Source organism: Gossypium hirsutum, chromosome A05, assembly GCF_007990345.1.
Source record: "Gossypium hirsutum isolate 1008001.06 chromosome A05, Gossypium_hirsutum_v2.1, whole genome shotgun sequence".
NCBI classification, from domain to species: Eukaryota; Viridiplantae; Streptophyta; class Magnoliopsida; order Malvales; family Malvaceae; genus Gossypium; species Gossypium hirsutum.
Genome location: NC_053428.1, coordinates 4,362,781 through 4,506,959, shown reverse-complemented (window position 1 = coordinate 4,506,959; position 144,179 = coordinate 4,362,781). Strand labels below are relative to the sequence as shown.

At 32.2% G+C, this 144,179-nt stretch overlaps 10 protein-coding genes and 4 pseudogenes across 15 annotated transcripts in view; 6 read left to right on the top strand and 8 right to left on the bottom strand.

Annotated features, from left to right (window-relative positions):
* Positions 1–7,533, bottom strand: part of LOC107959485 (uncharacterized) — a 13,125-nt gene extending 5,592 nt beyond the window's left edge. The window contains exons 1-12 of one of the 2 annotated variants that reach the window (XM_041112917.1): positions 7,377–7,533; positions 6,261–7,090; positions 5,182–5,297; positions 4,018–4,226; positions 3,570–3,689; positions 3,046–3,174; positions 2,823–2,948; positions 2,023–2,078; positions 1,830–1,929; positions 1,625–1,742; positions 1,255–1,470; positions 407–743 (exon numbers count right to left, since the gene is read on the bottom strand). In XM_041112917.1, the coding sequence (XP_040968851.1) occupies positions 407–743; positions 1,255–1,470; positions 1,625–1,742; positions 1,830–1,929; positions 2,023–2,078; positions 2,823–2,948; positions 3,046–3,174; positions 3,570–3,689; positions 4,018–4,226; positions 5,182–5,297; positions 6,261–7,084 (2,351 nt within the window). In that variant the 5' untranslated portion in view covers positions 7,085–7,090; positions 7,377–7,533. The remainder of the gene's footprint in view (positions 1–406; positions 744–1,254; positions 1,471–1,624; positions 1,743–1,829; positions 1,930–2,022; positions 2,079–2,822; positions 2,949–3,045; positions 3,175–3,569; positions 3,690–4,017; positions 4,227–5,181; positions 5,298–6,260; positions 7,091–7,376) is intronic. The other variant, XM_041112918.1, reaches the window with a different exon arrangement.
* A 4,980-nt stretch (positions 7,534–12,513) lies between these two features.
* On the top strand, positions 12,514–14,121 carry LOC107959488 (zinc finger CCCH domain-containing protein 23). The gene has a single exon (XM_016895559.2). The coding sequence runs from the start codon at positions 12,606–12,608 to the stop codon at positions 13,692–13,694; it is 1,089 nt and encodes a 362-aa protein (XP_016751048.1). The 5' UTR covers positions 12,514–12,605; the 3' UTR covers positions 13,695–14,121.
* Positions 14,122–27,254: 13,133 nt separating this feature from the next.
* Positions 27,255–32,174, top strand: LOC107959489 (clathrin interactor EPSIN 1). The gene is made up of 12 exons (XM_016895560.2): positions 27,255–27,610; positions 27,716–27,767; positions 28,472–28,551; positions 28,674–28,752; positions 28,867–28,950; positions 29,038–29,183; positions 29,261–29,518; positions 29,881–30,011; positions 30,225–30,421; positions 30,657–30,761; positions 31,110–31,497; positions 31,595–32,174. The coding sequence occupies exons 1-12, from the start codon at positions 27,570–27,572 to the stop codon at positions 31,816–31,818; spliced, it is 1,785 nt and encodes a 594-aa protein (XP_016751049.2). The 5' UTR covers positions 27,255–27,569; the 3' UTR covers positions 31,819–32,174.
* A 2,559-nt stretch (positions 32,175–34,733) lies between these two features.
* Positions 34,734–38,177, bottom strand: LOC107959490 (egalitarian protein homolog). 2 transcript variants are annotated; one of them, XM_016895561.2, is made up of 10 exons: positions 37,919–38,177; positions 37,429–37,598; positions 37,096–37,227; positions 36,957–37,007; positions 36,497–36,593; positions 35,981–36,027; positions 35,524–35,740; positions 35,250–35,379; positions 35,079–35,121; positions 34,734–34,988 (listed from the first exon to the last, which is right to left on the bottom strand). In XM_016895561.2, the coding sequence occupies exons 1-10, from the start codon at positions 37,977–37,979 to the stop codon at positions 34,917–34,919; spliced, it is 1,020 nt and encodes a 339-aa protein (XP_016751050.2). In that variant the 5' UTR covers positions 37,980–38,177; the 3' UTR covers positions 34,734–34,916. The 2 variants fall into 2 exon arrangements, with proteins under 2 accessions (XP_016751050.2, XP_040968850.1); XM_041112916.1 differs by having other exon boundaries at positions 37,429–37,610; positions 37,919–38,122.
* A 282-nt stretch (positions 38,178–38,459) lies between these two features.
* Positions 38,460–70,745, bottom strand: LOC121229189 (uncharacterized; annotated as a pseudogene).
* Positions 70,746–71,355: 610 nt separating this feature from the next.
* LOC107941862 (CXXC motif containing zinc binding protein) lies at positions 71,356–73,934 on the top strand. Of its 2 annotated transcripts, none has more exons than XM_041112915.1 (4): positions 71,356–71,632; positions 72,291–72,398; positions 73,083–73,298; positions 73,599–73,633. In XM_041112915.1, exons 1-3 carry the CDS (start codon positions 71,531–71,533, stop codon positions 73,296–73,298), a joined length of 426 nt encoding a protein of 141 aa, XP_040968849.1. In that variant the 5' UTR covers positions 71,356–71,530; the 3' UTR covers positions 73,599–73,633. The 2 variants fall into 2 exon arrangements, with proteins under 2 accessions (XP_040968849.1, XP_016730972.1); XM_016875483.2 differs by having other exon boundaries at positions 71,358–71,632; positions 73,083–73,250; positions 73,599–73,934.
* Positions 73,935–76,633: 2,699 nt separating this feature from the next.
* LOC107941866 (glycosyltransferase BC10) lies at positions 76,634–79,964 on the top strand. Its single transcript, XM_016875485.2, has 3 exons — positions 76,634–76,877; positions 76,992–77,730; positions 79,094–79,964. The coding sequence occupies exons 2-3, from the start codon at positions 77,203–77,205 to the stop codon at positions 79,730–79,732; spliced, it is 1,167 nt and encodes a 388-aa protein (XP_016730974.1). The 5' UTR covers positions 76,634–76,877; positions 76,992–77,202; the 3' UTR covers positions 79,733–79,964.
* Positions 79,965–81,789: 1,825 nt separating this feature from the next.
* On the bottom strand, positions 81,790–89,586 carry LOC107941867 (myb-like protein D). 2 transcript variants are annotated; one of them, XM_016875486.2, is made up of 5 exons: positions 89,290–89,586; positions 88,638–89,015; positions 86,235–86,604; positions 84,422–84,499; positions 81,790–84,291 (listed from the first exon to the last, which is right to left on the bottom strand). In XM_016875486.2, exons 1-5 carry the CDS (start codon positions 89,331–89,333, stop codon positions 84,241–84,243), a joined length of 921 nt encoding a protein of 306 aa, XP_016730975.2. In that variant the 5' UTR covers positions 89,334–89,586; the 3' UTR covers positions 81,790–84,240. The 2 variants fall into 2 exon arrangements, with proteins under 2 accessions (XP_016730975.2, XP_016730978.2); XM_016875489.2 differs by having other exon boundaries at positions 89,328–89,477.
* A 2,639-nt stretch (positions 89,587–92,225) lies between these two features.
* On the bottom strand, positions 92,226–94,864 carry LOC107941863 (vacuolar-processing enzyme-like; annotated as a pseudogene).
* A 4,317-nt stretch (positions 94,865–99,181) lies between these two features.
* LOC107941865 (vacuolar-processing enzyme-like) lies at positions 99,182–101,682 on the bottom strand (annotated as a pseudogene).
* Positions 101,683–116,998: 15,316 nt separating this feature from the next.
* Positions 116,999–119,399, top strand: LOC107941870 (uncharacterized). Of its 2 annotated transcripts, XM_016875493.2 has the most exons (5): positions 117,001–117,373; positions 117,494–117,599; positions 117,973–118,044; positions 118,540–118,683; positions 119,123–119,399. In XM_016875493.2, the coding sequence occupies exons 1-5, from the start codon at positions 117,123–117,125 to the stop codon at positions 119,357–119,359; spliced, it is 810 nt and encodes a 269-aa protein (XP_016730982.2). In that variant the 5' UTR covers positions 117,001–117,122; the 3' UTR covers positions 119,360–119,399. The 2 variants fall into 2 exon arrangements, with proteins under 2 accessions (XP_016730983.2, XP_016730982.2); XM_016875494.2 differs by lacking the exon at positions 117,973–118,044 and having other exon boundaries at positions 116,999–117,373.
* A 266-nt stretch (positions 119,400–119,665) lies between these two features.
* On the bottom strand, positions 119,666–121,509 carry LOC107941869 (probable protein phosphatase 2C 72). The gene is made up of 5 exons (XM_016875492.2): positions 121,124–121,509; positions 120,654–120,983; positions 120,437–120,551; positions 120,126–120,349; positions 119,666–120,028 (listed from the first exon to the last, which is right to left on the bottom strand). Exons 1-5 carry the CDS (start codon positions 121,298–121,300, stop codon positions 119,843–119,845), a joined length of 1,032 nt encoding a protein of 343 aa, XP_016730981.2. The 5' UTR covers positions 121,301–121,509; the 3' UTR covers positions 119,666–119,842.
* A 4,215-nt stretch (positions 121,510–125,724) lies between these two features.
* On the bottom strand, positions 125,725–127,399 carry LOC107941871 (uncharacterized). Its single transcript, XM_016875495.2, has 3 exons — positions 126,847–127,399; positions 126,549–126,710; positions 125,725–126,261 (listed from the first exon to the last, which is right to left on the bottom strand). The coding sequence occupies exons 1-3, from the start codon at positions 127,144–127,146 to the stop codon at positions 125,905–125,907; spliced, it is 819 nt and encodes a 272-aa protein (XP_016730984.2). The 5' UTR covers positions 127,147–127,399; the 3' UTR covers positions 125,725–125,904.
* Positions 127,400–128,713: 1,314 nt separating this feature from the next.
* Positions 128,714–132,366, top strand: LOC107941861 (serine hydroxymethyltransferase 3, chloroplastic-like; annotated as a pseudogene).
* Positions 132,367–144,179: the final 11,813 nt, after the last annotated feature.

The following is a 144,179-nucleotide window of genomic DNA, read 5'->3' as shown; positions in this document are numbered from 1 at the left end:
GTAAACATTGTCCACTAAAACCATTTAATCAAGATACTGATTAGTTCCATCCAGGTGTTTCAAGGCAATGATATAATATAATGATCAAATACTCATAAATGTGAGTTCCAAGATAAGTTAAAAAACTTAAAAGCTGCACCATTTGATTCCTAGGACCAATAAAAGATATAAACATTATAGCATAAAGTTTTTTAAAAATATAATCCCTTAATCTATATTCTCCAATAACCATGTTCACAAAAAAGAAGCTACATAGTGGTTAGCAGTTATTGTGCAATATCATTTTCTGGAATACACCACCCGGAGAATTGATTGCCCAACATACCAAGGACCTAGAAATGTTATTGCATGTGTAGACCATAGGTAAGCTAGCATCCAGAAAAAATAAATTACATTGGAAACAAACCTAGCATGGATGCTTCCCTTCACCCTAGCAATTGGCTGGTAGACATCACCAGAGGGAATGTATGACCAATGAAAATGAATCCTACCGCCACCTCCACCACCACCCCCTTTGGAACTACCATATCCTCCAACACTTGAAAGAATAGCAGATTCGCCAAGAGTCAAAGTATGCAGAAACAGAAGTACAGTACCACCAGAGCCACCCCCAGGAGCTATGCTTGAGTCGTTAAAAACAGAATACTCTTGTTTCCAGACAGTTCCTTCAAAACTTTCTCCATCGGCCCTCACTGCACCCTCAACAGACAAACTTGACAACGGATGTTCCATGGAACCAAACACTGTTCAAACATAATCTCAAGAAAATAAGAAGCAAATTTTAAATAAAGTGGCTATTTACTAGGACTCTGTTTGGTATGCGAGCTAATTTGTATAGCTCAGCCATTAGATTCAAACTTCTTTTCCTTCCTCCTTCATCCTTCCTACTAATCTAAGTGTCTAAAGACAGTACAAAAACTCAAAACATGGTCCCATGGCTTTCTTTGTTCACATTTTTTCAACATTCCGTACTGTAAATTATAACCTAAAATAATCATCAAACTTCTTCAATCATAAGAAAAAATTAAAGATAAATTTCAGTAACTGAAATCAACCAACCAGTAATAGTAAAGTTCTAGCTTCCCAGGATGGTCATTAAGAATTCAGCTAGCCATAAACATTTCAGAGAAACAGACACTGAAGTATAAAACAACTTCTCTACCACCGCTAAGACTTGTTATCAAAATCTTCAGAAATTAAAATGCAAGAGCCAAAAATATAAGCTGGTGAAAATAAATGACACAACGGCCTTACCTATAATACCACCACCTGCAGTCGAATCATCTGGGCCCTCAATTCCGCTTCCGCTTCCGCTGCCAAGTTCACAGGGCAACTCACGATGCCCATACGGGATACCCCCCTCAACGCAACTATCATTATAACATGCAAGCCCCCCTTTACCACCATGGCCACCACCGCTGCCAATACCATTGTATAAAAAGTTTCCTCTACCGACGCCACCTATGCATCCTGTACAAGAACAAAAAAGGTCTATCAAGACATGATGGTTGACAAGACCGTTTCATGGAGGAGTTCATTTGCATGCATGTATGCAAGGGTGCATTCACACATGATAGAGAGATTTGAAGAAAATAGAACCTAAAATATTGATGGAGAAACATACCCATCCCAGATGCACTGATTATTCCAGAAGACCATACAGATACTGTTCTTGCCCGATGGAAATGAACAACAGATCCCTTAATAAGACCTTCAACAGTGATGTCCTCAACTCGGCAGATCTAAAAAACGAAATAATGATACAGTTAAATAAGCAGAAGCAAGCATACTCCTCGGTTCACTACTGCACAATCATATTGAATAAACACCTGGAGAGTAAAAGACAGAGTTGAATTCACATTGCAATCTTCAGGTGGATGAAGTAGTTCAATGGGGCAGTCTTGGTGCTCACAATAAAGCTTCGGTGTACTGGCAATGCAAATACAACAGTGAGATGTATTACAATTTATAAGATGGTACACACCTTAAAACAAGAGTGATACAACCAAAACCAAAACTTACATGGCATCAGATGAGGCATTCTCTAGGGGACCACGCAAAATAGACCCAGGTCCAACCTTCATGCAAAACAGATATAATTAATTCATTAATTATTCAAGACAATCAATACAAATCTCCAAGCACAGAGTAATGTACCATGCAGCAAGAATTCATCAAAACTGGTAAATGGCATCTGTAACTATTTACCATAAAAGAGACTGTAGATGAGCGCCATCTTTCTGTTTAGCTGTTATGGTGATTGAACCATTTTATGGTGATTAAAAAATTCTAATCCATCAGCATCAAGATACATATATATGGCAGCAACAAAATCAATAGAAGAACTAAAAATTACATGAAATTTACATCGACTTATCCTCTGACAAGAAGAACAGCATAGCAGTTAAATCCCCAGTCACCCTTGCATGCAAAAATGGCTTCCATAAAAAAAACTATATACTAAACCCTACACCCTAATTGTGCTCAACATAACAAATCATGGTGAAACTTATGAAGAAGTCATTGTCCATATTAAAATTTAAGATAAGCAGATGGATGACAAATGAAAATGCAAGTTTAGATAGACCAGTAAAACTTAATGATTTACCACTGGAGAACAAGAGAAGCATCTTTGTCACCTAAAACTCTACCAAACCAATAAAAGTTTAACTAGTCATGCACCTTAGCCACCAAACAGAAATGTTCTCAGCAAACTAATTTTGCTTTTATTTTAACCACGTCAGAAATTCACCAGCCAATAAAATTTATAAACTTAGAACTGAGAATGACCAATCATAAACCAGAACAAAATAAACACTTACGTTAATACTGTAAAATAGTGATAGGACCAAACGTTGAGCTTGAATTGTATCTCCTGGTCCTGATAAATTCAATAAACCTTGTCCATGTACTCCCAGATTTGCATTAGAATGAATGACTGATGATCCCTGGGTATAAAAGGAGAGAGGTAGGGAGGATTGGTCAAGAATAATTACATCCAGGGAAACATGCAACAGAAAGAGCAAAGGTGCAAAGGTTAAACACCTTGAGAACAACTAAATTACTAGCCTCAAGCCATGATGTTGCAACAGTAACATCTTCACCACCATCTATTTGCAATTTAGAATTCCACATCAAGAATATTTTCACAGTCATGCGTAAAGCCCCATAGACCTGATGCAAGAGAAACAGGGAGATCATTAAATAGAAAAATGGAACAGAAAGGGTAAACTGAAGCAAATATAAATAGAAAACAGATGAGATAGCTGATCTATAATCTTCCCATTAGAAATCATAGAGCTGCTTCTATTCAGAGCATACAAAGACATGTTAACAACATGAAAGTGGAAATACATGGCTACAATGATACAACAGATGGATAAAACTCCAATCAAAATAAAATCAGCTACTTCAAGAAAGGTATTCTGTTGTGTGAACTAGTCAAGGACTTAGCAGTATGACAAAAATAAGAGGTTAAAAGACAATCAATAGCAAATATGGACAATGCTATCTTGATACTGAGACAAGAAAGATTATAAAACTTCCTCATAAAAAAAAGTATCAGCCACCTTGATTACAGAATCACTCATCAATAGTTCTTCTGCCAATAGTTCAAATTCTGAAGACCCATAATGTGCTAGCCCAAAGCTCAACACAGCCCTGCATAGTAGACTTATCTGTCCATGCACCTATATAAGGAAAAAAATGCTAGAATCAGATTCCTCATGAAAAGCTTAATCATATCTTCTGAAATTTTATGAAACATACAATGCAGGAAGAGGTACTAGAAGTGGGTTAACAACTCAATACAAGGAAAAAGGATACCTTAAAGAGAGAATTTCAAATACTAAAGGTAAGTAAACTTGATTTACTCCTAGTTCATTTGGCTTAAATATTTATTTTTGAAAAAAAGCCACACCCTGAAGCCTCTAACAAAATAGGGTAACAATCATGAATGCTGAGAGTTAATATATTCTAACATCTCGTTACGAAAATACAGACTTCAAATTCTCAAACCTGGACACGACTCCAAAGCAATGGAACAGTGGCCCTCGCACAATTTCGAATGTAGACATTAGTCCAAAGTGGTCGATGAGGGAACTCTAGAAGAAGGGTTTCTGTAACTGATGCCAAATTATGATTATCAACAGTAAGGCTACGGGGCAGAGCATCATAGAGGGTTCCAGCAGCACCAGCATTCTCTTGGCAGCCATGACTAATTCCTCCTGGAAAATGATAATCAATAGATTAGAAAGCTGTCACATAAATGGGCTAAGTGGGAGCAGAAAAGGATATATATCAGAAAGCTTATAAAGATAAGCATTTTGCAGGTTTATTATCCAACAACAGTTCATTTTTCATGAAAGTTATTCATTTATGTTGTCATCAAAAGGCATTCCTACAGTTCAAAGTACTATAATCATCAAAAAGTGCTTCAAACAACATTTCAAAAATCTTGTATATCTTTTGTTTACTGGTTCTGAAAATTGTCCCTCCTCCTAGAAACTTTAAAGGAAACAAGTGTTTGTAAAAACATTATAACAGGAACGCTTTACGGTGTGTTTGGTTTCGGAAAATAGAGGTCATATTCATTTTCATTTTCTTGAAAGAAGAAAATGGAAATCACTAAAGAAAAAATGTTTAGTTGTAAAAAGATATTTTTGAAAAATAAAAATATGTGAAAATTAGGAGGGAAAAATCCTTGATTTCACTAGAAATGTTCTGAAAAACTGGAAAACAAGGATTTGTTTTTAAATTTAATTATAATTGATGAATTGGCCGCGGTTCAAGTCCATATTAAGGTAACAATTTTTTTGAACAACATTTAAATATCAAATCCATAATGCAGAACCCTTCTAACAATGATTTTTTATTTTATTAACAATAAATATTGTTTTATTTTTATTTAATCACTTATGTTTGTTTAAATTTATTTTATTATATTAATAACATTGTTATTTATCTAAAAATTATACTTCAATTTAATTATTATTTACTAATTAGATACCATAACATGTTTCATATCAATTTTCAGAAATTAAAGAAAGAAATTTAATTTCTAAAAATGAAAATAAAATATAACAACAAAAAATATTTTCTTGAACCAAACAGAGCCTCAATTTCCCAATCTTAAGATATACTGAACTCCGTCATATGATGGCAAAACAGGAGAAGTCTTACCATAAACATCAATTTTTGGTTCATCATGCCTGCTGAAAATATCAACCGAAACTCTTCCACCACCTCCACCAGCAAAACCATTACCTCCACAAGCACTTATCCAGCCACTTCCAGTCCTGCTCCTCACAGAAACAAAAAAAGAACAGATAATATAACATTAAAACCCTAATCATACCCAGGTATATATCGTGACGTTTAACCCATAGTTATAAACGTAAAAGAGCCAAATAATTCAAATGAAAGACAAAAAATTATTTCCAGAATATGACAGTGCTAAGCATACATAAGACAGGATTCATAGGCTACCATCACTTGTAGAAGTTTTGATTAACAAAACTAAGATAAAGACGCATCAGGCATGGCCGAAATGGAGAATAAATGATAATTAGACCTAAATACCATTCGTACAACTTACAAATGGGGTTTAAACAATGTAAATCACCATATTAATTGAGAAAGCTTCAACCTCTCCATATTAACTTAATTGAAGGTGCATTTTACAAATCCACAAGCATTCACATCCAGTCATTAGACATTTGCAATGAATAGCAAGTGGTTCTCTGATGAAGTAAGGCTTTGTTCAAAAACAAAGAAAGTGAATTTGAGGGTGTGTTTCATTAACGTCCTGCACTCTGGTTGGCATACATCATGGAGAAGTAATAGAGCTTTAAGAGGTTTACCAAATGAGTCCAATTCATAATCACAAGTTCATAGCAGTTGATGCCTTTTCCAGCCTAATAGAATTTTCATCACTACTGTTCCATGGTCTGATGGTTAGAAGATATCTCGGTAAAGTATCTTACAGTTTTCTAGTCTTAACTACAAGTTCGACACGAACAAAGTTCAATGCTTTCAGCAAGTGATTAACTAGTTAGAATCATAACACTCCTAAAAGTTATCCTTATCAGGCTCATATAAACAGTATCTTAAGACTCTAATCATACACTAATTTGTAATTATTTCTTCTCTTTATTTCCTACGTTCTTTTTTTATTACCAAACGAACACAACAGAACAACCATCCAACTCTGGTAACTAAAAGAACTTCAAGAAACAAACTTAACAAGAGAGAACCCTTACATTTTACGAGCTTTAATGTAGATGCTACCACCTGATCCTCCACCTCCTTTACTCCCTCCATCACCCCCATCCGCCAACAAGCTCCCATTCATCTCCAACAACTCTTTAATTATAATTTTCACCCGGCCACCACCTCCCCCTCCGTAATCCACCTCCTTACTCGTTGTACCTCCCTTACTCCCATAACTCCAGGGATTCTGCAACGATGACCATGAATAAGCATCTCCTCCCCAGACATCTTCCGGTAGCTTCCCATCCTCCACGATACAAGAAGCCCCACGGCCCCCATGACCTCCGCCCGCTCCTGCCAATCCCTGAGGTGTTCCACTCGTCTCTGGAGGTGGATCTCCCGCCCATCCTGTAGTGTTCACGGCCGATCCATTATAAAATCTAGCGTTATAAGCCCCGAGCTGAAAAGTGCCAGTGACTATAGTCGAACCTTCGCCTAAGGAAAAGTTCCCGCTGATGTTTACGGTGACGGAACAGCCCAAAGAGGGGCAATGGAATCTAACTCCGGGGAGGATGTAGAAATTACCCTTTCCCGCTATGTAGACGTCACGAGTTAGAGTCAAATCGGCCACAATCTTACACGTGGAATCCAGTGAACCTATCCCGCCGAGGTCATTAGTGCATGATACCGACGGAGGGTGAGGAGGCGGAGGAGGAGGTGCCGGAGGAGAGTAATCTTGATGGAACAAAAGAACTTCCGAATCCGAATCGATTATAGAAAAATCCGATTCGAGGGTCGAAGAGGAATGAGAGATTAGTGTGGTGTAGAAGACGAAGGTTAAGCAATGAAGAAAGCGAGAGTGTAATCGAGCCATTCCCTGCTGATGAAATTCATTAGAATATAGGGTTAAGATTCAGTTTTCGAATAAATTCGTTGATTCGGAAGCATACAGGATCAACAACAACAGCAACAACAACCATTGAAATGTGAAACCACCATGAAAAACTAACTTTAGTACTATTTGCTATAGATTTTGATCGTCCAAATTTTCCGAAATTTATAAAAATTCAAAAAAGCATTTCCCTCTGACTCTCTGCAACAACAACAACAAAAAAAATATTGCGTAGAAGAATATGAAGGAAAAGATAGAGAATGGTTAAGCTTACATGAGCTTGGTTCTTTTTCAAATCTTGATTTGTTCGGGTAGTTTCTTTCCCCAGGTTTGACTTTTCGAATCCAGTCAAATGTGTACATGTAATCAGCTTCTTCAAAGTTTAAACTTTTCTTAAAGATCGTTTAAGCAACCTTCTGGCAAAAGTGTTCTTCCAAACGACGGCGTAGACATACTCTTAAGTCTTGAGATTAATAAAAAAGTTGCGCTTTTAAGTTTAAACCATTAATTAATATCTGGGAGTGAAATTTACGCGCGGGGAAATTGAGAATCGAGTGAAAGGCGCGTAACTTGGAGAGCAAACCGCAGCATCAGGATTTGATTGAATTACCCACATGGTATCTTAGCTTCGTACGTGATTGGACAGTTACTTACGGTGAGCTTTTTGACGCTGTGATGTAACGGAGACTTGTGAAGGATTTCTGGTATTAATGACTGCGGGAACGGGTGACAAAGCAATTTTGTTAGCAAGGCGAGTATGAGAGACACGTGTAAGAGATTCCAGCTAAATGAAAAAAAGCTTACTCGTAAGCTGCTTGCCCAAGAAGAAAACTTTTGGCAGTTCCAGTGAATGAAAAAGAAGATATTATTTGACATTTTGTTAACTTAAGACTTTAGAGAAAAAAACATTTTGATTTGATGTCCTCCCAATATGAAAAAACGTATTTGTTTTCAAAATGAAAGTGAAATTATTTAATAAAAATATTAGTTTTTATTATATTTGAGGGTTTTCTGGTGACATCAAAAAAGTAGATTGCCTGGTACAAAGGTAATTGAAAGATAATTCAAGCATGAATAAAACATAATATAAATTATGTTTAAATTTGCTTTTCATATGATTGCTATTTTTTTTATCCTTTCATTTGTACAATATCTCATATGTTTTTTTTATAACTGAAATTAGATTAATTCAGTCAATTAATTAAATTAATCGAAATTTATATTTTTTTTGTTAAAATAAATATAAAACATATAAAAATAATAATATTCATTTAACTTAATTAAAAATATATATAATTTATTATTAATTATTAAGTTTGATTAATTCGATTAATTATTCGATTTCGAATCGAATTAAGCAATAATCGAACTTTCAAAAAATTATTAATCGACCGCCAACCAAATTAAATCAGTTAATCAATCAATTATTCGAATTAAATCGATTCAATCAATTAATTCGATTTTAATCAAAAATTAATCACCCTTAATTTTAACCCACTAAGTCATTAAAACTTTAACTCCATTGACATTTACGCTTTCATTTGATGCAACTATTTTTCTTATGGTAATTAAAATTGGGTAAGAGTATATTATCATACGCATATACATATATGAGACAAAAATATCCAATGTGAATTCAATCAAATCATAGATCAGTTGCAGGCCAATGGTAATGGACTGTCCATAAGGTCTAAATTTAGAAAGGCCTATGGATCAATACTTACTGTAATGTTTGAAAGCTAAAAACGAGAAATGTCGGCGTCAAGGCCCAACATAGGCTTAAAGGTTCAACTAAGATCCCATGGTTTGCTTATCACTGGTTGGCCTAAATAAACCTAATAATGGTGAAGTTGAAAAACCGTGGGAAAAGGGAAAGAGGAAACCAACTTATTTAGTTTATTTAGGACGCATTTTATTTTATTATAATATAGGATCATATTTCATACATTAATAATGATTTTTTATTATTTTTAAAGCTTAATATATCATTTAGTAGTTAAATTTCATACGTATTTTTAATACAATATTTATATTTTTTATTAATTAAATATTTATATTTGAAAAAGTTATATTTTAGTATCTAAATACAACCGTGTTAATTTTTTTAGTTTTAATTTAAAATTTATGGTTGATTTGATAAAAATTAATCATTAATATTATTGTCTGATTTTTTATGCTTTTGTTAATAAAATAAATTTGATATTAATTATAATTTTTTTAATTTTGTGTTTAATTTATCAAATATAATTTGATGGGTTTGATTTAATTCGAATTTTAAAATTAATGAAAATTAACTATAATATTATTAGTAATTACGAATTTTCATCAAATTAATTATAAAAACTTAAAATAAACACTAAAAAATTAACACTATTACTTTTAAATATCAAAAAATATTTTTTTTAAAAATTTACCACATTAGAAACATCAAATCAGAATACCGTATTAAACCATTTTAAATAAAATTAAAAGAGTTTAACTTGATTTTTTTTATGAAATCTAAAAGATCTTTGAATAATTTATTTTTTAATTAATTTTTAAAACAGCTAGAAGGTCATATGCGAGACAGAATTGCGGAAAACACGGCCCCAAGAGATTTTTCAATAAAACAATTCCATGAATTCACGATAATCTAACATAAATTAATACGCCACTAACTAATATTTTAATATTCTTTTTGTCCATCAGAAAATATTATTTTTAGGCCACTGTTTTTGTGAGAGTTGCAACCTAACCCACGACTCCTGATGAAATGACTATCTACTTAATACACAGAATTATGATATAGTAAATTAGAATAAAAGGTCCTAAAATGAACCAAGTGAATGTTAAAATAAATACAAGTGCCAATTTTTTTATATATATTTTGGTCGCATACTTTTCAAAGAAAAACACCCTTTTAAAGATTGAAGCAACTTGAATCAATTTTCATCCTAACCCAAAAACCAATCATGAGTCAAACAAAGATGCTTCCACAAGAAAAAAAAAAGTTCCTCACTCTTTTGTTTTGTAAAGCGAAGGGTTCTCCTTTACAACAAAATATATTAATTGTTTACTATTTTAACTATAATCCGACAAAAAATTGTAACATAATAAAACGCCAATGTATTCATAATTTAAATGATAATAAAATTGTAGTACGTGGACGTTAAATATCAAAATTCAGGTTTTCGATAATCTTGTATCAACAAAAAGTCTTGATAATCTATTTTATCTTCAAATTTTTAATAAATATATAGGGAAAAAAGCAAAATTAAAATATGGAAAAGCATATGTTGCACTTGGGATTTAAAGAAAACGACAAAGAACAGTCCGAGCATCACGAGCAAGATTCAAAGGAAAAGAGCCTTGTGGTTGTGGATAATCTTGAAAGCCTTGTGATGGCAAGAAACAAAAAAGAAGAGTAAAAAGCAAAGCAAAGGCCATTCTCGTGTTATCATCGTAGTACGGGACTTCTGCTGAAGGGATTTTTATTTGTACGAATCATGTGCTCTCCGTATTTTGTCCCATTGCGGGGGGAAACCAATCACTCATTCTGACGTGCTTCCATCTCTGCCGTTTATTTCCAAAGATGGAGGAGATTTGTATTCTACCTCTAACCTGACTGAGCTAAAATTTATTTCTCCCCGAAAAGGATTAGCGTAAAATTGCTAGATAAATTCAATCTATTATTTTTTAAGTCAAAACAAAGATTAACTGTCACGACTCTTTGTTCTACAAAAGAAAATTTCATAATTGGCTGCTCTATATCATAATTGATACATTTAAACACTTCATTGATTTCAGAACAGGAATATCTGCCACCTAATGCGTAGATTAGAGTTTGTGCTAAACTGCGCTGAGGGGTTGTACGTGACACTGCCGCTTAGCTTGGCGGCTTCTTAATTGCCAAGTAGTTGTTCCATTTGCAGAGACTTGGAGACAAGTGGGTGAAATGCACGAAGCCGAATAATCAGTCCATTTACGCATGGCTGCCATTCTCTGCCCTCCATCCATCTGTTAACAAAGCCTCTTGACCAAGAAAACCGCCTCTCTCTTGCTAAAATATCGAATTAATAATATCTCAACCTTTTTTTTCAACGGAGTTACGCTATTTTGTAAAACAGAACCATTAAATATTAATTTTTTTAAAAGATTTACATATAATTTATAGCTTAATTCTCTATTTAAGCTTGTTCTATACCGTTTATTCAGAGAAAGAGACAACTCCTGAAAATATAAAGAGGGACCCAAGCAATTAGTTTTCAATTCACTCAAAGACAAACGATAGAATCACCCAACGGTGATGTATTTTAACAAAACCAATTGCAAAGAGATAAGCACAAATCTTGCTCCCTCAGCCAACAGTATTTCTCAAGATTATGTACGTTTACTAAAAAGGAAAAGGAATCCAATCCAACCATGGTTTTATATTTCGTCCAATATTAAAATTTAAATCGAAGAGAAAGATATTTCAGGAAAATTTAAATAAAATAAAATATCCCTTCTTAAAATATAATCGATCATTATTTACGAAAATGGGAACAAAACAATAAACAAATTATAGTACTGATCTTTTTAAGAAAGTTGGAGTAGAAGGAAACAAATTCATTTCTCTGAATACAATAATCCATTACTATTATTGAGAAGTAAATTTTTTGAAAAAGTCTAATTTTCGTGAAATAAATGAGTCATGAATTAAAATCAACGGGCACGATAAGTTCGTGACATTGAATTGTCACATCGTAACGCCTTCCATCTTTTCTAACTTTACGAATAGATCTCACAAATCTTTTATAAGGAGTAGGAGACACTAAACAGTGAGGTTTATATTACTCTTAATATATTCGAATCATACTTTTAAAAAATCAACAAAATTATTTAAAACTTGTAAATATATATAATAATATCATTTAAAAAATAAATATGTCATTTTTCAATTGAAAAAATTAGAGGCTAAAATTTGTATTTACACCTAAAGATTATATTTAAACCTTATTAAATTATTTTTTTTATTAAATAGATATAATCAAATAAAGTTAAATTGAAATATAGTTAATTTTTTAAAAAATTTATCATTTATTATTTAATAAAATTAATACTTTTAAAGTTTTTATAATTAAATAATTGACTTATGTTTGTAATTAATAAAAAAATATTTTTAAACAATAAATATTAATTTTCTACAATTTAAATTTATTTAATCCTTTCTAATAATATAAGAATTTAATAATAAAAAACTAATTTAATTCAGCCTATACAAAGAGATCCCAAATATTTTAACCCTTTAAACAACTACAACACTTTGCATTTGTAATTATTTTTTTCACCTTTTTAATTATATTTTCACCCACATTAATTTTTTTTCTCCTGTATTCGTATCGATTAATATTTTCATATCTTGGAGTGAAGCAGATAAATTTCTTAACTCAACCACGATTAACTGGAAACAACTATGGGTTAGGAAATCAGTTTATAAGCAAGAGACCACGCTCCTCGTTGAATTAGAGAACGATGTCCAAAAATGATGATCGGAGAATCAATCCAACCAAATCCCACCATCAAAATCCCCGTAGGGGACCCATTCAACGATCCGACGGCTAGCTTTCACTCCGTTAACTTTAACTACAACAATGCAGTCAGTAGTCCTTGCCCCGTCGATTACCTCGGGTCTCTCCACCGTTACCTACCGTCAAACGACTACGAGTCCGATTCGCTGAGTGATGATTCGGACTTACCTGTTGATGCATTCTCATGCGACCATTTCCGGATGTACGAGTTCAAGGTGAGGAGGTGTGCTCGTGGAAGGTCACATGACTGGACTGAGTGTCCGTACGCTCACCCTGGTGAGAAGGCCCGAAGAAGGGACCCGAGAAAGTTCCATTACTCTGGAACTGCTTGCCCCGATTTTCGCAAGGGAAGCTGTAAGAAAGGCGATTCATGTGAATTCGCTCACGGCGTTTTTGAGTGTTGGCTCCACCCTGCTCGTTACCGTACTCAGCCTTGCAAAGACGGTACCAGTTGTCAAAGAAGGGTTTGTTTTTTCGCTCACACACCGGAGCAGCTTCGGGTGTTGCCGCAGCAGAGTCCGAGAGGAAATGGGTCCGCTTCAGCTGATTTGGATTATGTTGTTTCGCCCATGCGCCATCGTCTAGAGTTTGTTTCTTCACCAACTTCTATTCTGGCTTCACCTCCGATATCCCCACCTTCTGAGTCACCTCCTATGTCACCCAGTGGCTCATTTAACTCGGTGAGTGAACTTGCTGCTTCTATGCGAAGTTTGCAGCTGGGTAAGTCTAAAATGAATGGTGCTTGTTCCTGGGGCCTGCAAATGGGATCGGGTTTCAGTTCTCCACGTGGTTCCACACTCCGACCCGGTTTTTGCAGCTCTCCTTCAACTCCAACTCGTACGCCGACTCGGTCTAGCCTCGGTCAGTTTGACATCTGGGAATTCAACGCTGTCCAAGAGGAACCTGCAATGGAGAGAGTGGAGTCTGGGAGAAACCTGAGGGCAAGGATGTACGCAAAACTGAGCAAAGAAAATTCTATCGGCCGACTTGAACCAACCGGGTCGGGTCCTGATGTTGGTTGGGTATCTGAGTTGGTGAAATGAAGCTAGTTCTTCATAATGGGTTGGGTAATCAGCATTTATTTTGATTTATTTTGCGGAATTTAAACAAAAATCGGTGGCCTTTGATTCTTCTTGACTTTTTGTGAATATTGATGATGTATCTGATATTCTGGTTTGGATATTTGGCATTGTAAATAGACGAGAAGGAAAGAGAGATCAGAGAAGTCTCTATTTTGTGGTGCTACTGCCTCTTTTCTTCGATATTGTTCATGGCAAAAAGGAAAAAAAAAGGAACTACAACTTTTGTATAGACAAGAAGGATTTATTAGGGCTCTGCCGAAGAAGGGGTAGCGGTTTGCTTCTTTTTCATTTTCTTCTTCCATTATGAATCACGTAATTTCCTATCCAGATTTTCTCTGTAATTTCTCCTATCATGGATAATCAATGTAATATATTTCTTATTTCTGTCCTTATTATCTTCTTTCTTTCCCCCTAAAGTTGTTTAGTGGTTTAAAGCTGGCAATAAAAATTGTTTCTCTCTCGAGAACTTAAATCCTATATATGAAGTAGGAAAAAAAAATATTATCGAAATAGATGGAATAGCAAGTGTGATGATGATGAAAGTTGGCATGCTTTGTGGAGGAGCCAGCAGGCTATGTAGAATTTTTTTGTGTGCAATTAGCCGACGACGAGGCCTAATTGACTTTAACACAGATCTCTCCAGCTCCTTGACAATGGACGATCTTTCTCAGAGGATTTCTCCTTCACCCCCAGCATCATCACATACATGGAGCAGGAGTTACGATGATTATTGTCCCTTCGTGTTCCGTGATCAGTAATCGACAATTCCAATCAGATAAACATCTAATTCATCACAAAGCTCAATCAGTGATGCATTTACAGTGGTTCATGATAATGAAATGATCTGTTTAGTGGTATCGAAATGGGATTTAGATTTCGAAAAGCTGTGAAGAAGCTTTCTTTGTTGAATGTTGATAAGATGTTCATTTCGTGACTGGCTCCTCTAGACCTACAAAGCATGTTGCTGGTTCTTCCTCCTTTTTCCAGCTATCAGAAGCTTTTTTTTTTCTTCATCTCGTGGATGTTCATCCCAAGATCTGTTTATTCCTTCTTTTTCTTTTTTTTCAATTTCAACTTCAGCTTTATTCGTCACAAGGCATGCTGTTGGTTCTATTAAAGCTTAAAATCCGAACGTGGACTTCAAAATTGACACCAATATTGTTTCAAATTCATCTGTTTCGATACTTTGTTTATATTTTATATGTAAAAAAAACGCATTTAACTTTTAATGCTTGAGTATAGCCGGTTTTTTGGTTCTTTGGGAAAGTTTTATTTCCTTGGGGAGGAGAGAGAGGCCAAAAATCAACAGTTTTGGACAATTCTGTTGTATGCAGACCAAAATTTTTTATGTTCATAAAAAGTTCTAATATATGTTAAAAATTTTAATGCTATACAAATATTAAAATTTCTGACAAAAAATATATATATAAATTTAAATTTCAGATAATATTTTGTTAAGTGCGATAATCATAAATCCCAAAAATAAAAAATAAAGTGAAAATAAAAGATAAAAAAATTAAAAATTTTGATATGTTTTTTTTTTAGTGTACAGTAGAGTTTTCAGTTCTCTGCCACAAATATAAAATTTAGAACGTAGTGATGTGAGTCTTCCTACCCTTCTGATCCAAGGACTCTGGAACTGAAATAAGAAATGGTGGAATGTTTCCTCTACTAGTGCTCCCCCTGACCTCATCCCCTTAATAAAAAACCATGTAACCAAGTTCCGATTTGGTTCACAATAATTACTCTATATATTATTAAAAGAGAAATTTTATTAGTCTTTTCATTTTCATTTCAAAGTGGGGACTTGGGGTAAAACTTATCTTCAAGGTCGCAGATTCTGAAATTTTTGAGTATAAGTTCATCATCATGCAATTTTCATCACGAGCAATCAATGACAACAATAGTTGACCAAAAAAAAATCAATGACAACTACAGCAATTTCCAAACAACTGATTTGTTGATTTTCTTAGTGTTTGTGAGTTTTAAAGAGTTAATGTCTTAATGAAGCAATTTGAATTGAATCTTACACACAGTATGATTCATTAAAATTAATTGTTTTGAATTTCATAATTATTCGTTTTAATAATATCATTAATTTTTTTAAATATTAATTTTATTTAAAAAATATAAATAATTTCGGTTCAATTCTATTAAAAGATAATGATCTAAAGAACACCAATAACTTATATAATAAGAGCCTTGAAAATTATTAAAATGTGCAATCACAAATTTTAAACATTAATTGTAAAATAGAAATAAAAAGTATAAAAATAATAATTCAAAAAAATTAATTTTAAACTTGAAAATAAACAAAATAAGACCAAATAAAACTAAATCAAATAACCACACGATTTCTATCTAAATTTAATTTATGTATATATATAATTTGTCAAACCATTATATCCATTGATATACTTTTTAATTTAAGCTTGTGATTTTATCTACATAACGAAGCAATATTGTGCTGACTTAGGGCTAGATTTTTATTGTTGTGTGTGGTTGAAAGAACTTTTAAGAAGTACGATGAAAAATTATTTTTATTAGTTTTTAGTATTCTTTCTCACAAAAAATTACAGTTAAAAATTAAAAAATATTTTTTAGACATGATAGTAAAAAGTAAAAATTAAGTAAATTTTATTATATTTAAATAAATTTTCATAATGATGCATGAAATATAAAATTTAAATACTTTTTAAGTAATTAAGATAAATTATTTATAATTTTGATTATATATAAAATATTTTTAAAATTTTAAATACAATAATAAATTATATTTAAATAATTTAATATAATGATATATAAAATATTAATTTTTTATATTGTGCCAATAATATCTGAAAGATATAAACAACTTATAAAAATACCAAATTTAAAATAGAATACGATGTTTAGAAAAATAAAAATAAAATATATGCAAATAATTTTAATGGAGTATTTAAATAAATATAAACAAAAATCATTGTCCCCTTTAACATCGTCAATGTCTAACTTGATAAATAAAATTTTAAAAATGTTATTTCAACGTCGATATATAGTAGTGTTTTATAAACGATTTATTATTAAATGTTATAAAATTAATCTGGATTTATGCCGTAAGAGGTACATGTTTTTAAAATATATATAACAATTGTAGGAGATAGGGGAATAAAAAGTGATTATCTATTTTTAATTTTTAATTTTTTTTTCAGTTGCCCTTAGAAATTTATATTATTAAAATAATTTTAATAAGATATGTTATTTTATAAGAACATAATAATTAATAATTATTATTTTAGTTATCTAAATTCAAAAAAAAAAAAAATGTGATGATGTATCACTATATTATGATGTTATTTATTTAATTTGAATTTTTAAAAAATAAATATTTAAGGTTTTTTTATATAAAATCTAAAACTATTCATTGCCCCTCCATAACCTTTAAATAATAGGACATTGTACTTCAGCACATTCAAACTCACATCCTCTTCACTGATAACAATATCGATGCAAACAGAGCTAACACTCAATCAATAGGATCTTTTAATTAAATAAACTGTATAATTATTATATTATTATATAAATTCAAAATCTTACATGTGATAATTATCATAGTATTATCTAAATACTCATTTGAAGTAAATCTAGAAAATAATTTAAATTTAGTTAACTATTTTAAAAACATTATCAGAAATATAGATGATGTGTAACACCCCCTAACCCCAAACCGTCGCCGGAACGAGGTTATGAGGTATTACCGGACATATTAGACAACTTACGAATAATTTACAATTAATATAACTTTCATAGTATAATATAATAATTAAGTCCCTATCTTGAACTCTCGAAGTTCAAACACGTATTAAAAGTAGAACGGGACTTGTTCGAGTATTCCAATTTTTTTTTATAAAAATTTCGGCAGCATTTCTGCTTATTTTTACCTAAACCTCCTGCAAATTCAAACCAAAACAACCAACACCAATATTTCACATTCATATACTAATATTTATATTATTAACAAAATTTTAATTTAATAACTATCATAGCATCATTCAAAATTGATTAAAAACTTCATTCATTTAACAACTTAATGTTCATGTATCAAAATATCATGTACTTTCCCTACCATTTCATTTAACCATCTAAATTTTATAATTCATCCTTCACTACCCAAAGTAATATACATATTCAAGTGACTAAATAACACCTATGTACATGCCACCTTTACCCAAAAGAAAAATATATATCACCAAGTTTGTGTTGGAGTCGGGATTGTTCTGGGTGCTGAGCTGGGACACTTGACTTTTACTAACCTGCGCACGGAAACAACCGTACGCTGAGTATGGATATACTCAGTGGTATTACTATAAATCAAGACTATTTAACATTAATAAATTACAAACATCAACCATAAATTTTATAATTATTTAAACTACTTTTATATAAAATTATTTTACTTCATAAATCTTAAATTCATAATTTATTTTTCTCATACTAACTCAATTCATAATTTAGTTCATACATTCTTTCTCGTACTTTCCAATAGTACTAAAACAAATAATCTCATTTTCAAAATTTCATTTCAATTATTTACCCTATTAACAAAGCTCGGACTATGACAGATACGCGGATTCCATCCAAACACACCAGAATGTCCAACCCAAACACACCCGGAATATTGTAAATCCTCCATAACACACCGGTATAATATATCCTCCCAAACACACCAATAAGGCATTAAATGCCTATTCGGATAAACCGAAGTATATAATAACAGAAACATCTTCTCGGCCGAACTACAATCTCTTCATCACATCACAAATCCAATGGCATGCCATTTGTATCGAATCTAGTCCGACAAGTTAATAGGGTATTATTTTACTTTTTCTAATTTCAATTTAATTTACACAAAAATTTTCAATACTCATTCAATTCAAATATCTATTATCTTAATTCATATACAAATTAATTTTCACACAAGTGTATACCATCAACACCATACAATTGTCACCATTTATTTAATTTTCAATCAATACACTTTTCAAATAATCACATACTTACCTCAAGCCTTACTTACCATACATGACAATTAAAATTTCAACAATCAATAATAATTAAAATTTGAATTATAGTAATACACACCGTAATTCTCCCGTTTTAGTCCTCGATGACTTTCTCATTTCCTTTCGATGCTGATGCTTCCGGTTCTTTGTTGGCTACGAAAATAATAGTAATTTACATTATTATTTACAGCACTAATTATAATAAATAATTAAATTTCTAAACAACTCCTACCTTATTCCCAATTTAATCCTAACTAAACTTAATTATTTTTTTAATCCAATTCACTCTATTTTTCTATTCAAAATTTGTCTAAACTTATATTTAACTATAAAATTTCCAGCATATTTTCCTAATTTCGAAATTTCTTCAATTTAGTCCCTACAACATAAAACTTATAGCCTAGTTTACAATTTAATCCCTTAATCAATTCTAACTTGGAATCCATTCAATTAAATCCCTAATTCCATAATTTTTCCAACATGAACCCTACTTGGAAACATATGAACTCTTGAACTATCAACTTAATTTCATCAAAATCTTGTTTCAAAGCTCCTAAAACATCAAAATTAAGAGAAAAAGACTTAATTGACTTACCTTTTAAAGCTTCAAACCTTAAAACCCTAGTTTTTCCTTTCCCTTTTCTTTCTTTCTTTTTCTTTCCCTGTTTCGAAATGCTTCTGTTCTGTTTCTTCTTTGTTTCTTTTGTCTTTCTTTTTATTCTTTTATTATTTCATTTATTTTACTTATTTATTTTATCATTTAACTAATATATATTATTATTAATTTAATAACAATATAATTAACACAGTTGTATACATGTATCTTTGTACATTTGTACACTATTATTACCATCCATTTGTCTTTCTTTTATTTATTTAACAAATAAAAATCTTATAATATTAATATTTAATTAATAAATATCTTTAACTTAAAATTTAAGTAAATACATAATTATAATACAAATTTATATATTCATATTATTACAAATGTCATTATTTAATTTGTTTTTCATACCAAAAATCTTATAATTTAATTATTTAATTAACAAATATCTTTATACTTAAATTATAAGAAATTAAATATTTAAATTACAAATGTACCCATACAATTCTTACACATGTATATTTTATTACCATACAATTGTCTTCTATTTAATTTATTTATAATATATTATCAATTAAATAATCATAACAATTTAATATAAAACCATAATAATAATCATTATAATATATAAAACCTAAAAAAAATCTTTGATTTTATTTCACCAATATGCCACCTCATTTGTAGTCAATGGCTTAATTGCCATTTTAATCCTTTTTATTTTCTATTGCTTTATAATTAAACTTTTATCCTTTATTCAACTTAATCCTTTTTATTACTTACTCTAAATTAAGCTAAATTCACTTAATTAGATCCTAATTAGACACACCACTAGGCTCATAAATATTTTTAATAATTATTTTCGAACTTATTTCACTAAGACGGAGGCCCTATAACTCACTTTTCTAGTGCCCGTGAATTTCAGGTCATTACATGATGATTTTATTTATCTAATAAAGTTTAAATTTATAATTCTCTTTTTAGTTATTATTATAAAATTCCCTCAAATTTATTAGTATATTTAGATTATTTTGAATTAATAGTTTAAATAACAATATTTAAATTAAATTAAAAGATTTAAGTATTAAAATTTTAAAATTAAAAAATATATATTTGTTTAAAAGGATTATGGGTTTTGTCATTGTGTAACTTTAATGTCATTATTTCATAGGTTATGATTTAAAAACAAGGCTTAATGACAAATTTGACCACTAATGTTTACATGTTTTGTCAAAACGACTCTAATTGTATTTTTGAGTTCTTTTTTTTTACTATCAACCTTTGGCTTTTTTTTCCTTCAATCTGCTTTTTCTAATAGATTTAATGAATGTACTATTAAAAAAAATTAACGGGGATGATGTGAAATTTCATATGTGAAATATTTTTAATGATGTGTAATTTATTACTTAGATAACCTAAATAAAATAATTATGTGTGAAAAATAATAAAATAAATAAATAATATGTTGAATTAAAAAATAACTCTTAATTTAAAGAAAATAAACCTAGTTATCTAAAAAAAAGTTAACTAAGTAAACAAACATTCGAAAGATTTAAACCTTTTGAAAGAAAAGAAAAATTGAAACATTGAATTTATTCATTGAATCTGTTAGAAAAAGCAGCTTGGAAAAAAGAATAAAGATTGATGGTAAAAAAAAAAACTCAACAATACAATTAGAGCCACTTTAACAAAACATGCAAACATTAGTGACTAAATTTATCATTAAGCCCTAAAAACAATTTAGATGAACTTATTATTATATCCATTTACATTCAATTCTCACATTTTAATATAATACGAAAATATTAAAAATTCTCTTAAAAACTTTTATAGAAGTTTGCTTGATTTTCTAAATATATTTAATTTAATTTAGATTATAATTTTAGATTATAATTTGTATTAATTTAAAAAATTACATATAGAAATTGTGTTACCACGTGTTGATAAGATAAATATGCTACGTGTAAAAAAATACGTCTAAATTAACTTTTGTGCTCGAATAGAAACACATTTTAAAGGCACTTTGATTATAACAACTAAATTTTTTTATTACTTTTACTGTGAAAAAACATTATTAACCTAAAAATGCTTTTCCACCGTAATTGATAATGCATCCTTATATAAATGTGATTGACAAGTGATTTAGGCAACAAATACATATAAATAATGATTATAATAACATATATACATATAAAAATTTTATAAATCATGAAATCGGGGTTTAAGACTTACCATTAAAATGAAATATATTTCATAATTAATCATTTATTTATTTGAAAAACACCTACAGCTAAAAGATTAACCATCGCTGTTAACATTGGACTTCCGATTTCGGGAAAAAAAATATACGTAATTTACCTAGTAATTGAATTGTGACGTGGACTCTTTTGGATTGATAAATAGAAGCCAGTCCTTATCTGCTCATTAATTTTTTTAGTTTATCTCTTATGAGCCACTTGTAATTATGTTTATTAAAAAAAAGGAAAACAGGGAGCCACTTGTAATTATGATTAATTATAAATTTAAAGTAATTATGATCTAGAAGTTCAATCGGAGAGACAGCAAGCACTATCCGTCTTGCTGGGGGTCCCGTTATAACATTTCCGCGGACTGGTTTTTAAGCTTCGGGTTCCATCGTAGTAACCTCTAATTATATGATGAAAATGACAATTTATTAAAGTTTAATAATTAAAATGAGTGTACAATATATTAATAATAAATAGTTAAAATGAAAATATTTTAAAAAGTAGTATTTGAAATGAAAATAATTTTTAAAAATAGTCTAAAAAGAATTCTTATTTTCTAGTATCCAAAATAAATATTTATAAAATTTTAAGTGAAACTATGCAATTTACTTAAATATTAAGTTATAACATCACTAACTAAAAAGGCTCGCACAGTGGATGAGAGTTCCTAGATTATTAGTTCGGTTCCTTTTTTTTTGTTCAGAACGTGGAAGGAAACGAGGCATTAAAGTGCTAGCATTATGCGAAAAGAAAGAAGGAAATTGGTAGCAGTGCATGTGCAGGGGTAGATTTTGTTCTGGCGTGCCCTCCGAAACTATTGTATAGTGTTGTTTTTGTTCGTAGATAATCAGAATTCATAACCAGCGATATCTTCAAAGTGCGACTAAAAGGTGGACTAAATTATCGGTATTCAATATTACATAAATTAGCTAAATGTTGAAATTGGTTTTAATTTTGTAAGTGTTACTCACATAATGATTTAACATTTCGAAATAATTATATAATAAGTTTAATATTATAAAACTACTCAAATGAAACTTAAATCTTTTTAAATAATTAAATAAATAATTATTATTTTTAAAGTGTGCAAATAAATATTTTTCAATTGTCATATATGAAGTATATTTTTATTACTTTCTTATTGAACCATATTTGATTAAGTTGTTATGTGTTTTATTCTAAACACAATAACATTTAATTTTTGCCACAAATTAAATTTAAATGTATAAAAAGCCTTTATTTAAGCATTTTTATAAACATTAAGATATTATATGATCATTTTGAAAAGTTTAATCTTTATTGAAATAACTCCTATAATATTAAATCCTAATTTAAGCATTTAACCAAACAAATTTAGGCATATATATATTTTTAAGAAAACTGAGTTAATTTCAAAGGTTAATTAAGTGAACGAAGTTAAAGTTTAATAATAGTTAAAAGAAATAAATATCAAAGCAAAAAAAAAAAATTATAGTTTAGGAGCTAGATGGTAAATAAAACCTATTATCTATTACACTTTAAAATTTGTAAATTCACCGAATTTTATTGAATGCTAAATATTTTACTATCATCATAATGAGATGTAAGCTTAATCACACATCTAATCTTTCGTGTTTTTGCAAAGCTCACGGTTCGCAAAGCCTCTATTATTATATCCCCAAACCTAAATTTATCCAATAACTCCAGCCCCTTGTGTTTGAAATAGGTTTACTTGAACAAAAAGACAATGAACCTTAGTAGGGGACCTTGAGTCCCTTTCAAGGAACAAAAGGACTTTGTTGTTATTACTTATAGATTGTCAATTATGCCACTATTTGGTTCCACTCAATCTATGTAATATTATAAATTTCATATCTGCACATTCCATGCAACGATATTGGATTTGTGTTCGGTTAATATTGTTGCTAGTCACACTGTTGACGTCGATAGCTTTGGCTTCTTCTTATATATAGTACAATAATTGGAGTTATTTTAGACTTCAGTTAAGTAAATTTTAATTAAATTTTTTATAGAGATGTTTCACATTCTCACGTTTCTATAAGTATATTGCTAACAAAATTTTATACGGAAAGCTTCCTAAATCAGCCTCTTTGTGTTTATGTTACTCATAATCTATTTCACAAAATTTTTTAATTATTTAATTTAATATTTAAAAAATTACATTGATGATCAATTTTGGAATATATAAGAATTTGTACCCAATGAAGAAGCTATAAACAAAATACTTAAGTCTTTTTCTTTTCTTGTTGATTTGTAAGGTTATATTAACATTGTGATTTCTTCAAAAACAAAATTCGAAACTTTTGAAACTATAATTGACACGAATACTCTAAAAATATAATATTGAATTTGTTAATATATCATTTCACTCAACACAATCGAGGCAGTTCAACAGTTTGAATGAATTTAAGATTAAATTATATATTGAGAATTGAGGTCGTTGTCTATCCATTAAAGAGGTATTGAAGAGCGAATACCGAACCTTATCTAGAAAGGTCCACACAGTTCTGTCTGTGCTGTTGAGGTGGTGTAGCAAAACCAAAGTTTCAATCACAGGGACAAGCAGCCCTCATGGGGGACCAAGCTCTCCTTTTTCATGGACTACAAACAACTCTCCTTGGTACCATCTGTCTCATGGTTCCCAGCCTCCGTCACATCATAAATTCTAAGTTTTACGTAAACATTTTTGTGTTTTTATATTATAATTATGTCTGAAAAATGTTACAGATTTGTATGGATTATCAATTTTACGTATATCTATCTTATTTTTATGTTATTAGTCTATTAAATAATATTTTTAATTGAATTTAATGTAGTAAGTTAAGTGGTATAAATCATTTAAAATGATTTTTAAAAAATTTAAACTATAATATAAACAAGATTATATGCATTAATAATTTACCTCTCTAGAAAAATAAATTTACATTAATTTATTAGTTCACTCTCTTTTTTTTCGCTATTTAGAAATTTATACATACAAATTTTCCCACCAAAAAGAGCATAAAATTTTAGTCAAGAGTTTGGTGTTTTTTTACCATATTTAAAATTGAGATTTAATTTTTGTATTTTAATTTGACATAATTTAATCTTTTTACTTTATAATATCATTTGTTAGTACAAATAATTAACACTGCTAATTATTTTGATTAATATGTTGATGTTGATTAAAATTCATTCCTTCCAACTCCTCGTATTGACATAAATTCTTTTTGTTAGAAAAGGTGTTGTGAGAGAAAAATATTGTCAACATTATAATCAAAATAGTTAATTGTGCTAATTGTTTGAATTAATTAATGATATTATATAAATAAATGAAATAAATAATATCAAATTAAGTCATAAGGAATGTTTCAAAAAATATATAAAAAGATTAAATTTTAAATATAAGCATAATAAATCAACCAAAACTAGAATTTAACCTAAAAGTTTCCCAATGTTGCTTACAAAAAGTGGATTTGAAGGCATTGATCCATATGTATTTCCCCAACCATGAGGTTGGCCCATTGGGTTCATGAGCTTTTGTCAATTATAATTCCATCTACAAGATGAATATGGCTTCTTAATTGAAGAGAGCTAAAATAAAGAGGAAAAACAAAAAGTATTCTTATTTGATATATGTACAAATGATATGTGATATACGTGGTCCAATAAGGCAAATCCATTAACGAAGAGAGTATCTTTTGGGCTCTTTGCTTCAATATGAAATGCAGGTTTTTATTTTATTTATACACAAGGGCAGATTATTTTGTAGCATGGTTGGAGGTGAACGTTCCGTTTTCTAAAACTTTTTAAAATAATTTTATTATGAGTTTTGATTATATTTATTTTCTTTATATAATATTCAGAACTACTCGTAGCTTTTCTCTAATCCGTAAATAGAAAGATAATATATTTTAGCATATTCAAATTTAAGTCTTTTTGTATTGATAACAATGTCCAGCTAAGACCCAATTGATCATTTTGTATATTATCAAGTTGATTATTGTAGTATCCAAATTAATCAATGATCTAGTACTAAAAATATTTCGTATGATATTTAAAATTATGATCGGTAAAAGGAGATGTTGAAAACTTTTAAGTTTTAAATTTCACATTTTAATTTAAATATGTTATTGTTCTTGATGAAATTTAAAATTATGATCGGAAAAAAATATCAATATTTTTTTTGAATGAAATGCTTAACCACACTTTTTAATCAAGAAAAACAATTATCTAAAACCCGAATTAATTAATTTTAACAATCGTAATCTTTTGCTTTTCATTTCAATGTTTTTCTAAAAAAAAAATCTAGATTTGAAACTGTAATACTTTAATTACATGGTGAAAAAAAAGAAGAAGGGAAAATTGGATGTTGTTGGCTTTATTTTAGTACGGTAAGATAAATGCAAAATCTAAAGTTTAGAACAATTTATTTTGATCTAATGGCTAAGATCATTTTGACCTGATTCTCATTTTAAAAGTTCTCATTGTAGTTGCTATCGCTATTATTAGAATGATATTTTATCACTTAAAAATATAACGTGTGTCCTTATTTTGGCTAAGCTAATATGTGGTTCTGATGCCAACATGATGTTAGGTCAAGACTCAAGCCTCTTTTCTATTTGATCTGTATTAATTACGAATGGTTTGAACCCCTTTGTCTTTGGTTTAAAGGGATCATGTTCTTGTTCTTTAAGGGTGAACTTTTGGATTTTGTTAATTAGAGGTGAACTTCTAACGTTCATTATTGAATATTGTAATTATGTTTATTTTGAATTAATTACTTCTTTAAAATATATTGAGTATATTAAAAAGTTAAAGTTGAAAAGTAAAATTTAGTCTTTAAATTTGACAATTTTTGTTGATATTCATTACCATAAAAAAAGATATAGCGATGAATGAAAGAGTATCGATTCATCCAAGTAAGGTGGATAGCAGTGGAGAGAAAGTAAGAAAATGAGATGATGATAGTCATGAAAGGAAAAGAGGAGGATCCACATCCCTTTGTGCACATAGGCCTATATAATGGAGTGTCCTTCATCTTATAGTGTCATGTGGTGGTTTGTATGATGTATAGCATGACTGAAGGGTTAGCTAAGCATCAATATTGTTATAGGTTAGTTATCACCATGGTGTGTACCATGCGGTATTGCCAATGTTATAGGTTGTCTTGCTTTGACATATTTGTCATTAAGATTGTACGGGATGATTACAAATAGGTGGATCCAATGAGGGGCACATCATAAGGGGTGTATTGGAAGCTTTGAGGCATATTCTCGATTAGTAAAAGTGAATATTTGAATCATAAATTTGTGATTTTATATTCTACTCCGCTAAACCTTTATAACATTATATCGTATGCTCAAAATAGTTGAGTGATAATTGATGTTCAAAGTAAGCAAATTGTGAATTATGTTAAGGAAAATTAAAAGTTTAGTCTCACATTAGTACAAATAAAAGTGAGTCATTAACCCAAATTAACATTTGAGAAAATTATGGTTTTATATTCATTTATTTTTAAATAAAAATTTATAATTTTTATGCAATGAGATTGTAAAATATTAAATATTAAAAAGTTATGTTATTGATTAAAATCAAAATAAAATGTAAAATAAAAAATAAAAATCAAGGAGTTGAGGAAAACTATCGGATTGAATGTTAAGACTATAATATTAAAGAATTTTGTCACTTCGCAAGTTTAAACAGAATTGGAGGTCTTAGTGGTTGAAAAGGTTAAAACTATCGAAGAGCAAAAAAAAGGAAAAGAAAAGAAAAGAAAAGAAAGAGATATTGTTTACTCCTGAACTATCTTCATATAATCTCAGAAAGCACGAGCTGTGTAAAATCCGTCGGCTCTACAAAAGAGTTTAAGATCTAACATTCCGCCTCTTAAATTCTATCAGATCTGCGTCTTGCTGATTCCATCTTACATTTTCATTGATAGACTTTTTCTTTGGTTAGATCCGTGATGGATTTCATGAAGGTCTTTGATCAGACGGTTCGCGAAATGTACGCTCTAACCTTCGTTGCTCGGAATCTCGAATCAAAATTTGATTTATTACTGTTCTTCATGGAGGATTTGTTGATTTCATTTTTTCTCTTTTGTTATTTCAGAAAGAGGGAGGTTAATCTAAAGGTATTGAAGGTTCCGGAGATCGAGCAGAAGGTGAGATCAATTGCAGTTTAATGATTCTCGTATGCTTGTTGCCTGGAGAAATATGCTTAAGATTTAATCAGTTGTTATTAGATCCATTTAATTTGTTCCTTTTAAAAAAAAAAAAAGAAGAAGGGAAGATTAGGATTATAAATTGGATTATAATGTAAAGACTGGTTGAGTTTGAAATAGAAACGTTGGTAGGAAATCAGAATATATTTACTGAAAGAATCGGATTTGTCTTTGAAACTTAGGTTTATGATATTATTGGAAGCTGAGGTTGAAAGTCACTTGTTACTTGCTAGGATTTTGCTTTTGATTAAGCTGAACGATATGATACCGAACTTGTGTTAGTATTCCACTTGACCTTTTGGTTTATAAGTTGTTTACGCAGGAATTCTTTCATTAAGTTTGGGTGTTATTAGTGGCACAAAATGAATTGCCCGTTGTATTCCGTATCCAATGTTTTTGATCTCCCACACTTTGCTTTTGATCATAGAAATGGTCAAGGTGTATGATATTGCACCAGATCTAGAATTACTTGTGGTTTTATCTTACTTTTAAATCTATATAATTGAGTGATTAGTTCAGAACTTGGCAGGAAACATTAAAACTGTGTTGCAGTATGTATGATAAAAAGTTTAGTTTTCTGGTAATACTTTAGTTTGCATTTGAAGTACTCGATCTGTTTACATATTTTGTGAAAATGAATGCAGGTACTGGATGCTACAGATAATGAACCATGGGGTCCTCATGGGACTGCATTGGCAGAAATAGCACAGGCCACAAAGAAATTGTAATTATCAACTTTTGCACTTGGTTTTCTTTTAACATTCTGTTTGCACATCTTCTCTGGTATTGGTGTTTGCAAGATATCTATCGCTTTATGCTAACTGGATGTTCTACTATATCTTGTAGCTCTGAATTCCAGATGGTTATGAATGTGCTCTGGACAAGATTGGGTGAGACTGGAAAAGACTGGCGTTATGTTTACAAGGTATGTGTATTCTGACTAATCATCTAATAAGTTTGAATTCATATGTACTTCCAAACCTTGTTGGCTTATGTACCTTCTCATACCTTTGTACATATAAAACCATTTCTCGAACAGGCATTGACTGTTATTGAATATCTGATTTCTCACGGATCTGAACGTGCGGTTGATGACATAATAGAACACACTTTCCAGATCTCTGTAAGGCCTCAACCCCTTTATTTTCTGAGTTGCCTTCTCACATTTTATGGAGCTTTCTCTAATCCCCTATTTGTTTTGCATTTGCAGTCCCTCACAAGTTTTGAATATGTTGAGCCGAGTGGGAAAGATATGGGAATCAATGTCCGAAAGAAAGCAGAAACTATAGTGGGCCTTTTAAGTAATAAAGAAAAGATACAAGAAGCTAGGAACAAAGCAGCTGCAAACCGTGACAAGTAAATTTCTTTTTGGAAGCGTACTTGTATACTTGTGTCATTTTCATTGACTGAACTGTGTCTGTTACTATTTTTAGGTACGTTGGGCTGTCATCTACTGGCATAACTTATAAGTCCAGTGCATCCTCGCACAGTAGTGGCGGCTTCAATGGTGGTGGGGATAAGTATGGAGGCCTAAGTAGCAGAAGAGAAAGTGACAGCTATAGAGACAGTTATAAAGAAAGCGATCCATATGGGGAAGAAAAGTTTGATACAGATACCTACGTCAAATCGCATCGAGGGACTGCATGTGAGATCCAAGGGAATTCCTCTAAGGAGTCTAGACATCATGGCAGGTTTACGTCTTACACTGTTCATTATTAGTTACAAATTATTTAGTAGTAATTTTTTTCTTCTGAGTTTAACTGGGCTTTACACTGTTATCTTTAGTTGGAGGAAAAGTTCTTTGGCCTATTGGTTATGTACTCCATAGTTGAACCCACTGCACTGCTATATATATATTTGGTTCTAGGAATCATGTTGCTATTGTTATTTGTTAATTCATTTATTTGAGATGATGGTTCCTGTTTTGTGATTCATATTTCCTTGGTTATGGAATTTCACGGCACTCTTACTGATTTTACCTATTCAATTTTTGCAATTTTTTACCATTCTTTGCTCCACCTAGAAAATTTTATATTGTGATGTTTGTTTGCAGCAAGGATTCAAAGAAAAAATTCTCTTCAGAGTTGAATGATTCCAATAAATATAGCCAAAGCACCAGCACCCCTTCAAATAATTTTGATGATGACTTTGATGACTTCGATCCCCGGGGAACATCCAGTTCCAGTAAGAAAAATATTCATTTTTTAAGTTGAGAACGCTTCGGAGGTTTTCCTTTTATCATTTAAGCTTAATTTTAAAATGTTATAAATCCTTTTTTTGCTAGTTCATTTTGTTGACACGCCTAGGGTTTGTTGAAAGCATGCTTCTTCCTGTTCAGTAATAGGTTTTTTTTAAAGGACGCTGTCTTATAAATGCATTGTTGATTACTATTGACAGAACCAGCAGCTGGAAGTTCTAATCAAGTGGACCCGTTCGTACCAAATTTGATTGACGACCTCTTTGACGGACCAGCATCAGTCCCTATGGAAAAGTCTGCTGTGAGTACTGATTCAACAGATGTTGATCTATTTGCTGATGCAACTTTTGTGTCAGCACCGACCAAGGTGGCTCATGAATCAAGTCCTCAGGCACAGGTCAAACCTTTTCTTCTATATTGATTTTTGGATATATGAAAATGAATTAGTGTAGCTTTGCCAATTGAATTGTAGCTTTTTATTTCAGCATTTAGAATATTAACACACATATATTAGAATTTATCTGATTTTCAGTGGATATCATAGAGGTATTGGGACTAGTTATTGGAGTCGAGGCATATCCTTTAAATTATGAGGAGCTGACATCAGTTTCTTCTCCTTCTCATTTGTGCAGCAACAAGTTGATCTATTTGCTTCCCAGCCTGCCATTACTCCTGCAGCCTCTCCAACTGTTGACCTGTTTGCTGGCAGTGATCCAGTTGTGCAACCACACATAAAGGTATCAGTCTGTCTTTAAAAAAACCAAATAAAGAAGACACCAGATAGAACTTACCTTCAATTAACTTAACATGCACCTCTTCCCCCCACGCTCCCACCTACCAACGTCCTTTCATCTCTTCATTGCAAAAAATATCTCCACTGATAAAAACACCAGTTTGCTTAAGATTGTGTAATCTTAGAAAAGCTTTTATTTGAGCATGCAGAGTATGTATACGTGTCTGTGTATATATGTTTGTGTACTAATTAGGTGGATATCAGAGGTTTTTGACTAACTAATTAAGGAGTTGGGGCAAATCTTTTAACCATGAAGAGCTGAAATCCACTTCTCTTTTTCTCATTTGTGCAGGGACAGGTTGATTTATTCGCTTCTCAGCCTGCCATTACTCCTGCAGCATCTCCAACTGTTGACCTCTTTTCCACCACTGATCCAGTTGTGCAACCAGCCATGGCAGCAAACGTTGAGCCAGTAAATGCTAACATTGTTGATCCATTTGCTGCTGTTCCGCTGAACAATTTTGATGGATCTGACATTTTTGGTTCATTCACAACTCATTCTGATTCAGCTTTGGAAGAACCAAAACAAAACCCCATGAATGATGGAAACCTTAATAAAATAAGTACAAAGTCATCACAAGACTCTAAAGCTCCTCAAAAGAAGGATGCTTTTCAGGTGAAGTCTGGAATTTGGGCTGATTCACTGAGCCGTGGAATAATTGATCTTAACATATCTGCTCGTAAGTTGTCCCATACTAGTCTCTATTTTTCGCTTATAAAGCGCTTGTCTATTTTGAATTTTCTTTTACTGTTGCTTCGCCGTTTGAAACCTTGCAGCCAAGAAGGTTTCACTGGCAGATGTCGGAATAGTCTGCGGATTAAGTGATGTAGATGAAAGAGAGAAAGGACCTCCAACTTCATTTTATATGGGGAGAGCAATGGGAACTGGCTCTGGTCTTGGTAAAAGTGGGTTCGCATCTACACCATCAACTGATGAAGATGGTCTATTCTCAAGCCTTGGCAACCACCAACAGTATCAATTCGGTAGCTTTAAAAAGTAATTTTGTTCATTCCCCCTTTGCATTCATTTCCTATTTTGGTGCTAAAAACGAAGTTACCGACTGTTGTGCATTTTGGTGTGCTACTTTCGTATCATTCTATGGTACACTCCCCAGGAAGTCCTTTATCTTTCCATTAGGAACATTTGCATGTGAAATTGGTATTGAGATTTGATTCGGACTTAGTTACCACCATATTGTTGTTGTTTACACACTGTGTTAAAATTATTTTTAGCGTTGTCTGAATGAAGTTGTATAGTCCGTGTATCAGGGGGCCTCCCCAGTTATTGAAGCCTGTTTCCCTATATTCTGTTTATCATCCAGTGTATTCGTGGTGAATAAATATCAGTCTTCATCCAGACCGTTTTCACTGTCTAATAAAGTTACAAGTAAAGCTCCCTAATCTTAAATGTCATGCTTTCTTCGTAGAAGTAATAGGCATAAATTATTAATATCAACCTTAGTAAGGGTGTTCTGTTCTGTTCGGTTGGATATTTTGAATCGCTGATGATAATTTAGTTTGTTTTGGTTTTTAATTTTGAGCTTTTGGATTTATTTTTTTCATAATTTAAAATTTTTAATTATTCAACTAAGTAAAATAATCAATAATTCTAATATAACATTTTAAAGATAATTTTTTCATATAAAAAATTTATCTTTATATCATTAATAAGTTAAAATTAATTAAAAATAAATAAAAGTTCTAAAAACCGTTCAAACATTTCCAATTTTATAACACCGATTCACGTATTTCGTATGGGGTTCTTTTCTTTTCCATTTTTTGGGTTCGAATATCCCTGGATGAAACATCGTCTTTTCGTTAAAGCCAGTTTTTCATGTTATAAAACAAGGCCACCATTTCATCGCTTTTTCCAGAATAAGGAACCATTTGAATTGAATCCCCCCACCAAATCCCAGAAACAATATATTTTCAGCAATCAGATCAAAGCAGTTCTAACTCAGATGGGTAAAAACATTGACGGCTGTACAAAATATAGGAAGATAAGGCAAAACGCAAACGGTGTAAGGCGTTTAAAGATCATTTTGATAACAGTTTTCAGTTTAGGTTTATTTTTTTATGTGTTATAAATTATATAATATATAAAAATAACATAATATAAAGTACTATAAATTTAAAAATAGGTCGTGTTGAGTTTGGATCTTAAATGTTCGAACCCGAGTCTAACTCATATATTAAAGGGGCTTAATTTTTTTTGTCTAAACTCATTTGCCAGGTTTAATATTTTTATCTGAATCTTTCCAAATTTCTGACAGGCCTTCGGGCTTGGACAAATAGCTTAGCACATGAATTATGATAATAATTTAAAAAAATAAAGGCATATCAAAATATTATTGAATTCCAACTCTACCTCTTTTTTGAATTCCTAATAAGAATAGAACTAAAATACTCCTATCTATAAATATATTATTTCTCTGCTTACAAAATCATATCATAACATATAAATAAAATAAAATTCAAAACACTGCCATGGCTTTCAATTACAACGTCAACATTAGGCAAGAAAACGAGACTAACGTAGAAGAATTCAGTGATAATGTTTTCAATATAAAGATAGAGTTTTGTTATATTTTATCTCTCAACGCTGAAATCACCGTAGATATCTTTAACCAAACCCTAATTTTTGATCGAGACATGTTTTTATCCGAACAACATCATCGAGACATCATTCTTTTCATGATTCTTAATTCGGGAGCTTCTCCAGAATTCATTGAGTTCGCCATTTTTCCCTCTATTTTAAGTTTTGCAAGGGATGCAAATAGCAACCCAATGAACCTTGGGCTTAAAGTAATAAATATGAGGTGGTTGTGAAAGTAGTTCTTGATGTGAACATGATTGAGGATGATGATATTGATTATGATGATGAGTTGATTAACAAATCATTGATGAACGCTGCGATCAACTTCACGCCAGCAAGTAGGTCACCGGTTGAAGGTTTGGAAAGGGTTAAATGGGATTCAATGACGAAGAGGGAGGATGAATGCGTCATTTGCTTGGATGAGTTTGTGAAAGGCGAGGAAGTTGCTTCGATGCCTTGCGGTCATGGTTACCATGATGGTTGCATCGTTAAGTGGTTGGAAACTAGTCATCTTTGCCCATTGTGTTGATACTAGACGCCCACTTTGATTCAGCTTTAATCCTATCATTATTTCGAGTCTCCTATTTTTAGGATGTTTTTAATTATTGTATTTTCACAAAGAAAATTATATATATAAAAAAAATTGATCAACATTACTCTCAACTGCAAGTGTAAACCCTCGTCACTTATCTGATTCTTTTTCATCATTGAAATTTGGGGAGGGGGAGGAGGATATGGCCTGAACCTTCTTATCTCGTTTTCGTTTAGTAGTTCAGATTATAAAATCTACACTTATACATACTGGTTTATCTGCTATTTTCCTTTCCATTTTAGGTTCCAGGCCTCAGGCATTCCTTACTTGCGAGTGTAAGTTTTAAGCCTTTTTTTTCTAGAGACAAGATAATGCTTTGATTTCAATAGATTATATATTAATGGTCAAATTTGAGTTTGGGTCCTCATACTATGCTCAAAATTTAATTTCCCTTATGTATCACATAACTAAGGTTGTTTTTTTAAATATTATAAAATAATGATTAAATATTGATTTTGATCTCGCTAACGATAACAAAATTTTAGTTTTGATCTCTCTATTCTACTTAAAATTAAGATTTAATCTCTAAACTTTAATTTTTAACAATGTGATTAGACCATATAATGATATTGGGCAATAAATCTTTAAAAAGTTCAATAGTGTGTTGAACCATTTCCAATCTTAATTTTTCTTGAGAAGAGTCGATTTCACCGACTCTTTGGCTAATGGAGCCGTTCTTCCACAGATTCAAAGTGGCAGTTCAACATCACAATTGTACATCACGGATATGTCCCAAGTATTTTCAGCAATCAGATCAAAGCAGTTCTAACACAATGGGTAAAAACAGTGACGGCTGTACAAAATATAGGAAGATAAGGCAAAACACAAACGGTGTAAGGAGTTTAAAGATCATTCTGATAACAGTTTTCAGTTTTAGTTTTTGAGAGGAAAGCCCTACAAGACATCAAATATCAATCCATCATTCTTCCCCTCAGCATGGCTGCCGCTTTCCTCACTTGCCTCACGGGCCCTAAGATGAATACCTGCATATAAAAAACCCACACGTTTGACACTCAATTATCAAAGATAGATAATAAATGGCATGGTGATTCTTTAAGATCAAATAGATTAACCTTGTCCGGTGGGCCCTTGGCACCCCCAAAATGAATTTCCGCACTGCAGCAATAATGAACATGTAAGTACAGGAAAACTAAATTCATAGCTCCAAGCTCCAAAGAGACGCACATGCAATGCACATCAGGACATGGAGAAAGAGACATGTATATGTGTCTATAAATACGTACTTGCAAGACTCCTTAATTGACAAGATGGAAACCCCTTTTCTTCCAATGACACGTCCCATCTTCCCTTGCGGAACATCCAGAATTGAAAGTATTTCTTCTTCAGGAGCATCCCCCTCCACCATCAAGTTATCTAATACATTCCAATTATCAGAAATTTATATGGAGATCCTCCGTATGTACCAAAATTGATGGAGATTGGCAAGCTAATTACTATATTTCTCCACAACCCTATCGAGAAACAAACAATCATAATAGTGTTTAGAAATATAAGAACCTGGAATAGGAGGAATAGATGGCCAATCGGCATAGTTATTATCGTTGATGCAGAAACATCGGCAATATAGAGCTCCACGAACTGCAAGGTGCCACAAGGATCGTTCATTCAGTTTCTTCATCATCATGTGGTAGATGTATAGAAGAAAGCGGACATCATCTGCAGCTGCACGGACCATGAGCTCAGATAATGGTCTGTATTTCCAAAACTTGGGATCCTGCGATAAGCAAAGACAAAATTATGAAGTTCAGGGGGAAAATGTTTATTAACAAATGAAGCATCTGCATGTGAAAAAAAAAAAAGGAAAAAAGGAGAGAATAATAAATTTCTATCATGGATCTGCATATGTAAATAGCTTTGTGAATCCAAAAAAGACAATAGGGTATTACTTTTACTCCAAAAAATCCAGCAGTCTAGTTAAGAAATTTTATGTTAGTGATAAGGAGTTTATGCTAACCTGCCTAAGGAGGAGACGAACTTCTTCCTTCTCCTGGTAAGATATTCCTATATTTAAAGTATCAAGGCATAAATCAAAAGTCAAAATGCAGTGAATGTAACTTGATGAGAAGTAGAACTTTGCTTGTTTGAATGTCATGTATAAAACATCCAGTTGCAGATAGCACAAGATCACTTGAACATAAATAATATGCCATGCATAGCAACAAAACCATCATTACTTCTGATATGCATAACTTTGAGCAGGATATAAAAGAAAGAAACAAACAAAAAATCAGATTCCTAACTGGTAACTGCTAAGTCCAACAATACATAGTTCATATTGCCCAAGTGAGATTAAAGGAAAGATCAGAAGGGGGTCCTTCAAGGTAATAAGTACCACCTATTTCTAAAATCCAGTTAAGATAACATTTAATAGACTTCGCAAGTGTATATTCAGTTAGCACACTTAAGCTGCAGACAAAGTTCCGTGACCAGAATTAATTAAATTCAAAAGGATACCAGGGCATATCAATACCGCAATAGCGTGGATCTGCAAGGAGGCCGACAAATGATATGTTGTCATCAGGCAATCTCGTCTGTCCTTCTTGTTCCTCTAAAAGAGAATAAGCAATCTGCAGAGGCCAAAAATAAAAAAGAAAGGCAAAATAAACCACTCAACAGTATTTAAGTAACCCTACATAAATTGGGACATGTTGAATGCTTTGAAGTGCTTTCAAATGCTTCAATATGCAAGTAAAGGAATGCCGTAAGCACTTCAAAGCAAGAACTAAAATAAAAAAGAAATGAAACCGCAAGCGTAAGGGGAATCCTTGTTTAAATTGATAACTAAATAGGCTTAAATCTACCTAAGGGCTCACAAATTGGAGTACAAACAAACATCAAAATGAAAGAAACACAAACAGACATTACTTGTATTTTTACATGCTTTAACAGTTTGCTATGAATAAGTCCTTAAGCTCATAAAGGATGCTCACCTGTGTGTCCATGACATTGTTTAACTTGATGCCAAATTGGAAGTACAATGCCTGTAAAGTAAGAAAAAGATTTAAATTGGCCGTAAAGTATACCAAATGCACCAATAATTCAAAATTACAATGGAAAAAAATTAGACACCTCACTATCTCGTTTGCAATCGTGAATAACTTTTTGGATGTAACTAGACTCAAGTGCAGGCTTACAGGCATTTATAAGCACTTCTCCACCTTCAATGGCGTCAACTAAATATATGGCATCCTGAAATGCAAGCTGCAAGAAAACAGCATTTCTCAAAAATCTTGGAGAAGCAATAGCACAGGAAAGTTTCATTTTAAACTAACAGAAACAAAAATTGACAAACCACGGAAAATATATCCATGTGTAACAATAAAATCATAGTTCTTGATAAAGCATATCATTATTGAGTCAAGTTAAACAATTTGAGACAAACAGTCATTAACTAGAGTTAACCTGCATAATACAAAGAGTGCCATTGCGACAAAGGTCAACGCCCTCACAGTCAAAACCTACAACCAACTGCTTCTCCGGTGAAGGGTTCAAGAACTCCGCCGGCAGCTGAGAAGCATTGGTCACTATATGGATAGGGACCGGAGAAGCTTCATCGTCAAATGGATTGCCACCTGCAACACATTCTTCAATTCATCACAATTAATAACAAGCCGAAAAAGATTCAGTAAAAAACAATCAATTGAAGAAAAGGATAAAGAACTGTGATCTGAACATTCTGAACTGACATTAAAGTTATTCTCTTCCCCTAAGCCCACCGGTCGAAACGAATTAGGGCAGTGGATCAAGAATCAAATCACAAATAAAACAAGACTATAAATAAAACTAAGATTGAACTAAACAGTAAAGAAAGCACAATAAAGAACTTAAACCTTAACCAGAAAACAAAAAATTGAAATCGACAATGAAAACAAAAGATCACAAAATTAAGAACCTGAGTCAGATGGGAGAGGAACGTGAGTGCGATGAGAAGGAGGATGATTAAAGGAAGCCATGCGATCGAACCATCCAAGCAGATCGTTTTATTCTTTTTTTTTTTCCCTTCACTCTGAACTTTTTCACTCGATTTATATTACTCTCGTGCCCTTTATATATATAGAACTTTTTCCACTAAGTGGAATTTTTTATTTTTTTGGCTAAACTGAAACCACTTCATTTTTCACCACGTCATGACGTCATTCTGGTTTTCAGGTTTGACGACAAGCCTCCTTAAAATAAATATTACATATTTCATTTTTAATATTGAGACAAATAAAATAAAGGGTAAATTATACTAACAATCACCCAACTTTGGGGTAGCTGACAAAACAGTCACCTAAGTTTCATTTCAATCACTCAACTTTCGAAAAGTTACAAAACAATTACTAACATTATAAAAAAGTGAAAAATCAGTCACTGATTAACAGTTTCTGTTAAGGTGTTAATGGGACCGCTGATGTGGCATGTTTCCCGTTAGGGCATAAAGGAATAAAACACTATGAATGACTTTGTGAAGGTGGCCTCTCAAATCCAAGCCTCTGGCGAAAGCTGCATCCGGGATCTGAACCACTAGTGGCAGCCTCATGGAATGCACCCCAACATGGATCTCTCTCAACTTGGCTTAGTAAAAATGATGATAAATGGTCTCTTTCCCAAGCATGGAAGATGACATAAGGTTTTCGGGCTGTTGAAAGTTTCGGACACCTGAAGTACCTAATGGAATTAAATAGAAGCCACCCATATGGTCAAATAAAGAGGCCACTGGTCCAACATGACCATGACCATGACTTCTATGGCTGCCCAGCCTTTGGGAGCCAAAAACAATGGGTGTCTGTAATGTTGGCAAGGTACTAGGCTGGTGGTGTTGATAGTATGCCTGGAGAGCTTGAACTCTCTCACGAGCCCGGGCATTGCTACCAGGGTAAGGAGGGATAAATGAGGAAGTAATCGCACTTGCTGTTCTAGTACCAGAACTATGGAAATGCAGCATTTGAAATTATCAGTAGAGAAATAACAACACCATTCTGTTTGATGTCTATATCCTTAGAAAATGTAACCCTCTAACTAAATGTGTAGCATTTCAAAATAGGGTTTAGTTGGAATAGTAGTTTCAGGACCACAAATTCGACGTTAAAATATTTATTTTATGATTACTATGAGGCCTAAATTATTAAAGTAGGCATGTGTTAAAGTTTCATGAAGAAATTCTTAGTGTAAGGTGTCCAATTGGAAGTTAGAGACCAAATTGAATAAATTGCAAAACTTGGATTCTAGAAGCAATTCGCATGAAATTTCTTTAGATTATTAATTTGAAAGTCTTAAAGAGTAATTTGCCCAATTTCTAAGTTTTTGGACAAAAATGGGCATGCATGGCAAATTTTGGAAGTTTAGTAAGGAAGGGCATTTTGGTCATTTGATAATAAAATCAATAAAAAGGGAAAATGAAGGCAAAAATCAGCCATCTTCTCCCTTGTACCAGCCGAAATTCTCAAGCCCTCCATGGCTAGGGTTTTCAACATTTTTGTAACACTCCTAACCCGTATCCGTCTCCGAAACAGGGTTACAGAGTGTTACCAGTACATACAGAACATTTACAGATTAATCGAAACATTACTATTCACTTTCTGAGATCATATATATATATACATGTCATGATATGTATCATTCTCATACTGTTTTCTTATAAACATATACCATTTGTTTTCCTCCTCCTCCTCTCCATTCCACATCCTTAATGTATATAACATTCTTGTGAGTACAATTTCACAATTTACTTATTAATGCTCACATCAAGTTGTTCATACGAGTCATAGTCACTCAATTATTTATAATTCGAGATTCAGAGCTCCAAATTAAGATCCGTAAATTTTTCCTAAAACTAGACTCACATATCATTCCACCATAAAATTTTCAGAATTTTTGGTTTAGCCAATTAGTACATTTTATTCATTTAAATTTCCCCTGTTTCACTATCTGATAGTTCTGACATTTCTTCACTAAAAATTAATTATATCACAGTACAGAACTCGGATAATGTTCCTATTGATTTCTATTGAAAATAGACTTATTAAGGATTCTAAGAATATAAATTTGAGCCTCTAATTAATTTTCTCCAATTTTTGGTGATTTTCCAAAGTCAAAAAAGGGGAACCCGAATTCATTCTAACATTGTCTCACAAAATTCATTATATCTCATAATTTACAATTCAATTGCTTACACTGTTTCTATTATAAGAAACTAGACTCAATAAGCTTTAATTTCATATATTATTCATCCTCTAATTCGATTTTTACAATTTATGGTGATTTTTCAAAGTCAACCTACTGCTGCTGTCCAAAACTGTTTTAGTTCAAGATGTTTATTACCATTTTTCCTCTAAAATTCACAGGTCATACAATTCAGTCCTTACTCAATTAGCCCATCTATTAAGCTAATTTTTCTCAATTAACATTTTATTCCATCATTCTAAACTATTACACAACCTTTGAAAATCAGAATTTTAACACTAAACCTTAATTCACAACTTTTTCACAATTAGATCCTAAAATCAATTTCTATTGAAATTACTTGATAAGAATCATCAAAAAAACAAAATCAAAGCTTCAAATTCATTTTATTTCATCATAAACAGCCAAAAATTATCAAAGATAGCTTTTAATTTTGTTCATAAAATCAAAAACTAATGAATTAAACACTTGGACCTAATTGTAAAAGTCACAAAACATAAAAATCTCAAAGAAAAGGGTAAGAAATGAACTCACATATGTCAAAGTATGAAAAACCAGCAGCTTTCAGACCTCCCATGGCGTTTCTGCTGAAGAAAAATGATGATATCTCTAGATTTTTCAAATTTGTCTTGTTTTATATGTTTAATTTGCAAAATTTCCCATTTTGCCCTTGTTTCTCCTTGTCTTTTTTTGCTGATTTTCTTGCCCAACCGTCCAGCCCATACAATTTGGGTCCAATTGCCTTTTAAATCCCTCCTTTTATCACTTAAACTATTTAATCACAATTTAATAAATTTGGCACTATTTTTAATTTAGTCCTTTTTAATTAATTGACTAGCCAAACGTTAAAATTTTCTAACGAAACTTTAATACTAACTTAATAACACTCCATAAGTATTTATAAAAATATTTATGGCTCGGTTAATGAATCCAAGGTCTCGATACCTAGTTTTCAACCTAATTTACCTGATTAATTCTTTTAAAATCGCAAAATTCACAAATTAAAAATAATTCTTTTAACTTCGCGCTTGACCTATAATTATTATTTGTTAAAATTTCTAAACTTACTCATCGGATTTAGTGATCTCGAATCACTGTTTCTGTAATAGCCTTAATTTCAACGATGTCGAAAATAGTGGTTCGAGACCATCAAATCCAACAAATGAACTCGTAGATTATATTATTTAATATTTACGAGCCAAATGTAGTTTTTAAAAGATTTTTGGAATAGTAAATTATGTTTTATAAATATTTATTTGGTCAAGAAATTGAGAAAAAGAGGTATCGAGATCTCGATGTTATAAATCGAGCCATAAATATTTTTATAAATATTTAAGAAATGTCAATAAGGTAGTATTAAAATTTCGTTAGAAAATTTTGACGTTTGGGTGGTCAATTAAATAAAAAGGATTAAATTGGAAAATGTGTAAAAGTTGCTAAAAGGATTAAATAGCTCAATTGTCAAATGAGGAAGGACCTAAAGTGTAAATAAGCCCAAAGGAGATATTTTGGGCGGCAATAGCTGAGAAAAATCGGGAAATGGGTAAAATAAGGGCAAATTTGGAAAATTGCCAAAATTAGCTAAATAAAAATGGGACTAAATTGGAAGATCTAGAATTCTCTTTATTTCTCTTCATATTCATCAGCTGAAAAACAGCCATGGAATGGGGTTCAAGCTAGTTTTCATGCTCTAGCTTCATGTAAGTTTAATTCTTACTTTCTCCTTGAAATTTCTATGTTTTTGGAATTTTACAATTGGGTCCAACTTACTATTTCATTAGTTTTTGATTCCATGGCTAATTTTTAAAGTTTTTATGGATGAGTGCTGAAATAATATGATGAATAATCGTAGAATTGAAGCTTTACTTTTGGTATATGATGATTTTATCAAGTAAAATTGATGGAAATTCATTTTAGGACCTAATTAAGAAAGAGTTTGGAATTAATGTCTAATGCTAAAGTTCTGATTTTTAGGGGTTATGAAGAAGTTTAAAATGATATACTAAAGTATTAATTGAGAAAAATTAGCTCAATTGAGGGGTTAATTGAGCAAGGACTGAATTGTATAAACTGTGAAATTTAGAGCAAAATGGAAATCAACATTTTTCACTAAAACTGTTTTGGACAGCAGCAGTAGTGTAACTTTGAAAAATCACCAAAAATTGTATAAATCGAATTAGAGGATGAATAAAATATTAAATTAAATATTATTGAGTCTAGTTTCTTATAAAAGAAACGATGTAAGCAATGGAATTGTGAATCATGAGATATAATAAATTTTATGAGACAAGGTCAGAATGATTTCGGGTTCCCCTGTTTTGACTTTGGAAAATCATAAAAAATTGGAGAAAAATAATTAGGGGCTTAAATTTATATGTTTAGAATCCTTAATGAGCCTATTTTCCATATAAACAAACAAAAACATCATTTGAATATTGTACGAGGATATAATTAATTTTTAGTGAAGAAGAGTCGGAACAGTTAGACAGCAGAATAGGGGTAACTTTAAAGAATAAACTGTACTTATTGGCTAAACTAAAAATTCTGAAAATTTTATGGTAAGAAGATATATGAGTCTAGTTTCAGAGAAAATTATCAGATCTTAATTTGGAGTTATATATCTCCAGATATAAATAATTTAGTGATTATGACACAGATGGACAACTTGAATATTCATAAAAGTAAATAATAAAGATTATAGATAATGTTACTTACAAGTGTGTTATATACATTAAGGATGTGGAATGGAGAGGAGGAGGAGGAAAATATATATGAATATCCAGCTAGCATGGCTAATTTGCATGTTTTAGGCTTAAGGACTGAATTGAATAAAAGTAAAACTTCAGGGGGTAATTTTGTAAAAATGTCAAAAATGACCAAATTGAAGGGAATGAAATTTTTTATTATCTAAATTAATAAATTGAATGAAATTTTCAATTTAAGATCGGGTGAAAATTGGGAAAATGGTAAATTACCAAAATGCCCTTTAATCTTGATATTTCTGCAATTTCGCCAAGTAAGTTCGTGTAACTTGAATTATATTCTTAAATGCTTGAAATGCATTTTTTTATATGAATATGATTTGAATGTTCATTATATGGAAATTTATGAAACATTGATATATTTGAAAAAAAAGGGGAAAAAATCCCGGTTGAATGGAAGAAAAATTCGATGGATCTCTGAAAAGGAATTGACGGTAAAAAGGATCTATCCCGGACGAGTGATCCTATCCTGATATAGTCCTCCCGAAGAATATGTGGAAAATGGATTTAGCCCGGACGGGTAATCCGAATTAGGGTCTGAATTTAGCCTGGACTGGTAATTCAGATCCAAGCTCATTAGAGTAATTGTCGTTGCAGGGGATTTAGCCTGGACTGGTAATCTCGACAATACTCTATGAGTTTATATTACAGGGGATTTAGCCTGGACTGGTAATCCCACTGTAAGGATGAGGTTCGCGGGAGTGTGCTCTCTGATATGAAATGTGTAAGACCATGGTTGAAAGATACCATGGCAACCTGATATGAAATGTGTAAGACCATGGTTGAAAGATACCATGGCAACCTGATATGAAATGTATAAGACCATGGTTGAAAGATAACATGGCAACATGATATGAAATGAATAAGACCATGGTTGAAAGATACCATGGCAACCTGACATGAAATGAGTAAGACCATGGTTGAAAGATACCATGGCAACATGACGGGAAAATGAATAAGACCATGGTTGAAAGATACCATGGCAACATGACAGAAAACGAGTAAAACCATAGTTGAAAGATACTATGACATCATGTCGAAGATAAATAAGATCGAGGAAGAGAAACGCCAATATATCTATTGAACAATCGATATTCAGGTAATATGTATCAGATGGAATGGTTATATGAAATTGTTGTGTGAAATGTTTATAGGAATTGGTCATATGGAAATATATGTACAAAATAGTTGTATGAAATAATTAAGAAGATAGATAAATGAAATAAGTATAGGTACATGGAATTTAATTTATGTTAAGTTTAATACGAACTATTACTGAAATAAATATATACAATATATAAGGAAATGATGGTGCATGAAATATTGATATAACGAAATGAATGATATATGCTTATGAAGAAACAGTAAGAGAATAATATATTTTGTGACATGTACATATATAATTATCTTTGATATGTTGATACAAGGAAATAATGTAAGTTGAGACTATTATTAAACTAAAGTGTGATATGTTGAGAAAATAGGTATATCAATGTTGAATTTATATGAAATATGTGCAAGTATACTAACAATGTTGTTGTTTGACGCTTAGACAAGTGCCAAGCTATTGATTGGATGGTAACATGTTTAATTATAAGGAGCATTGAAATGGTAAGTACTTAGATGAAAATATAATTTAAGATTTTGCGAAATTTTTTATGATCTCGATTTTATTCCAGTTGGTTTCTAATGTATGTTTTGGGCTTCGAGGGCCCAATAGAGAGACGTTATGATTATTTCAAAATATGAATAATAAATGACTCAAATTTATCAAAAAATGTTCAGTAAACTCTGGTAATGCCTCGTACCCTATTCCGGCAATGAATACGGGTAGGGGGTGTTACAGTTTCCGACACCACTGAAAAATTTGGCTGTTACAACTCTCCCCCCTTTAGGGATTTTCGTCCCCGAAAATCTTACCAGAAAAAGTTGCTTTCAACTCTCATGAAAAACTTCCACAGAATTTCTCAGAATCACAACCGAATTAATCTCAAACATCTCTTCCCAATAACCTTTAGATTGTAGCATACAGTGTCGGAGCATATCATCAAGATCTCACTTATTCTCTCATAATTACTTATACTCAATTGATTTGTTCAATAAAAATTTTGTACATACTGAAATGATCATACGAATCTTTCTTTGTCGAATGATCAACCACAATCAAATAACATCTTATTTTTCAGAGAAAATGACAATCCCGATACGAAATCTATGGCAATTCTATCTCATAACTTACTCGTCTCATCACTGACTGTATTAGTACTAAATACACTTGGTTTCTCGTCTTTTACCTGTTAACAAATCAATGTCTGAATACGAATCCAAAATATCATTAAGCACATACAGTCACTAGCACAACTAACTCACATAACTGCACATCTTATCTTTCTTGGATGAGCAGACTAACTACTACTGAGCCTTGTGCAAAAACTTCTATATAAACTTCAGATTCATCTATACATACATTCTATCTCGAGATAACAATAATAACAAAAATCATGTTCGACCTGAAATTCAACATCAGAAATAAATTCGCTCCAAACTTATTTAGATTACCACCCATTATCACATTTCTAAGCTTCTCAGTTTCACAAAGAAAATCCCACTTTGGCATTTAACTGGGTTGGAATAAAATCATCATCAAATAAAACCAATCATGTAATCAACATTCACAAAATAATCAAGATTTTCCAATACGTATATAATGTAGAGTAACAACCCGTAAAAACAGAATAATAGCTTCACATGAATCTCACCATTTACTTTTATCTCAAACATAACAAAATAGTTTAACAAAAAAAATGAAGAAGTCCCAATCATAATTTAATCAGACCAACGTTGCTCTCATCAAACATTTTAGTTAACTAGCATTCTTATACAATAAAAATTTTATCAGAAAATGAACATCCACATATTCATCTGACTAATTCTGTCATCCCTAATCCCATAATATTTCATTCATTAACAAAAATCAATTCAAAAGAATTTTCCGGTAAGTACACTCTTTAGACATCATATCTGAATAAGTCAATTTACCGAAATTAATTTCTTCTCTAGCCATGACATTGCATATCTCGAATGATCTTTAAAACATTCTAATACCTTTTTCCAGAACTATATTTACTTTTCAAACTATTCTCGTCTCTGTATGCCTTACTAATCACTTCACCACTATACTCTCCAATTCTACACATGTGACTTTATTAACATAATTCTCATGAAATTTTGTCATAATTACAACTCTGGTAAGGGGGTGAGGTCGTAAAGCCTCTAACTTAACTCTCATAATTACACACATATGACTTGACATTCATCATTAATATAACATCATCGTTTTCACATAATTCACTTCAACCAAAATTAATACACTTATATAGTCTATCAATATTTTCTGCCATCTACAATTTCAAACGATGAATTCACTTAATTCAACTCAATATCAACAATTAATCAATTTCAACCTGTTAAGTCCATTTATCACTTACCTTTCTTAATCAATTTAGGGAACAATTTCGGAATTGAGTACTTTGTTTTCACCATGCTATAATAAAACTATGGTCTTGCACATAGTCATATATCACACACTGAAGCCATAGCCCAGCCATGGTCTTACACAGATCACATATCACACAGATGCCATATCCCAGATATGGTCTATATTGAATAATATAAAAATTGATAACATCTCAGAGAGAGTCCAGAAGAATAACATTGCACATTCACCATTCAGAGTTTCCACCAACAGAAATAAAAGATAATATCATGTGAATCTTAGTATAAAGTATTCTATCACATATATTGGCTTGGATAACCAAAGAAAGATAGAATAATATCACTTGTGAATCAATCAGACTTGCGACAATTTCTGTTTGTTAGCATATTTATCTAACCTTTTCCATATAATGATTATAGCATCCAAACATGAACAGTTGCATATACTTCTGAAAATATCAGTACATATAAGACACCCATATAAAATCCCCAACAAATTTTTTTACTGTAATATACCTATTTATAATAGCTATATTCAAATATTTTTGCAATTTATTTACCAATTCATTGACTGGTATAGTCATCAATAATTTCACATCATTCAGTTCACCCAAGAAATTAATTCGGAAGAAATTTTCAATTAATCGTTCTGTAAATTCCATATTTGAACAAATCGATTTTCCTATAAATAACTTCTTTATTTAACAGTGGTACTGTATATCCCAGCTAGTTTTCAGAAAAATTTGATGTCTCTATTCAGAACCCATATTTACCTATTAACTCATTCTCAGTTCCGACTGTATTATCAATTGTTCAACCATTGAACTTTTTCACTTTCCACTTTTGAAATCAATATAAATCTCATGAATCCCATTGTATATAACTGTACTAGTAAAGGGGTATAGATCGTAAAGTCTCATAATTTAATTTTCATATATTTTCTCATATAACATTTATTATTCTCAAGTATTATAAAACAGTTATCCGTACTTTTACGAGTTCTGCTTCATCATAACTAACATTTTTATTCAAGGATAATGTTATAGTCGAGTTTTCTTGTAATGACTTGAAATTCACGGGCACCGGAAAAGTGAGTTATAGGGCCTTCGTCTTAGTGAAATAAGTTCAAAAATAATTATTAAAAATATTTATGAGCCTAGTGGTGTGTCTAATTAAGATTTAATTAGGTGAAATTAGCTTAATTTAGAATAATTAGCAAAAAGAACTAAATTGAAAAAGGGGTAAAAGTTTAATTCTAAAGTAATAGAAAATAAAAAGGATCAAAATGGCAATTAAGCCATTTACATAAATTGAGGCGGCATATTGAAATAAAATCAAAGATTTTATTTAGGTTTTATATATTAAATTATATATATTATAATGATTGTTATTATAGTTTTATATTAAATTATTATGATTACTTAATTGATAATATATTATAAATAAATTAAATAGAAGACAATTGTATGGTAATAAAATATACATGTGTAAGAATTGTATTGGTACATTTGTAATTTAAATACTTATAATTTAAGTAAAAAGATATTTGTTAATTAAATAATTAAATTATTAAATTATGAGATTTTTTGTTTAAGAAACAAATAAAATAATGACAATTGTAATAAAATTATTGATACAAATGTAAAATTAAATATGTATCCAATTGTAATATTAGTATTTGTTATTAAAATAGATATTTATTAAATTAATTAAATATAAAATATAACATAAAAGAATTGAAGAAACATAACAAAAGAAACAGAGAAGAAACGAAACAGGAGAGAAAGAAGGAGAAAAAGAAAGGAAAGAAAGGAAATAGGGGAAATAGGGATTTTAAAGCTTGGAAGTTTAATAGGTAAGTCAATTTAGCCTTTTTTACTTAATTTTGATGTTTTAAAAGCTTTAGAACAAAGTTTTGATGAAATTAAGTTGTTAGTTTGGAAGTTCTTAGGTTTATAAACAAAGTTCATGTTGAATAAAATGATGAAATAGGGGTTTAATTGAATGAAATTCAAGTTAGAATAGATATAAGGATTGAATTGCAAAGTAAGCTATAAGTTTTGTGTTTTAGGGACTAAATTGAGGAAAATTAGGAATTAAGAAAATATGTTGAAAATTTAATAGTTAAATTTGAGTTTAAATGAAATTTGAATAGGAATAAGGTGTGAATTGGTGTTATAAATTTGGTTATTAACATTTTACATCAAAACAGTTTTGGGAAGTAGCAATGGTCTGACTTTGAAAATTCACTAAAATTTTTATAAATTGAACTAGAGGATGAACAAAATATGGAATTAAAGCTTATTGAGTCTAGTTTCTTATAGTAGAAACAGTATAAGCAATTAATTGATGAATTAAGAGATATTTGAAATTTTGTAATACTGGTTTGGGGTGATTTCGAGATGCCCTGTTTTAACTTTGGAAAATCATTAAAAATTGTAAAAAAATTATTATGAAGTGTAATTTATATATGTGAACTCCTTAATGAATCTAGTTTCAAAATAAATAAACAAGAACCTTATTCGAGTTCTGTACAATGAGATAATTTATTTTTAGTAGAGAGAGGTCAGAACTGTCAAATGAAATAACAGGGGAGTATTTAACGAATAAAATGTACTAAATGGCTAGACAAAAAATTCTGGAAATTTTATGGTTAGAAGATATATGAATCTAGTTTTAAGGAAAATTTACGGATATTAATTTGGAGTTTCGTAGCTCAAGATATAAATAATTTAGTAACAATGACTCAAGTAGACAGCTTAATGGTGAAATTATATATATACATTAAAAATGGTTAAATTTGCATGTTTAGGCTCATGAATTAAATTGAATCATGTTGTATTGATGATTATAAATTATTATTTTCGTAGCCAACAAAGAACCTGAAGCATCAGCATCGAAAGGAAAGGAGAAAGTCATCGAGGACTAAAACGGGAGAATTACGGTGTGTATTACTATAATTCGAATTTTAATTATTATTGATTGCTGAATTTTTTTATTGTTATGTATGGTAAGTAAGACTTGAGGTAAGTATGTGAAATTGATATGAATATTGAGTGAAAATGAAAGTGATGCAAATTGAATTAAATTGAATTGAATAAGTGAATTATGGAATATGTAATTATTTGAAAAGCATATTGATTGAAAAATGATTGGTGATTTGAATCGTGAATTGAAAGTGATATAGGATTGAGAAAGTGAATTGAATACCCTATTAACTAGTCGGGCTGAGTCGGATATAGTTGGCATGCCATAGGATTGGAAGTGTTCAGGGATACTTCGACCTCGAGTCGATGAGACACTGGGTGTCACTATATTTCTTCGGATAGATTCGATGAGGTACTGGGTACTAACTTTACTTCGGCTAGGCCGATGAGACACTGGGTGTCAACTATTACTTCGAACTATCCGATGAGGCACTGGGTGCCATATTTGTGTGTTTGGTTGGATCCGTGTATCCGCCAAAGTCCGAGTTACGTTAATAGGGTGAAAAATTGAAATGTGAATTTGAGGCATTGAAATGAGAAGAATTACGAATTGAAATTGGAATTGTGATAATAAGAGAAAAGTATGAAATGTATATTCATAAGTGATATAAAATTAAGTTTGAGAAAATACATTGATTTATGAATTAGTACATATGACATTAATTGTTAGGTATTTTAATATTTATGTTTTTACTATTGTTGATATAATTTGATTTATAGTAATACCACTGAGTATATCCATACTCAGCATACGGTTGTTTCCGTGTGCAGGTTATCCTATGTTCTTGATATGTTAGTGAAGAGAAAATAAGAGAAAGTGATGAGAAATGGTGTAGAAAAAGAAAATAAGTGTGCTATAACATGGTAATTAATATCTTGCACTAAAATAGTTATGGACAACAGCAGTAGTTTAACTTTGAAAAATCACCAAAAATTGTATAAATCTAATTACAGGATGAATAAAATATTAGATTAAAGCTTATTGAGTCTAGTTTCTTATAGAAGAAACGGTGTAAGTAATGGATTTTTAAATCATGAAATATAATGAATTTTGTGAGACAAGGTCAGAATGAATTCGGGTTCCCCTATTCTGACTTTGGAAAATCATAAAAAATTCGATAGAAATAATTAGGGGATTAAATTTATATTTTTAGAATCTTGAATGAGTCTATTTTCAATAGAAATAAACGTGAATGCCATTAAAATTATGTACGAGGAGATAATTAATTTTTAGTAAAGAAGGGTCAGAACTGTCAAACAACAGAACAGTGGTAACTTTAAAGAATAAACTGTACTTATTGGCTAAACCAAAAATTCTGAAAATTTTATGCCAAGAAGATATATGAGTTTAGTTTTAGGGAAAATTTTCTGATCTTAATTTTGAGTTCTATAGCTCCATATATAAATAATTTAGTGACTATGACACAGATAGACAGCTTGAATATTCATAAAAGTAAATAAAAAATATATATAGATAATGTTACTTACAAGTGTGTTATATACATTAAGGATGTGGAATGGAGAGGAGGAGGAGGAAAACATATATGAATATTCATTTAGCATGGCTAATTTGCATATTTTAGGCTCAGGGACTAAATTGAATAAAAGTAAAACTTTATAGGCAATTTTGTAAAAATGTCAGAAATGACCAAATTGCATGAAATGGATTATTTTATTATTTAAATTACAAAATTGAATAAACTTATTAATTTAGTTCAAGATAGGGGGAAAACATGTTTTAGGGATTAAATTGAAAAGTGTTGAAATTATGGAAAATTTTGATATTTTATAGAATTCATGGACTGTTATCAATATATATGAGAATAATAGCTGAAAATAAGGATTAAATTGCAAGAATTTTATTTTCCTGACCCTAAAGATGAAATCGTCATTAATTAAAAGTTTAGGGGCAAAATGGTAATTTTGCCTAGAGCATTAATTAAATGCATTAGAATATGAAATGAATGAAAATGATGATCAAATTTATTTATAAAGATCCGGACGACTCAAATATGAGACTTGATCGTGGAAAAGAAAAGATATCAGATTAATGAAATTATAAACACAAACAAGCAATGAGGTAAGTTGGTGTAACTTGAATTGTATTTTAAATACTTGAAATATGTGGTTATGTGATGAAAATATGATTTGAATGTTCAATTCATGATATTTGATGAAATATTGATAATACTCGATATAAATTGAAAATAAATCCCGGTTGAATGAAAGGAAAATTCGATGGATCTCTGAAAAGGAATTGACGGTAAAAAGGATCTAGCCCGGACGGGTGATCCTATTCTGATATAGCCCTCCCGAAGAATACGTGTAAAATGGATTTAGCCCGGATGGGTAATCCAAATTAGGGTCTGAATTTAGCCTGGACTAGTAATTCAGATCCAAGCTCATTGAGTAATTGTCGTTGCAGGGAATTTAGCCTGGATTGGTAATCCCGACAATACTCTATGAGTTTATATTACAGGGGATTTAGCCTGGACTGGTAATCCCACTGTAAGGATGAGGTTCGCGGGAGTGTGCTCTTTGAAATGAAATGTGTAAGACCATGGTTGAAAGATACCATGGCAGCCTGATATGAAATGTGTAAGACCATGGTTGAAAGATACCATGGCAGCCTGATATGAAATGTGTAAGACCATGGTTGAAAGACACCATGGCAACCTGATATGAAATGTGTAAGACCATGGTTGAAAGATACCATGGCAACCTGATATGAAATGTGTAAGACCATGGTTGAAAGATACCATGGCAACATGACAGAAAATGAGTAAGACCATAGTTGAAAGACACTATGGCATCATGTCAAAGATAAATAAGACCGTGGATGGGAGACGCTATAACATCTGTTGAACAATTGATATTCAGGTAATATGTATCAAATGACGAATGGTTATATGAAATAATTATTAAGATAGATAAACAAAATAAGTATAAGTACATGGAATATAATTTATGTTAAGTTTGATATAAGCTATTACCGGAATAAATATACATAAAATATATGGGAATGATGGAGCATGAAATATTGATATAATGAAATGAATGATATATGCTTATGAAGAAACGGTAAGAGAATGATATGTTTCATGATATGTACATATATGATTATCTTTGATATGTTGATACAAGAAAATTATGTAAGTAAAGACAATTATTAAACTTAAGTGTGACATGTCGAGAAAATAAGTATATCAATGTTGAATTTATATGAAATATGTGCAAGTATACTAACAATGACGTGGCTTGACGCTTAGACAAAGGTCAAGCTATTGATTGAATGGTAACATGTTTAATTATAAGAAGCATTGAAATGGTAAGTACTTAGATGAAAATAAAATTTAAGATTTTGCGAAATTTTTTATGATCTCGATTTAATTCCGGTTGGTTTTTAATGTATGTTTGGGGCTTCGAGGGCCAAATAAAGAGACGTTATGATTATTTTCAAAATATGAATAATAAATGACTCAGAATTATCTGAAAATGTTCAATAAACTCCGGTAATGCCTCGTACCTATTCCGGCAATGGATACGGCTAGGGGTGTTACATTTAGTGGTATCAGAGCTACGGTTTAGTCGGTTCTCGGACCAAACGTAGTATATGTGAAGTCTAAAAACACGTGTCATTATAATATGTGATAAGTATGATATCTCCCGACTCTGATGAGATTTGTTTTACTTATAAAATGAGATGCTTTCTAACCCAAGATAATTCTGATAATACCAAAAACGATACTTAAGAATATGAGTAAAAAGTTGATTAGAATGAATCGGAATTCAGAAAGGTATGAATAAATACATGTTGATGATGAATGTTATGTGTATTATTAAAATTAAATTATATTGTTACATGAAATATTGTGCTGATGACTAAATTGCAAAATATATAAAAGTGGTATATGAAGTACATGATAAGGATTATTAGTAAATTATGGATGAATAGTGAATTTTGAAAAATATTACATGTATTAAAGGTAAAGAAGACATAAATAAACGGATTATTGGCACAATGATTAAATTATAAAGCATGTAAAAGTATTATGCGAAAGGTGTAAAAGTGATATGCTTGCATGAAATAATTTGCCCAAGTAGACAAAATTAGAACTACTAGGATATTAAGGGACCTCAGCATGCTCTCTGATTACTAGCACATTAGTGTTCTCTGATTATTAGCACATTCAGCACATTCGTACTCTCTGTATAGTACTTCAGTGTTCTCTGTTTAATAATGCATAACAATGCACCTCTGTATAAGTCCCGTATATCCGAAGTGTTCTATCTAGTCTACTGGGCATCTGCTAAGTAAAAAGTAAACAATTTTCGTTACGAGGTAAATGATTATCTCTGAGTAAAAATGTTAGTTATGATGAAGCAGAACTCGTAAAAGTACGAATAAATGTTTTATAGTACTTGAGAATGATAAATGTTATATGAGTAGATGTATGACAATTAAATTATGAGACTTTACGATCTATACCCCTTTACTAGTACAGTTATATGCAATGAAATTCATGAGATTTATATTGATTAAGTTCAGAAGTGGAAAGTGAAAAGTTCAATGGTTGAACAATTGATAATATAGTCGGAATTGAGAATGAGTTAATAGGTAAAGATGGGTTCTGAATAGATACATCAAAATTTTTCTGAAAACTAGCTGGGATATACAGTACCACTATTAAATAAAGAAATTATTTATAGGAAAATCGATTTGTTCAAATATGATATTTACAGAATGGTTAACTAAAAATTCCTTCCCAATTAGTTTCTTCAATGAACTGAATGATGTGAAACTATTGATGACTTTACTAGTCTATGGATTGGTAAATAAATTAAATATTTGAATATAGATGTTATAAATAAGTATATTACAGTAAAAAATTTTGGGGATTTTATACGGGTATTTTGTATGTACTGATATTTTCAGAGGTATATACAACTGTTCATGTTTGGATGCTATAATCAATATATGGAAATGTTGGATAAATATGCTAATAGACAGAAATTATCACAAGTCTGATTGATTCACAAGTGGTACTACTCTATCTTTCTTTGGATTTCCAAGCCAATATATGTAATAAAACACTTGATAATAAGATACATTTGATATTATCTTCTATTTCTGTTGGTAAAAGCTCTGAGAGGCAAATGTGAAATATTGAATTGAAAATAAAATTTGAGATGAAAGGATAGAGAATGGATATAAATGATAAACTAGGTAAATATGTGCAAAAAGAAACTATAAAATTATAGAAATAATGAAATTCATGATCAAAAGAAAATAAGGAAATTTCGAGGACGAAATTTATTTTAAGGGGGAGAGAAATGTAATACCCTGAAAATTTTTATAGTAAAATATTATCCGTGATATAGTAAAATAAGGAAATAAAGTGACAAAAAAAGAAATTTTGAGTTATGTCAATATTGGGAAGTATATTATGACATATTGATTCAAGAAAGGATTAAATTGTAAAAGTGAGAAAAGTTTTGTGGCCCAAGAGTAAATACTCAAAATTTGAAGGATTAAAGTGTAAATATGAAAAGTTGAAGGACTAATAGTGCAAATATTTTAAGGGTGGAATGATCTAGAAACCAAGGAAAATTGATGAATTAGGACCAAATTGAATAGGTGAAGAATTATGAGGGACTAAATTATAATTTTACCAAATTAAGTGATGACTCAAGATTGGAATTTTAAAAGATCACAAAGGGCAAAATGGTCTATTGGAAGAGAGAGAAATCTAGAGACAATGATGATGTTGGAGATATTTTAGATAAATTAAATAAATAAATATTAGTTTATTAATACTTTAAATTGATTTTTAAATGATATTTTATTATTTTATTATTATTTTATATAATATATATATGTAAGGAAAGAAAGGGGAGGATGATCACCATTCTCATGCAACTAACGTGAGAAGAAGAAGAAGAAAGAAAGTTTTCTTTTCTTACAATTTAGTCCTTCCTCCAAAAATTCATTATTTTCACCTAAAAATTGAAAGAATTTCCATAGCCATCAAGAGAGAAAGATAGCAAGAAGATGACGGGGATCAATAATATCAAGTTGGATTCAAGAAATAGAAGCTGGAGGAGAGAGAAAAATCAAGTTAAAGATTGAAGTCAATAAGAAAAGGTAAGTACATCAAGATTTCAATATGTTTTTAAGTTTGTTATTATTAACAAAACATGGAAATAATGTTATAGTAGAGTTTTCTTACATAAGGTCCTATGTTCTTGATATGTTAGTGAAGAGAAAATAAGAGAAAGTGATGAGAAATGGTGTAGAAAAAGAAAATAAGGTGTTATAACATGGTAATTAATATCTTGCACTAAAACAGTTATAGACAACAGCAGTAGTCTAACTTTGAAAATTCACCAAAAATTGTAGAAATCTAATTACAGGATGAATAAAATATTATATTAAATCTTATTTAGTATAGTTTATTATAGAAGAAACGGTGTAAGTAATGGATTTTTAAATCATGAAATATAATGAATTTTGTGAGACAAGGTCAGCATGAATTCGGGTTCCCCTATTCTGACTTTGGAAAATCATCAAAAATTGGATAAAAATAATTAGGGGCTTAAATTTATATTTTTAGAATCTTTAATGAACCTATTTTCAATAGAAATAAACTTGAATACCATTAAAATTATGTACAAGGAGATAATTAATTTTTAGTAAAGAAGGGTCAGAACTGTCAGACAACAGAACAGGGGTAACTTTAAAGAATAAACTGTACTTATTGGCTAAACAAAAAATTCTGAAAATTTTATGCCAAGAAGATATATGCGTCTAGTTTCAGGGAAATTTTTTTGATCTTTATTTGGAGCTCTATAGCTCTAGATATAAATAATTTAGTGACTATGACACAAATGGACAGCTTGAATATTCATAAAAGTAAATAAAAAAAAATATATAGATAATGTTACTTACAAGTGTGTTATATACATTAAGGATGTGGAATGGAGAGGAGGAGGAGGAAAACATATATGAATATTCATTTAGCATGGCTAATTTGCATATTTTAGGCTCAGGGACTAAATTGAATAAAAGTAAAACTTTATGGGCAATTTTGTAAAAATGTCAGAAATGACCAAATTGCATGAAATAGATTATTTTATTATTTAAATTACAAAATTGAATAAACTTATTAATTTAGTTCAAGATAGGGGAAAAACATGTTTGAGGGATTAAATTGAAAAGTGTTGAAATTATGGAAAATTCTGATATTTTATAGAATTCATGGGCTGTTATCAATATATATGAGAATAATAGCTGAAAATAAGGATTAAATTGCAAGAATTTTATTTTCCTGACCCTAAGGATGAAATTGTCATTAATTAAAAGTTTAGGGGCAAAATGGTAATTTTGCCTAGAGCATTAATTAAATGCATTAGAATATGAAATGAATGAAAATGATGATCAAATTTATTTATAAAGATCCGGACGACTCAAATATGAGACTTGATCGTGGAAAAGAAAAGATATCGGATTAATGAAATTATAAACACAAACAAGCAATTGTATTTTAAATACTTGAAATATGTGGTTATGTGATGAAAATATGATTTGAATGTTCAATTCACGATATTTGATGAAATATTGATAATACTCGATATAAATTGAAAATAAATCCCAGTTGAATGAAAGGAAAATTCGATGGATCTCTGAAAAGGAATTGACGGTAAAAAGGATCTAGCCCGGACGGGTGATCCTATTCTGATATAGCCCTCCCGAAGAATACGTGTAAAATGGATTTAGCCCGGACGGGTAATCCAAATTAGGGTCTGAATTTAGCCTGGACTAGTAATTCAGATCCAAGCTCATTGAGTAATTGTCGTTGCAGGGAATTTAGCCTGGATTGGTAATCCCGACAATACTCTATGAGTATATTACAGGGGATTTAGCCTGGACTGGTAATCCCACTGTAAGGATGAGGTTCGCGGGAGTGTGCTCTTTGAAATGAAATGTGTAAGACCATGGTTGAAAGATACCATGGCAGCCTGATATGAAATGTGTAAGACCATGGTTGAAAGATACCATGGCAGCCTGATATGAAATGTGTAAGACCATGGTTGAAAGACACCATGGCAACCTGATATGAAATGTGGCAACCTGATATGAAATGTGTAAGACCATGGTTGAAAGATACCATGGCAACCTGATATGAAATGTGTAAGACCATGGTTGAAAGATACCATGGCAACATGACAGAAAATGAGTAAGACCATAGTTGAAAGACACTATGGCATCATGTCAAAGATAAATAAGACCGTGGATGGGAGACGCTATGACATCTGTTGAACAATTGATATTCAGGTAATATGTATCAGATGACGAATGGTTATATGAAATAATTATTAAGATAGAAAAACAAAATAAGTATAAGTACATGGAATATAATTTATGTTAAGTTTGATATAAGCTATTACCGGAATAAATATACATAAAATATATGGGAATGATGGAGCATGAAATATTGATATAATGAAATGAATGATATATGCTTATGAAGAAACGGTAAGAGAATGATATGTTTCATGATATGTACATATATGATTATCTTTGATATGTTGATACAAGGAAATTATGTAAGTAAAGACAATTATTAAACTCAAGTGTGACATGTCGAGAAAATAAGTATATCAATGTTGAATTTATATGAAATATGTGCAAGTATACTAACAATGACGTGGCTTGACGCTTAGACAAAGGTCAAGCTATTGATTGAATGGTAACATGTTTAATTATAAGAAGCATTGAAATGGTAAGTACTTAGATGAAAATAAAATTTAAGATTTTGCGAAATTTTTTATGATCCCGATTTAATTCCGGTTGGTTTTTAATGTATGTTTGGGGCTTCGAGGGCCCAATAAAGAGACGTTGTGATTATTTTCGAAATATGAATAATAAATGACTCAGAATTATCTGAAAATGTTCAGTAAACTCCGGTAATGCCTCGTACCTATTCCGGCAATGGATACGGGTAGGGGTGTTACATTTATTACCATTTTTCCTCTAAATTTCACAGGTCATACAATTCAGTCCTTGCTCAATTAGCCCATCTATTAAGCTAATTTTTATCAATTAACATTTTATTCCATCATTCTAAACTATTAGACAACCTTTGAAAATCAGAATTTTAACACTAAACCTTAATTCACAACTTTTTCACAATTAGGTCCTAAAATCAATTTCTATTGAAATTACTTGATAAAATCATCAAAAAAACAAAATCAAAACTTCAAATTCATTTTATTTCATCATAAACAGCCAAAAATTATCAATGATAGCTTTTAATTTTGTTCATAAAATCAAAAACTAATGAATTAAACACTTGGACCTAATTGTAAAAGTCACAAAAACATAAAATCTCAAAGAAAAGGGCAAGAATTGAACTCACATATGTAAAAGTATGAAAAACCAGCAGCTTTCAGACCTCCCATGGTGTTTTTGCTGAACAAAAATGATGATATCTCTAGATTTTTCAAATTTGTCTTGTTTTATATGTTTAATTTGCAAAATTTCCCATTTTGCCCTTGTTTCTCCTTGTCTTTTTTTGCTGATTTTCTTGCCCAACCGTCCAGCCCATACAATTTGGGTCCAATTGCCTTTTAAATCCCTCCTTTTTAATCACTTAAACTATTTAATCACAATTTAATAAATTTCGCACTATTTTTAATTTAGTCCTTTTTAATTAATTGACTAACCAAACGTTAGGAAACTTTAATACTAACTTAATAACACTCCATAAGTATTTATAAAAATATTTATGGCTCGATTTATGAATCCGAGGTCTCGATACCTAGTTTTCAACCCAATTTACCTGATTAATTCTTTTAAAATCGCAAAATTCACAAATTAAAAATAATTCTTTTAAGTTCGCGCTTGACCTATAATTATTATTTGTTAAAATTTCTAAACTTACTCATCGGATTTAGTGATCTCGAATCACTGTTTCCGAGACCACTGAAAATTTTGGCTGTTACAATTTTCAAGCTCAATAGTAAGTGCTCCCTAGCCCCGTTTTTAATGTTCTTTGTAATTTTGAGATCCTCGTAACATGCTCTATCTATTTCTACCCATATTTCATGCTAGGGTTCATGTATGAAAAATGATCTACATGTGACTTGGTTGTTATTTGATGATTTATGGAGGAATATGAATGTTAGATGTGTGTTAAACATCTTTTCCTAAATGATTTTCATGAAAAACCCCTAAAAAGGACCTTTTTGCAAAAGATACAAAATATGTGATAGAAATGTGAAATAGAGAAAAATGTGGGCTAGTATGAGTTTATAATACATTCGGCTAGGTTTGGGTAACTAAGGAATTTCATGTATTTCATTTTACGAGCCTAGGGACTAAGTTATGAAAATTTGAAATGTTAGGGGCAAAATAGTCATTTTTCCTGGGGTTGAGTTTTAAGCCTAAAACGGATAATATGATGTATTAATAATCTAATTTTATTGATATAGACCTCGAGGAACCAATTCCGCAGGTCGACCATGGGAAACGAAAGGTTTTGGACTAACTGAAACACAAACCCGAAGCAATTACCAAGTAAGTTCGCGTAACTCGAATGCGAACTACTTAAATTGCATTAAAGTGTATATTCATGTATGTATTATAGCATTGATAATGGTTGTGAAATAATACATGATAATTATTGTGTTGATAAATGTCCCGGTTGAATAGAAAGGGGAATCCGAAGGATAAATTATTGCTCATCTGACATGAGATCCTATATGTGTTGCAGAAAAGGATTTAGCCCGGACGGGTAATCTAATGATCTCAGTATAGTAAGGATCTAGCCCGAACGGGTGTTCCTTAAGGAATTGAACCTCCCGGTGAACATATTTGCATTGTGTATTTAGCCCGGATGGGTAATACGATTAAAGACTAAAATTAGGCTGGAGTGGTATTTTAGATCTGAGCGTATTTGGAGTGATTGTTGTGTATGGGATTTATCCTGGAATGGTAAACCCGACAATATTCCTTAAATTCATATTATGAGGGATTTAACCCAAACTGGTATCCCGTCATCAGAGTAAGGTTCACGGGAGTGCAAATTTAAAATGATCACTAGCATGACTTGACGGTAAATGGATACCCATCGGAATTTCCTACGAATTCAACTGGACTATAGTGAAGAATGAAAATGTCAATGCTTAAATTGATGAGCTCATGTAACAGCCAAATTTTTCAGTGGTGTCGGAAACAGTGATTCGAGATCACTAAATCCGACGAGTATGTTTAGAAATTTTAAAAAATAATAATTATAGGCCAAGTGCGAACTTAAAAGAATTGTTTTTAATTAGTGAATTTTGCGATTTTAAAAGAATTAATCAGGTAAATTTGGTTGAAAACGAGGTATCGAGACCTCGGATTTATAAACCGAGCCATAAATATTTTTATAAATATTTATGGAGTGTTATTAAGTTAGTATTAAAGTTTCGTTAGAAAATTTTAACGTTTGGTTAGTCAATTAATTAAAAAGAACTAAATTGAAAATAGTGTGAAATTTATTAAATTGTGATTAAATAGTTTAAGTGATTAAAAAGGAGGGATTTAAAAGGCAATTGGACCCAAATTGTATGGGCTGGACGGTTGGGCAAGAAAATCAGCAAAAAAGACAAGGAGAAACAAGGGCAAAATGGGAAATTTTGCAAATTAAACATATAAAACAAGACAAATTTGAAAAATCTAGAGATATCATCATTTTTTCTTCAGCAAAAATGCCATGGGAGGTCTGAAAGCTGCTGGTTTTTCATACTTTGACATATGTGAGTTCAATTCTTACCCTTTTCTTTGAGATTTTTATGTTTTTGTGACTTTTACAATTAGGTTCAAGTGTTTAATTCATTAGTTTTTGATTTTATGAACAAAATTAAAAGCTATCATTGATAAGTGTTAGCTGTTTATGATGAAATAAAATGAATTTGAAGCTTTGATTTTGTTGTTTGATGATTTTATCAAGTAATTTTAATAGAAATTGATTTTAGGACCTAATTGTGAAAAAGTTGTGAATTAAGGTTTAGTGTTAAAATTCTGATTTTTAAAGATTGTGTAATAGTTTAGAATGATGGAATAAAATGTTAATTGAGAAAAATTAGCTTAATAGATGGGCTAATTGAGCAAGGACTGAATTGTATGACCTTTGAAATTTAGAGGAAAAATGGTAATAAACATCTTGAACTAAAACAATATTGGACAGTAGAAGTATACTAACTTTGAAAAATCACCATAAATTGTGGAAATCGAATTAGAAGATGAATAAAATATGAAATTAAAGCTTATTGAGTCTAGTTTTTCATAAAAGAAACGGTGCAAGTAATGGATTTGTAAATTATGAGATATAATGAATTTTGTGAGACAATGTTAGAATGAATTCGGGTTCCCCTGTTTTGACTTTGGAAAATCACCAAAAATTGGATAAAATTAATTAGAGTCCCAAATTTATATGCTTAGAATCCTTAATGAGTCTATTTTTAATAGAAATCAATGGGAACATTATCCGAGTTTTGTAATGTGATATAATTAATTTTTAGGGAAGAGAGGTCAGAACTATTGGATAGTGAAACGGGGGAAACTTAAATGAATAAACTGTACTAATTGGCTAAACCAAAAATTCTTAAAATTTTATGGTGGAATGATATGTGAGTCTAGTTTTAGGAAAAATTTACGGATCTTAATTTTGAGCTCTGTAGCTCGAATTATAAATAATTGAGTGACTATGACTCGTGTGAACAGATTGATGTGAGTATTAATAAGTAAATTGTGAAATCGTACTTACAAGAATGTTATATACATTAAGGATGTGGAATGGAGAGGAGGAGGAGGAAAAAATGTATATGAATATTCAGTTAGCATGGCTAATTTGCATGTTTTAAGCTCATGGACTAAATTGAATAAAGTAAAACTTTAGGGGGCAATTTTATAAAAATGTCAACAATGACTAAATTGAAGGGAATAAATTGTTTTATTATCTAAATTAATAAATTAAATGAAATTATCAATTTAAGATTGGGTGAAATTTGAGAAAATGGTAAATTACCAATATGCCCCTAAATCTTGGTATTTCTGCAATTTAGTCAGGTAGGTTCGGATACCCTGAATGAGCAAGTAAATATGACAATTTAAGTATTGTATCCTATTTTATATGATATTTTGAATTGAATATATGAAAAGGATGTTACATGAAACATGAAAATGAATACTAAATAATATAAATTAATTGAAATTATTCTAAAAATTTCGGTAATGCCTCGTATCCTATCCCGGTCTCAGGTACTGGTATGGGGTATTACATTTAATGGTATCAGAGCTAAGGTTTAACCGGTTCTCGGACCGAACGTAGCATATGTGAAGTCTAGAAATACATGCCATTATATAACTTGTGATAAGATAATGTAATACCTTCTAATTCTGATAGGATTTATTTTACTTAAAGATAGAGATACTTTCCCAACCGAGCTAATTACGATAATGATAAAAGCGATACTTAAATATATAAGCAAAAGTAGATTATGATGAGTCGAAACTCATAAAGGTATGAATAAATGTTATATTTAAATTTATGTGTATAGTAAGTAAAATTTTAAGGTAAGTATTAATATTGAATTGAATTTGTATGGATATATGTGATTGGTGTAGAAATAGAATTTTGGATATATGTTATATTTGAAAATTTTATTGATTGGGAATGTGATGAAATTGATATGAATATGTGATTAATTGAAATGTGTATTGATTGGAAACTGGAAAGTGAATTGAATACCCTATTAACTGTACCGGACTGAGTCGGATATAGTTGGCATGCCATAGGATTTTGAGAAGGGATTTGGAGATGAGATTTGGATATGCTGATGTTTATATCCTTCGGATTTATCCGAAGAGGCACTTTGTGCTATTCCTGGTGTTTTGGATGGATTATATTATTCTGGTGTGTTTTGGATGGATTATATTATTCTGGTGTGTTTGGGAGGATTATATGATACTGGTGTGTTTTGGAGGATTATACTGGTGTGTTTTGGTTGGACATTTTGGTGTGTTTGGATGGAATCCGTGTATACGCCAAAGTCCGAGTCTTGTTAATAGGGGTAAATATGAATATTAAGTGAAATTGAAATGAGAATTGAATTCCCTATTAACTTGTCGGACTAGTCGGATATAATTAGCATGCCATAGGAACTGGAAGTGTACGGGATTTGTCGGCTATACTGATCAGGCACTTTATGTGTCGTATTTCAGGCACCTTGTGTGTCGTATCAGGCACCTCGTGTGTTGTTTCAGGTACCTCGTGTGTCGTTTCAGGCACTTATGTGTCGTATACTGATCAGGCACTACGTACCGTTTTAGGCACAATGTGCCGTACTGGTGTGTTTGGTTGGATCCGTGTATCCGTCTGAGTCCGAGTTATGTTAATAGGGTTGAGTAAATGAAATGAGAAAATCGAATGAATTTGATCGAATAAACTATTGAAAGTGTGAAAAAAGTGGAATTATGAAAAGAAATGTGAATTGTGAATTGAAATAGAGATATGAGATTGAAAGCTTGAACCAAAGGTTCATGAATTGATTCAAGATAATATAGATGATATATGATGCCATTTGATGAAAGAGTATTGCCGAGATAAGAAATTAAAGCATAATTAACACATATGACTTATATTGTTACATGCTTGATATCTATTATTTATTATAGTATTTATAATTTGAATTATGGTAATACCACTGAGTACAAACATGCTCAACATACGATTATATTATTATAATTCAAATTATTTATTATTATTAAGTGTTAAATCCTTATCACTCCATATGGGATTCAATTCTATTATGTTTGGAAAAAGAAGTCGATGGTGAAACTTATATGAGACTATTCTTCTGTCGCTTCCGGTTTTCTCTGAGAAATCATTTGGATATTTATTATTATTTTCGTATGAGTTATGTTCTCAGATTTCTGGTATGGTATCGTATTTTGGAATTCTTTATCTCGGTTTTCCTATCACTCTTATTTCGTAAATTATCGATCATAATTTATCCTTAAAGTATGTTCTTTGGTTTATGATGACTATGTCTATTATGATAAGACTATCCGTGTCTGTTTGGCATGTCTACGATGTTATGTGCCCAACATGTTTGATTAAGTAAATTTTATTCAAAACTGAATAAGTGTGTGTTTATGTACACTTGGTTGAATAAGTATGATTAGTAAGTTCATATGGCTAAATTTAATGTTGTGATATGAAAATTTCATGAATGATATAGTATATTATTGCATATGAATGTCATTAAACTGTGATAGTTGTAAAATAATATTTGAATAAAAGTACAAATTAAGTGGAACAACGGATTTGAGTACTTTCGTTCAGTGGCTAAGACGAATTGACGGAAAAGACCATGGTTGGATCATGGCATCAATGTGATATGTGATCTGTGTAAGACCGTAGCTGGGCTATGGCATCAGAGATATGTGATTACGTGCTTCCGTATAAGACCATATCTGGGATATGGCATCAATGTGATATGTGATTCGTGTAAGACCATGGCTGGGCTATGGCTACAGTGTGTGATATGTGACTATGTGCAAGACCATAGTTTTACTATGGCATGATGAAAACGAAGTACTCAATTCCGAAATGGTTCCCTAAATTGATTAAGAAAGGTAAGTGATAAATGGACTTAAAAGATTGAAATTGATTAATTGTTGATATTGAGCTAAACTAAGTGAATTCATTGTTTGAAATTGTAGATGGCAGAAAATATTGATAGACTATATAAGTGTATAAATTTTCTTGAAGTGAATTATGTGAAAACGATGATGTTATGTATGAATGTCAAGTCATATGTGTGTAGTTATGAGAGTTAAGTTAGAGGCTTTACGACCTCACCCCCTTACCAGAGTTGTAATTATGAGGGAATAAGTGAGATTTTGATAATATGCTCCGACACTGTATGCTACAGTCTAAAGGTTATTGGGAAGAGATGTTTGAGATTAATTCGGTTGTGATTATGAGAAATTTTGTCAAAGTTTTTCATTAGAGTTGAAAGCAACTTTTTCTGGTAAGATTTTCGGGGACGAAAATCCCTAAAGGGGGGAGAGTTGTAACAGCCAAATTTTTCAGTGGTGTCAGAAACAGTGATTCGAGATCACTAAATCTGAGGAGTATGTTTAGAAATTTTAACAAATAATAATTATAGGCCAAGTGCGAACTTAAAAGAATTGTTTTTAATTAGTGAATTTTGCGATTTTAAAAGAATTAATTAGGTAAATTTGGTTGAAAACGAGGTATCGAGACCTCGGATTTATAAACCGAGTCATAAATATTTTTATAAATATTTATGGAGTGTTATTAAGTTAGTCTTAAAGTTTCGTTAGAAAATTTTAACGTTTGGTTAGTCAATTAATTAAAAAGAACTAAATTGAAAATAGTGTGAAATTTATTAAATTGTGATTAAATAGTTTAAGTGATTAAAAAGGAGGGATTTAAAAGGCAATTGGACCCAAATTGTATGGGCTGGACGGTTGGGCAAGAAAATCAGCAAAAAAGACAAGGAGAAACAAGGGCAAAATGGGAAATTTTGCAAATTAAACATATAAAACAAGACAAATTTGAAAAATCTAGAGATATCATCATTTTTTCTTCAGCAAAAATGCCATGGGAGGTCTGAAAGCTGCTGGTTTTTCATACTTTGACATATGTGAGTTCAATTCTTACCCTTTTCTTTGAGATTTTTATGTTTTTGTGACTTTTACAATTAGGTCCAAGTGTTTAATTCATTAGTTTTTGATTTTATGAACAAAATTAAAAGCTATCATTGATAAGTGTTAGCTGTTTATGATGAAATAAAATGAATTTGAAGCTTTGATTTTGTTGTTTGATGATTTTATCAAGTAATTTTAATAGAAATTGATTTTAGGACCTAATTGTGAAAAAGTTATGAATTAAGGTTTAGTGTTAAAATTCTGATTTTTAAAGATTGTGTAATAGTTTAGAATGATGGAATAAAATGTTAATTGAGAAAAATTATCTTAATAGATGGGCTAATTGAGCAAGGACTGAATTGTATGACCTTTGAAATTTAGAGGAAAAATGGTAATAAACATCTTGAACTAAAACAATATTGGACAGCAAAAGTAGACTAACTTTGAAAAATCACCATAAATTGTGGAAATCGAATTAGAAGATGAATAAAATATGAAATTAAAGCTTATTGAGTCTAGTTTTTCAGAAAAGAAATGGTGTAAACAATGGATTTGTAAATTATGAGATATAATGAATTTTGTGAGACAATGTTAGAATGAATTCGGGTTCCCCTGTTTTGACTTTGGAAAATCACCAAAAATTGGAGAAAATTAATTAGAGTATCAAATTTATATGCTTAGAATCTTTAATGAGTCTATTTTCAATAGAAATCAATGGGAACATTATCTGAGTTTTGTACTATGATATAATTAATTTTTAGTGAAGAGAGGTCAGAACTGTTGGATAGTGAAACAGGGGAAACTTAAATGAATAAACTGTACTAATTGGCTAAACCAAAAATTCTTAAAATTTTATGGTGGAATGATATGTGAGTCTAGTTTTAGGAAAAATTTACGGATCTTAATTTTGAGCTCTGTAGCTCGAATTATAAATAATTGAGTGACTATGACTCGTGTGAACAGATTGATGTGAGTACTAATAAGTAAATTGTGAAATCGTACTTACAAGAATGTTATATACATTAAGGATGTGGAATGGAGAGGAGGAGGAGGAAAAAATGTATATGAATATTCAGTTAGCATGGCTAATTTGCATGTTTTAAGCTCATGGACTAAATTGAATAAAGTAAAACTTTAGGGGGCAATTTTATAAAAATGTCAACAATGACTAAATTGAAGGGAATAAATTTTTTTATTATCTAAATTAATAAATTAAATGAAATTATCAATTTAAGATTGGGTGAAATTTGAGAAAACGATAAATTACCAATATGCCCCTAAATCTTGGTATTTCTGTAATTTAGTCAGGTAGGTTCAGATACCCTGAATGAGCAAGTAAATATGACAATTTAAGTATTGTATCGTATTTTATATGATATTTTGAATTGAATATATGAAAAGGATGTTACATGAAACATGAAAATGAATACTAAATAATATAAATTAATTGAAATTATTCTAAAAATTTCAGTAATGCCTCGTATCTTATCCCGGTCTCAGGTACGGGTATGGGGTATTACAGCTCATCTAAGATAAATACTATATTGCTTGAAATGGTATTGCTTGAAATTGAACTAACTTGATGATTGAGTGTATGTGATAGGGAATTTATATTATGCATGTATTGTCATGAATACCTTGTGAGGTTGCATGCTAAATAATCGGTAAGTTTACCCTCCTGTTATTCGAACTTACTAAGCATATTTATGCTTACTCCCTTCTCTTTTCCTTATCTTACAGAGCTCGTGGACTCGTGAAGATTGGAAAACGGTTGGAGAATCAACACACTATTGACTTGTCCTGCTTTGGTATATAGATATCTTTATTTTGTTCAATGGCATGTATAAGACTTTTGGTTATTTTGTTATATGTGTCATTGGTTGGCCAATGTAAAGGCTTAAATATTGAACTTAAACTTTTTGTATATGGCCATAGACATGGCTCATTTTGATGTAGGCTGTGACCTACTAATGGTGTTTGACTTTGGCTAAATGTTATCGTGACAATTAAATGTAGTATTTCATAAATAGACATGTGTATTGTGGTCAAATCACTTGGGATGGTTAGGTCATAATTGGGAATGACTTATAAAATGAGCCAAGTTTAAATATGTTATATGATAAGGTGATCTATAATACAAAGGGGATAATCTAGCATGTATTAAACCGATGAGATGTGGTTTACATGCAATGTAGTATGCCCAGAGTTGTTTAAGAGTATAATTAAGCCGTGTTAAATACCATTGGAAATTATAAGTGTGTATGGAGGTTAGAGGGTGACCGAAGGCTTGGAAAATAGCCCCAAACAGGTCCACACGGGTAAACACACGGGCATGTGTCTAGGCTGTGCGTGACACACGGTCAGCCCCCATGGGCGTGGTGCCCGGCCGTGTGTCCCCTCCACAAAAAATTTTAGGTTAGCTTGCATGATAGTAAACACATGGGCAGAGACACGGCTATGTGTCTCAACCGTGTGGAGGACACGACCTAGCACACGGGCATGTGTTTTGGCTGTGTACCTCAAATTGAATGATGACGTAATAAATAGAATGTCCAAGTTTTTAGACACAGGCGAAGGCACAGGCGTGTCTAGGCCGTGTGAAGGATAAGGGCCAAGGACAAGGGCGTGTGCTCGGCCGTGTGAAAACCCCTGTAAGTTCGAATTAGAAAATAAATTCAATTAATTCCACACGGGTAAGGGACACGGGCGTATCCCAAAGCACAAAATTTTCCTAGAAAATTTTCCTAAAATTTTCTTAAGTTCTCAGTTTAGTCCCAAACCATTCTCAATGTGTGTTTTGGGCCTCGTAGGTCCATAATAGGGACATTATGAATATGGTGATTGGTTTTAATTTGGAACTAAATTTTATAGCCCAAAATTTTTCGGCAATGTCATGTTCGTGCATAGTAATGCCCTGTACTCTGTCCTGGTCTCGGGTACGAGTAAGGGGTATTACAAAATGTTTCTATATTTTGGAATGATATTTTTGTCTAACAAACGAAGAAACATTCCAAAAAATCAAGCTCTATGTTTTCTCAAATGAAAAAAATCCATTACTTTGGGTTATATCTGTGGCCAGCAACAAATGGATGCATAAAAGTTCCCGGTCTTGGCATATCTGAACTGTTCTTGGCAGACCTTTGACTGACAGGTGGAATCGGAACCACCAATTTGGCGGTTAGATGTAGAAAATAGAGGGGAATGGTGCTCCCAGCTTTGATAATGGAGATTCATTGCAGGAAAAACATAAGATGGAGGTATCTCACTAGGCAAAGATGGACCATTCCGGTGACCGTTGAAGCTAGAACTATCTGAAATAATTCCACTAGAATTTGAGGAAGAGGGATGAATCGTTGGCCTAAAGTAAACTATATATTGGCATGGATAAGTAGAAGAAGATGAATGTTCAGCAAAGATAGGGCTGGTAGGGCTGTTAAATTGAGAGTAACCGGCGAGTTGGACCGTTTTTTAACACCAAGGACACCGTCACATGCCATGTCACTTTGCCGTGACGTCTGTGACGGAAAACGTTAAAAAAAACTGTTTTGTAACTTTTCGAAAGTTGAGTGGCTGAAATGAAACCTAAGCAACTGTTTTGTCAGCTACCCAAAGTTGGGCGACTGTTTGTGTAATTTACCCTAAAATAAATTACTATTAATTAAGTTAAATTGCTTAATTTGGTGAAATAAATTTATTTAAAATGTTTGGACAAATTCAAAAATAATCACCACTTACAAATATTAGAAATTGATTAAACGAGTAAAAATAGTGTAGATTTAATATATATATGTTGTACTGATTGGTGTATGTTTGTAAATTGGAAAAAAAAACAATTATCATGAAAATGTATCAATAATCGATATAAGAAGATTTCAGTATTAGATATTAATAATCATTGGTTACTGTTTGTTGCTTTTGTTAATTGTACCGTTACTCTTCGGTTAAAGCTTTTCTCCATGGGAGCTGGACGATATACTCTCTTAAGCTGTGCACAAAAATTAAGTTTGAAAAGTCAACGAAAGAGAATTTTATTCTTTTGTTCTCTTTATTTGCTGGTGATTAATTCTTGAAGTTCCTTAGTTTCAACATTCACTTGAACTCTTTTGAGTAGTATGTTATTGGCTCTCCTATCCTATATGTCCATTCTTTTCACTGAATTAAAGAGGCTTAAGTCCCTTCTCAGAAAGTTTAATAAAGCAAACTACGGAGCTATTTCAAAAAAATTGACTGCTAATAAGGTTGAATTGGAAGTCCAGTTGTCATTGCCCCGTAACCCCACTTGTTCACCTTGTTGTCTAAGCAGTGTACTCTTTTGAGTTAATTGCCCTCCAGAATTGCTTGGAGAGCTTCTTTGTACACTTTCCACTACTCTCGGGCTATCTCCATATGCATTCTAGCATCTCATGGATGACAATTCTAGACAGATGGGGAATCCGTAATGAAGTGTGCTTATTGTGTAAGCAAGAAAATGAAACCAGGAGCCACCTCCTCATCAAGGAATTGGGGTTCTACCAGGTTCTCCTCCAGTTGGTCACTCTTACTTTCCTCGTTATGGGATGCCAAATCATGAACCAATTTGCTCATAGTGGTCAGTTATCTGGAAGTCAATCTAACTCTAACCTGCAGCATCAAATTCATGTAATCTGCCTAATAACAAGGATGGTGCTGTTTATCATTTCATGAAGTTCCAGGCATCTAAATACACTAAGCTACAGAGGTGTACATCAAGCGGTTCTGGTGAAAAAGTGCAGAGAGATGGGGCCAATAGTGCTCAATGTAACCTCTGTTATGAACACATTTTAGGCAGATGCAAAGACCCTTTTCTAAGGGGAAAAGAAATAGTGTCTCATATAATGTACTTATGAACTAGATATCCGACTTCTTTTTGTGATTTTATTGGATCACTATCTCATCTTGAAGGGACAGATAATGATAATAAAATACAATGTTTCGAAATTGTTTGCTAACATTGGAAGATCAGAGGATTATGACCAGGTCCTCTAATGTAAAGAACGGGGTAAACTACTCAACATAATACAAGAGTCTAAAATATTTTCAAGGAAAAAATGAAAGGGCGCTAAAATCTGGTAATAATTAAAAGTCATTATTCTATTTTTTTATTCCACGCGGCGAGTATTTACTTGCTAATCTTGGCCACGCTGGAGATACAATATATTATAGAAGGATCAAACCCGCCCAAACTGAGAAAAAAGAAAAGGAAAAGGAAAGCGTTAAATATCCTTGGAAAATGAATTTTTGAAAAAGGGTGTCAAATCCTCACAAACGGTTTTCTACTAGCACAAGGCCCATTTCCAATCCAGTGTACGGCAGAGAAAGCTTGGGGTTTGACGCTGCTAATCAAAGCGAAAATGGTGAAGTTCTTGCTGAAGATCGCTGCCGACCTCCAAAATCTTACAAACCTCCAGCCTCAGGGCGGCTGCGACGATCCTTCCTTCTCCTATCTCTTTAAGGTATCTTTCTCTCTTTTGACTTTGATTTTGTTCGCTTGAGCTGACCTCGTTTCATTTTGATGCAAATTTCTGCTTTGAATTGCTTCGTTATTTTCTTTAAACGGTTGTTTCTTGAAACCACTTCTTCATTTTGTCTTAACTAATTTTTCTTGTTCTTTTCTCTTTTGAAATTTTAGCTATTATAGTTACTATGTTTGCCGATTCATAATTTCAGTTGGATTTAGTTTATCTCTTCATTTATCGCAACTGCTATGCACGTAGGTTTACTTTTCCTATCCGTTTACTTGTTCTTCTCTCTTTTTATTTTCCTTATGAAAACCGCTGCCATTTCATTTTTCTATTTCAGAATCTGTTCTCGTCATATTTATATGTTTGCGGTGCCTTTTTCTTAAGTCTCGATACTGTTATATGGTTCTTGATTTTCCTAGCATTTATGGATGACTTTATTTTGTTCCGCTTGATATGGTGTCAAAATATGGTTCCATAAGAAACCAACTGTATTACTTCTATTGTTGCTGCACTATTCCGCTTAAGTATTCTCAACAAGTTTAACTTAAATTTTCCGTATTCTTTAATCGTATCTTTTTTTTCTTTTTTTAATTCTCAGTATTCGGTAATATTTGAATTCTTTAACCTATTTGCCTATTTGGAGTTTCAGCTGAAATGTGAGAACTGTGGTGAGGTGAGTCCAAGGGAAACATGTGTGAGCTTGGGCGATACTGTTCCTCTTCCTCGGGGCAAGGGAACCACCAACCTCGTTCAGAAGGTAATCTTGTATATTTGTATTGTCTATAGTATCAATTGATTTGAAGTGAAAGTTCATTACGATCTATGGAACTTATGCTTGTTTGGAGTGCTGAGAGCACAGATGGGATGACAGACAAATTCGAAACTGTATTCATAACATTCTTACTGGGAATTGGTCAATTTCTTGTCAAATGCTTTTTCATGTTGAATCTAACATTTCATCTGAGCTGCATATTGTGATTTTAGTTGTAAAATGATTGTGTTTTTTAGTCCAGAAAGGAAATCTATGAATCTGTATTATTAGGTGTTAAGAACCGATATGTAAGCAATCTTATTCTTGGTTTCAAGATGCATCATATCATTTCCCTACGATCATGTGTTGTGTAATGATAGTAAGCATTACGTGATTATAAAATCTAATTGTAAACCAGCATGGCTCATTTCAGTTTGAGTGCTGAGATGTTGATTGAGGTTTTCTGTGATCCACCATTCTCTCTGAAAGGTTCTTGGGTTGAATAAATTTTGTGCTTTGAGAACCCCCGTTCTTTTTCTAGAGAGCATTTGTCTTGTATCTTATGCCTTAAAGTAGCCTGATATAGACATTGTATGTGCTTGACTTGTATATACTCAAACTTCTGCCTTTTTTGTGACACATTACTTGCAGTTAATTAATTGTATGGCGGTTCATTCTGTCTTTCTCTAGTGCAAACTTTGCTCAAGGGACGGAACTGTAACAGTGATCCCAGGCCGAGGTAAACCACTGACCCAGGAAGAGAGCGAAGCAGAGAACTATGCACCTCTGATGCTTTTTGAGTGCAGGGGTTATGAGCCTATAGATTATGTGTTTGGTGGTGGCTGGAAGGTTGAATCTGTAAGCCCCTGTTCATTCTTGACCCTACATGGCACATGCCCTTTTTAGGTAGCTTAAAATTGTGAACGTAGCTTATTATAGCCAGGGCTTTGAAATTGTGAACACTGTGACACAATAAAGTGAAGGACTAATTGGTTCATGGCAAACCCTGCTTAATATTATGCATATCTTGATGTTTTCTGAATTTCATTTGATGTAATTCCTTGTTGGAGCACTGAGCCCGTAATTTTCCAGCCACTTCTAGAAATGTATAATTTGGCATTTACAAGGTTGCTTACAGCCATCCCCAAGTGCATATTTGGTGGATTTATTTATTTATGTAAACTTACAGGTTATTTGATTGTGTAGCTGGAAGGTACTAAGTTTGAAGGTGTCGACTTGTCTGGAGGTGACTTTGCTGATTATGATGAAGAGGGCGAGTACGATGTAAAGATATCCAACCTCCGCTCGACTTTTGATGTGGTGAAGTAGTGTAATACTACTCTCCTCTCCTCTTGCTAGCAACATGTTAAGGTAAATAAAACTGACAGTTCATTCTGAACGAGAAAGAAACTTGTGACTGGATTACATGTAGGCTTGAGCTATTTGAGAAGGTGTTTTTAACGTGAAATGTTGGGTTTTGATGTATGTTAATAGATACAATGGCAATGGTTTTTAACCAATTGATGAATCACTTCATGGTTCTCTGCCTTTGTGGTTTTCTTGTTCGTGTTTTTTTGAATTGTGAAGACAATTACTTGCCCTTTTCTTTCACAATTACAATTACAATTGATACATTTGTATAGTTACAACTAGAATCACAAACAGATTTAAAATTATAATCAATACATTGACATATTAACATATAAATGGATTACTATTACAATCAATACATTTGTATAGACTCGTACATATATTTATTTAAAATCATACTAGATTTAAACTACCTTCATTTTATCGTTAAGCCGAAGACTTCTTTACTTTGCTTTTCCTAAAGGTATTTTGGTTACTTCAGATTTCAGACCTGGAAGATGCTTTATGATCGGTTATAATAATAATAATAATAATAATAATAAACATTTTAGCTTTCATTTATTTTTTTAGTTTTTCTTAATTTCTTAATTTATGTTTTTTTATTAAATCACCTAAAATTGACTGAAAAGTTAATTTTTTAAAACTTTTCACGAATTGCCACATGAATAACATATTAACATTTTAAATTTATTTTTTAAAAAAATTATATTTTTTAAAAAAATTAAAAATTATTTACAATTTTTATAAAATTGTATTTTTTTTAATTTTAAAAAAATTAATTATTTACATGACATTCACTTGGTAACCTACGTGCATGATTTTTCATCTATTTTAGGATGATATAATAAAAAATATAAAATTAAAAGAAAAAAAAAAGTTTTTATTTTTTATTGCAAATTAGGAGTGCAAAAAAAGTGATTATGCCTTTTATTGCATTTGAGATAAAACTGCTAGAAACTGTAAATGGACCAACTTGGAGCAGTTTTGTTTTGGTATGCTTGACTCTATTTCAGTAAACATTATTACAACCGGACGGTGTACTTTTTAAGTTGTTCTAGAATTTATTACAACCGTGTGGAATAAATTGTTCTTCAAAAGAACGTTTATTATACACTAGAATATAATATAATATATTAACGGTGTTAGTGAATTTTTTTATGTAAATAATATATTTATAAAATTTTCTGTTGAAATTAATCGCGCTTTTACTTGAAATAATTAAATTAAAGTTTTAAAAATTATATGTTTAATTTTATCACCTATTAATATTTATTATTTTGTAAAAATAAATTTTTTTTTGTCATTTTTCAATTGAGTTGATGTTCAATTAATTTATGATACTAATTCAATTAATAATTTAAATATTTTAAAATAAGAAGTTAAAAATATAAATAAATAATTTAAAAAGTAACATGGTAATGATATTTGTTACTTTATAAAAATAAAATTTTTAATTATTTTTTAAAATTAATATTCAATTGATTCGTAACACCAACTCAATTAATAATATAAATATTTTAAAAAAATAAGTTAAAAATATAAGTAAATAGTTATTTTGCCAATGAAGTCAAAACATTATTGAAAAAAGGCATAGACCCTTAAGTATCCAGATTGAAGCCTAATCATACGTAATTACTATGTGAGTTTTAATTTAATGAGTCAGTTTTAATCAAATTTATTTATATTTTTATAACGATTGTATTTTATTTTGAAATTGCTCTCATAAATACCGAAGCAAGCAATATTTCAATACCTGAGATTAAAATTTTAAATACTTCTAATTTAATTTAACTGTTATTAATTCAGTCAACTGCATATTCACTTCTCGCCCCGTTGTTTAGGAGCAGTAGCATTACCAGAAATTTGGTCATCAAACCCTCACAAATCCCGCTGTCTAACTCGCAGTCGCTGGCATCTTAATTCTTATCTACAGATGAAACTACTTTCTCCATTTTAAACTCCCACCAAAATATGACCCCTCAACTATGCAGCGCCATTGATGAAAAAAAAATTGTTTTAGAAAAAAAATGTTATATTCCTGAATTATAGGTCATTGTTAATATTTATTTTGGCGTATTCACCGGTTAAAAGGATACGACTTCAAACACGTATTATGTTTTATTTAATATTTAAATTTATAATTTAAGATCCTATATATAAATATTTATTTTAAAATTTTATTTAACTAATATCTAATCGTTAAAATGTTGTAAAATTATAAATATCAAATGTGATCATATATATATACTATTTCTAAAATATTTAAATCAATTTGATTTTTCAAACTCAAATACCATTTTTTAATTTTAAAAAATATAATATAATTATAATTAAATATTTAAATAATTACAAGTATCCAACTATTATAAATAGGTTATTCTAACAATCATAGATTATAATTAAATTATTACAGCGTAAATAAATAAAAATGAATTAAAAATGAGTCTCAAAAACATACTTGCATCACTCAAATACCATTGTTTTAATTGAAAAATAATAATTTCTTATGTTAAAATTCATAATTGAAAAAAAGTGTTTTTTGTTCATAATAATTAAAAAAAGTAAGAAGTTACACATTTTACATTAAAAAAGGACCCACCTTAATTATCCAAAAAAAAAAAAAGAAGAAGAGGATCCACGTTGCGTAACAGCTGACCCACGTTGCGTTATTAGTTTATAATTAAATTCAACCCATTTTTAAATACCGTTAACATAAGTGTCAAGAGTTAAGTATGGAAAGAGTAAATCAGTCCTAGGCCTAGGGCCTTCCTATCTATGCCGTGCAAAGGATGCAATAATTTAATTTTAAGTTTCCTCAGATTTCATTAATCAACCTCATGACCACAAGAATCCAAAACCCAAATTTTTTATTTCATATGTTACCATCGTTTTTATCTCTATATCTTGTAGACTAACCAACTTTTCTCCATTCCATCTCTTTACTTTGCTTTTACCAAACTTTTCTGTCTTCCTCTGCCTAACCTTCCTTTATTGTTCCGTCATTTTGACCATTGATACTAATATGACCGCCATTCAAGCACCTTAATACAATTTTTTTTTTAAAAATACCCCTCTTTTTATCTCTACTATTTCTGTGCACCAATACGTTACATGGTATGTTCATTATCTTCTACTTGTGTTTCTGTTTTTAGGTACCCTTTTGCTTTAGACTCTGAATCTTCACGCTATAATAGTTTTGGGGTGCTCTTTTTTTTCTTTTCTGATCAGGCGGTGTAACTTGTCAGCTTTAGATCTGTGATTCTATTATTGTTCCTAATGCAAAAAGAACCCATATATTGGAGCTTTGACTGAATGAATCGTTTGGGATCTAAGATGCAAGAGCTTTTAATTTACTGGTTTTGACTGGAAAACAAAGAAAAGGGGGTTTCTGGATCTGTTCCCAGAAGTCTAGTTCTGGTTTTAATAGGTGTTTCAAAAGATGCAAACAAGAATTGGGTCGGTTGGGTCATTAGAGGAAGGCAAGGATCCGGTGATTACAACTAGGACAAGCCAATCTAAGACTCTGCCATTGAGGGCACTTCAGTTGTTTGGGTTCTTTCTTGCCCTCTGTATTGGCTTTTCGATCATTAGCATATATACAATCCGGCGTTTTGGAATTTATAGCACGGTAACTACGGTTAAGTCCACTTTTGTGCCCTGTGCTGAAGAACCGAATAGCTTAGATCATTGGAGAAAACCCCCGTCGAGTTTGCTTCATTCAATGAGTGATAAAGAACTCTTATGGAGGGCGTCTTTTCTGCCGAGAATAAAGAAGTATCCATTTAATAGACTTCCGAAGATTGCTTTTATGTTCTTGACCAAGGGGCCCTTGCCACTTGCTCCTCTTTGGGAGAGGTTTTTCAAGGGTCATGAAGGGCTTTATTCTGTCTATATTCATTCACTGCCATCCTTCGAGGCCGAGTTTCCATCTTCTTCAGTATTTTACCGGAGGCAAATCCCAAGTCAAGTATGTTACTTAAACAACTTCAAATATTTAATCACAGTATTCATTTGTTTCTGAATTTTGTTAATTGTCTTAATCTTCTTTGTTCATTGTTAAGAACCCCTACCACACTTGTTCCTATGTGGCATGATTTTTATGTGTTTTTACTTGCTTATGTACGTAATGATGAGTTAATTTCCTTGTTTTGTTCTTATACTGTTTATAAATTCTGATATGTAGCTGCTATGCTGGAAGTGTTTATAGCATGCTTGGATACCTTCTAAAATTTTGTTATTGGGGCATTCTTAATTGTTGGACTGGTTGCATAAATTACTTTCTGAAATCCGGTTTTTGAAGGTTAGACATAGAACTGCCATCTTATATAGCCTTTCACTCTTTATCTCTCTTAAGAAAATCATTAGTTTGTTGCTCTCCTTATTTCCCTGCTTAAATCACATTTTTCATTTCTTCTCGGCTAGCTAGATGGTTTGGATTTTGATTTGTCATTATAACCTCTTTGCAAGGGAAGGGATTGTTCTTGCCTACATATAGGCGTACCATTGGCTCATTGCTGACACATGCAAAATTATGGTCATGAACTCGCTATGTATCGTTTTGATAAACATAAGCAGGAAATGCATGAGATGTATTTGATTGTTCAAACCACATGTTTCATCTCGTTACCTTCAATTTATGAGTCATTTAACCTGGAGTGAGATTGCACTTTGAGATCTATATATTTATACCGTCTGTATACAGATCTGGTTTGTGCTTCAAACCGCATTATGGGTTTAAGACCCTGAAATCATAGAGGCCTTTCAACTAATCAGTCTGTACAACAGGTGCTTCTAGTCAACAGAAGGTTTGCTCTAGGAACAAATAGGAGATAGACAACTTTAACATGTTTGGCTTTAAAATCATGGCTCTTAAGTGGCTTTAGGAGCAGTGCATAATCTTTAATGGTTCAGTTCTTACTAGAAAAGATCCCGCTTTCATCTTTTTTCTTTTTGCTGAACTTTTTGGATTCAGAGAATGTTACGATGGGGTTGAGATAATTCGTAGATAGCCAAACCTATAATTACTATGTAAAATGTTGGCTGTTGTGTTGAGGGTTGAACCTAGGAGGCAATTTCTTATGCTCCTAGAAACTATCATCTTTTGTATTGTTGTACTAAGCATCTTTCTTTCGGTTAGACCTAAGCAAATGCTGTGGTTGCCCATTTTTATTCTTATTTTTAGTTGCTGTCATATTAAATAATTGTTTGCCACTTGTTCATCAACTGTTAAATTTTATTTATTTTTTCTATTTTTCAGTACATTTTCTAGCCTTTTTCCCCTCTATTAGGGGTTGAGCAGTACCTGATTTCTGTATTTGCTTCCTCTGCAGGTTGCTGAATGGGGAAGGATGAGCATGTGTGATGCCGAGAGAAGGCTCCTTGCCAATGCCTTGCTTGACATATCCAATGAATGGTTTATCCTCCTCTCCGAATCTTGCATTCCTTTATACAATTTCAGTGTCATCTACCAGTACATAATGAAATCCAAACATAGCTTCATGGGTGCATTTGATGACCCCGGTCCATTCGGCAGAGGACGATACAATTATAATATGGTTCCGGAGGTTAATATCAGCAAGTGGCGTAAGGGGTCCCAATGGTTTGAAGTTAACCGAAAGCTTGCAATCAACATAGTGGAAGATGTTACCTATTATCCTAAGTTTGAACAGTTCTGCCGACCAGCATGTTACGTGGACGAGCACTACTTCCCCACCATGTTAACCATCCAGACACCCAATCTCTTAGCAAACAGAAGCATCACATGGGTTGATTGGTCAAGGGGTGGGCCTCATCCTGGTACATTTGGCAGATCAGACATTACAGAAGACTTCTTCAAGAGAATCTTGGAAGGTCGTCAGTGTAGGTATAACGATCAGCCGAGTTCGATTTGTTTTCTTTTTGCCAGAAAATTTGCACCGAGCGCTATGGAGCCCTTATTACAGATAGCACAGAAGGTTTTGGGATTCTGACTTTTGAGTGACGAATAGTGCCAGATTTTGATTTTGATCTTCGATGATGAACCAAAATTTGAGATGGAGATTGGATCCATGAGCCGGGGGGTAGCATATTAGGTCCTCTCTTTGATCTCATCTCATACAAACATGAAATTTAACACTTTTCTAATTTTTTGGAACTCCCAAAACTAATCTGTATGTACAGTACAGATAATTCATAAAATCAATAAATAAAATTTTACCTTAATAGAATATCCATTATTATTTCATAATTTATGGTGATATGAGAATCTGTTATATGGATACCGGAACCAAAATCTATGGCCTGCATATATGGTGTTAATTTGTTCCCAGTTTTCTTGCGATTTATGTTGTTCTTTTCTTGTTGCTCATAATAGTATTTTTAGATTTCTTGTAAGATTGTATTTTTTTGTTTCGTTTCTCAATTATTTGTCTATTTTTATTCTTTTGTTCTTTGATTAAAATGGTAGATTTTAGTTCTCAAAAAGATCATTTGGAGTTTTTATTTTCGGAATATATTTGGAGAGCTATATTTTCAAGTGCTTTGAATAATATTGAAGTTTACTTAGGTGAGTTTGGATATATTGAAGTTTACTTAGGTGAGTTTGGATAGATGGTGCGTTTACATGTGGTTAATATAAACACAGTGGTGGAGGTGATATTAGACTCTATAGCGATATTGTAGCGTGAGATAAAAAATAAATTAAATGCATCACATTCAATAGTCCATCCAAACTCACTCTTAAACTATGTATTTTTTTGTTATTTATTTTCATTTCTTTTCAGTATTTTATCTATATATATACAATCATAGCATTTCGATTTTCACATTGAAAATACACGGCAAAAAGAATGTTTATATATACCCAACCTAGTTTTTATTATTATATTTTTTGCAAATTACACAATTACTGATTTTCAAAAATAGAAAAAAGGAAAACTTAGAGCTGGGGTTAAGGATGATAACGATATTTTGAAAAAAATATATAAAAAATATTTTGGTTTTTTAAAACCCAACTCAGCTTGGAGTAAGTTATATGCTCTTAAAAATCAAATAATAATCCAAATCGATATTGAATAGAATCATAATCTTTTAATTATTATAATTTTCCAAATTAAATAATTGTCAATTTTTCTCAACTTAAAATGGAAATCTTTTTTCTTATAGCAGGGATTAAGGGGAAAAAGGTACAGTGTATACCTACCTGTCATTCGCTCTTTGCTTGGAATTTCTATAAAAAAATACGTGTGCTTTGGGGCCCTCCACGTGTTCACCCTGGGTTGGCTCGACCTCTACCTCATCATGTGATGTTTGGTGGTCCCACAAAGAATCAGTATCTTTTCAGTTGCTTGGCGATGGAATCCGTCAATTGCGGCCCTGCCTGCACTCATCCGTCTAAACTCTCTTCTATTACGTCCTTCACTGTCGTAATGTTTTGTCGCGTGTCGACACGGATAAATATGAAACCTCGATCTATGTGCTAACCTTTTAATCAGCCATTCGATGCGCCAGTAATGTCACGCTTTGTACCTCCCTCGAATTTACAAAAGAATCAAATTCTAATCCCATGGAATAAACATTAACAGCCCCACCAAAAACGGCCACGTTTCACCTTGTCATTATCAAAAAATAAATACCGGTGGTAATAAAAAATTTACACGCGTATACATGATAAATAATGGTAATAGTGTTTTTTTGATACGGGTAGCAGCTGATACCACCAGCTGTAACAATGTTACAGTATAGATCTCCAGGCTGGAAATCCGGGCAGCTGCCCGATTTTTCCCCTCATTCTCTCTCTATATATTTAGACCCCACCTCCCTAAAATGCACACACATTTTCTCCATCTTTTAACCCAAAAAAGAAAAGAACGCTCAAAGGATTTGCAGCAATGGGTCTCTCAAAGGCTTCTCTAATCCTTGTTCTCGTCGCTGTTTGTACTCTTATGGGTTCAGCCATCGCTGCTGAATCCCCAGCACCGAGTCCCACCTCAGGAACCGGCTCCATCTCCCCCTCATTCGTCTCTGTTTTCTTTGCCGCTGTCACGGCTCTGCTTTTTGGCTCTACTCACAGGATCTGAAGGGTGTTGGCTATTGATGGTGTAGAGAGGGTGTTTGATTTCTCATTTATATAGATTTGATTTTGGGGGGGTGAATTTTATATGGAGTTTTAGTATATCTAGGAGTCCCTATATATATAAATATGCGAGAGTCGAGAGAGGTAGTTTTGTTATCTACTGTACAGATTATTCATGGTGGATGATGTTTGGACTTTTGTTTCAGTATTATTATGGATTGATATCATTTTCATTAGTACGTAATCTTTTATTTCTTTCTTTGCTTCTTGAATTTGTTGTATGTTCACATATGTTTTTTTTTTTGTTACGTATTTTCTTGCGTTTTCTCTTCAGCCAAACAATAATAGCAGCAGCATATGAGCATTGGAGTCAAATTTACCCGTTAAAGACTGTAAACTCAAATATTTGGCAATAATGCTGAGAGCATTGCCCACCACTCACCACCATGTGCTAATGGAAAATATCCTCTATTCATACCAACATTATTAATGGGGTCCCTTTATATTATATGTTAAAAATAAGGCTTTTAAAAACTTCAGATAGCCCTTGGCTTGTTTGAATGGCTAGCAGCTCTTTATTCTTTTTATGTTTTCTTTTTCTTTGTTGGTTCCAACTCCCATGTTTGAAAGTTTGTGCTTCGTGGATGCCCACTCGCAAATTTCTGGAATGAGATTTATACAGTTAATATTCTTCTACAATTAATATATAGTCCCATACCAAATTTACATTATTGTTGGTGGGTCTTTTAGCTAATGGTACAGACAGATCATAATTGAACTACATTGGAAAAACAATGGTGGTAGGTTTAACTGAAAATTTGAAGTCAATGAGATATAATTAAATCCCACATAATTTTTATTGCATTTCTAATATGCCATGGAGTGCATTATTCTTATTCTACACTGACAATGAAAGAAAACCCCATTCTTTCGTTCTTGTAGTTTCTTCACCAATAAACTATTCTTATTTTGATATTATAAAGTGGGCCATTTCTTCTATTTCAAGTACAACATTTAATTTCCAGTTAACCAGCCTGATTAAGTTAATTGGAGATAAACTTTGTTGTACATGCTAGATGTCAATCGCTAGTTTGGTTTGAGCTTAGAATAGAATTGCTTCTACAGTTTGACGCAATAAGTTACGTTTACATTATTCCAATTTATAATTAAGGTATTTTTGACTTTTATTTTATTTTAGGTGAGGATATTTACTCAAGAATTAGACACGATTTTGGTACATAGAAGGTCCATGTGTGGTTAAAAATGTCGCTGTCAGTCCAATCGTCGATTGCCACCTTCTCATTTTGATTTTTTTTTTGGGAGGGAGGGCCTATACATTATAGTAAATAAAAAGACCTATAATGACAAGAATGTTAGATCTAATCTTTGATTTTTTTATTTTTTTAAGTTTCTGCATTTCTTACTATAAGGTCAATTTTCGAAAAGGGGATTAGCCAAAAAAAGAAAAAAAAGAATGCTATGCAAAGCTTACATGTATTTACTCGAAAATAAACCTGTAAGCAATTTAGTGCTTATTAAGGAACAGTTGATTTTGGTTTAATTAGATAAATGAAAAGATGAAAAATATTTTAAAATTTTATCAGAACAAAGCAAGCAAAGCATCGCTCAAGTGTGGCAATAAATCAAAGCTCTTAAGTTCTGGTAAACCAAAAATATGGTCTCCGTTGGTTGCATTGATTCTCCGCTAAGGAATTTCATTTTTCTTTTCAAGTCTCTTTTTTAACTTATAGAATAAGGTCCCCTGAACTTTAATAATTTCTTTCCAACTTTTTTTTTTTGGCTTAAAGCATTTATTCATATTCATTAAAATCAGAACGTCGTGACTTGGAAGTCCGTTGTGAAAGATGGAGAAATTTCTGTTTCTGAAGTTGTCCTTTTCCACATTTACTAAGAACTAACGGTCTCGCCAATAATAATTTCTTTACAATACTAGTTTTTTGGTATTGGTTTAAGAAACTTGTACTTATAAATCCAACCCATGTTTTTAGGCTTCTAAGCAAAATTGATTACCGTTTTGCTTGAGATTAAGTTTTATTCTAGATAAGATATTTGTGATCCAAATCAACCCAATTATAATTAAAATTAATTACTTTATAAAAATGCTATTTTATTTTAGTTTTTTTTTTAAAAAAATGTAGTTTTTACTAGCAAGAGAAAAGAAATTTAAACAATCTTTCAAATCATCTAATAAACGAAAATCTCTTCATTTGCTTACGCCACATATTTTGCTTAATCTAAACTTTTCATTCATCTCATATATGAAAAGATCATCATTTATACAGTTTAAAGACTAATCTCATCCTTTAAAAAGTTAAAGAGCAACTGTCTCTGGAAAATCTCATCATCATCGACATTTGCAAATACCCAAAAAATCAAACCTTTAAACTGCACCTTCCCAGCTTTCTATTCAGAGTCAGATTCCATATTTCCCATAGCCTTTAAACCTCTTGGTCTCTGCATTAGGTCAGTGCATTAAAAAGATTTCAGTTTCGGTGATTTCTAGGAATGAGAAAAAGAAGATCCAACATAACAAATCCAATTAATGTTACAATTGAGATGAGGTAACTAAATATATATTTATTACCTTCTTTGTGACCTTCTTCTCCCTGACTTCATAACGTTCGAGGGTTAAATCGCAAAGCCATGTCCCAGGACTTACCAGCTGCAATCCAGATTACCCAAAATTAGCTTCAAAAGCATAATTATTAAAATATGGATTTAAAAAAAAAAAGAGATGAAAAGTTCAATTTCTTAAAACAAAAAAAGAATACACATTATTTTATTGCTTGTGGTGTATTTTCTGTTTGCCAAAGTGGACCAGTTGGAAGATAATGATTCAACCACCGCCATAACAATAGTTACAATACAACAAACTGGAGATGCAATTATCAAAAGAAGCCCCTACAATAACAGCATATTGCAGAAAAGTCCCCGGAAATAATGCGTCGAGCATCGTGCCTTCTTTTGTCGTTTTTTATTCATTTATAAAGCAGCAGTAAATAGATAAAATGTGTGATTCGTGTCTCGGACCAATGCCGTAAACCTGTCACATCAAGCACCATACACTTCAACTTCTTTTTGAATTACACGTGTATTTTTTGTCCCCACTCGTTTGTCTCTTCAAATAATACATTCCTCAAATGGGCTACCCTTCTCTCTTTACATTTTCAAATAAGGGAAATGAAATATTTTAAATATCTTAAATGATGGTATAATTATATTTCACAAGTTCATTATGTTAGTTATTTCACGTGCAAAATCTAATAGAACAACAGATAAATTAAAAAGCAGTTATACAGGGATTGGTAATAATTAAATAAAAAAAAAACTCCCAAGTTGGATATATTTCATTGAACCACCTGAATTCTCTACACTAATACTTTATATGATAAATAAATTATTTAAATACTTTTGTTAACAGAAAACATAAACTATTATGTGTACTCTATTCAAGTAAAGATTCTATATCTTTTATTAAAATACATTATAGAATAAAAAATGGATTTTTTTTTATAAAAAATTCATGTTTGAGAAATCTATTAAGAAAAATCCAACTTTATGAAAATCAAATTACATGTCAAGAATATTTTATATTTTATTTTTAAAAGAACCATAACTCTTACTTTCTATAAATAATTTTTCTATTTTTAAAACAATTATATTTATAAAAAAATATTTTAAAAGTTAGTATTATTAACTTTTTATATAATTTCATTTTACTATAATGTGATTAAATAAATTTAAAAATCTGTAAACAAATTAGAAAAAGGAGATCAACAAATTTTAATAATCTCACCACAAAAATAAATTACAACGCACATTATCTTAACATATAATATGTTTCTATATATATTTTTAATTAATAATGTCCAAAACATATACGTTAAAGCTAAACCTAGATGATGTTACCAAAAAAACAAAAAAAAAAAGAAGAAGCTAAACCTAGAAGTTCACGCGATTAAAGCATAGCCATAGGTAAACGCAGACACAAGGGCACAAGTGAGCAATTAAATAAGGACCGGGTCACAAGCTTTTCAGTGGGCCCTTAACAAATTAGGTGCTTAACAATATTTGATTGACACGTGTACGATTTTTCTGCTAAGTTTCTCCCTTTCTTTGCAAAATTTCTCTATTTCTTTTTCTCGTAGACCAAAGAGGGACATAAAATTATCATACTAAAACAATTTAAAGAACAAAAACAAACCAGCCCATTATTCATTTATTTCAAGTTTTTCACAATAACTGTCCTATCTATTTCCAGTTCTAGACAACATATATTAAATTAATTTCACATTAAAACCAAAGACTAAAAATCCAAATTCATCCCAATTTTTTAATTTCGTTATCAGATTAAGCATGAATCGAATTCGAAAGAAAGGAAAAAGAAGAGAGCTTACATTGAGGGTACGTTGAATAAATTTTGATCGCTTTTTTGGTCTTTGTGGCAGCTTAGATCCTTTAAAGGTCATGAAATCTTCTTCTTTCTCTTTATTTGTTAAAGCAATCACGAATTTAGGTGGCCAAACCATGGGTGCAGGAGCTATCTCACCGCTCCCAGAAGATGACCCTCCTTTTTTGCTATCCTGAGCTGTCTCCGAAGATGCCGCTGATTTATTGTTGTGGTGGTTGTTATCATGGTTGTTGCTGTGGTGGTTGTAATTGTTATTGTTGCCACCTCTCTTCTCGTGCACACCCCTGTCTGGCGAAGTGAATCCTCTTACACCACCGTTGCTTTGGCCTCTCATAGCACTGGAATTCTCACAGTTCCTGGAAAGAAAAAAAAAAGAAAATTAAAATAACTGGAAAAATAAAGAATAAAATGCTGTGATATTTTGAAAAAATAATAATAAAGTTGTAATTGAATTTACAAATGTAACCTTGGAGTGATCTAGATCGGAGATGGGTGAAAGAGACTGGGTAGAATCTAGACAAGTATTGTGTAGAAAATGGTGGTGGTTTTTTTGGAGGGCATTCTTAGGGAAATGGTGTGAGAGTTTGTGGGGTTTGCTTTTAAATAGGAGAGTTGTTAATTTCTTTTTTTGTTTGTTTGTTTTGGAGAGAATAAGTTCAAATATTTGATAGAAAAGAGTGATTCTATTTCTATCGCGATCTAGGGTGCACAGCTGGTTTTTAGACGGGTTTTAAGGTTTGGGGCATTTTTGCCATAATGGAGGGTTGAAATATGGCATGGTGTTCCTAAACTCCAATTTGTGATCGGACGGCTGACGAGGGCTGCGATCAAAGAAAGACTTTTTCATAGACACGTGGTGAGGTAACTGTCGATTCAATGTTTCCAACGAGGACACGGGCCCATGAGCATGGGACGGATGCGCTAGGCATCATCATGCTATCCAGGTTCACAATTACCATGTCTAAGATCGGATGTAAATATTAAAAAAAAAATTGATATTAGCTAAGCCATCACAAGCATAGCAAATAGCCAAAATGAAAACAAAGATCAAACACCGATTTTTACATGGAATTTAATATTGGTTTTCTTCCAAGATTGAGGATTAAGTTAAGGGCATGACCTACTCCACTATTCTTTAGGCCAACCATTAAAATAAAAAGAATACAAAAAAAAAAGAAACAATCAGAAAGAGGATATGAAGACAGATCTGAAAATCTAGAAAAATTCATAATTCAAACAGCACCTAAGGAAATAGTTTCAAACAAAAAACAGTCTAAAAATCTGAAACCTCCCTGAAATCAAGCACAGACTTGTTTAAGATTATGTTTCAAATAGTGTACTTACTATGACCCTCTTGGAAAAAGTTAAAGCTTCCCCCATAATTGATCTTATGTCTATTTAAAGAAAATAATCTCTCAATTAGCATGAACACCATTCACAAACTCACCACGACCATATCCCGAACCTACACTGGCGCCTACCTTACGAAATAGAGAATGCACAATTGAGATATCCTCGCACAACTATTAGTTTGTGAAAAAGAAAAAGCCAAAATCCTTTGATGATTCCGGATCCCCACTAAAAATAGCAAATCGGAGGCCGAGATGTTATTTAATATGAGACCCAAACAAATACCATCACCACCAAGTCAAAAGGCCTACATGGAAATATCCATCCAAATTAGGTAGATTTTTTTTAGGAGTGTCAATAACGCCAACTGTGCGGCTTATCCATTCTCGCAAAATACCTTTCTACTACCAATGGAAAAAAATGTAGTAGGGATAAAGAAAGCATAATGGTCAATCAAAACCAAACAAGTCAACAAAAAAAAATTATCGAACCTGTGAAAAAATCGAGAACTTATGCCTCTCAGAAAATTGAGGATCTTTGTATCATGATTGAGAAGAATTTCTTTTAGGTATGAAAAAAACTCCAAATTTCGAACAAAAAACAAAAAAAAAATAGAAAAGGGACAATCAAGTAGGAAAATTTTTTACCTAGAGCAAAAAAACTTATTTCATCAAATGTTATGTCAAATAAGTTAATACAGATCAGTAATTTCTGCTTTTAAAGTAGAAAAAAAGAAAAGAAAAGGACAAGGAAGTGGGACCCGGAAATGATGGATCTATACAATCATTTTACTCGCGCCAATTTGAACGGAAAACCTAACGCAAAGGCAAAAGCAAAACCAAGTGATAACAGAAACGAGACATCAAATTATCCAACAACATACCATAGTACTAGTACCCTGACCCGATCCCCCTATCTCAACGGAGCTTACAGTACACGCGCCAAAGTGTCAAACACTCGAAGAGAAAATAGTAAATATGAATCTTGAGTAAATAACTGAACTCATAGATGAGCGTAATTTGTGAATATAATACAGTACCTGAGAACGCGCTGAGGTGGCGGGGCCTGAGGAGAAGCAGGCCGTTGACGGAGGTTAAAATATCCAGTCCCGTGATTGTTATTATGGCTGGGCTGATTTGAAGAGTCCTTATCGGCCCTCACGACACGGCGATCGACTCGAACCGTGGTTCGGTTAACCGGGCCGGATTGGTCGTCTTTGACCTGGATCTTCATACACCTGAGACGCTTCCGGTTTCCCCACTGCAAAACAAAATCAGAAGACGACGCCGTTTGTTTGGCCGGATCTGAGCTGGATCTTAACAATCCCGCATCACCTCCGGTTCTCTCTCTGTTGTAATTCGCGCTATTACCATTGTTATTGCTCCTTAAAGAGTCCTTCTCCATCATTTTCTGCACACTGTCCATGGTTGAAGCAAAAATATTAAAATTTTAAAAAATTAAAATTTTAAATTAATCTCAAAACTTCAGAATTAAAGTGCTAGCTCCGAAAGGACACGGAAAAAAGAAAATACGATTGGGAGAATTTCAATAGGATTTCTCTTAAAACTTCCACACAATTTGAAACCAAAATTTCTCAGCTTAGCATTAGAATATGAGCATTGGACGGCCAGGAATTTTCCCGGAAACTTTGAAAAAAAAATCTGAGGAAAAATAAAGAAGAAGAAAGCAGCCTTAAGCGTGACGAAAAGTAGAAGATGGGGAGAAATACAAGCATCGAACGGCCTTTGCATCTTCTTGAGGGGAAAAAAAGATGACAACCAGGAGATGATATTAAGCGATTTTTATAAAATAATCAATGGACTAAAGGAGGACAATGGAGATTATGAGAATTATTGGTGGGGTTGAGAAAATTAAGACTACAATAGCAGCAATAAAATGACAAAATAGTTTATAGAGCTGTTGAAGAGGACCAGAGTTGGAACACGAAGACAGAAAGCAAGCGAAAGTTGCCTTTCCTCGTAGTTAGAATGTTAAAAGTACCGAGAAAATTCAATTTACGAACATGAAAAGAAAAGGCAATCGAACCATGAAAACATCATAACAAAAGAAGAAAGACGCTTCTGAATGGAGATTTAAAGGAAGCGAAAATTTAAGATAGAGACAGAATATAGCGAAAAAAAAAATTAAAGATCTAATCTGGTGAAAAAATCTAAGCGGAAACGGTCAAACTCTTCTTCAGGCTGTTTGAAAGGGGAAAAAAACCATTGAAGGATTAAGAAGAAACTTGTGACTGGAACTTGAGGAAAAAGGAAAAAAGAAAACAAATAAACGGGCAAAGCGAAATTAAAATCTGAAGCACAGACTCTCCATAGAAATTAAATGGAGGTCTCAGGAGAAAGAAAATCCAACATTCCCGTTAAAAATCGACTCTGTCAAAGAAATCTCCGATTCTTAATCACAGCCCGGCCCTGGTGTATCAATGGCGAGTAATCATTTTAGGTAGATTTAGAATCGATACTCAGATTGTCGGGCTCCTGATCTTATCGGCGAGAAAATGACTCTCGTACCTGAATAGCAAAGGCTCTGCCGTTACAACTTTCCTTTCTTCAAAGTCCTTTGCTATAAACACAAAATTTGTTCTGGATTTTCAACAAAATAACGAAATATGAAGCCTATTCTTCCGACTTTCATTCGTTGTAAGATTCTTATGGTTTTGATACGTAAGCAATTGATCTGCTTTTTTAAAGATTAATTCAGTCGAGAATTCTTCAGAAAGTAGCTATGCTGTCGTTCAAATGTATCTGTCAGAAAAGAAAAAAAATCAGGAACAAAATCATTCAACCGTGTTTCAAATCTCTTGAACTTGAACTTTGTTTACCCGATTCTCAAAACTTCCGCAAAAGAAAACAAATATTGACGATCAGTTAGAACCAGCAAAAATGGTCCTCAAGTTTCTTCAATTGTATCTGCAAAATCTAGGAAAAAGAAAAGTTCAAAAAACATTTTGCAGATTGCTCGTTAACAGTTATCCATTGAAAAATAGACAATGAAATCCATCACAGTAAACCAAGATATAATCAATCTCTGCTCTCAATTACGGACCTCACAAAGTCTCAGATCCTTCTCTTCTCCTCCCTCTTATGGCACGGCTTGGTTTGAATTTAGATCCTCAATATCTGATTAATCATACTATCTATAGATTTTCGTTTTTCCTTATGAGTATTCTGTTTGGTTCTCGAGAAAGAGAAGAAAGTAGAAGCAAATTAGCAGAGAAGAAGAAAATTTGAAAAAGAAAACAAAAGATAAAGAGTAAGAGGGAGGCTGTCTCTTCTTCTGATAAAACGAAATGCGCTCTCTCCCTTTCAAAACCAATTTTCAATACCTCCTCTTACCCTCCGTTACACCACAAGTGTACAGCACCAGGGAATTTCTAACCGTTGATCATTAATCCAGCGGCTTCAATTGCCTTTTCTTTCGAACCGTTAACTCCGTTTATCTACAATCCCCGTTACGTGACTTTCTTATTACCCGTAACAACAACTCACGGCGTTAATAATTAGCGGAATCTTCATAAAAACGCTGGAATTAAAAATATATATTCTAAATTACTTTTCAGTTTTTATTTTATTTTATTTGATGAGTTCAATTTTAGATCAAAATTACACGCATTTTACAGTTTTTATTCTATTTAAATTTATTATATAATCATGATTGAGTCAAGCTAAACCTATATATATCATTAACATTTTATATAATTAATCAAGTTTGGTCTGTCTAACTCAAAATATTGTATTAACAAAGTATCATAAAAACTTTTATATTAGGAGTTAAATTATAGGTTATTTTTTTCCTAAAAAAATAGATAAATTAATTCAAACATATTAGATTAAAAATTAAATTCATTACTTTTATTAAAAATTTCATCTATTTTTATCGTTAAAAATTGATATAGCTGACAAAATAACTAGATAATTACATATGGTATGCTATGCGTACCTCATACTGATATAAATAAACCAGTTTTTAATAATAGAAATGGATGAAATTGTTAATTGAACAGACCAATTTACTCTTTAATCTAATGTAGAGGGACTAATTTGCCCATTTTTTAATAGAGTGAACAAAATAAGATTTAACTCCTAATATAAAATACTCCATGGTACTTTTATCTAATTAGTACTAATCTCTCATGCTATATGTCAGACATGCTTAGTTGATATTTATGCTTGATTATTTTGTGATATAAACATATAAATTAGTGTATTTCCATGTTGAATAAAATGATATGGTTTTTACTTAAAAAAAATAAAAGATAAAATTATATGATTTTTAGGTATCAATACAATGCTATGGACGTTATTTTGTGATTAAGAAATTTTTTTCTCAGTGGGCATCGTCAAAGAATAGATGTTTAAAGTTTGGTTTTAAATTTTATTTCTGTTGTTGTGTGTTCTGTCACTGATGTTGTTGCCTGACTGATGCTTTGATATACTGCAACTGCTATGATGTATTTCCTTGTATGCTCGCAGGTCATTGCTAATATGTACAAGACCAAAACACAAACACATGCAAAACACACCTTACACGAATTAAACGTCTTAAAAAATTTTGTTATCAGTTCAAAATGAAACCCAGGTTTTGCGTTGTTTTTGTCTGTCATATTGAATAATTTTCACAGGCTTGTTTAGTACGAAAAAGAGAAAGGAAAGAGAACGTTAGATAGCATAGGGACATTGCCTTAACCATTGAACTTATGTGCTATAGTTTTCATACAATTATATGCATACCTTTTCTCTTTTGACATGATCATTTAAATATATGTTTATACCTGAAGCATATTTACTTAAAATTAAGCAGCAAGGTCCAGAGTATATACCAAAATTATATAAATAATCACTTCCAGTTATTTTCCCCTTTTATTTCTATATTTATGCACTTAACCCTTTCAATGGCCGATCGGAATGCTGGCACAAGCTTGTGCCGATGCCTCAACCACCTGTTCGGTCTGAATTCCGGTATTACAGATGTTTGCAAAGGAACGCGTGTGTTTCATCCCATACTGGGTTAGCTTTCCACAGTGTGTCTCAAAAGTTCTCACCTGTGTAGGTGAACATAGCAAAGTGTCTTCTCAAGTTGCCAGGCAAACTATAAAGTGACGAAACGAGAAGCTGAGGGTCGAAAATATTACCATTTCTTTAAGGCATTTCCAGTCATCAACAAGAGGTTGTCCAGCTGGTCAAACTGTGCTCAGTACTTCTGGGCCTCTTTCGAATAAGAGCATGCCGATGAGTTTCACACTGTAGTCTATGCGCATTCTGCAAGACATGATTTCTACAAGCTGCTTTTGAGCTTCAGTCTTCTGAGCAGAGCCTTCAGGTGCCTTGCGATACAGTAAATTCATGTCCATTGCTGAATGTCTGATATATGCATACGCGACTAATTTATATTTTCATAAAATAAAATAAAAAAGGCATTAGAGACAAACCTTCTCCAAAATATACACAAGATCAGCATCACGCTGGTTAACAACTGCTGTTGGTGGCTGCAAGGAGTCGACGTCAACGAATGTGAAATTGTCATTTGCAGGATTTGTGCCAAAGTATGCAAAGTGAGCATCCTTGCTAAGCGCTATGTCACCGTATTGCATAACGTGGGACCTCGGAGTCCGCTTTTTTACCTGCCGAAGCCATCAAAATGAAATTGCATAAGAGATCTCAACAGCAAAACCAGATGGACCGTTCTTAGATCTAAACCACACAAGGATAAAAAATTAGATGGACCGTTCTTAGATCTAAACCACACAAGGATAAAATGATTACTACTATCAGCAAAAAAAATCACACTGAGGAAGGAAGAGATCATCCGAATACAATTTTAAAAACCTTACAAGTTCATATTGCTTCTGCAAAGTCTCTGCCCGCAAATTATGTGCGTCGCTGCTCAAAAGAAACAGAAACAGAATATTAAAAGTGTTAACGTATATCACCAACCTCTAGACTTTTTATATTTGTCCATCAAATATTTAGATTGTGAAAAGATGGAGGTATGAAATCAATTGAAGATGTTGAATCCATACCTGTCTTCCATCCAAGCAACACTGTATAAGTCTCCCAAACAGGTCTGATGGTACTCTGGTGGAGCACTTGGGTCACCTCCAGGACAATAGGCTGCAAAGCTATTCTCGCTTGCGTTCGATGCTGTCGTGGATAGATATTCAAATCTTCAGGAAGAAGACCCTCAAAGATACTTCCTGAATCACAAGCTTCAAGGTAGAATACCTACGAAGTTACATGTAGACAACACACTAAAATGGCACCAAAATGATGGATAATGGGTCCAGCAACCGGGAATTATTAACCACAACAATTTACCAAGCCTTTATAAGTTCCTGAAGCATGTTTTTTCTTTAAAAGCTCGATAAGTTGGTCAGCGTAAATAAAACTATCGTCAGGCATACCTGAATTAACACAAGAATGAATCTTAGTAGCTGTAAAGCTAGTGTTAAATTGCAAGCTAAAAACCTTGTACTATAAAGCTAAGGCGCAATACGAAAGCCATAAAAGAGTAACCGCTAATGAGATAGTACTCACTAAGCATACCAGAGCACCATTGCCGGTGTAGTATATGAAGATATGATCACTGGGGCCACAATCAACAACCTTCCCACTACCTCCGGTGAGAGCAGCTTTGTTTCCGAGGATAACATTGAAAAAGTTGTTAACAGCGACATTTTCTCCAGTATAATCCTGCATAAAAACACCAATTATGCAACAATGAAATCAGAAATTGTACAATTACTAGTCAACGTACGCTGTTTAAAAACAAAACAGTAGCTAGGAAAGAACAGACCTTTGGAACTTCTTTATAAACATCAGCACCATTAGGATTGTTAATGATGATTCCAGGCCTGGGGTTTTGTACATTGTAAGCGATATCATCATACATGAAGACTATTATATTTTCATCTTTCAGACCACCCTTTCTCAGGAGTTGATAAGCATGACAAACATCAGCCTGAAGAAGTTTAAACTTTGTTAACAAATTAGAACCTTTTGAAGTGAAGCGGCATATATACGTATATGGAGAAGAATTTATGACCTGATGCCTGTAATTCTGATATGTCTTAGATCCAGCTCTCAGGACCGCCCATCTGGTGCCATCAAATTCGTCATCATCGCTTCGATGGAAGAACCTCGAAGCTTCATACGGTAACCGAAGGACGTCTCCGTTGGCATCTCCACCGGCGGAAACGAATCCAATCAGCCATAGTAGAAGAAGAATCACAGCAGCCACGAGAAGAGCCATAATTTGGCCAATCTTTGATCAAAAATTTAAATTAGAAAAACATAAAAAACTGGTTTTGATGATAATGCAAAAGTCATTATTCTGCGCACTGGCACTGGCACTGGCACTTCAGCTCAGATATATATATAGTAGCAGCATGTATAAGTAGTTTACGGCCGGAAAAAAAATAAAGAGCATGTATAAGTAGAACTATATTTTAGAAAAAAAATTATGGAAATGTTCGATTGCATCTGGAACGTCGATGTTCAAACCCGTTTGTAATGGACGGTTATGATGATAATGATGAAAAAGTCATGTGGAGATATTGTTGAGTTGCGTGGGCTTTTTCGTGGACCCACCGAGTCCCATCTGGTTTTTCTATAAGGCGTTATTCATGAAAATTTTAATTGAGTTATCGTGTTCGGTGGCTAAGCCAATAGCAAATAGAAGTCTTCACCCCTTGGTTAAATGAGATAGCTTTCTTTCGAACTTAAATAATTTAAATTCAACATTTCAACTCTAAAATAAATAAAAATTTGTATTTTTGGCTAATCCAAAATTTAATAATGTAATTTAATTCTTTTTAATGTAAAATTTATTATTTTTTTAAAATTTTATAATTATATCTCAATCTCTTAAATAAATTTATTGACTACATTCATAATGTTACGAATTAAATGAATATTAATTCAATTATAAAAAATTAATTTTAAATTAAATAAATTAGATTTTTAAAAGAATAATGATTGACTTTTTGTTGAGATTTGATTCTTAATGTTAGTATAGATATTGTAGATATTTTATATAAATTTTCTCTTATATAATCTAGTTTTAGTTGTTTTTTAACGATCATAATCTAATTTTAGTTGAATAATTTAACATAAATCATTTGTATAAGTGATTCAATCATTTCTCCTAAAAAAATTAAGAAGTCTCATCTATCTATTATTAATCTTTAATTGGTTGCTAATTTCTTAAAATTTTAAAAATTTAAAAAATAATCTCAATCAATAAAATTTCGGTATAATTATTTAAGACAGACTTTAAAATTTTTAAATACAGATTTGAATTTCACCATTTATAATTATTTAGTATGGGATTTTAATTCAACGTCTGCGTATTGTATGGATGAATATTGAATGTTTTGGAATCAATTGACAATGATGAGAAGTAAATTTATTTATTCACTTCAATATTGTATTGGAAATTATAAAATTTGAAATAAAAAATTCATTTAGTTTTATTTTTATTTTTATTTTTGATAATGTGTAATTATTTTGAAATTTTGACTGCCTATTAAATTATAGGTTGTCATTACATCAAGGCTTTATTCATGACGGTTTTAAATAAAAAAAACTAAGACCCAATAAATTTCAAGACATGTAAAATATTTTTCATTGTCATAATAATTTGATAAATAATATTTTTCTTATTATATTGCTTCCCACATTTGATAAATAATATTTTTCATATCATATCCTTTTAATAGTTAATATCCACCAAAATAGCAAATCTTCAGATCTCAACACAAGCACTGCTTGTCAAAAGAAAAAAAAAACTCAAATCCTTGATTCAAGTAAACTCTTTCTTTCTTTCTTTTATTATTTCTTTATTCAATCATGGAAAATCCAAGCTTTCATTTGATTGGTCGAATTTTGATGGCTCTCTTCTCAACAGTGATGAATTTCCCACAGTAGATTTAGACTTTTGCTAGAGAAGATGAAAATGGCTTTTGATTTGAAGAAGAGGAGAGAGACAGAGAACGTGGGTGGGGAAAGAAGAATAAAAAATAATTTAATTTAAGTTTAATATATAATATATTAATTCCATATGAATATGATGTGTATAAAATGGCACGTGGGATGCTTTGATTGGCTCTACATGGTTGATTGGTTTTTTTTAATTGTGTTAATTCAAATAGATGGAATCGAATGTCAGAAGTAAGGTTAATGTATTAATACGAGAAAAAAAAATATTAATATAAAAAATTAGATATAGTTTAAGGGTTAAATTATAAATAAAATATTACATTAAATATTACTTCATAATATAATGTATATTTTAATTAATTAAATTATAAACTTTTATATAAAGTATTATTTGGTAGATTGATATTGATTTTTTTAATTTCGTTAAAACAAGCTAGAGAATTTATTTAAATATGCTTAAATACAAAATTTGTCTAAATTATATTGTTTTTCTCACTTATATACCTAAATTTTTTTTTTGGTCAAAAGGTACTTAAATGATCATTTTGTCTCATTTTACCCCCTAAATCATGATACCAACCAATAAAAAGATGGCATGTGTACCTGTTTTGGTAAAATAAGACAAAATCAATAGTTTAAGTACACTTTTGACAATAACAACAACAACAAAAAAAACCTTTAACTACTTACGTGAGAAAATAATATAATTTAGGGGTTAATTTTATAATTAAGCCCTTTAAATACAATCTAATGAAATGTGTTATGTTTTTTTAAGGTCAAATATTTCTAGTAGTTCTTATACCATGCATGTAAGTTATGGATTACTATAATTCAGTCAATTATTATCGTTGTAATTTTTAAAATTTAAAATGTCATTCTCAATCTAAATGGTAACATTTAAATTTGTTAGATCAAATTTTGTTATTATTCTTGTACTATGTGTAAGTTATGAATTTAGTTCTTATTCTCCAATTTATTTATTTTTAGTCCCTAAACTTCTCGAAATTTAAAATTTCAATTTTAATCAAATGGTAATAATTGAATTCATTAACTTTTTTTTTTTGCGAATATTGTGTGAGAATAACAAGTTAATATCATATGATAATATGTTTACACATAAAATTCTAAAAAAAATAATAATAACTTAAAAGATTTAACTAATATAATTTGAGTAGGATTGAAATTTTAAATTAGAAAAATAAAAAGATTAAAAATGTCTGATGTTAAACCCACAATTTATAAATACTAATATCATAATTTGATTTCTTTTAACCCACTTGCTAAATTTAAAAAAAAAATAATTCACTATCAACCTACACAATAATTATCTTTATATAAATATAAACAAATGCAAAGTAATTACTTTAAAATAATATGTACAAATAAATTTCAATATTAAGAAATTAAATACGTATTATATATATTAGTTTAAATCAAATACATTCTAAAAAGTAATAAAACAGATTGGACTACGTCAAATCCAAAATTCAGGGTTTTATAAGACTTAATAATCAAATTTATACACATAAAAAAAAATCCCTTTGATCAATTGTCTAAATTGGTTATATGAAGTAGTAGGAATCTTTAGGGTGTTTGATTTGGAGACAAAAGACCCTTCAATTAATGGGTGAATGTAATTCTATAATCTAACACTTCTCTTTCAATATTATAATTTCCCTTAATATTGTAATGATAACAATAAAATGTAGCTCTATCGTGGCTTGATAAAATGGACATTGGTCCAAGTTAGTTTCATATATATTATAAACTACTCCATGGTGGCTTGAGAAAATGTACATTATTTTTATCAAGATATACATCATTGTTGGCGTATTAAGGATCAGAGTTGAAGAAATACAAGATTCAAACATTGCTGTTATCATCTCATTCTCTTAAATTTGTAATAAAATTTTGGCTTAATTAAAAGAAATGACTTTAGGAATTTTGAATTCTTAAATATGTAACGGCGCACAATTATGATTATGGTTAATTATTATACAGTTGTAAGTTGTAATTTAAGAAAAAGAATTCCTAAATGCGTGTTTATTTAATAATTTTAAAGATTAATTTTCTAATAAATTGGATAATTTATTTATGAAAATAGTTATAAAATGAAAATAATAAATATATTTTAGTTATGGTTTTACTATGCTTGATATGCCGGTGTCATTCTTCATCTGTTTATGCTTTAAATTATGTAATTGTTTTTGCATTATATTTTACTTATGGTTTACTATGTTTGTACTTGTAATGATTAATGAGTGAATAAATAATCTCCGAAAGCTTTGGTGAAGAGTTTTCATATAGAATCGACGTGAGAGCCCTCTATGGACCGTAACTATTATTAATTTGATCTCTCTCCAGTAATTAATTGGATGGCATATATATTTATTCACATTCCATCTCACGAAAGAGAGAAAGGAAAGAGAATGTTATTAGATAACATAGGGACATTGTCTGAATCATTCAACACGTGTTAAAACATTTCATACAATCTTATCCGGACTTTTATTCATTTATTCGTTTACACCCAACAAGCATATTTATGTAGAACTAAGCAACAAGGTTCAGTGCTAATACTAAACTTCATGAACAAAAATTTCTAGATTTTTTACCTTTATTCTATATTTTATGCACTGAACCCTTTCTAAAAAGAGCTTCAATGATCGGTATGAATGCCGACACAGGCTTGTGCCGATGCTTCAGCCATCTGTTCGATCTGAATTCCAGCATTGCAGATGTTTGCGAAGGAACGCATGTATTTCATCCCATACTGGGCCAGCTTTCCACAGTGTGTTTCAAAAGTTTTCACCTGCGGAGCCGAACCGAGCAAAGTATCTTCTTAAGTAGCAATATACAAAATATAAGGCAACAAAAAATGAGAATCAAGAATATTACCATTTCCTTAAGGCATTTCCAATCATCGAAAAGAGGTTGTCCAGCTGGTCGAACGACGTTCAAAACAGTTCAAAACAGCTGGGCCTATTTCGGTTCCGAATAGGAGGTTGCCGATGAGTTTCACACTGGTGTCTATATGCATTCTATGAGACATGATTTCAACGAGCTGCTTTTGAGCTTCAGCCTTCTTAGCAGAGCCTTCAGGTGCCTTGCGATACTGCAAAGTAATGTCCATTGCTAAATGTCTTATATTATGTGTATGGGTAACTAATTATATTCTGACCAATTGAAGGGACAAAAAATTCTCGTGTTTAATTTATAGAATTCAAAAGACACAAGGCACAAACCTTCTCCCAAAAATGGACAAGATCGGCATCGCGCTGGTTAATAGCTGTTGTTGGTGGCTGCAAGTTATATTTTGCAGTATTTTCACCAAAGTATACAGAGAGATTGTCCAGGCTAAGCACAATGTCACCGTATTGCATGACATAAGAGCGGGTTGTCCTTTTCTTTACCTGTAAAAGTTGGGAAAATGAAATTGCACATAATCATAGATCTCAACAGCAATATAAACTTAAATTTGATATCAAAAGAAATTTGGACGGACCTCTAGGTATAATTTCATAATTTCTTACATTTAAAATAAATAAAATATTGGCAAAATACACAATTTTCTAAAACCATACATTCTGATATTGTTGCCGCAAAGTCTCGGTCCGCGGATCATGTGCTTCTCTGCACAAAAGAACCCTCAACATTAGAAAACTTCCTAATTTAGTCCAAACACTAATAGAAGCAAAATTGCTCGTATGTCACCCACTTTGCTCCTTGACTATTTGTCCATATATTATTAATTGTTAATTTCAGAACAAGGTGAAGCTATGGAATCAATGGAAGATGCTGATTAAATATACAACATTAAGAGATATGGAGAAAACAAATATAGGCAAATGATGAACATGCTTGGAATGGATCCATTATATTTATCCATACCTGTCTTCTATCCAAGCAACACTGTATAAGTCACCCAAACAGGTATCGTACTCTGGGGGAGCACTTAGTTGGCCTCCAGGACAATAGGTTGCAAAGCTACTCTCTGTTGCATTCGACGCTGTGGTCGCATAGATATTCAAACCTTTGGGATCAAGAAGACCGTCGAAGATACTTCCCGACTCACAAGCTTCACTATAGAATACCTACAAAGTTACATGTAGACAATACACTCAAATGGCACGAAAGTGATGGATGATGGGTACAACAACTGTGAATTATTGACAACAACAATTTACCAAGCTTTTATAAGTTCCTGAAGCATGCTTTTTCCTTAAAACCCAGTTAAGATCGTTAGCATAAATATAACTATCGTCAGGCATCCCTGGATTAACATAAAAACGAACGTTAGTACGTAACTGTAAAAACTAGTGTCAATTTTCAAGCTAAAAACCATATAATCCTCCTTCATAGTTATAAGGCTAAGGTGAATTATTAAGGAGAGAGTACTAACCAGGCACACCGGAAGCCCCATGGTCACTGTAGAATATGAAGATATGATCATTAGGGCCACTATTAACAACCTTCCCACTACCGCCTGTTATAGCAGATTTGTTTCCGAGGATAACACTGAAAATGTTGTTAACAGTGACATCGGCTCCTGTATAATCCTACATAATTACACCAATTATGGGATAATGAGAATCATATTAATTGTACAATTATTAATCAATTACATCGTTTAAAAATAAAGCAGTAGCCAAGAAAGAAGAAGATACCTTTGGAACTCCATGATAAACATCAGAGCCGTTAGGACTGTTAATGATGATTCCTGGCCTGGGGTTATTTTCATTGTAAGCGATATCATCATACATAAAGACAATAATATTTTCATCTTTCAGACCACACTTCCTCAGGAGTTGATAAGCATGACAAACATCAGCCTGAATAAGTTTACCTTTGTTAACAAAATTATAATATTTTGAAGTGATCCTATATATTTTTAAAAAATATCATGGGGAAATATATGACCTGATGCCTGTAATTCTCATACCCACGAGATCCAGCTATCAGGACCGCCCATCTGGTACCACCAACTCTATCATCGTCGCTTTGATGGAAGAACTTATAAGCTTCGGGCGATACTAACCGTAGGAGTTCCCCGGTGGCATCTCTATGGGCTGTAACGATTCCGGTCACGGATAAAAGAAGAAGAAGAACACCAGCCACGAGAGTAGTCATTATTTACCCAAGCTTTGATCAAACTTGAATTAGATAAACAAAACAAAATGATATTGATGATAATGCAAAAAATCAATGCTCTGCACTGCTTATATATAGTTGCATGCATGCATGCATAAGCAGAAGTAGGGATGCATTTCGAGGAAAACCTTGGGTGGTGGTCCACTTGAATTTCGTTGGCTTTTTCTTGGATCAACCCAGTCCCATATGTCCATTACGTAATATGAATACATTGACTTTGAATTTTTTGAAATCAAACCTTTTCTTATTTATTGAAACAAACCTTTCAGTGACATGGCATTTGAATGTAATATGAGTTTGGTTCCGTCGAATGTTAAAAATAACAGTGGGTGGGATTAGTTTGTTTAACGATGAAATCAAATATTACAATGATTAGATTTGTGATTGAACATTTTTTAACAATATGCAATAATAAATTCTGATATTAAGAGATCACACATATATTATCTATAGTTTTTTTACAATAAATATTTTTTTTTGAAAAGAGATTAATATAGAACACGGTAATAAATCAAATCCAAATTTGTCATAAAAAAAATTCAATTGGAGTATACTGTTGGCATGAGGAAGATGATATTATTTTGGTCACATATACTTGATGTACACTAATAATCAAAATGTTTTATATCACCAAACAATTAATAACTTGATTGAATTACCAATTGAAAAAAGAAAAAACCTTGATTCAATTACCAACGGCTGTCATTTTCTATGATGCTAGTTTACGTCATGCTATGGTACACAAGGCTGTCCATTGATAATGTCCATTGATAATAGTTCATTTTGTTAGATTTGTAAAATAAATTTGAAATAAAATTTACTAAATCAGGATTTATTATGTCAAATTATCAAAAATAAATTAAGAACAAAACTAGATTCGGATGCGTACCTAAATCCATGAATTCTTTGAATTTTTTTCGGTTCTTGGAAATTTGATATTCCAAATTAGCACACAAGAAATTCAGAGAATATTTGCTCTTTCCTAAAGATGGGATATTAGAAAAGATATATTGTGTGAAATTTAGGGACCATAACTCTAATAAATATAACTTTGACATAATAGCCCTAATTCTTAATTAACTGATCGCGTGATTTCGTGATAGGTTTTAAATATTTATAATTACTCGTTCTTGAACTAACTATTATCGCGATGTAGGCAAGTGTACCTATCGAACAGTAGTATAGTTTTAGTAAGACCGGATTGTCGAACCCAAAGGAACTAAAAGTACTAGTAATGACTGTCTTTTTATTATCTAGCCTAAGAATAAAGAGGTTTTGTTTTAATTGACTAATTATCTAAACTAAGAACGCACAGAGAAAAGAATTGGGGAATTGCTTTTGGGAAAAACCGATTGACTTGAGACAATACCTAAGGAAAAATCCACTTAGACTTTACTTGTTATTCTAGCTCTGAATCGGACGATTTATTCATTCAACTTGTTCCGTAGAGATCCCTAAGATATGTTATTATCCCTATTCAAGACTAATAACGTCTAATCCCTAGATTGAATAATCGAGACTTTTCTCTAATTAACACTATAGGGTTGCATTAACTCAACCTATGGATCCCCTTATTAGGTTTCGCCCTAATCCGGCAAAATCTTGTCACCCTATGTCTAGGCGCGCAATCAACTCCGCTTAATTATGATAAATATACTCTTAATCAGGGTCTATTCCTCCTCTGAATAAGAGCTTATCTTGAATCAGTATCCTGGGATATCAAAACAAGAATCAAGAACACATAATTAAGAACAAGTTAAATATTTATCATACGATTCAGAAAATAATAACAAGATTCGTCTTAGGTTTCATTCCCCTTAGGTATTTAGGGGATTTAGTTCATAATCAAATAAGAAAACATCTCAGAATAATAAAGAATACAAAACATAAAAAAAACCAAAACTCCTGAAGGGGAATTGAGGAGAGATCTTCAGTCTTGATGATGAATCCGGCTTCTGAGATGAATCAATCGGCTTCCTTGGAGTAATTCCTTACTCCCTATTCTCCGCCTCTCCTTTTCTCCTCTTCTAGGGTATATTTATAAGCTTTGGAATGCCTATGAGCCCTCAAAAGTGGCCTTTTCTGAATTGGACTTAACTTGGGCTCAGCAGGGACATGCCCGTGTGCGATTACTTCAGGCCGTGTTCGAGCCTGTTAGAATGGCACGGACGTGTTCTATACCCGTGTGAGTCGTGCTTCGATTCTGCCAGATTGACACAACCGTATGGGCTGCCCGTGTGAGGAAGTCCAGGCCGTGTTGAGTTTGTACTTTGGCCCATTTTCTCCGTTTTTGGACCGTTTCTCGTTCCTTTCGCTCTCTTATGCTCTCCTAAGTATAAAACATGAAATTAAAGCATTATGAGCATCGAATTCACCAATTCTAATGAGAAATCATCTATAAAATGCATTAAACATGGGGTAAAAATATGTATAATTTATGGTTTATCATTAGCCCATCATTAATTAGAAATTAATTAGAACTCAATTACCAGAGTATCTACACATATTTAATCCATACTTTATTTAATAATTAAAGCCCAATAAACCTTAACTAAATTAGATCATTTTTAATTTAGGCTAAGCTATCATGATAGTAAATAATAACATGTAATTACCCTTATTATATATGTGATATCCATATTTTCTAACAATCTCCCACTTGGACCACATATATATACTAATTACTCTATAATTACATGTCATTATATAACCTTATGAGCTCAAAATTTTACTATCATATCCAAAAGGTATTCCGAACAATCTCGTCCATTAATTATATTAACATAGAACCAGGGCAACTTTCGTTACATATATCATAACTAAATCCATCCATGATCACGTATATTAAAACAACCAAATGACATAAATCAAGTATAGATGTGTAGTATGGAAATTATATGCAATATGATCTAAAAATGTCTATTTCAAACTGGTCCTCCTTAGTGAGATCAAACCTTACCAAAATCAGAGTGTGAATCAACCAAATAAACTTTATTTCTGTAAAAAATAAACTTAATATCTTTAAACTGAAATAACTAAAAATGTGTCTATAACATAAAATCATTTAAAAATAAAAACTCTCACTAAAACCAAATATCCTTTAAATGACATTACTCCCATATGAGTAGTGTGCTCTTATAAAACCTTAGGTGTAGTTCTTTAGTAAGCGAATCTGCAATCATGGAGTTTGTCCTAATATATTTATAGGTAACTAACCACTTTGAACTTTTACTTTAACAACCAGGAACTTAAAGTCTATGTGTTTTGACTTTGATGTGCTCCTGTTGCTATTGGAATAAAAAGTTGCAATTTATTTTCACAATTTGCATCTTAGTGACAAAATCTTGTATCCATATTTCATCAAAAACAGAGTCTATATACCTGATGATCTCTAATTGATTAGACCTTCGATATGTGAGTATGTAATATTTTGTTCTCTAAAAATACCTTATAACCCTCTTGGATGCTATCCAATGGTCCAAACCAGGGTTGCTTAAAATATCTGCCTAACATCCCAATAGTGTACACAATATTCCAATGTATACAAACCTGAACGTACATTAGACTTTCCACTGCTATAATGTAAAAAATCTTATACATTTTTGCAATATCAAAATCATCCTTAGGGCATTGATTGAGGCTATACTTATTATTGACAAGCAATATGTCATTAACATTTAAAACTAAATATAGAACCTTACTCCCACTAAACTTATGGTATATACAATTATCGACAAAATTCATCTCTAAACCGATTGAGATAATCATTTGGTAAAATTGTAATACTATTGACGAAAAGTATGCTTAAACCCATAGATGAAGTTCTTTAATTTGCAAATCATTAACTTTGCATCATTAGACACAAAGTTTACTAGTTGCACCATATAAATGTATGATTAATGTTACCATTGAGAAATTATTAACTTAATATTCATCTGATACAACTTAAGGTCAAAATATTCCACTAAAGCCATTATAACCCATTCTTTAGTGGATCTTTTTAATGACATTCATTCTTGAGGTTGTTGAGTTTGTTCTTCTGGAACAATTACCTCATTTTAATTAGAGAATTGTTCAACATTGTCTTATTGAGGTTCTGGATTCACTTCTTAATCAATGATCGGTATGAGAACATAAACATCGTCAAAAGTGATAGTAGGAACTGAGTGAGAATTCAATTCCTCCTTAAAAACAATGTCTCTAACCTTATTTCTCCCTCCAAACTCAACATCCTCAAAGTATGTTGCAATTCTCATCTTAAAAGTATTCCTAATTGTGAGATAATAAAACTCATAGCCTTTAGATCGCTTAGAATTTCCTTGACCCTTATACTTTATAGATATCAAAGAAGTCAGAAGTGATGTCATTTCAACCTTAACATTTTTAGCAAAACATTTCTCAGTTTTGTCAAGAAAACCTTGGCCTAATTAATCTTTTCAGATTTTGTACCTCTAAAGGCTTATGAAATTTTGTGCTTCATGATCATTAGAGTCATGCAATCCCACCTCTCAAAATCTCTTTTAACGTAAGGGGTGTTTTTCGTAGTGAAAGGTGCGAGTTGTTTTTCCCTTAGTATAAGGTCTATGTTCATATAGCCAAGCACTATAAGTAAGTGTATTTTCCATTCATTGAAATTAGTCTCATTAAGCATGGGTATAAAATTTATATTAGCAGATATTGTGGCAGTAGAATATGAATTAGCTGAATATAGAACGAAAAATAAATAAAAATAAGCTCATATCAATATTCATAAGTAAACAATAAATTCAGGATAATCGCTAATCCTATCTCAAGATGCCAAACACAACATTAATATCAAGTCTTTGGACAGTAGCATTAACAGTAAGCGATACTCTTGTTGTAGCAATCAAACATTGACAATAAATTATGTCAAACAATTAATTAATCTTTGGACTAAGTTATTGTGTAACGGCCCAAATTTCAGTGATATCGGAACAGTGATTTGAGATCACTAAATCCGACAAGTATGTTTAAAAATTTAATAAATTAATAATTATGAGTCAAGTGTGAATTTAGAAGAATTTTGAATTAGTGAATTTTGTGTAAAAAAAAAGAGAGAAAAGAATTTATAAGTAAATTGGGTCTAAAACGAGGTATCGAGACCTCGAATTCATAAACCGAGCCATAAATATTTTTAGAAATATTTATGGAGTGTAAATAAGTTAGTATTAAAGTTTCGTCAAGAAATTTTAAGATTTCGGTAGTTAATTAGGTGAAAAGGACTAAATTGAACTAATTGTAAAATTGTGAGATGTGATTAAATAGCTTAAGTATTTAAAAAGATGGATTTAAAGAGCAATTAGACCCAAAGGTTAATGGCTGGACGGTTTGGGTATGAAATAAGCAAGAAAACAATGTGAACAAGGGGCAAAATTGGAAATAGCATAAAAGTTAGTAATTAAATAATGATGTAATTGAAAAATCTAGACATTTTCTTCATCTTTCTCAGCCAGAAACGTCGTACCAGGTCTCCCATGATGGTTTTTCATATTTTTACACCATGTAAGTTCAATTTTTACTATTTCTTAGTAATTTTTATGTTTTGGTGACTTTTACAATTAGGTCCAATCATCTAATTCATTAGTTTTTGATTTGGTGGGTGAAATTGGAAGTTACCCTGGCTGAGTAAGGGTAGTATATGATGACTTATTATGAAATTGAAGTTCTAATTTCATATTAAGGTTGTTTTATTAAGTCATTTTGATAGAAAATGGTATTTAGGACCTAATTGTGAAAAAGTTGTGAATTAGATGTTGGTGTTGAAATTGAGAATATAAAAGGTTGTGAAATAATTTATAATGATAAAATAAAGTGTTAATTTAGAAAAAATTAGTTCAATTGATGGGTGAATTGAGTAGGGACTAAATTGTAAAAACTGTAAATTTTAGGGTAAAAGTGTAATTTCGAAATTTGAACAGCATAAATTGTGAAGTGAAGTAGAAATCAAATAAATGCTAATGAGTAGAAATAATTTATATTATAGATCAAGAGAAACGAGATTCAAGTCGTGATCGAGGGAAAAATAAAGTTTACGAGGAATAGGCTCGATTGCTAATATTTTATATCGAGGTAAGTTCATATGATTTTTAATAATGCAATGTGTAATTTAATGTTTTGAAATGAAAATTTCATGAATGATATAGTATATTATTGTATATAAAATGTCATTAAACTGTGATAATTGTAAAATGATATTTGAATAAAAGTACAAATTAAATGGAACAACGGACTTGAGTACTTTCATTCAGTGGCTAAGACGAATTGACGGAAAAGACCATGGTTGGACCATGGCAGCATGTGAAATGTGATTTCCGTATAAGACCATAGCTGGGCTATGGCTTCGGAGAAATGTGATTTGTGCTTCCGTATAAGACCATATCCGGGATATGGCATCAGTGTGATATGTGCTACTGTATAAGACCATATCTGGGATATGACATCAGTGTGATATGTGATCCGTATAAGACCATGGCTGGGCTATGGCCTCGGTATGTGATATGTGACTATGTGCAAGACCATAATTTTACTATGGCATTGTGATAATGAGGTACTCAATTCCGTAGTTGTTCCCTAATTTGATTATGAACGAAAATGTAAAATGGCCCGAAAAGATTAAGAATTGGTGAATACTATGAAAATGACACGATTTGGAATAAGTTCTTGATACTTGATGACATTGAGATTATGGATCTATGCTTATGAAGCATAATTATGTGTTCTTACCATGATGGATGAAATGATATTGTATGGATTTAGTGAATAATAGTGGTGAATGAATAAATATGGCCTTGGCAGTTTTGGATTACTGCAGTAGTGTAACTTTTCAAATTCACCATAAATTGTGGAAATTGAGTTAAGGGCTGAATAAAATATGAGATTAAAGCCTGATGAGTCTAGTTTCATATAGAGGAAACGGTGCATGCAATTGGATTTTATGTTATAAGATATTTTAATTGTTGTGAGACAGAGTTTGAATGACTTCGAGATCCCCTGTTCTGATTTTAGAAAATCATTAGAAATTGTACAATTGTGGTGTTTTATCTTAAAAGCATGTTTGTAATTGCTTATTAATTTCATATGGACTTACTAAGCATTTATGCTTACTCCCTCCTTTTCATTCCTTATAGTTTAGACAAGCTAGCTCGGAAATCGGGAACGGTCAGAGGCCCACTCACACTATCCGTATACCATCTTGGCATAATGGCTTGTATATTTTGAGTATGGCATGTATAGCATTATAATCATTTTGTATATATGGTCTTATGATATGGTTATTGAGTGGTATGGAAATGCTTGGTAATGATTAGCCATTGGAATGGCTAATCATGATCATATTTGGTGTTATGTATGTCAAATTGCTAGCTAATCCATGGAAACCATGAAATAGGTAAAATTTACCATAAAATAGATTCAGACAGCAGTAGAGATGAGAATTTGAAAAATCACTAAAAATAGTAGAAATGGAATTAAATAATGAATAAGTTATGGAATCGAAGCTTGATGAGTCTATTTTCATATGGAAGAAGCGAAACAGGTATATGATCTATATTTTATGAGATGTTTAAATTTTTGTGAAACAGGGCCAGAGCGATTTCTGGATCCCCTGTTCTGAATTTGGAAATTCACCATAAATTTTAAAAAGATAATTAGAAGTCATGCTTTATATGTAAAGATTCCTTATTGAGTCTAGTTTTATTAGAAACAAACTTCATAGTCATTTAAGCTCTGTACAGGGAGATATCTGATTCGTAATACACAGAGGTCAGAGTAGTCGAACCCTGAAACAGGGAAGACTTTAACTAATAAACTGTACTAATTGGCCCAACCAAAAATTCTAGAAAAAAATTAGTAGATAGATATATGAGTCTAGTTTCAGAAAAAATTTACAGAATTGGATTTTGAGTTTCGGAACTCGAGATATAAATTTTTAAGCAACTATGACGCAGTTGGACAGCTTGTCCGAATTTGTTTAAGTGCTCAAATAAGTTTAGTAATGCCTCGTGCTCGACTCCGGCGACGGTCTCGGGTAAGAGGGCGTTACATATTGCTCACATAAAATACCTTACAATTGTCACACATTTATCACCACAGATGTCGTTGAAATTCTGCCAAATATTAACTTACCTTTGGGTCAATTAATAAACGTATGAATCACAAAAACATATAATCATCTTGATATTTCAAATAAATTAATCTACACAAAAAGAGGTCATTTTGGTGGCATTTTGTTTCAACTAATCTATTCAAAATATTAGACATCCTTAATTAAAACCCAAAGCCAAAATTTGAATTTATTTGTTTCAAAATATTTCTTTTAATTTCATCGTTCAATCAAATTAAAAGATACTAGTATATATATGTATATATAGTTATCCCAAAACAACATACAGTGATGTTGGCAAATATAATAATAGTTGAATAAATCATAAATCATAAACAACTTCACATAAGACTTCAAATTTAAACCAAAATAATTTGAATAAAGGGAAACATCATCTTAAGATATCAGACACTCCATTAATATTTCATCTTTGGACAAAATATTAACTTGTAAGTGATATCTTAATGTAGTAATCAAACATTGACGATAAGAATATGTCGAACAATAAATCTTCCTTTGGGCCGATTTATTACTCACGTGTAAAACTGAATAATTGTCACATTATTATCACCATAGTTGCACATGTAATATTATTAACCTTCATTTGGGCCGATCAATATCAACATAACTTAAGTTACATGCACACAAACTTTTATATTTTAAAACAAAATAATTTATACAAAAAAAATCACTTTGGTGACTTATTGCTTCAATTAAGTTACTTTAAAAAACATATATTCAAATTTAAAATTTACCCAATAGTCAGATATCAAAACTATTTTTTTTATTGCTTTATAGACTTTGAAATAACCCAAAATAGGGTTGTCTTAATAATACAATAAAAAAAATCGAAAACCTTAATCTTTGAGATTTTTTTTCCAAAACCCTATAAATCAAAACTAAACAGAAATAATATAGTGGTTCAAAGCCAAATAATTAACAAGCACATGTAATTATAATTTTGGGATAGATAAAAACACCAAAGCAGTTCATGTATATACATGTATTCATAATCAAATAGAAAAACTTATCTTGCATATACAATGTAAATACAAAATTGTATTTATGATTAAACAGATATTCGCATGAATACTTGAAAAATATTTTCAAGCAAATAAATCTCAAAACAAAATCATAATAATTACTATATCACATAATTCAAACTATAAATCATATCATCATAACTTAACTAAATATTTGAGATCATAATATGCCAATATCAAATACTCAAAGGAAAATAATGTGAATTCATCCTTAAAAAACAATGCAAAACAATAATCTAAATAGACTGGAACATAAAAATCCTTTGAACCAAATCATTAAAAACAACACTATGCATAGATTTTATGCAAAATCCAAGAATAACTTTCTCGTTTATTTTCTCAAATAGTCGATTAACAATGAATTTAAAGAAGTCAATAGACATATCTGTTACTTTATTGCCTAAAATAGGTTGAAGCATAACTTAATCCATAAATCGAATTATTAAAAAAAAAACAAAACGTAAATCAAATTCTTTAAAACTAACACCAAATTGCATCAAAACAATGCCCATCAAATTAATTCGACCAAAATTTATATTTGTACCATTAAAATCAATCTCAATTCATGCATTATTCCATTAAATTCATTGATATGTATAAAAATATTACCAAATTACTTTACATCTACATATAATTTCAAAATTGCATTATAATTAAGTGAATTAGCATAAAAAAATCTTTATCTGCATTAATAATTATAAAAATTTCATAACCACCAACTATATATCAAAACACCAAAAAAATTTCGGATTCAACACTCGCTAACAAATAAAAATAACATAAACCAGACTGAAGGCACCAACCCTAAAACCTTGACAAAAAGATAGATAAAGGAAAAATTGCCAGCCAACAACAATATTAAAAGGAAAAGATAAAATATAAGCAATAATAGAAAAAGCAAAATTCATGGGCAACACTCTCCATAATCATTTTTTAAAATCTAAAACCTGAAATTTCAATTAAACAATGTCAAATTCTATCATTTAATTTCAAAAACATGGTTAAACACATATTTCACGATAAGTCAGCGTGCAATGAGATTGAATTCATGGCTTTATATCACAAGTGCATTGTATTTTACATATTACCACGCCAATCTTTAAAAGTCATAAAGACAAAAACAAAAGAATTCTTATGATCTTCTTTGTCCCTTCTTTAATCTTTATTGGTATTTTTCTTAAATCAAGCATTTCAATAGTGTAACAGCCTATTTTTAGTGAAATCGGAACAGTGGTTTTGAGACTACAAATCTAAATTGGAAAGAAAATTCATTTTAATAGTATTTCATGGTTCGTATTATGATAGGAATATTATATGAAAATTCCAATAAGAAAATTTTATCGATTATGTGTTTAATTGTGGAAAGGACGAAATTGCATAAAATGTAAAAGCTGAATTCTTGTAGCTATAAGGATTAAATAGCTATGAAATTCAAAACTTGAGGTACTTATATGGCAATTACACCATTAAAGAAAAGTTAGTAGATATTTTTGGTGATTCATCCATGGAAAATTAGAAAAGGTTAAGGACTAAATTGGAAAACAAAATAATTAAAAGATGATAAATAATTAAATAGAAAATGATAATACTCTAAAATGACGTGTTTTTATATATTAATCATGTGTTTATTTTGAGCTTGAGCCTACTAATTTGAGCTATTTATGTCTTTTTATCTTTTAGGGACTAAATTGGAGGTGAAAAGTAAATTCAAGGGAAAAAGCGTCAATTTGGAGATTAAATGGGCCAATATGCAACGTGGGACAAATGTGGTGCCAAAAGTGCGAACATGGAAGGCACAAGGACTTAAAAGCAAATAGAAGAGATTTTATTTTGGAAGACTCTATTTTATTTTATTCTGTTAGGATAATTAATATTAAGATAATTATTAGGATTATTCAAATTTAGGATTTTATTTTAATTATCTTTGTTTATCTTTAATTAAATGTATTTATCTTTTTAGAATTTAAGTTCAATTAGACTATCTCCCTAGCACTATAAATAGGGGGTAAAGTGACTCTATTTGGGGGGCATTTTTTTCTGTAAACATTATCCCCCAAAAGTCTTTTGTTCTTTCATATTTCTTTTCAATAAAATTTCTTTTTCCATATTTTTATTTATTTGCTTTCCCTCCATTATCATGAGCCACTAAAAAGCCCTTCTAGCCAAAAGTTGTCAATATTTCCCCAAAAAGGGTTATTGAGGCTTAGAATCCGTACTTAGGCTTCTCGCCAAGTATTTATCGTTTCTCCGCACTACGGGCTGACGCTTTCGTCCATGGCCCTTAAGAAGTAAGCTTTTCAGCATATGCAAAGGCGACCGCTTTGTATGTTTTGGAAAGACTGCATAGTCGGTTCGTTAACTTACTGCGTCAGAGGTTGGCGAGCCAAAGAGACAAAATGGCGTGTGATTCGCCATTGAGAAGCGTTGATCTAGCATAGATTACTGGCTAGAGTCAGGTTCCTTAAAAATCGTAAATCTAATCTTTGGAGCTGGTGGTCGTAGGCATCCTCTTCCACTATAACTGGCTTACTTGAGTCGAGAAGGATCATCCAAAAGCCAAGGATTGAGCCCAAGGCGGAATGAGACAACCGGAGGCTGGAACTTTCCCATAAGAATTTCTTTTCTCTTAAAACTCTCTTTATTATTTTTATTATTTTCGTAATCATAATTTCAGTAAACTTTAAATTCTGTTTTTATTTTATTTTCGCTTCCAAAATCAATTCTTAAATTTTGTTTTTATTTTTTTCCAGGAACGCAGCTTTTCTTGGGCACGATTCTGCCCAGGATTTCGAGAGACAAGCATTCCTATAATCCGGTTCCTGAGGATTCGGCCCTACTTCCCCTATACTATTTCTTTTTCATTATTTTACAGGAAATAGGATATTTTTGGTGCTCTCAACGACCGCATCAGAAAATATCATCTTATTTTATATCATCTTCATCCTCAAATTCCATAGAAACCCTAGGAAAGAGAAAACAAGCTTTCTTGGCTTAATTGGGTAAGTATGCAAGTCTTGCTTTTAGAAATTTTTATATTTTTGATATCGAGATAGTTTAATTTATCTATTTTGGGGATTAACTTGAAAAGTTATCAAAGTATAGAAATTTTTCCATGGATGAATATGTTGAAAATTTTGAAATTTATGGTAAAAAATAAAAGGTTGTAGATAGATAAATGACTTTTACAAAGAGAATTTTGATAAAAACATGATTTAGGACTAAATTGTAAAGATGTAAAAGTTGTAGAAATTTTTGAATTTTATAAAATACATGTACTGTAAAAGTAATATTAAAATTTTGGTTAGGCTTGGAAAAAGGATTAAATTGTATGAAATTCATTTTCTGAGCCTAGGGACGAAATTGTCATTTGTGAAAAGTATAGGGGCAAAATGGTAATTTTGCCTAGGATGTAAGTTGAATCCAATTGAATATGAGATATGATAAATTGATGAGTAAATTCATTTATATAGATCCGGAAAGACCAAATACGGAATTGATCGAGGAAGACAAAAAGTTTTGGATTAGTAGAATTTTCAATACGAACGATTATCAAAGTAAGTTCGTGTAACTTAATTATACATGTTGATATGCTTGAATTGAATGTTGTATTTGGATTGAATGTGGTGTGTATTTATGTGAATTATATGAATGTTATAAATATATAAAATGATCATATGATTGGAAATGTTATTAAGATGTTAAGTTCCGTGTGAATAAAGAAAATCGATGGATACGTGTGATTTTCCCCTATGTGAATGTGATTCTGTATATGTTACAAACAAGATTTAGCTCGGACGAGTAATCCTGATATAGCCCTCTCAAGCATCCTGATATATATAGTTCATGCGAGCATCCTGATCGGTAATGATTTAGCATGTTTTGTGCACTATCGCAGCTCTTTGTGAGCGTTCTGTTACATGATTCGATCAGTTTGATCCAGCATATAATGCGAAAACAAACGCAACTTTACGTGAGTGTCCTGATATGAACTCTTATGAGTTTCCTGACATGGCTCGCTTGAACTCTCTATTACCTTATCCGGTGCTCTCTGATATTATCACTTTGGAGATATCTGATAAGCTTTATGAGCTTCCTGAGTAAAACTCTTATGAGTTTCCTGATTAGCCCGGATAAGTGTCATGTTACATGATTACATGGCTCATCTGAGCATCCTGATATGTAGTTCGAGAGTGTGCTCCTTGAGTATGTGCCCTATTGGGTATTCCTGATTATGAATTGACTGTTTACAGTTTGTACATCTTGAGTGTACTACTTGAGTATCCATCAATATTTCAATAATCCAACTGATAAAACTTCCGACATGAGAAAATAATGAGATAAATAGAATTATGTCTCGAATGCTTCTGAAATACGTGAAAGTTTGTAACATGATGAGCTCATTTATGCTTATTTGATGTACATGTATATTATGACTAACTTGCTTGATTTAGTGTATGTGTTTAGGAAAATTTTCCAAATTGATGGAGAACATGTTATTGTATTTTTAATAAGAATGAATGCGATTGGTAAGTTTAAATACTGTTATACGAACTTACTAAGCATTAAGTGCTTACTAGGTTTTACTTTCTCTGTTTTATAGTGCTCAAAAGCTCGCGAAGGTTGGAGGTCGGTCGGAGCAACATTGCACTACCCTCAAGCTTGTTTTGGTATAATTAGTAAACTTGTTTTGGTATAATGGCATGTATAGGTTAACTTGGCCAATGGATGGCTTGTAAATGGATGTTTGTAATCTAGCCATTGGAATGGCTAGTGATGGTTATGTTTTGGTATATTTATAAGGTTTTATCATGATAAATACCTATGTGTTAAATATGGTTGTTTAAGTTATGTTTAAAATGCATGCTCATAAAAAAAGTAAGATTATAAACATGAAGGTATGTAATGATATATCATGTTAGATGTTAAAAATTGGCTTGGTTATAATGCTTGGATTGGTTGGTATATACCTGTAAGTTTTGGTATAGGTTATTGGCAAGTTTGGGTGAGAAATAAAGCTAGAAAATGGTTTTATTTTGTCCACATGGGTAGGCACACGGGCGTGTGTCTTGACTGTGTGTGACACACGACCTGGCACATGGGCATGTGGTTTGGTCGTGTGTCCCCTGCATCTTAAAATTTAGAAACAGAATGCTCAATATTAGGCACACAAGCAAAGACACGGGCATGTGTCTCACCGTGTGTGATACACAGCCTAGAACACGGGCGTGTGTCTTGACTGTGTGAAAACTGCACTTATTTTGTGAAAATTAAATTGACCACACGACCTAACACACTGGCATGTGGCAGGCTATGTGGCACAAGTCAGAGAGTTACACGGGTAAGGACACGGGCGTGTGCCTCATATCAAATGCCCACACGGCCTGAGACATGGGCATGTCATCATTAATTTAATATATATAACTTTGGCATATTAACCCTAATTCCTAATTAGCCATCATTAATTAAAAATTAATTAGAACTCAATTACTAGAGTATCTACACATATTTAATCTATACTTTATTTAATAATTAAAGCCCAATAAACTTTAACTAAATTAGATCATTTTTAATTTGGGCTAACCTATCATGATAGTAAATAATAACTTGTAATTAACCTTATTATATATGTGATGTCCATATTTTCTAACACATTTTACTAAGAACTTGTTAAACTCTTCTCTTATTTTAAATAAATAAACATATTATATTATATATTTTAAAATTTTATCTCATTAAACATATTTTCGCAAGTAAATAAATAATTTTGTCAACTAGTCACTAATGACAAATGTAATGCAAGGTTTGATTAAGTACTTGTTGACATAAATCCAATGTTCAAAACTAGATAACCACTTCCTCTACCCACTATAAAAATAAAATAAAAGAATCCCGGTGCTCTAGAGAAGAAATTCAATCTTAAATCGAGCCATGGAGATCAAAATTCAAAGGGACAAGGTTTTTCTAAGATGAATACTTGGCCCAAAAGTGACCCATAACTTTTCTCTAATATATTGTTAAATAATTTGGGCTAAATCCATCATATTACGACAAAACATGGGCTTTGCAACGCTTTCAGCCCACCCGAAGTGACCGCTTCTTGAACTCTCTCTCAATTCTCACATCCTACGCCCTACTCTTAAACTCGAATGAATGGACCGTCTCCGCCGACGAACTTCATAGTGTTTCAATCAACTCTCAATTCAAAAAGGGTTATAAAGTAAAATTTTGGGTCTTTTTTTTGGCTTGAAAATTTTATGGAGAAAGGCGAGAGCATATTGGAAGCGATCTACGAAGAGGATGATTTAGGAGATGTGGAGATGCTTGATGTAGAAGAAGGGGAGCTTGTGGATAGTAACTCCGTAAATGATCCAGACAAAAGCGGCTTCGCAGATGTTAATGGTGAAAATCAAGGGTCCCAAAGTAAAAATAAGAAGCGGAGAGGTAATAAGAAGAAGAACAAGAAAAAAAAGAGTGGTTCAGGACCTAAACCTTTGGATATAAACAGGTTAATTTTGTGTGGAAATTGAAATTTCTTTTCATCAACAAATAAATGAACACGAACTTTTTTTTATTTTTTAAGGTGAAATTTGGTTTATGAAACTTCGCTAAATTCGGGTTTTGGCAGGTTCGTGTTAGATACTTGTAGACGGTTAAAAGAGAAGAAGTCATACATGGTGTACACTGCTGTGGGATGTTTGGGGATTTCTGCACTGAGTGATCTTGTTAAAGAGGTATTTTTAACTTAATACCTTGCAAGATATGAAATTCAATGTTGAGTTTACCAGAAATAAGTTAATTAATTAGCGGATAGTTTTTTTGGATATCCTGTACCTAGTGTTGCCTGTTCTAGCTGGGATGCTCTCTTACAAGCTCACCTTGTCTGGTTGGGATTTATGATGTATTAATACCTTCTAACGAAGTTTGTCACTTGGTAGCATTTCTTCCCTATACTGTGTTGGGGTTTAGAGTTTAGGGGTTATCCCTTTTACAGTTTAATCCACAACCTCCATTCATTTTGTTCTTAAAGGAAAGGTCAGAATTTGGGTTGAAAACAACTCAACTCTTAGCATCTTATGATCTACATTGTTTCCTCTACCATTGCAGATTCCATTTGCCACTTCAAATCCTGTGCCCTTAGCTGAGATGACTGACTTCATTAGTTGCCTTTTGATAGAGGTTATTACCTTTTTCTTTCCTAGATGTGAGCCACTCTGCGGTGATGTAGAGTATGTTATCAATTAGATTGTCACATATCAGAAGCTACTTATCAGAAACTAAGAATGAATATGTTAAAAGTTATAAGACAATCATTCGCATGTATTTATTTGGATGATAGGATAACGGCAAATGATGTAAGCCTCTTTTTGAATGGATACCATCAAGTTTGCTGGTAACAGGAGATGGGTTTGTGATTGTATATACCCTTGTTTTTTTTTTTTTAATTCAAGAATTTCTAAAACATAAAGTTCAGTGGTATGAAGTGTGAACTTGAAAGAAGTTGCTAATTTAAGAATCACTTGTACCGTTTTGCTGATAAGTGGTTGACAATTATTTGTATTTCGCTGCAATATCACTCCCTTCGATGTTTTTCTTTCCACACTCAAGACCTTTTACACTCTTTTCCCTGCCATTATTCATATTGGGATGTATGATGAAACCTAAAGTTCTCAGGTGGATGCAATTCAATCTTGTGGAGGTCAGATGACTGCTGATGGCAGACGATGTCGGACAGGTGGTGGCATATTATGGAATATCATAAAAGCACGAGAACCTGCTGCTTATCGAGAAATAATGAAAAAGGCCAAGGAATTTGAGGTGTCTACTTATTTGCACATAAAGTTCTATTCTTTTTTTTTTTCTTTTTGTCCGCTGAATATAAACATGTGTGCATGAAAACTTCCAAGTTCATTTTTCAATTGGATGTCTAAATAACAATCATTAGGAAACAGTAGCCTTGCCTGGTTGTGTGTATGCTCTGCTTGTTTTCTTATAATAACTTCCAATATTCTGCAAAACTTTTGTAGATTTTGGTTTTCCGGCTTCATTAACTAATTGCAGCAGTGACAAGTGTTGTTAACATTAGTATTATGATTCAAGCAACTCTGTTTTTCATAAAATAGCCTTTGAACTTGACTTGAGATGGAATCGCAGCGCAATTCACGGGCCTTTGGCTCATGTATCATGTGGTGTATACTTTTTGTTCTTCAAATACTAATATAGAACAGATGCCTAATTGGTATTTATAATCTTGCAGAAGCAATTTAAGCAACAAAATGTCAGACAAGCACCAGCACAGAGCAAAGAGATCTCTTCTCAAGAAACTACACTCTCGAATGGAACTGCAGCAAGTGTTCCACAAGGTGCTGGACTTATTCCTAATGACCCGGCAGAAGAGTTCAGTGCTGAAGGAGCACGCAAATCTGTTCATGATAGAATTAGGGTCCCTGTTTCATATGAAGACCTTCTAGGAGAGGATTCAAAAGACGATTAATTTCAGCATTTTCAAATTATGAAACTTTGCTTGGCATCAATTTTGCATGTATAGATTTGTTGATAAAAAGGGGTTTTACATTATTTGCAATGATACAGATGAGATCGTTTTCATTAATGAAAGAATTATCAAGTTTAAATTTGATTAAAAAAAAAGTCCCTTGTTTTTCTTACCACTTTTTGAGTATATTATGCGTTAAGCTGTATACTTCCATAGAGGGATCTTTCATTCTTACAACCTACTACATTATTGTAGCCTACTTTTTTTGGTCATTAATCAATTGCATGACTCATCATGGAAGAATAGTTGGAAACTGACTGTTCCGAATTCGTTATCATGCCAACGTAATGGATACAACATGGCTACAATCCACTGGACCAAAAAGCATCTCAATCTATAGAATAGTTAACGCTGGTTAACAAATTAGTCACAGCTCACAAACGGGTGTTTGAAAACATATGTTCCTCTCTACCACACAACTATTTAGCTTGGCTTTTGCTTCTTGTGGAAGAAGAGGCAAACCACGGTGCAGTCATCTACTTTTGGAGATGGGAACTTCTTTTTCCATGAGGCAGTAGCCGCTTCCACCACCGCCTTTGCCGCCTCCTGCTCACTTTCTGCTTCCATCACTATGGAGGCAACTTGGTTGTTGTTGAGCACGTCCCATACCTAATAAACAGGCCCCCCCAGAAAAAGAGTTTTTTAGGTTTCATTCTTTATCTAGAAATAACAGCATTATTATTCCATTGAAAATGGACTGGCTTACCCCATCTGTTGCGAGAACAATGAACTGGTCATCTGGGGTTAAGTGATGATGGAAGACGTCAGGGACTGCAATTATTCCGTGGTTCTTGAGTAGGAAATCACCAAAAGCTCGAGACATGGCTAAGCCTGGAGAATCTTCATGGGGCAGCCATACACGCTGGATATGTGGTTCTCCCTTTAAAGCAAGGACCCTTCCGTTGCAATTTCTTATTCTTTCTGCTTCATCTGCATCAATATATTTCATCACCCACTCAATCAAAATATTTCATCAATATATGGTCAATGTTCGTTAATTGGATGATCTGTTCTTACTTGGTAAACCAGGCTTCAAATCAGTGGTTAATTGAACAGCCTTGATCCCATTCTCGGTCATTGTTCCTAGCACTGCTCTTGAATCGCCAAGGTTTGCAATAACAAGATCTTCACTCTTTGAATGAAAGAAAAAAAAAAGGTGATAGAAACTTTAACATGGTACACACATAATTTTTGTCAAATCAAATTATGAACTTGAACTAAAAGAGTTTTTTACCTGTCTGACAACAACAACTGCGGTGGTTCCACTGGTGGAACAATCCAAATTCTCTTGAAGCATTATCTCCTTGTCCAGCACCTTGAAAGCACCGATACAAGCTTGTTGCCAATTAAGAAAATCCTTGTTTGGTATCAATTTGATGTCTGTTTTTGCGACTTGATGTTGAAAACTCTTGTCATCTGCTGGTGTTCTAATCTTTTCCAGAGCATTCTTTTGGTTTAACAAAAGTGATGGCAACCTATTTCTCACCATATTGCTCACTAAGTGACCATTCTTCCCATGACCATCAAAAACTCCACAAAATGCTCCACCTTCTATTCCATAGTCCTTCAAAAAAAAAAAAACCCAAAGCTTTGATTAACAAAAAAATCCAGTATTTGGTCAAACTTTTCTTCTTGAAGAGGATTTACCCTTTTAAACAGCCATAGATATATATATATAAAAACCAAAGAGTTGCAGTGACAAACCTGATAAAGGATGGCAGCATCCTGGTTTAGCCCTTTGCTTCCTTGTTTAGTATAAAGAGAGCCAAGTCCTTGAATTCCAAGGGAAGCAATGTTTTCAGCCAAGAAGACAACGTTTTCGTGATGACAGTCATCGGCCTCGTGAATCTCTGAAGATACAACGGATATGCAGATTCCCATCTCAACTAAATTAACACACACACACAAAAAAAAAATTAATTAATTTCCAATGGCTTTGTGAAATAGTCTCCTCAATCATGTATTTAAAAACTCCGTAACGCGCATGTTAGCGAGATACCAAATTAATAATTATTAGCCACACTCCAATTCCATTAATAAATTCACCTGTTCCTATCTAAATAAATATATTGTTGAGTATTATTATTGGCTACCCCAAGATTCACTTCAAAAGCCATATGAGGTGTACTTTTTCTTCTCTTTTTGCAACGATTAATCATAAATACAATTATCAATTATTATATTATTATAAACATAATTATTATTCTTTTTTGACATAATATAACAATAATATAAAACTAGTAAAGCCCATTATTTATGATAAAAAATTTCATATTATTAACCATAGATTTGCATATTACGTTATTTATAAGTTATTATTTTTGGGTTATATTTTTTTATTTATTTTCTTTTATATGACTATAACACCATGATTTTTTATTTTTGTTTTTTGATACAATGTCTAGAACTATACAGAATTTTTTTTTAACCCTTAAATATGAAGATAATACGTTTCAGCATACTCAAATCTAAATATTCCTGTACTTACAATAATATCAATACAAATCGAATTAAAACTTATATTATTTCATATGAAAATCTCATAAAATCCCAATTGTGTGACCCTGAGGGTTATAAAAGCGTATGTTTATTTGTGAAATTAAAGGTAGACTATTGGTCCCTACAAATAAATATAAGGGAAGGGCGGTAGATACTTGAACAAATATATGCACTTTACAGAGAAGAAGAAAAAACAGCCGGATACAAGGCCAATGGAATTAATTAAATAAATTATTTTTAAAAAAATGAACATGACACATCTATCTATACAATTATAATTGTGATATATTATTTTAAAACATTATTAAAACTTTGACATACTAAATAACCAACTATTATAAAAATTATAAATTATAAAAAAATAAGTTTAAGATAAAATTATGGAAAGATGCATCAAAATGTTGGTCAAGTCTTGGAGAGAAAAAACAAATAATAATTATAGCTATTAAAAAGGTTTAATCCTACCCTTTAAAGAGTTAAGACAGCGTAATCATGGTTAATCATAGTCTACCAAGCATGCACTAGTGGACAAATGGCTGGGTTTGAGAATGTCACTATGTGCTATTAGCTTAATCTTATATAAATTTTATCAAATCCATCTTTACCGTATATGTCGTAGACTTTCTTTGTGACCATTAAATTTTTAGAGCAAATTAGGTTGCAGGGCGAAGCCAGAAAAATTTTTTTGGGGGGTCGGATGAAATTTTAATTTTTTAGAGTTTATATCTTTATAATTTGTAAATGATTAAATTAAATTTTTATAATTTTAAGGGAGGCAAAGTGCAATTTTACCTTTGTTAATTTAAAATTTTTAATAAATTTAAAGGGTTAAAAATATAATTTTACATTTTAAGGGGGCCGGGGCCCATGCCAGCCCCCTAGCTACGCCACTGTTGGGTGGGTTTTACATGTTGACTTTTTTTTTCTTTGTTTATGTTAAATTATTTTAAACAAATATACAGTCACCTCAATTGGTCAAATTTTGTTTATACTGTTTAATCAAAAATTAATATAATTAATTTTAAAACAAGTTTAAAATTTGAAATTGGGAGAATTTTACTTAAATATCTCCAGCTTGAATAGAATTAGATTTAAATCGTAAAACGAACAAAAATACCTATTATTGTATATAAAAAATATAACTAGATTTTTACCGCTTGCGTAAATTCAAATAAATTATATTGTAATTTTTTTTATTTTAAGTATATCAAATAATTATTTAAAAAAAAAGTCTATCAAATTATTATTATTTTAATATTTTAAGTAAATAAAATTTAAAACTAATCTCATATAATCATGGTAAATTTATATAAAATATGCACATGCGATATAAAATCGAAACATAAAAAATATCATAATATAATATAATATAAAAAAATAAAATGAAAGAACTCTTATAAATAAATAAATAAAAGCATGAAATGATACGTATATATGTTTTCTTTTTCTTTCTAAAAATTTTATTATTATAAATTTAACATACTAACAAATGCAATTCAAGTACAAATTGATGTATGGTCAACTATAATATAAAGCACAACTAATGAAGGACCAAAAAAATCAAAGAAACTCGTTCATGGCATATGTACATGTAGGGGTAAATCCAAAAAAAATCTTTTAGTAGGGATAGAAATTTAATTATAATTTTTTCATAGATCAAATATAAAATTATTTTGTATTAATTTATAATTTCATCATTTTTTTAAAGGATTAAACAAAAAATATTTTTATTTTTAGGGGGCTAAAGTGTAATTTTACTATATATTAATTTATAATTTTTTATTTATAAGAAGACTAAATTAAAAAATTTTATTTTAAGAGGTTAAAGTGCAATTTCACTATATATATATTTATAAATTTTCTATTTATAAGAGGATTAAATTGAATTTTTTATTTTTAGGGACCAAGGCCCTCTATGTATCTGTTGGAATAAACTATGAAAATTCATACACCATAATTGTGCATAATAAAATTAAAATTTGAATAACGACTTAAGATTTTCACCACTGATATGATATATAATTATTGTGAAATTTTTAAATAATATAAATTAATCTCTTCAAATTAATACAACATTAAATAAATTATTATATAAAATTAATATACAAGATAAAAATAAAATGAACGAATATCTATGAAAACGTTAACACCTAAAAGTTCATTTAAATTTATAATAATATTTTAAAAATACAAAATTCTTTAATTTTGCCCTTTCGTCTCTTTCCTTTTCCTTTTTTTTTTCTCTTTCCTACATTATATTTCATTCTCTCTTTTCTTATCTCTTCCCTCACCACACGTCTCGAAACCCCAAAACGAAGAATAAAAAAAGTGCAGGTGTCAAGAATCTAAGCCCAAACATTAAAAATTCAGCTAAAATGACTTTATATATTAAAGTATAAAGAATTTATGTTAAAAAATTTAAGAAAGTCATATTAGAGGAATAAATAGCATTATATATAATTTGCTCAATAGACACAACAAATATTCTTACAGGTTGATTAGTATTATTACTATTACTATTATGTGGTAGCGAGAAAGGTTGATCTGAATTTCACAAGAATGTATATATCTATCTTTTAGTCAAATTAAAATTTTTGGTCTTATGTAAGTTTTATTTTCAACCTTTTCGCTATTCATTAAAATGGTTATACTTGAGATGCCATGATTCTGAGATTTAAGTTTGTAACTTTAAAATAAAGTACTAGAAAAAAAATGTACCTTTTTATTTGTCTTATACTTAATTTAATAATGTTAATAATCAAATGAAATTCATTTTATTTTGATATTACTTTAAAAAAAACATATAATCAAAATTGAGTTCGATTTAGCTCAAATCAACTTAGTAATATACTGTTTTAACCCTATAAGTGGCAAGTTAGAGTGATTACACAAATAGTCAATACGGATAATGCCAACTTGCCAGCCTCGGAACCATTGACTACATTTTTAACAATTTTTCATTAAGATAATGTTTTTCAATACTTGATAATGGAGCATTGAATCTATATCATTCTTATTCTTTAAGATCAACAATTGACTCCAAACTAATATTCGAAACCAAAACAAAGTGATTTGTACTTTTTTCTTTGTCAATGCAATCGATTTGTACTTTTGAGTTCTTCTTGGTTGGCCGTCTTATCTCTAATGCTATAAGCTGATTGCCAAACGTGCCCATTTTTTTTCCAGGCTAGAAGAAGCCTATAAAGTATAAACACGCGTTAATGATGACAAGGACGAACGTAATCCCAACATTTTTCAACACTGCAATACACTTTTTTATAAGCACGCTTGGTTGTTTCTTTATGTCAGATTTTAGTTGTTTGGATAACCCACACATCTTATCAGGGACCTTAACTTCTGTAATACATGCATGCATATAATCCTTTAATGGATATGAAATGCTTGGAAATCTTGACTTTGGGGAGATAAGACTCTCAAATTGAATAGTTTTAGGGATAAGTTCGAATCCATTACACAATCAAGAACCGATGTATTAATAAAGCATGGTAGAATCATGGAAAACACCATCATCACCATCCATGGACTTTGTATGGATCAGATCAATGGGGTATAAAAGCTTAAATATGCACCTCATGTGGAATGTGGTTAATGTCGCTGCTGGGTGTGGCAAAATGTTGGCTTGGATCTAAGGTTTCTGTATCTGGTACACTTTTGGCATGCCTTGTCTGGTATGCCTGCCTAAGTAAAACGATCAAAGAGATTTCATTATTAAATTATTGCTAAAAGGGATGCTACTCCACAAAACCTTCCCACAAGGACCTGAACATTTAAAAGTTAAAAGCTAATGATGAAAAGATTGCATCTCATATAAAAGAAACAGTTTGACAAACACAAAAGAAAAGGTTTGTTTGATATGTACAGAATGTTTGCAGATACATCTTAATTTCAGTACACATCCAGAAACCATACTGATGATAACAGTACCCATTGATTGAAGCCACATGAATTTCTGGTCCTCGATGTTCTCACCGACTGGTGGATACATGAACATTATTATCCTCACCATTTGCTGATTCAGCTGACTTCTTCATAAGGGGCTTGGGAATATCACAGTCATCTTGAGGGCAACGTTGTTGAGGATGAGACAACAACATGGACATGAAGCGGAAGAGGGTACGAGGTAGCCCATGTCCACTCTCATGGATGTATCCTTCGTACTCGCTAACATGTTCAAGTGCATCAACCAGTGCATCGTAAACTGCCTGGGGACAATTATCAGGTCCAGGCTTGTCATGGAGGTACATCACATCCAGAGTGAAGAGCTTCTGGTTTACAGGCCATTGATGATGGGGTCGTATTGATGATCTGCAGTATATAAGAATCTAAAAGACAACAAAATATAACACCACTTGTAAGGTTTCCGAGCAACAGGAAGAAAACAGAATCATTTATATGCAAACCACAGATTACTTTAATCATTATTACAAATGGAAGAGATTTAACCATTCCTATGAACAGAATCATTTATAAACAAAATCGTCCAAGCTTGTGTATAAGACATACTAATTGGTAGGTACACGCTTACAAAAGGGCTGCTGAGTTTGAATCTTTTCCCCTACTTAACCAATGATAACAATTGTTTAGAAGAAGAAAAGAAACAGATACGGACCACTCTTAAAATGCGGTTCTGGGCACGAGATTTCTTGGCTTCATGAGCAGCTAAGCGGAATAAATTGGTGAGGTCTGCTTGCCCAGTAGAGACAGTGGTAGCCGAGAGTGCTCGAACAGCACCAATGGTAGACTCAACATCACTACTAAACTCTTTTCTAAGCTATAAAAAACAAAAAAAAAATGGAAATTAAATTAAATGCCTAAATTAAAAAGATTCAAAACCCTAATTTTCAAATCATTGAAAGCATAGATTATAATCAAATCTAAAAGAAAAAGAAAAGAAAAGCGAAAAGTACCCAAGAGGCGGTTTTGGAGAGAGTGGCGAAAGCGAAGCGGTGGTCGGGGTTGATAGAGAGCTTGGAATTGACAAAGAGAAGGATAGCTTGCTTTATGGAATCCAATCTGGTGACTCCTGCTGTTTTCATTTCAACAAGCGACTCTGCGTCCACATCAACGCAAAATATTATGTCCTCGCTGTTTATTCGCGTCGGATTCAAAATGTAACGCCCTGCTCCTCCCACCGAGGCGTCGCCTTCGATTCCTTCCATTTTCATTTTTCCCCGATTTCCTTCCTTCGGGAGAGAAGAGGAAGACATTCGCAACCAAACAAAAGGGGGAGAGAGAGAAAGGGGGGGCGGCGGAAAGGAAAGTGCCAAACAGAAGAGTAAAACGATGCGTTTTGATCTTGCAAACAATGCTTAAGAAAGTCCGATAAAACGCTACGTTTTGGTTTTCTTTTCCCTTCGTTCTTGGCTACTTAGCTCGTTTGGCAGCGAAAATGGCGCGTACGCATGTCCACAGCAGCGAAGACAGTGATTGTTCTCCTAATTGGTCTCTTGACAAAGCACATCGACCTAGGTCTTTGTTCTCCTTTTGGGGGAAATTTTGAAGATTTAATTTGTCTTGATTAGTGTTATATATGGAGATGGCATCGACTTCTCTGATGCTCAATTTCAAAGCATGCAACCTTCAGGTATTTGCTTATCTCCTAGTGCCATGGAATATACGGTTAAATTCAACAAAGTTTGTCTAAATCACGTACGTTTTATTTGGAGGAGTGTATTTAGTTGAAAATTTATTACAAATTATAATATCACGGATAAAGTAGATACTTACCCAAAACTTGAACTCTTAAAAAAAATTACTTGATACGACAACATTAATATTGAATAGATGCTAGTAAAAGATTTCATAAAAATAGTAATGGGTTGTTTGATTTTGTCTGTTTTCCAATTTTCGATGCTATACTAACATTTTATGTTTAAGTATTCAAAATTTCAAAGCTTAGCAAATGATATGTTTAAAAAAAAATTACCAAGTGATATTTTGCATTTTGATAAGAGTTTTGGTGATGAACCATATATATTTATTCATTACATTGGTTTTAAAGGGGAAGCCAAATAACGTACATTCTTGGACATCTCCAATTTACTGATAGTATTGATTTCTCCCATCTGTTTTGCTTTTGAAATTTCAATGCTTCGAATCATATATATTTACTGATTTTAATTGACAATTGAATAAAAATATTGTTGCAATGATTGTTATGAACTTACGCCTAATCCTTCTCGTCACAAGTAAGTTTTTCGTCAGTCTAAATGGCTATGAATTGGGGTTGTTTTGGGCCTAGGAATTTGGGTGAGCCTACACCCTACATTTCTCTTAAATCTTGAATTTTTATGTCTGATCGTTCATGCTTTTGGTACATAACATTTTTTTTAAATGTTTAAAAATTTATTTCTCATATTGGTTCTGTTTTCAACTTAATAAACACTTATCCCAAAGTTTTACAACAAAGGGAAAAAACCCAATGAAATCACTAACATCACAAAAACAAGCCACGTTGTATAGTTTTAGCCACCATCAAAAAACTCATGAGCTGCTGATGGTCAGAATATTACTGTGCTGTCCTTTCAAGCGGCCTCCCCATGAGGGTGCCATTAGGTCCTTTTTTACGAATGTCTCGCTTTCTCAAATTGAATCGGTTTGTTTTTTCGAGTCATCGGTGGCTTGTTTGTCTCCGATCTTTGGGGAATTTTTTCTTATATACACGATTTAACGGGCTAAAATTCATGAAGTTACACAAGTTTAGTTAGTAGACCAACCCGCTTGAGAAAGAGATAAACAAGCGGCTCACACTGCTTTTTGGAGAGTAATTACAATCGCATAGTATATTTGCGCCTCATTTTATTCCTTCTTTCTTTTTCTGCCAAAATGATACGCTTCCTTGCCTAAATTCAATGCATGTCACTGATTTTTTTTTCCTTCTATTTGTTCGACCATTCTGATCACATGATCAGGACTTGATATGCCAAGTGGCAATATCAGAGCGCATTCCAGGAACAGACACAATACACCAACCCGCGAATTTATTTCTCCTCTTAACAAACAAAGATTCTGCTTGCATTTTACGAGTTGAGCTCGTGAGGCAGGGAAATTAACAAATATCTCCAGTCCAGCGACTTGGCTTTACGGCTCTATTATGTCAATAGAGTTGTAGGGTTTAAACTATTAGCCCTTTACTTCACTTGAACCCATTGCACTCCAAAACTAAAACGCGAGAATCCAAGAGGAAAGAACAGAGCTCTTCACAAAAGTAGGCTCTCCTCGCCATTTATTCTTTTGAATTATTCCCTTTTTTTATTTCCGTTTAATTGTTTATTTTTCATATTGAATTCTACTTCCTGGTTTCTGCCAGGTCTTTTTCTTAGCCTTATATTCATCGTTTTATATTTTATTGGTGCGGTATTTGTACTATGCTATCCGATTCTAGAGACTTAAAAATTTTCTCGTTTTTCGTGTGTGTTTTAACTTTTAAGATTTTCTGTTTGTCTTTAGTTAATACATGTTTTAGGGTGACGTGAAGAATTTTCTTTAAGTGTCAGCTTTTCATTAGCCTCGTGCTAACTTCACTTTCAAAGAAAAAATCCATTTTTTTTCCTTTTCATATGGGATTACTTTTAGGATTTTAATTTTTTTTTGTGCTTTAAGAAAAGAAAAAAAAAAGATGTTGAAATGAATATTTCATTTTAATTCTATGTTATGTTCCCTTGTAAATTCGCAGGACATTTGTGGGGAATACTAGTGGAAAGCCAGAATGCAGGCTTGTGGTGGAACTGCAATGATGGGTTCTTTGCAACAGCCTATGAGAGTTAATAAACCAGCTTTTCCTTTAAAAGGGTCTCGTTTTGTTGGATTCCCACACCAGGTTATGCTTAACAGTGAAGCCCTGTAGAGCTCAAGTTGAACGCAGCTTAGTTACTGGGAGGCCTAGCTCTTCAGTCTCTGCCCCTGTTCTCGAAAACAGCTTAGTGGACCATGGCCTCATTGAAGCTGATCCTGAGGTAAGTTCTATTATTAAAAAGGAGAAGGAGAGGCAGTTTAAAAGCCTTGAGCTTATAGCCTCTGAGAATTTTACATCCCGTGCTGTGATGGAGGCAGTTGGGTCATGCCTCACAAACAAGTATTCCGAAGGACTACCTGGTAAAAGGTATATACTATATATAATCGAGCAAAGTGAAAAGAGATTTAATTCTGTTTTTGGTTTTGATTTAATTGATTGCAGCCAATGATCTTTTTGTTTATTGCAGTTACTATGGTGGCAACCAGTACATTGATGAACTTGAAATACTTTGCCAGAAGAGGGCTTTGGCAGCATTTCATTTGGATGAAAAGAAGTGGGGCATTAATGTTCAACCGTTGTCTGGTTCTCCGGCAAACTTTGAGGTTTATACAGCAATTCTTAATCCACATGATCGAATAATGGTAATATTCTTCTGCCTGTTTTAGCTACCGTAAATTAGTGTTTTTCTGCTAGATGGTACTCAAATCAATGATTTCTTAATATAACTGGTATAGGGTCTGGACTTACCTCATGGAGGACATTTGTCACATGGATTTATGACTCCTAAAAGACGAGTATCTGGCACATCAATCTATTTCGAGTCAATGCCTTATCGACTTGATGAATCCACAGGTTATTCCTCGTTGTTTGACTTACTGAGTTTTAGTGGTTGGTATGTTTGCTTGGTGGTTGATTCAATCTGATAGAAATATGGAACAGGCCTTGTTGATTATGACATGCTTGAGAAAACAGCTACCCTCTTTCGACCAAGGCTCATAATCGCTGGTGCCAGTGCATATCCTCGTGATTTCGATTATCCTCGCATGAGGAAAGTAAGTTGTTTGTTGCTGGGTATGATATAATGCCTACCCTAGTTTAGCTTTCATTTAATGAAAGCTTTTTCTATATGTGTGTTGCATATTTTCCTTCTTTTAGCATATAACTTATCGGATTGATACCTTTTGGAAGATTGCAGATGCGTGCATTCCTCATGATGGATATGGCTCATATAAGTGGACTAGTTGCTGCTTCTGTAGTTGCTAACCCCTTTGAATATTGTGATATTGTGACAACAACTACACACAAGGTTCGGGATTAATATATTCAATTGTTGTGTGGAACTCTATGCATGTTAAATTCGCTTGACATACTACTTGTTCTGGTTGTTTAAATATATATTAAGCATACTTGATCTTCATGTGAACAACCTAATTAATTTTCTCACCCATTTAGTCTTTGAGAGGTCCAAGAGGTGGTATGATCTTCTTCAAAAAGGATCCTGTTCTTGGAGTTGATTTAGAATCTGCCATCAATAATGCTGTTTTTCCAGGTTTACAGGTTAGTTTGCCTCATTTGCTTCTTTTACTATCTGAATTCCCTATTCCAACCTCCTGCTGGCTTTCAAACATCAAGCTAAGGTTTTCAAGTTATGAACTGGCTATGTCATGAGAAGCCTAATGTTGTCTATGCAGGGTGGCCCTCATAACCACACAATTGGCGGACTAGCAGTTTGCTTGAAACATGCACGGTCACCCGAGTTCAAGGCTTACCAGAATCAGGTACTGTCCGTCAAAGGTACAAAAAATTCGGTCAAACCTATGTCCTGTTGATCAAGACTAATGTGGGTACTTCATCCTGCAGGTAGTGTCTAATTGTAGAGCCCTTGCAAACCGATTGGTTGAACTTGGCTATACAGTGGTTTCTGGTGGCACCGACAATCATCTTGTGCTTGTGGATCTGAGGCCATTGGTAAGTAACTATATCTTTTCTGATTCTTGAAAACTTGAATAGCTTCAGGAACCATCTTTCTTTCTTTTAAGACAGCCTAAGCTTCCTTTGCCTCTTCACTTGTATTAACTTCTCTTTCAATAGGGTATTGATGGGGCTCGGGTCGAGAAAATACTTGATATGGCCTCTATCACCTTGAACAAAAATTCAGTGCCTGGTATGTTCTGCTTTATTTGCATTTACATACACGCGCACAAAATATATATATATATGACCAGTGCTTACACATCTCAAAATTTTGCCTTGTAGGGGATAAGAGCGCACTTGTTCCAGGTGGCATTCGCATCGGATCACCCGCTATGACCACTCGAGGATTTAAAGAAAAGGAATTCATAGCTATTGCGGATTTCATCCACGAGGGTGTGCAAATAACTATAGATGCTAAAGGATTAGTTTCCGGGTCATCAAAGCTTCAAGAATTCTTAAAGTTTGCGGTGTCTTCCGATTTTCTGTTGACAGATAAGGTGTCGAGTCTCCGCAGTAGAGTCGAAGCACTTACAACCCAATTTCCCATTCCTGGTGTGTGAACAACACAGATACACAAAGTAATTTTTGAGTTATTAGAGGCTGAGAAGAAACCAGGGTTTATATTTGAATAATTGAATGTATTCACAGATTTATGAAAATTTTCAACTGTTATTGAGATTTAAATCTGGTATTATAGCAAGGTAAAGCAAGTTCTTCAGTTCCACCCAAATCCAGGATTATACTTCAAAGGACTTGCAGTTTTCTTTGAGGATGAGGATGTACTAGCATAGATGCTAAACTTTTAATAAGTTAAAAGGCAATGAATTGAAAAGTAAAATATAAAAGCTAAATAGATGTGTCAGTGAATCCTTTAATTTAAACTGCAAACTTTTGAGTAATTTATAATTATTATTTAGTATTGCAATCAACTTCTTTTAATACTATATTTTTAATTTAGAAATTTTTTTATCACAATTCAAATTTTAGGAGTGATTAACAAATATTCATTAATGGTACCAACATTTTAGAACCACTGAAGAAAATGATATAATATTGATAATTATTCCCTTCAATGGAAATGTTTTAACCATGTATTACATACTATTATAAATAATTTTAATTATTATTTGTTAAATAATAAATTATTTAAAAAGATTAATAAAAGCAACGCAATTAATTTTAAAAATATAATTATTTTGGTTAAAATATTGTTAGCCAAAATTTAAGATTTAATTTTTATACTCATATTTTCTATTTAAAAATTTTAATCCAATTATTAAAATTGTCTATCAAAATTTATCCTCATATGATGTAACTTTAAATTTTTTATTAGATATCCTATTATTTGAATCCAATAATTAAAATTTTGATTAGATTGTAATGAGATAGCATATAATTGTCAAAATAAAATAAATATATTAAATTAATAAGTTTTAATAGAAACTACTAACATGTGATAATCTACTAGGATTTTTGAATTGAAAAAGTAAAAGAATTGTATTCTTAAAATATAACAACAAAATCTTAAATTTTGGAAATCAACTATCCACCTATTTTAAACTAATATTTTTATAATATAATAATTATATTGTTTTCTCAACATAAAATTATTTACTTCCAACAACGTTCTATTTCTTCCACCAAAAAGAGCCAGTTTTATTCTTTTCTTTTTTTTTTGTAAAATTTCCGTTAAAAATTCTCAAATCGCTCCGTTCCAATTCAGTTCACTCATCTCTTCTTCCTTAAGGTCTTTCGCAATGACAGACGGGACCGCTTCATCGAATTAATCGACGCAACATCATTACACCACAGCAAATACCAATCTGCTGATATTCTCTGTTAGGTGAGACAAGGCAATGATTAATTGATTCTGAGTTTTAAGATTGATAGGTGGAAGTTCCATCTTTGGTTTCATTTTCCTTTCGAGGTTAAATAATATGTTGAGATGATTACTATTATAACATTTAATTTGTCCTCTGACAACTCTCGTATTAGATTTCTTGTTTGCTTGTGTATGTTTAATCAGACTTTACAAGATTCAAAAAATGTCCGATAAGAGTTCTTCAGCAAGACAAAAAAATAAGGGGAAAATGCTGTGGTGGAACAGAAGACAACTTCAACTCCAAAAATGGCTGCTAATGAAACTGACGAGATATTAAAAAGAAAAAAAAACTGAAAAACCCAAGCCGATGAAGGGTACAAAAGTAAAATGAATTGATGGTGAAATGTAGGCTGAAATTTGTAAAATTTCTTACATAAAATTAGAAAATATTTCGAGCAATAGTCTTCCAGTAAATTTCTCTTGGCTCCAAGCGGCGGACAAGGCGCCTCGAAAAAGGCTCTCACTGCTGACTCGATTGTGGAGCCATTGATACAAATTACTCAATACCAATAATACAACAGTTACATATTTATATATACATACATATTTAGCTGCTTTAAATTTGAAGGAAACCATGAAGAAAGAAAGGCGGCCTCCAATCGTGTAAGCAGCTAGCTTTGGGCACCATGCAAAAGGTGGATTGCTATTGTAAAACAACAAACACCCGTGTCTGACTGGATGCCCACTTTCAACTGTTAGCTTTAAAAGTCTTACCGTTTGCTTGACATTTTTGATTCTCCAAAAAAACGGCGAGGAAATAAGACAAAAAATAAATATAAACGGGTTATTGTGTCATGAAACAACGGTGAGTTTCATGGGTCTTCTCCCGTTTAACTAAATCTGGGCTCCAAGCGGCAGTCAGGACGCCATGGATTGGCACCTGCTGTTGACTCTGTTATGGAGCCGCTCAATTTGGCAACTATCTGACTCACCATTTCTAATAACCATATAAATTCTAAAATGAAATGCATAGTAGAAAAGAATGAACTGGAAAGAGGAGCGGAAGATGAGATTGGATGGCTGCTTACGAAATATAATCAGTGCTTGCTTGCTTTTATATAGTGGTTTCTCCAAAACCCTAAAGTACAGGTTGTGTTGAAATTACTAGATTAGACATTGGCTTTTTAAATGTTGATAATTTTATTAATTTTTGGAAAAAAAAATTTAAATCCTGAAAAAAAAAATTTAGAATATATATATATATATATTTTTTTTTCATTAAAAGTGTGGCATTTACTTGAGAGATGGTTGGATACACAAGACAGCCAACACGATCTACTTTAACAAACAAAAACATAAATTTTGTTCTACCAAAAAAAAACCATAAATTTTGAAATTTTTTTTAAAAAAACAACATTAAAATCCCCGGTGAATTCCTTAAATATGCCCTTTTATTGGGAAATTGTGAGATTAGGTTTTTTTTTAATTATCGAAATAGATAAATTTTAAAGAGAGTGTGTGAAAATTAAAAAAGAGTCAACTTCAACGAATTTTACAGAAAAAAGCTTCAAATTAAATCTATTTTTAATTTTAGTTAGATAGTTAAATATTAGCTTCAAATTAAATTTATTTTTAATTTTAGTTAGATAGTTAAATATTAGTGTTTTATTATTGAGCTTCGGGTTCAATTCATTTCCTACTTACATTTTTATTTTTTATTTCATGTTGCTTTAATTTTTTAATTATTTCTAGTTAAGTTTTTAAACATTTTAGCTCCTTTCATTAGATAGTTAGATAATTACAATTACATCATTGAGTATGAGGTTCTATTATTTTTCTAAACATATTAATGTATCTTTTACTTCATGTTATTTCAAAAAAAAATTATTTTTAATTAATAAATATATTATTTTTAAATTTTTCTATTTTATAAATAAAAGAATTAATAATAATAATATCATAAAAGGCAGTGAGTTGAACAAATAATAATCGCAATTTTGATTTGCGTAGTAAAAGAAAGTCCTCTTAATGTACATAGTTCAGCTACCATAATGATAGTATCATCGATGAATCAAAATTTTTTTACAATAATCACGAAATAGCACTTAAATTTTTATAAAGCGATCTATCACCCTAAACGAGTGAAGGATAGGAAATTCTGTTATCTTTGGAGCTAAAAACATGACATTCTGTTAAGAAATGGCTTAAAATTGGTAGTGGATTGTTGTTGTTGGTAGTGGGTTGTTGGTGGTAGTGGATTAGTGGATGGTTGTTGGTGTCCATTTTCAACCACAAATCTTTGCCAAAGTTTTGGACAATTATGTCCTTGAACTCTCTTATAAATAGAGAGGTTCATTAGCCATATTGATTATCCCAAACCAAGAGAGAGCAAAGCTTGTTCTTTGAAAGCTAGGATTTTAGCTTTCGGGTTTTCTATAGGGGTTGAGAGTTGTGAGGTTCTCGGGTTGTGTCTTGAGTGTAAAACACTTGTAATCTTCATCTTGTTATAGTGAAATTTCTTTTCGCCTCTGCCCGTGGACGTAGGCATTAAAGCCGAACCACGTAAATCCTTGTGTTCACTTTATTTTTTCGTTCCGGTCAATTTACTTGTAGTCATATCGGAGTTCTCGAATCGATCCTTTCCGCAACAAATTGGTATCAGAGCGTAGTTGAAGGAGTGATAATATTTTCTGAATTGCCCTGTGACTGCAGCTTTGTCTGATCTTTCACATCAGGAAGAAAATATTATCATTCATTCAAAGGTTCCAAATTATGGCTACAAGTGTTTCATCGACTAAGTACGATGTCGAGAAATTTACCGGGAAAAATAGTTTCAGTTTATGGCGCATCAAGATGCGGGCAGTGCTGGTTCAACAAGGATTGCTAAAAGCATTGTCTGGTAAAGATAAATTACCAAGCACGCTTTCGGAAGAGCAAAAGGATGACATGCTAGAAAGAGCACATAGTGCTATTCTGCTATGTCTAGGAGATGAAGTGCTACGAGAAGTAGCGGATGAGAAAACCGCGTCCGGTTTGTGGCTCCGGTTAGAGAGCAAGTACATGACGAAGTCATTGACGAACCGGCTCTACCTCAAGCAAAGACTCTATGCCCTGAAGATGGAGGAAGGTACACCTGTTTCCCAGCACCTGGATAAATTCAATTCCATTATCATGGATTTGAATAATATCGATAACAAAATCGATGATGAGGACCAATCAATAATTGTTTTGTGTTCTTTGCCTCCCTCGTATGAGAATTTTGTTGATACAATGATGTACGGTCGTGATGACCTGACTCTAGAGGAGGTGAAAAATGCCTTAAGTTCCAGTGAGTTGAGGAAGAAAATCACTGGTAAGGTGGTCGAAAACAATGAAGGCGAAGGCTTGGTTGCTCGAGGAAGATCCAAGGCAAAGGGTGGAAGTTCAAGTAAAAGCCATCCTAGATCGCAGTCCAAGAAGAGAATACAGTGCTACTACTGTAAGAAGTACGGGCACATGAAGGTAGATTGTCCGAAAAGGAAGGAGAAATCAGAATCACAGGAGCAACAAAATGATCGTGCGAATGTAGCTGATGCAGATTCTTCAAGTGATGCCGAGATCGTTCTTGCAGTATCCGACTCTTACGCTGGTGGGAGATGGATTCTTGATACGGGAGCTACATTTCATATAAGTACTTCGAAAGATGCATTCTCAACATACGAGAAGCATTCTGGTTCAGTACTAATGGGAAATGACCACGCATGTCAAGTCATGGGGATTGGCACAGTTCGTATAAAGATGTTTGACGGTATTGTTAGAACTCTAACTGATGTTCGGCACATTCCAGAAATGAAGAAAAATTTGATCTCTTTGAGTACGTTGGACAAGAAAGGCTTTCGGTACTCTGCTGAAGGTGGAGTTCTCAAGGTATTCTCGGGTGCTTTGACTGTGATACGTGGTAATTTGGAGCGGGGCCTTTACTTCCTCGATGGTTCCTCGGTTACAGGTGTTGCGGGAGTGTCATCATCAGATGATCTAGATTCTGACACCACGAAGTTATGGCATATGCGGCTCGGGCATATGAGCGAGAGAGGCTTATCGGTGCTAAGCAAACGAGGATTATTGTCTGGGCAGTGTACAGGAAAGTTGAATTTCTGTGAGCACTGCGTCTTCGGTAAGCAGACTCGGGTAAAGTTCAGCACTGGGATTCACAAGACAAAAGGCACAGTGGATTACTTCCATTCTGACCTTTGGGGGCCTTCTCCGACAATTTCTAAAGGTGGTTACAGATATCTGCTTACCTTTATCGATGATTACTCGAGAAAGGTTTGGGTGTATTTTCTGAAGAGCAAGTATGAGGTTCTCATCAACTTCAAGCAATTTAAAGCTTTGATCGAAAATCAAACAGGAAAGAAGATCAAGCGATTCCGGACGGATAATGGCTTGGAGTTTTGCTCAGGTGAATTCAATGAGTTCTGCAAAAATGAAGGAATAGTGAGACACCGCACTGTTCGTCGAACACCACAACAAAATGGAGTTGCAGAACGCATGAATAGAACTCTCTTGGAGCGAGCTCGTTGCATGCGATCAAATGCTGGGCTCGGTGAAGAATTTTGGGCTGAAGCTGTTAATACTGCTTGTTATTTGGTTAACAGATCTCCGTCAACAGCTATTGAGCTGAAGACTCCTGAGGAAGTATGGTCTGGTTCTCCTGCTGATTACTCTGGTTTAAGAGTGTTTGGCTGCCCTGCGTATGCTCATGTAAATGAGGGAAAACTCAAACCGAGGGCGAAGAAATGCATATTTCTTGGATACGGCCAAGGGGTGAAAGGATACAGGTTGTGGTGTCCTGATCCGGTTTCGTCCAAGTTCATCATCAGCAGAGATGTGACTTTTGATGAGTCATCCATGCTTCGATCCACCACAAATTCCCGGGAAAAGGAGGAGTCAGATAGAATGGGAGATCACGGTGTTGAGAAGCAGGTGGAGTGTCAGGTGGACGCTCCAATTCCTACGGAAGGTACTTCAGTCCAGGATGATCAAGTTGAGGTGCAAGATTCCGATGAAGATAAGTCACCTCAAGAAAAACCATATAGCATTGCCACTGGAAGAACGAAGAGACAAATCAAACCAAATCCGCGTTACGCTAATCTGGTGTCTTTCGCGCTCAGTGTGGCGGAGTCCATTGGTATAGAACCTTCCAGTTATAATGAGGCTGTCACGTGTGATGAGTCGGCACAGTGGGCAATTGCTATGAGTGAGGAGATAGAATCTCTTCACAAGAACCATACTTGGGAGTTGGTTAAGCCGCCAAGTAACCAGAAGATAGTTGGTTGCAAATGGGTCTTCAAGAAAAAGGAAGGCATCCTAGGGGTTGAAGCAACTAGATTCAAGGCACGATTGGTTGCTAAAGGCTTCACTCAGAAAGAGGGGATTGACTACAATGAAGTTTTCTCCCCAGTCGTAAAGCATTCTTCCATTCGTGTATTACTTGCCATGGTGGCCAAGTCTGATCTAGAACTTGAGCAGCTTGACGTAAAAACGGCGTTCTTGCATGGTGAGCTCGAGGAAACAATCTACATGCGTCAACCAGAGGGTTTTACAGTTCCTGGTAAAGAAGACCATGTCTGTCTATTAAAGAAGTCTTTATATGGATTGAAACAATCCCCAAGGCAGTGGTACAAGCGGTTTGATAGCTTCATGATTCAGCATGGTTACACAAGATGTGACTATGATGCTTGTGTCTATCATCGGAAGCTCTCAGATGGTTCGCACATTTATTTGTTGCTGTATGTTGATGACATGTTAATTGCTTCCAAAAACATGTCGGAAATCAACAAGTTAAAGTCGCAGTTGAGTGGTGAGTTCGAGATGAAGGATCTGGGTGCTGCCAAGAAAATTTTGGGCATGGATATTCACAGAGATCGCAAGGCGGGCAAGCTTCGTGTGTCGCAGAAGAACTACATTGAAAAGGTTCTTCAACGCTTCGGCATGGATAAAGCGAAAACTGTGAGTACTCCGTTGGCACCACATTTCAAACTCTCTGCAGAGTTGTCACCACAATCTGATGAAGAAAAGCAGCAAATGTCTCACATTCCATACTCGAGTGCAGTTGGAAGCGTGATGTATGCAATGGTTTGCACTCGTCCAGACATTTCACATGCAGTTAGTGTGGTCAGCAGATACATGAGTTGTCCTGGCAAGGAACACTGGCAGGCCGTGAAATGGATTCTCAGGTACTTGAGAGGTTCTGCAGATTTATGCTTGGTATATGATCAGAGTGACTGCACTAGCAGTGTCACGGGCTATGTGGACTCTGATTATGCTGGAGATCTGGACAAAAGAAGATCTCTGACGGGTTATGTTTTCACTTATTCTGGAGGAGCCATTAGTTGGAAAGCTGTGTTACAGTCTACCGTAGCCTTATCTACGACTGAGGCGGAATATATGGCGTTAGCAGAAGCAGTGAAAGAAGCATTGTGGATGAAAGGTCTAGTAAGCAGTTTGGGTTTACAACAGGATTTCACTGTTGTATTTTGCGATAGCCAGAGTGCCATACATCTGACTAAAAATCAGATGTTTCATGAACGGACCAAACACATTGATGTCAGATATCATTTTGTTCGGGAACATGTTACGCAAGGTGACATTGTTATCAGCAAGGTTGCTACCGAGAAGAATCCTGCAGATATGTTAACTAAGGTGATCCCTGCATATAAGTTCAAGCATTGCTTGGACTTGATAGGTATTCGGGATTGATTAGCGCCAGAGAGGCGTTTGGAAGAGGTGATCCAGTTCGAGGAATTCACTATGATGTTCAGCTTGGTAAATTTCAAGCCAAGGTGGAGATTTGTTAAGAAATGGCTTAAAATTGGTAGTGGATTGTTGTTGTTGGTAGTGGGTTGTTGGTGGTAGTGGATTAGTGGATGGTTGTTGGTGTCCATTTTCAACCACAAATCTTTGCCAAAGTTTTGGACAATTATGTCCTTGAACTCTCTTATAAATAGAGAGGTTCATTAGCCATATTGATTATCCCAAACCAAGAGAGAGCAAAGCTTGTTCTTTGAAAGCTAGGATTTTAGCTTTCGGGTTTTCTATAGGGGTTGAGAGTTGTGAGGTTCTCGGGTTGTGTCTTGAGTGTAAAACACTTGTAATCTTCATCTTGTTATAGTGAAATTTCTTTTCGCCTCTGCCCGTGGACGTAGGCATTAAAGCCGAACCACGTAAATCCTTGTGTTCACTTTATTTTTTCGTTCCGGTCAATTTACTTGTAGTCATATCGGAGTTCTCGAATCGATCCTTTCCGCAACACATTCCATAACTTTACGAACAAATCATCCTTGTAGGGCTTATAAAAAAGCAACGGTGTTTGGAGCTCTTCTTATGGAAAGAACGTTGGCATTAAATAAAAGAAGATAAAAACACCAGGTGCCATAAATGTTGGCATCTGTCCCAAGTAAAATTAAAAGATGAAATGAAACTATTCACTCCCCCACTATCAGAAGCTAATCGGTCAGTTTAGAAAAATAAAAAATAGATGAAAATCCAATAAAAAGCTTATTTTTGAAATGATTTACAAAGATTCTTGAAATTGTTTCTATTTATCAGCTAAGTAGAGGTTTAATACCAACTTTTTTAATTTACCAGTTCAATTTCATGACGTAATAACATTATAATTCTGAATTCAAATACCATACCGACTTTGAAAGTTTGTAAAGAGGTTTAATATTAAGGCGCCTTTAATTCGTTAATGTGAACTAAAATGTTTCTTTAGTTTTAACAATACGTTTACTCTCCTCTTGAGAGCTAACTCAGTTTTTCTTCGACTTTCCATTTTTAATAATCTCACATAAACACACACATTTCAATTCAGTTCAGATTCCAAACTATGGTGGCCGTATCATTATCCGGCAGATCAAAGCTTTGGGTTTTAATCAAAAGGTTCATACTGGTTTTTTTTTTTTTTTTGGTTTTAGACCTAATATTTTCTTTTCTACATTTTTCAAATTTCTTGTTTTCGTGAACAGAATATATAATCCTTCGGTCGTCTCAAGTTCATACTCGAATACCCAATATGTAACAGCCTAATTTTCAGTGGTGTCGGAACAGTGATTCGAGATCACTAAATCCGACAAATGAGTAGGAAATATTATTAATTTAGTGAGTATAAGTTAAATGTGAAGTTAGGAAAAATTTTGAAATAGTGAAATGTACAAAAAAATATATATATATTAAAATAATTAGAATTGAAAACGAGGTATCGAGACCTCGGGAATTTTAAATCGAGCTATAAATATTTTTATAAATATTTATGGAGTGTTAATAAGTTAGTATTAAAGTTTCGTCAAGAAATTTTAAAGTACTGATAGCTAATTGAACAAAAAGGACTAAATTGTATCAAATGCAAAATTGTGGGAAATGATTAAATAGCTTAAATGATAAAAGAAAAAGGGTTTAAAAGGAAAATAGACCCAAGGTCTATTTGGCTGGACGGCAAGAGCATGAAATCACCAAGAAAATAAGGGGAATTAAGGGTAAAATTGGAAAATTGCAAAATTTACTTAATAAAGCTAGGACTAAAGTGGAATTATCTAGATTTCTCTTTATTTTTCTGCATTCTCATCAGCAAAAACACCATGGAAGAGTTTCCTTAAGCTGGTTTTTCATATTTTTACTGCAAGTAAGTTCAATTCTTGATTATTTCTTGAAATTTTTGTGTTTTTGTGACTTTTACAACTAGGTCCATTTGTTGAATTCATTAGTTCTTGATTCTATGAAAGAAATTGAAAGTTTCTATGAATATGTGCTGGAATTATATGATGATTTGATATAGAATTAGAGCTTTAAATTGTTTATATGCTGATTTTATTGAAAGAATTGAATAGAAAGTGAATGTTTGGGACCTAAATTGTAAAAGAGTTTGAAGTTAGAGTTTTATGTGGAAATTCTGAATTTCAATAGTTATGAAATAACTTATAATGTCTAGGAAAAGTATTAATTGAGAAAATTAGTTTAATTGAGGGGTTAATTAAGTAATGACTGAATTGTATGAACTGTGAGATTTGGGGCAAAATGAAAATCAACATTTTGCACTAAAACAGTTTTGGACAGCAGCAATAGTCTAACTTTAAAAAATATCCAAAAATTGTATAAATCTAATTAGAAGATGAATAAAATATGAAATTAAAGCTTATTGAGTCTAGTTTCTTATAGAAGAAATGGTGTAAGTAATGGAATTCTAAATCATGAGATATAATAAGTTTTGTGAGACAATGTCAGAATGATTTCGGATTCCCCTGTTCTGACTTTGGAAAATCATCAAAAATTGGAGAAAAATAATTAAGGGATTAAATTTATATGTTTAAAATCCTTAAAGAGTCTATTTTCAATAGAAATAAGCAGGAACATCATCCAAATCTCGTACGATGAGATAATTAATTCTTAGTGAAGAAGGGTTGGAACTGTCAAACAGCAAAATAGGGGCAAATTTAAAGAATAAACTGTACTTATTGGCTAAACCAAAAATTCTTAAAATTTTATGGTAATAAGATAAGTAAATATAGTTTCAGGGAAAATTAGCGAATCTTAATTTCGAGTTCTGTAGCTTAAGAAATAAATAATTTAGTGACTATGACGCAAATGGACAGTTTTGAATATACATAACTAAATAGTGAAATTATTGATAATGTTACTTGTTGCATGTTATATAAATTAAGGATGTGGAATGGAGAGGAGGAGGAGGAAAATATGTATGAATATTCAGCTAGCATGGCTAATTTGTATGTTTTAGGCTCATGGACTAAATTGAATAAAAGTAAAAATTTTATGGGAAATTTTGTAAAAAAAGTTAGAAATGACCAATTTGCATGAAATGGATTATTTTATTATTTAAATTACAAAATTGAATGAAATTATTAATTTAGCTCAAGATCAGGGAAAAACATGTTTTAAGGATTAAATTGAAAAGTGTTGAAATTATGGAAAATTCTGACATTTTATAGAATTCATAGGTTGTTATCAATTTTTGTGAGAATAACGGCTGGAAATAAGGATTAAATTGCAATAATTTTATTTTATTTTAACCTAAGAATGAAATCGTCATTAATTAAAAGTTTAGGGGTAAAATGATAATTTTGTTTAGAGCATTAGTTGAATGTATTATAACATGAAATAAATGAAAACGACGATCAAATTTCTTTATAAAGATCCGGATGACTTGAATACGAGACTTGAACGTGGAAAAGAAAAGATATCGAATTAATGAAATATCTGATAAATGAATCGGTAACTCCGGTAATGCTCCGTAACTCTATTCCAGTGACGGATTCGGGTTAGGGGCGTTACACAATATCATAGCCGTCTCATTGGTGGCCTAATTCAATAGAGAAATCTCAACTTTCAAGCGAACAGCACCATGGGGATTTGCACATCCAGTGAAAAATTCGTACAAGAATGCCGTTACACACATGCCGCCACTGAGAAGCTTGGTGTCCTACTTGTGAATATTGGAGGACCAAAGAATCTTAATGTAACGCCCCCACGCCCGAGACCATCGCCGGAGTCGAGTATGAGGTGTTACTAAGCTTAATTTAACATTTTTAGAACTTTGGATTATTTGTTTCTACATTCACAGCTTTTAAGCTACTTGCGTCACTGTCACAAGAAAAATCATATCTCAAGTTAAGAAACTCGAAATCAAGATCCGTAAATTTTCCTTGAATCTAGACTCA

Coding starts and splice junctions, on each gene's coding strand:
- LOC107959488 (XM_016895559.2), top strand. CDS start 12,606: ATGATGATCGGAGAATCAATCCAACCAAATCCCACCATCAAAATCCCC.
- LOC107959489 (XM_016895560.2), top strand. CDS start 27,570: ATGGATTTCATGAAGGTCTTTGATCAGACGGTTCGCGAAAT. Junction 29,184..29,260: donor GCAGCTGCAAACCGTGACAA/GTAAATTTCTTT, acceptor TACTATTTTTAG/GTACGTTGGGCTGTCATCTA. Junction 31,498..31,594: donor TGATCTTAACATATCTGCTC/GTAAGTTGTCCC, acceptor GAAACCTTGCAG/CCAAGAAGGTTTCACTGGCA.
- LOC107959490 (XM_041112916.1), bottom strand. CDS start 37,979: ATGGCTTCCTTTAATCATCCTCCTTCTCATCGCACTCACGTTCCTCTC. Junction 36,594..36,956: donor ACAATGTCATGGACACACAG/GTGAGCATCCTT, acceptor TGGCCTCTGCAG/ATTGCTTATTCTCTTTTAGA. Junction 35,122..35,249: donor TCAATTAAGGAGTCTTGCAA/GTACGTATTTAT, acceptor TTATTGCTGCAG/TGCGGAAATTCATTTTGGGG.
- LOC107941862 (XM_016875483.2), top strand. CDS start 71,531: ATGGTGAAGTTCTTGCTGAAGATCGCTGCCGACCTCCAAAATCTTACA. Junction 71,633..72,290: donor CCTTCTCCTATCTCTTTAAG/GTATCTTTCTCT, acceptor TTGGAGTTTCAG/CTGAAATGTGAGAACTGTGG. Junction 72,399..73,082: donor CCACCAACCTCGTTCAGAAG/GTAATCTTGTAT, acceptor GTCTTTCTCTAG/TGCAAACTTTGCTCAAGGGA.
- LOC107941866 (XM_016875485.2), top strand. CDS start 77,203: ATGCAAACAAGAATTGGGTCGGTTGGGTCATTAGAGGAAGGCAAGGAT. Junction 77,731..79,093: donor GGAGGCAAATCCCAAGTCAA/GTATGTTACTTA, acceptor CTTCCTCTGCAG/GTTGCTGAATGGGGAAGGAT.
- LOC107941867 (XM_016875486.2), bottom strand. CDS start 89,333: ATGCTTGTATTTCTCCCCATCTTCTACTTTTCGTCACGCTTAAG. Junction 89,016..89,289: donor TACTTTTCGTCACGCTTAAG/GCTGCTTTCTTC, acceptor AACCATGGACAG/TGTGCAGAAAATGATGGAGA. Junction 84,500..86,234: donor TTATTCAACGTACCCTCAAT/GTAAGCTCTCTT, acceptor TCTGGATTGCAG/CTGGTAAGTCCTGGGACATG.
- LOC107941870 (XM_016875493.2), top strand. CDS start 117,123: ATGGAGAAAGGCGAGAGCATATTGGAAGCGATCTACGAAGAGGATGAT. Junction 118,045..118,539: donor TTAGTTGCCTTTTGATAGAG/GTTATTACCTTT, acceptor TAAAGTTCTCAG/GTGGATGCAATTCAATCTTG. Junction 118,684..119,122: donor AAAAGGCCAAGGAATTTGAG/GTGTCTACTTAT, acceptor ATAATCTTGCAG/AAGCAATTTAAGCAACAAAA.
- LOC107941869 (XM_016875492.2), bottom strand. CDS start 121,300: ATGGGAATCTGCATATCCGTTGTATCTTCAGAGATTCACGAGGCCGAT. Junction 120,984..121,123: donor ATGCTGCCATCCTTTATCAG/GTTTGTCACTGC, acceptor TTTTTTTTGAAG/GACTATGGAATAGAAGGTGG. Junction 120,350..120,436: donor TTTGAAGCCTGGTTTACCAA/GTAAGAACAGAT, acceptor ATATTGATGCAG/ATGAAGCAGAAAGAATAAGA.
- LOC107941871 (XM_016875495.2), bottom strand. CDS start 127,146: ATGTCTTCCTCTTCTCTCCCGAAGGAAGGAAATCGGGGAAAAATGAAA. Junction 126,711..126,846: donor TCTCCAAAACCGCCTCTTGG/GTACTTTTCGCT, acceptor TGTTTTTTATAG/CTTAGAAAAGAGTTTAGTAG. Junction 126,262..126,548: donor AGAACCGCATTTTAAGAGTG/GTCCGTATCTGT, acceptor GTTGTCTTTTAG/ATTCTTATATACTGCAGATC.